The sequence below is a fragment of the Semicossyphus pulcher genome, unplaced genomic scaffold (genome assembly GCF_022749685.1).
Source record: "Semicossyphus pulcher isolate SPU_LCO1_2020_fin unplaced genomic scaffold, fSemPul1.0.p SCAF_12, whole genome shotgun sequence".
NCBI classification, from domain to species: Eukaryota; Metazoa; Chordata; class Actinopteri; order Labriformes; family Labridae; genus Semicossyphus; species Semicossyphus pulcher.
Genome location: NW_027211626.1, coordinates 30450651 through 30592989, shown reverse-complemented (window position 1 = coordinate 30592989; position 142339 = coordinate 30450651). Strand labels below are relative to the sequence as shown.

The 142339-nt window shown below is 39.6% G+C and overlaps 10 protein-coding genes across 13 annotated transcripts; 4 read left to right on the top strand and 6 right to left on the bottom strand.

Annotated features, from left to right (window-relative positions):
* Nucleotides 1-28077: 28077 nt before the first annotated feature.
* On the bottom strand, nucleotides 28078-32665 carry emx2 (empty spiracles homeobox 2). The gene is made up of 3 exons (XM_069658803.1): nucleotides 32030-32665; nucleotides 30759-30943; nucleotides 28078-29210 (listed from the first exon to the last, which is right to left on the bottom strand). The coding sequence occupies exons 1-3, from the start codon at nucleotides 32418-32420 to the stop codon at nucleotides 29043-29045; spliced, it is 744 nt and encodes a 247-aa protein (XP_069514904.1). The 5' UTR covers nucleotides 32421-32665; the 3' UTR covers nucleotides 28078-29042.
* Nucleotides 32666-34922: 2257 nt separating this feature from the next.
* Nucleotides 34923-47951, bottom strand: eif3s10 (eukaryotic translation initiation factor 3, subunit 10 (theta)). The gene is made up of 22 exons (XM_069658439.1): nucleotides 47805-47951; nucleotides 47112-47302; nucleotides 46885-47021; nucleotides 46542-46705; nucleotides 45031-45230; nucleotides 44567-44775; nucleotides 44310-44481; nucleotides 44073-44177; nucleotides 43569-43667; nucleotides 43357-43473; nucleotides 42070-42255; nucleotides 40584-40931; nucleotides 40365-40469; nucleotides 40182-40295; nucleotides 39951-40073; nucleotides 38704-38857; nucleotides 38207-38388; nucleotides 37512-37612; nucleotides 36885-37417; nucleotides 36668-36800; nucleotides 36377-36537; nucleotides 34923-35819 (listed from the first exon to the last, which is right to left on the bottom strand). The coding sequence occupies exons 1-22, from the start codon at nucleotides 47851-47853 to the stop codon at nucleotides 35635-35637; spliced, it is 3768 nt and encodes a 1255-aa protein (XP_069514540.1). The 5' UTR covers nucleotides 47854-47951; the 3' UTR covers nucleotides 34923-35634.
* A 1457-nt stretch (nucleotides 47952-49408) lies between these two features.
* dennd10 (DENN domain containing 10) lies at nucleotides 49409-54245 on the top strand. Of its 2 annotated transcripts, XM_069658073.1 has the most exons (10): nucleotides 49409-49535; nucleotides 49621-49675; nucleotides 50019-50215; nucleotides 50377-50456; nucleotides 50548-50696; nucleotides 51157-51268; nucleotides 52223-52323; nucleotides 52466-52573; nucleotides 52668-52762; nucleotides 52848-54245. In XM_069658073.1, the coding sequence occupies exons 2-10, from the start codon at nucleotides 49630-49632 to the stop codon at nucleotides 53013-53015; spliced, it is 1056 nt and encodes a 351-aa protein (XP_069514174.1). In that variant the 5' UTR covers nucleotides 49409-49535; nucleotides 49621-49629; the 3' UTR covers nucleotides 53016-54245. The 2 variants fall into 2 exon arrangements, with proteins under 2 accessions (XP_069514174.1, XP_069514175.1); XM_069658074.1 differs by lacking the exons at nucleotides 50019-50215; nucleotides 50377-50456 and having other exon boundaries at nucleotides 52848-54244.
* Nucleotides 52923-58600, bottom strand: sfxn4 (sideroflexin 4). The gene is made up of 14 exons (XM_069658075.1): nucleotides 58471-58600; nucleotides 56930-56995; nucleotides 56788-56844; nucleotides 56628-56654; nucleotides 56233-56287; nucleotides 55937-55962; nucleotides 55795-55848; nucleotides 55652-55714; nucleotides 55479-55547; nucleotides 55272-55362; nucleotides 54366-54481; nucleotides 54199-54284; nucleotides 53995-54112; nucleotides 52923-53920 (listed from the first exon to the last, which is right to left on the bottom strand). Exons 1-14 carry the CDS (start codon nucleotides 58507-58509, stop codon nucleotides 53843-53845), a joined length of 945 nt encoding a protein of 314 aa, XP_069514176.1. The 5' UTR covers nucleotides 58510-58600; the 3' UTR covers nucleotides 52923-53842.
* Nucleotides 58601-60501: 1901 nt separating this feature from the next.
* Nucleotides 60502-65335, top strand: prdx3 (peroxiredoxin 3). Its single transcript, XM_069658076.1, has 7 exons — nucleotides 60502-60573; nucleotides 62611-62722; nucleotides 63362-63503; nucleotides 63650-63785; nucleotides 63928-64031; nucleotides 64783-64948; nucleotides 65147-65335. The coding sequence occupies exons 1-7, from the start codon at nucleotides 60538-60540 to the stop codon at nucleotides 65195-65197; spliced, it is 747 nt and encodes a 248-aa protein (XP_069514177.1). The 5' UTR covers nucleotides 60502-60537; the 3' UTR covers nucleotides 65198-65335.
* Nucleotides 65336-65477: 142 nt separating this feature from the next.
* On the bottom strand, nucleotides 65478-76805 carry tm9sf3 (transmembrane 9 superfamily member 3). Its single transcript, XM_069659180.1, has 15 exons — nucleotides 76650-76805; nucleotides 75345-75540; nucleotides 75069-75191; nucleotides 72236-72396; nucleotides 72022-72099; nucleotides 71530-71661; nucleotides 71139-71305; nucleotides 70497-70591; nucleotides 70237-70367; nucleotides 69511-69650; nucleotides 69105-69173; nucleotides 68881-69027; nucleotides 68601-68684; nucleotides 68392-68468; nucleotides 65478-67097 (listed from the first exon to the last, which is right to left on the bottom strand). Exons 1-15 carry the CDS (start codon nucleotides 76740-76742, stop codon nucleotides 67030-67032), a joined length of 1761 nt encoding a protein of 586 aa, XP_069515281.1. The 5' UTR covers nucleotides 76743-76805; the 3' UTR covers nucleotides 65478-67029.
* A 3050-nt stretch (nucleotides 76806-79855) lies between these two features.
* Nucleotides 79856-86619, bottom strand: LOC138588794 (lysophosphatidylserine lipase ABHD12). 2 transcript variants are annotated; one of them, XM_069659045.1, is made up of 13 exons: nucleotides 86476-86619; nucleotides 82932-83047; nucleotides 82735-82840; nucleotides 82490-82609; nucleotides 82327-82357; nucleotides 82177-82222; nucleotides 81734-81863; nucleotides 80928-80965; nucleotides 80758-80837; nucleotides 80569-80651; nucleotides 80357-80435; nucleotides 80137-80258; nucleotides 79856-80026 (listed from the first exon to the last, which is right to left on the bottom strand). In XM_069659045.1, the coding sequence occupies exons 1-13, from the start codon at nucleotides 86547-86549 to the stop codon at nucleotides 80005-80007; spliced, it is 1047 nt and encodes a 348-aa protein (XP_069515146.1). In that variant the 5' UTR covers nucleotides 86550-86619; the 3' UTR covers nucleotides 79856-80004. The 2 variants fall into 2 exon arrangements, with proteins under 2 accessions (XP_069515146.1, XP_069515147.1); XM_069659046.1 differs by having other exon boundaries at nucleotides 82735-82836; nucleotides 86476-86564.
* Nucleotides 86620-87858: 1239 nt separating this feature from the next.
* Nucleotides 87859-94467, bottom strand: mocos (molybdenum cofactor sulfurase). Its single transcript, XM_069659179.1, has 15 exons — nucleotides 94356-94467; nucleotides 94161-94250; nucleotides 93995-94061; nucleotides 93252-93896; nucleotides 93061-93137; nucleotides 92710-92909; nucleotides 92487-92603; nucleotides 92038-92409; nucleotides 91769-91931; nucleotides 91558-91645; nucleotides 91072-91196; nucleotides 88990-89086; nucleotides 88703-88844; nucleotides 88504-88608; nucleotides 87859-88381 (listed from the first exon to the last, which is right to left on the bottom strand). The coding sequence occupies exons 1-15, from the start codon at nucleotides 94465-94467 to the stop codon at nucleotides 88274-88276; spliced, it is 2508 nt and encodes an 835-aa protein (XP_069515280.1). The 3' UTR covers nucleotides 87859-88273.
* Nucleotides 94468-97679: 3212 nt separating this feature from the next.
* On the top strand, nucleotides 97680-106867 carry LOC138588301 (poly(rC)-binding protein 3). The gene is given in 14 exon segments (XM_069658334.1): nucleotides 97680-97764; nucleotides 100530-100636; nucleotides 100779-100802; nucleotides 100912-100944; nucleotides 101051-101167; nucleotides 101394-101525; nucleotides 101947-102075; nucleotides 102634-102723; nucleotides 103370-103411; nucleotides 103814-103970; nucleotides 103973-104032; nucleotides 104887-104939; nucleotides 106005-106174; nucleotides 106507-106867. Coding segments are annotated over 13 exon segments (1446 nt in total). The 5' UTR covers nucleotides 97680-97764; nucleotides 100530-100558.
* Nucleotides 106868-111157: 4290 nt separating this feature from the next.
* Nucleotides 111158-131229, top strand: vwc2 (von Willebrand factor C domain containing 2). Of its 2 annotated transcripts, XM_069659001.1 has the most exons (4): nucleotides 111158-111248; nucleotides 118350-119079; nucleotides 120483-120612; nucleotides 130303-131229. In XM_069659001.1, exons 2-4 carry the CDS (start codon nucleotides 118429-118431, stop codon nucleotides 130452-130454), a joined length of 933 nt encoding a protein of 310 aa, XP_069515102.1. In that variant the 5' UTR covers nucleotides 111158-111248; nucleotides 118350-118428; the 3' UTR covers nucleotides 130455-131229. The 2 variants fall into 2 exon arrangements, with proteins under 2 accessions (XP_069515102.1, XP_069515103.1); XM_069659002.1 differs by lacking the exon at nucleotides 111158-111248 and having other exon boundaries at nucleotides 118231-119079.
* Nucleotides 131230-142339: the final 11110 nt, after the last annotated feature.

The following is a 142339-nucleotide window of genomic DNA, read 5'->3' as shown; positions in this document are numbered from 1 at the left end:
GTGGAGCACTAAAATGTGCTCCTCTGGGGCTCATTGAAAAATGATTGCCGATTAAGTGTTTGAAGTCTGCCAAAGACGAGTGTGCGTTTTCAGTGGGATGACGATGAAACTCTATCTTTCCTGCTTATGCAGGCAATTTTCCCTCTCTTTTTCCACTAACTGTACCATGATGTGTGTTCTCTTGTCGTGCCTGGAGTTGAGGTTGCCAAACTCATTTCACCTCTTGGACCCCAGCTTGACTGGAAGCCAGACAACCAAAAGTGATAAGAGTGAATTAAGCTGTTACTCTCCAGTGGGAATGTTATTATACCGCTACAGAGAGGCGGTGATTTCCTTTTGAGAACAACAGGTGAGCATGTTGAAAAAAAACTCAGTCTAAAAGCAGGTAAAACCTTTATCTCTGTAAAGATAAAAATAGTGTTTATGTAAATAAAGAGGATCAGGCTCAATATCTGAATTCACGTATGATAAACAGGGTCATGTTCTTATAGCATATTTAGAGCACCATAATAGTCATAATTTCTAGGGTGTCCTTTATTCAACAATTGGGATTGTTAATATGTTATATTTTTCATATGGTAATTTTCCAACATGATGTACAGTTTTCTTTGTTATTTACTTAGTGTATAAAGCAGTGAATTGTAGCATTACAAACACAGGAACAGAACATGAAGAATGGCTTTAAGTCCCCAGTAATGTGGGGGTCAGTTAAAGTTGCTCTGCAGAGGCATAAGGATCTGTGCTGCCTTTGATTGATAGAAGCTCTAAGAAGAATAATACTCTGAAGTGAAGTGGAGGAAATAATTTGTGCAAGAGACAATGTCGAGAGTGATGACAAACATAGCTTAGTGTTTCCCTGGTTGCACCTCAATTCCCTGTGATGTCAGCTTTGAAACTGCGGCACTCCTCAATATATTATCATGTTACACTCATTTGTTTTCATTATTGCATCAAAGAGGATCTGGTCATGCAGCGGCCATTTTCTGCTGTACAGAGGCCTAGAGAACAAATGTGACTGTGGAGTCACTTTGGGGTTATACAAACAGTGAGGAATCTGCAGTTTAATAAAGGGTTAGACTCACATTCTTATGTTACTACCTAAAGAGAGCACCAGCCACTGGACTGAAAAAGTCCTCAGTGTTGCCTCATTTTTAACTACAATGTCATTATTTGTTTGAGGTTTTAAGTTTATTCATAGCTGCATTCACATTCTGTAAAAATACAAAATAATTCTGTTGCAGCATTTTGCCATATTAAAAGTACTGTTTTGCCATAACAAGTGTTGGTAAGCAATGGCAGAGTTTTGTTTAAGAGCTGTAAAAGGAGCTGAGCTGGGTATGTTAAGTAGTCTCACAGAGAAGCTTTGGGGCGAGGGGTGAAGGGAGAAGCTTTCCTCGGCGGACAGGTGGAGGTAAGCTGAGAGCCATACCACCCAAGGGGAGGATGAACTTGAGACGTGTCCCTCACCGTCCTGTGAAGGTGGAGGTCAGCAGACAGCCACGCCGATTGGCCCAGATGCCCCATTCAGACGGAAGGACCGAACCTTCTTCCCTCATGAAATGAAGCCACCAGCGGGCCAGGTCAGTCACAATTAGGACTCATAAAATATAATCAAAAGCCAGGCTGCAATACTCGGGTGGTCAGAAGAGAACAGAGCACATCTTTGTCCTGCAAGAGGTTTTACTCTTGTGTGAAACAGACACAGCTTGTTCCAATGACTGAAATGTATCTCTCAATAAACTCAGAAAACAGTTAGCCTAAAAGTTAGCGCCAACTTGTGTTTATAAAACAAGATTTGATTAACTATCAAAAATTTAGATTTACACATATTTTAAGTGTCACAACTCCTGGGCCCTTTTCCACAATATATAGCGGCTTTTATGATATTCGTCCTAAGACATCAGACTATGATGATAACCGTCTGTAAGCCCACAGGTTGTTTGTTTTCCACTAGCATCTCTATCTAAGGCAGATTCATTGTTTGTTTTATAAATCTGCCAATTAAGGCAGCTGCAAATTTGTATTTCTGTTGTCTGAGGCCTCAGGCCAGGATTAACAGCATTTAGCATTGTAGGGTGTACCCCACCCCCTGTAAATAGGGTAGATACACATGAAGAGGAGTTTCTGTTGTGGTAATAAGCACAGAAAAAAAAAATGCGTAGTGAGAAGTTTATGTAATTTTTTTCAAAATGAGTCAGCCATTAATTCACACATCATTCACACATACTTGGATTTTTGTGACATTAAGAAGAGGCTACAATTCATGTCTGTATATGTACTCATTAATAACACTCAATAAATTATAGACACAGGACAGCCAATTTCATTCAGTTCCTCCGGTTATTTTGACACACAGTTACACACATCTCATGAAAAAGATGCCAAATCAAAATGTTGTTTTCATTAAGATGGAAAGACTGTTAATGATAAATAAGAAATATTTCCTGCACAACAAATCACAGTTAACATAAATCACATTTTCTTAAGTGAAACAATTACAGCTACCCCTGCATATGGATTGTTTTGACACCAAAGTGACGCACAATGCCAAAAGGTATTTGGAATGGCTGTTGCTTTTTGACACTCATTACCCCGGTATTACAAGAACACGTCAAGCATGAACATATTTTCCATTGCTGCAGTACAACTTTAACAAAGAGTTACATTATAGCCCAGGAATCCTTAGACGCTCACTAGGCCTTATTTGCCCTAGGCTGCACCCACGGGTGACATCTCAACTCTCTGGCTTATTACATCTGCCTGTCAAGCCTAACTCTCAGCGTCTTGCTCAATAACAAACATGATTTGAGCTGTCCTTGGGAATGACACACTGTACAGACTCTGAGAGGAAGTATTCAAAAGCAGATGAAGGTGATAAATAAGATTGAGCTGGTAATAAGTCATTTTAACTGACTGATCATTTTACTCATTCTGACGTGCTGATATCCATACTGATAATATCTGCAACAAATTATAGGCTATGAAAAGATCAACTTTACAGGTTCACTGATGTGACAGTTAAAAAGATTTTGCCTGTAGATTATGAAGCCTCAACTATGCATTTGCCCCAACCTGCAGTTTACAGGAGGTCATGATTTACATATTTTTCAGCGAGGTAGACTATGTAGTCACAGCAGTGTCCCTGTACATTTAAATGTGACAGAAATACAAGGTGAACCTGTAAACTATTTTTACCTCCTTTACAAAACATATTTTTCTTCTTTTTCATGTTGTAAGATCGAGACTCTTCACTGAAACTATAACTAAGTATAGCGTGGTAACTTCTGACCAATAATCAATCCACACTTTTAACTACATTTTAAACACTTCATGGAAGAAACAAAACAGTAAATAAAGAACAAACAAAAAGATGAATCTTATGTCTATATGTTACATGACTGGACACCCAAATAAAATATGGGACTGTCTTGTGCCAGTTTCAAACACATTAAGAATTCAGGCTGTAGAATACCCATTTTATTAAGGTGCATATAGATTTGCGATTGTGGCAGGTCAGTACTTCACAGAAAATGTTTTGCATTTTGCATTTCTTGCAGTAGCAGTTAAAGTTGTGTCTTTGGGAAAATAACTCATTAGTTAACATAAGCAGTGATGCATCACAGCATTAAATAGTTACCAAAAGTAAGCTTGCAATAAACATTTCAATAACTGCAGGTTATTTGTTGTTTCCAGTTCTACTTTTTTCTGGATGTTCATAGTCCAGAGTATTCCTTAGTGTAGTTGCAGTGTTTAGATGATGAAAGATAGCAGGTAGAGTGCGAGCTCTCCTCAAGACGACACCTCGATAGAAAAAGTGCAACCTGAAATTTTACGGAGCAAAATAACTTGCTGTATAAAGGAGCATGTGTTGTAATACACTGATGTGAGACAAACAGACATCAAATCAAACTCTAATGTATGAGGCACAAATGCATCTCTTTCAATGGTGCGTCATGGAGGCTGCTAATCCATTCAGTGGTGCTTGCCTGATATCAAATCATGCAGAACTCCAGACTCCAAATTTACCCTACAAATGTTGATCCATTGAAATTATTAATGGCAAAAAAATGTAAGAGTTTTTTCATATTTCCTATAGTAAGTGCAGAAATACACACAGTCTGGCTACATTATGAATCTGCAAAGGTAGAGAATTTGTGTCAGTGGAAAACTTTTTATTTTTTTCCTCATTCCTCCACCATAGCTCTGTCATAAGTTATTTTCTGCTCCACTGCAAACCCTAATTGATCAGACTCAATCTTAGCTTTACATTACATGGGCAGATGATATCATTTGATACCAATATTTCTCACTGCTCTCGCAGGGTAAGGTTGTTTTGTCAGCTTTATGGCAGCGCACTGTCTAGACAAAGGTGTATGTACACAGAAATTGAGTGTATAAATGTTTAGACAATCATTATTTTAATTTAAAAATGTTAAGCTTGACTTACCTTTGGTGGAAGCTGCCAAGCATTGTTGGATGGCTTGTGTTATGCTAAGGCCTCCAGTGCTTTGGTTTCTTTCAAGCTCTCTTACTTCAGGAGGCTTATTGAAGAGTAAAGAGACAATAGTGTTATTTATTAGATAGCTGAAGATCAGGCTCTGCTGTCAATCCTGGCTTGGCTCACAGGTTATACTACACACTCCTTATTGTTTCAGTCAAAGCAATGATGGAAGTAATTTTGCATTTTCTCATCTGTATCTGTCATTTTTGACTGTCAGTATTCTCATTTAATAATCCCTTTATAATCCTCCACCATTTAAACACATGACATGTGAATAAATGGTGTGGAATAGTTCTTGTGCACAGAATATTGCTGCAGGGTAAAAACCAGGCATCTCTTAACAGCCAGTTTTAGTTTTTCTAAAAAGGAACAGATGTTTGAGTTTATCTTCGAGGTTTTGAAGGCAAGATTAAGTAGATAGATTTTAGTTACCTTTAGGGTGCTATCCATATCTTCATTTAAAGTTAAAATATGTGAGCTCCTTTGGTTCAATGCATTTGACATAGCTGCAATGTTGCTGGTTTAGTTTTTACCTGTAACCTTAGCATTGTCTATTTTGCCACTGTAGGTAAAAACAGAAGTTTTTTGGGGGTAGCATTTTTTTTAGCTGTCCTGTATTCATAACGCGGTAATGTGAAGTTTATTTTTGCTCTGAAAACTCACCACACCAAGAGCCCATTTCCTTCCTACATACCTTAGTCTTTCTTTTTAACAAGACACTTAAGATGCTCTCAAACATCAGTCACTGCAGGCTTTATTGGCATTCATTTCTGCAGGGTAGTACAGCAGCCTCCCAGAGGGCCTGCTAAATCAACCTTAAGACCCAAGACTAGTGCTTTAACCCCTTGACTACCTCTCTCCAACTCCTCCCCCTCTCAAAGCTTGTCCTTTAGACATTTACTAATAAACAACAGGTCAGCACCTGCGATGGCAGGTGATTTATTTGACCCTGAACAGCCATGACGAGCACGCAGTGGGGAGTGCAGTGGGGTGGAGGTTAAGGAGGGGAAGATCCTCAGCAGAAAACCAGCTTCACAGCCCCGGAGGCCTGGAAGTCGACGCCCCCACTGTAAAGCACTTACTGCTCACTTCGTTCTGCTTCTCATCTGACTGTTTTCTTTATTTCCCCAGTAAAAGACGACGGAATCATACCCGTTTATCACCATGAGCTCATAAAAAGCCTCGAGGATAAAATAATCACTTGTAGGGTGGGTGAGGGGGTGTTGAGACATGTCCCCAGTGTGTGACATCACCGAGCCAGACCACAGTGTCCAACCAACTCCCAAAGAAGTCCACCCAGTCTTCTACCTGCCAGGCCAGTCACACAGGGCCACCATGTCGTGGACCAATGATAAAGGATTAAAGCATGTTTCCCCTGCATCTGTCCGATGGATTGAGCTGATCAGACAAGGTACAGTGCAGGATGTTGTCCAAGGACCTAACTAGAGCAGAATTATTGAGTAACAGGAAATTAAAAAATTCCTGCAATGCCGATCCACCACTCAAAGCAATTCTTTCGCAATCTGGCCTGCCCCCTCTCTGAACTCCAGCCATTGGGGGTTCATTTTTTGTTGTCCTTGCCAAAATATCTCTAAATAAAAGAAAGAATAAGAAAAGCAGAGTCATAGTACCTCTTCTTTTTTCCACAATGCAGTTATTGTTTTCTGCATCATAACACCAATATAATGTGTACTGGATTATCTGGAGGAACAACAATGAACTTTAGCAGTAACACAGCTCCCAAAAGTTAGTGGAAATGCAGGAAGTTTAAAGATTACATTAATGTGATTCTAGGTTGTCTGGTTCATTCATTTGGGCTGTTTACTTAGTTCCTCTTGCCAAATGCAGATAGCTCTCTAGCTGTTAATTCCCCGCATAATACATGGGATAAAGGCCTAAATGTTCTGTTCCAAATCTCCCTCGAATAATTACACTGAAAATGTATTCGACTTCTGCCTCTTAGAAAATGATTCTTTTCCAGGAATTACAAGAAAAGGAACCAATGTCTTACAAATCAGACCTTCATCTTATGAGCCCTCCTTTGAGTCAGGCATGTAACCATCTTATTAAAACCTATTGTTTATATCAGCAAAAAATGCAAGGTTGGATGTGAATTAAATCTCTAAAGTGTTACAGACATGTTCAATCAGTGATTTTACATGTTTTGAGCAATTATTTTACATTAGGGTTCTGGTTATTCTAACACCTCTGAGTTAGACTGTGATTTCATGTGGGTGTTATAATGAATTACATGAACACATTACACGGACACCTATAAGTTAGAGCAGTCTGTGTCTGTAAAACAGTAAGCAGGTGAGAATTAAAAGTGAACTGAAATACCAAACTTTAACAGCAGGTCCACATGAACCTTTGAGACTCAGTAACATTGACCTTAAACCCGCATGTAAAAAATTAACGAAGAGAGGAAAAATTACAGGTGCATTACTTTAGATTTCAGGAGCATGTGGGAACAGTTAATGCAGCACCACTAATGTGGCCGAGCTGGCTGCTCTCATTAGCATGATGACTGAGGGAGAAGGGCTAGGGTGCAGGGTGATGGAGAACATCCAGGTCTATTTGTTCAAGACTTCAGCTCACCTCAAAATAACACAAGGATTTTGTGAATTCACTTCCTGCTCTGAATTAGCCACTCCTCCAAAAGCCAGTGCAGCTGGTATCACGCACATTCTCCATCAGTCGTCTGTTACCTCATTTTAACCCTAAACAGAGCAGGGTCATAAAGTGTCAGCAAGTAGTTCATTTGTTTTAACCATCTTGGAGCACCAGAAGGGTGGGGTTTACTCAACTTGAAAAAGGTCAGAAGATGAAACACTGAAACTAGAATAGTCTACAATTATGTGTGTACTGCAGTAAATGTTTTAATTTTAGAGGCTGCATTGCTTCTAGCACCACAACTAAGAACGTTTTGGGAGTGTGCATGTTGTTTTCTCTGCTTCATTAATTCTATTGTTCTCTGCTGTGGACAATTTTTGAAACCTTTTACAGAAACGACCCTTGATTAAACAATGTGTCTCTCTTCTTTAGTATAGTACAATTTGTAAGGCTGCCCCTAATAACTGATCAAACTGTTAGTAAATGAGGAAAGTTTGAGTTGACCAACTTTCCATTGGTCTGTAAGTTGCTCAGTGTGTGCGAAATTAAAATTATGTTCAAGGATGTATTGAATGCTAATGTTTATTCAACGTTACAATGTCTCACTACTATCCACAGCAGAGTTTGCCTGTACTGCCAAAGCCAGTTTCCAACATCTATGAGCCAGAAACTAGAGGTCTCCCAAATGTGGTTTGGAAGACTGAAGCTTGAAAGTTAAGAGAAGGCTGAGTATCAGGGAAGGTTCTATGCTAACGTATTTTTCGTGTTAGCCAGTGTAAAGATAGGCAGAGACAGCTGAGAGAAAATGTGATGAAATAAGATTACAACATTTTCAGTCTCCTTATTGGTTATTCTAACAAATGGATGCTCATCAGTAATTCACAAAGTTTTTATGTCTGCCTTTTGGTGCTGGGCAGGTAATGTAAAATCCTTTTTGCTTACAACAGCTGCCTGCTAATTTTGGAAATGACGCTGATGAGTCAGGGACCCTAAGTTAAAACAGTGACGATTTGGCCGCAAAACTTAAACTAGTAGCTTAAGATTCTAATATGCGTCATAGATCTGAGAGGGACTGCAGAGAGGAGTCATATTTTTTGTGGATTGACTATGAGTGACACCTTGAGCTGAGACCTTTCACGTCATTTCACAATTGTTCCTGAGTAAGTCATTTCAGTCACTTATAGGTGAGCAGAAAGTTAGATTAGCTTGCTGCTAGCAAGTCAAACTGTCCAACATTTTGGGAGCACCCTGCCTAAATGACACCAAAAACCATTTAGTATAGTGGTGTATATTTAATTCCTCAAACAAAGTATAAATGTGTTTGACTGTGTCAAATTACATCAACCTCAACATAATTCTGTTCCATCCAAACAATCATTTGAATTAATTGTCAAAGAAAATCTCCTGCACAGAAACACGTCAGTGAACTCCTGCCCTGAGCTTGTGTTTTTTCTCTGTGTGTATGTGTGTATTATGCCAGTAAAGCGTAGTTATTTTTCTCTCTGTCACGAATGTGAGGACTTGAGTGGAGTGTGAGTTGTGTTTGAAAGGTGGTAAACCTGCTGAGGCTCTTTAATTTCCTCCCTCTTCACCGGCATGAGGGATGGTTCAAAGGGTGACTCTCTGACAGGGCATGTGATCGCTCCTCCGTCCTTTATCTGCCTCCCCACATTAGCACGTAAATGAGGCTGCACTTTGGGTTTTGGGAGCTGAAGCGTGCTCAGTGTAAACAGGAGTTGTTCTGTTATCATTATTGGACAGATTTCTGACATCCTAACACCTCCGTTTCATTAACATTCAAAGTGCTAGGATTTTGACACAGCTTCTGTTTATACAGATTTTTGAATACTTTGTAGTGGGGATTGTATACAAAATACTGTATACATAGTTAGGTACACACATCCATAATGGTAGCCAAACCATTGTGGTGTAAACAGATGATGGCCGACCTAATGCTAAATGTTTCTGTGCTATATCATGGCTTAAAAGGCTTCAGTCAGGTTCTAAAGACGATTTGGAAGAAAAGATTACTAGAAAATTGAGCTTTTAGTCGAAGTTGGATGCAACATTGTATGTCTAATCAGCGACAGTGCTATATTTCAATGAAGCTTGCATATTGGTGTTGATGTGTATGTTGGAGTGTGTTCTCAGGCCTACAGTGAGGTGACTGCAGGGTCCTGAAACTCTATTGTGTTTCGAGCAGAGCTTATCGCATGGGAGAGAACTGGCAGCCTCTTAAAAGGTATTATATGTGCTCTGGTTCTCCTTCCCTCTGTCTGACAGGAGCCCTTGGGATGAAAGGGAAAAGCAGTGGAAAAAGAGACATCGGTTCCCGACATGGGGAAGTCTTTGTTTCTATTCTCTCCATCCCAAGTCTCTTCAGGAATCCTAATTTCCACCATTCACCTACCTATCGGCAGATAAAAGCTGGTTGAAGGGGGGGATTTCCTCAATTGAGACAGCTTGTAACCAGTCTGCATAAGGGGGAGCCGCACAAAGCTCTGGAGTGAGGGGAGGTTGGAGCACAGATTTCAAATCGCTTTGAATTTGAACACACTGGTGAGCAAGTTGTTCCAAAGGACATTTTCACAGAGGCTGATCTGAAACCTGGCTGGGAATCTCTAAACTGCAGTGTTTGGATAACAACAGTGACACATGACATGAAAATCTCAGCAAATCCTAAATATTTCCAAGAAACGAAAGGGAAGATGTTGATGACGCTTGTGAAAGACCGAGCACACCATAGACTTGTTTGTCATTATGTTGGTTTCTTCAAACCACTCTTTCTTTTGGGGGGTGGGGTAGTGCTTAGATGGTGATGTCCAAGTTTAGGGAATGCCAGGCTTGGCAGCTGACGTCCTTAATACGGCTGCTTGGCATTAGAATGAGGAAGGGGAAAGTCCATGCTTGTCTCTAAGGAGTGGGAGGTGTTAACTTCTAATGGCTTTCTCTGCCGCAGCCCTGACATCTGCAGGGCTCCCAGCAAAAGAGAGTGAGGCCTTTTTGAAAAATTAATGGAGCTGAATGCATCTCACAGCAAGGAGAGGGCTGGATTAATCAGCACATTAAGGGCTAGCTCGGGATTGGAAATAATTATTGGAGCTGACAAGGTGCAGAGGTGCCAGTGCCAGCTCCTTTCAGGAATGCATTTTAAAAAGCAGTTTAAAAAGCCTTCAGATGTTGGCATTATCTTGCGTGACCAAATTAGGAGCAAATGAGAAAAGTTTATCTGGCATTTTGGAGTATTGAAAGAGCTTAGGCTTTATAAATTATACAGTGTGTGTTTGAGTGTGTGCATGCATGTGTGCAAAAAGGGGGCAGATGTTTTCTGCAAGTGGGGGGAAGGGATGCAGGCAATGAGAATTATGGGTAAATCCTTTTTCACAAAAAACACCATAGGTTTCAGATTAAAAGTGGGTGGTTTGTTTTTTTCTAAAGGGGCCGCACAAAACTTTAAGGGGGATTAATTTAAATGGGTGCTTGAAACTATCATAGTGTTTGTGCAACTGAAAAGTGGATGTCTTAACACCCTGAAAGAGCCAGACGGTAAACTGATTACTGTTGACCACCCATGAAAAGCATGTAGAAGGGGGGGAAGAGAAATGATTTAATAAGCGACATGTTTTTCTGCCTTTCAGAAATAATCCTCTATAATTTTTCTGGGGAAGAGATTGGGCATGCGTTACACTCATCATTAATATTCTCTACATTTCAGGCATCATTTGCCAGACAATAGCTGCTACCATCTAAACAGAATCAAGGTGATGCAATCAAAGTCAAAGATAAGACATATTTCAGTCAAAATGTTAACCATGGCATTTTATTTCATTTATTTACATTTGTGAAAAATTAAATCCTGAATTTCTTTATTCTAAAAGAGCTTACATAAGTAATGTAAAAGGCCATTGCGACCATAACCTGCCATTTGTAGGTCAAAAACGGGGGGGGGGGGGGGGGGTACAGGTAATGTGTACAGGATTTTGTCAGGTTGGAAGGATGAGTATTTTATTTACTTTATTTTATTTAAGCACAAGAGCTTTTATAAAAAAAACAATGTTATTTTTCTGGAGCAGATAAAAATCTGTGACGTAAATGTCATTTAGCTGTGCAGTCACACCCTGTAATTACATCACATTTTATACATTTTCACTTTTTAAACAATGTTTGGAATGGTCCACATTTCTTTTCTTTCACGCTCTTCAGCATGAAATGAATATGCCTTAGCCCTGAAAGCAAACACAATATAAGCAAATGGATTAACAGCAATAGTGTGTACATCTTCATGGTGGTATGAAGACAACACCTTTGAAGAGAGGCGGTCCAGAACATCAAAAGAAATTCAATGAAGAATGCCAAATGTTTGATCTTTAAAGCCCCCGATCAGATATGTATCATTGGATAGAGATCTCCATTATGGCTGTTATTCTCTTTTAACTGCAACGGCTCACCAGGTAATAGCAACACACTCAATGACAAATTGGAGGGGCTCAATGGCAGCAAAAATCTTTACAATCTCTGTTCCTCTACGATGACAATGTCGCAAACTTCAGGCCTCAGTAGAAACTTTAACAATGTGAATGAGCAATTACTTCAGACAATATTGATGTAATTCTGATGTCTCAAATATCCTCGCTGTCCTTGTATGCTACTTAGTTACACAAAGCGTGACTAAACTCAAACCTCAGAAATAGGTGGATTTGCCGATGCAATCAGATTTAACATATACCTAATTCAAGGGATACAAATTTGATTTATGTGTTTATAGGGATGATGTTTGGAAAAAGACATTGCTGAAAAGGCACGTAAATTGAAAAAATAAATAGGAAAGAGATCATCTTAATTACCTTGAAATTAGATTCATATTTCATGGTGTAGATATGACAAATTGACAAAGGTTACAGATTTCAGTTATTTATCCTTGAGTTAAGGTGGTGATTGTCAAAGATTGCATTAAACAGGTGGACTAGATTATCCTTCCAAAGGTGTGAAAATATGATACAAGTGAACTGCTTCATATTAAAAAAAACTTCCAACATTAATCTGTTCCCTGTAGCCTGTGGGTGTGATTCTTAAGCTTTTACATTTGTGTAATCAAGATATTTACCACCTGTAAATGCTTACATGTTTTACTGAAACTCTAACTTCCTAAATCCATGTGTGTGTGATTGTATTTCTGAGGCCTCACCTCGGCTACATCGCCGCAGGGGCAGAGTCTGAGGCACGACTGCTGTACTCTGTAACACTGAAACTACTGAAACTAAAGAGCGTCAGACTCAATTTTATTCTCTTTATTAGGGTACTTACTAAGAATCACAGAGGAAAAGTTAATCTGCTTTTCTAAAGAAGGATCATGTTGACACAGGTAGTATATTTATCCACGTGTTTGTCCCGGAAAAATCTAAAATAAGTCACATTAAACTGATTTCAGACTTTAAATGCATGCCTGATGCTTGCAGGAATGAGTTATGCCTTAAGGAAATGACAAACTTCACAAAAGTGGGCGTTATCGGGAAGACACGTAGAGCTTGTCATTATGAACTGTTCCACCTACTATTTCCCCCCTCTGTCTGCAGAGTAAACCATCTCTGCCCCACCGCCACAGCCTCAGGCAAGGCATTCAGGGTAGTGTTTGAACACACCTCTGTCTCTGTTCAAAAGCTGTTTAGATCCCTGGAATATTTATGGATCCCTTTTGATATCTTTGTATGTTACACCCATACAGGAGAACAAACTCTTTGTTTCTTTTCCGTCATCCACACTTACAACAGAAACGGATGGATTCATTTTGAAATGGATTTAAGAGCCATGAGAGCTCTGTCTGTACAAGAAAAAGGCTGTCCTTGGAGAAGCTTGATGATTTTTGCTGTGAGACTTAGTCATGTTGTTCAAGTCTCCATGTTCACATATCACATGCTGAGAGGTATACTCCCATCCACCACTAGGTATCATCCCAGACTGAATAAATAATGTGTAATTAGTATTAGAACATATTTTAACCATTGTATTCATATTAAACCTTCTGCACCATCTACATCTCAGTTTTCTCCACTTGAACGATCCCTTCCTGGCTTTGACACATCTGACCTTTGTGTTCACTCAATGCTAATTTTAAGAGAAAAAAGCATAAAGTTCTTTATGCAAGCAATCTGTAAAAAGAAAAGCATTGTTTTCCCACAATATTCTGCGATCAAACTTACTCAAATCTACCAAAAGCAATATCATGAAGGTGAAGAATCTTAGACTGGCACCATTAGTGCTGGGTGGGTGCTGATGGGTGATGATGGTACAGTATGGTGGCGGAGCAGAGCTGCGATAAAGGGCAGCTGCTGGTGTTTTAATGAGGGAGCAGGAGATGCGGCCCCCCACTGCAACTCATCGCCACTTAATGGCACCACTAATCCCTGCAGAGACGGTGCTGTACACACAATTGGTCTTCCCTCCATGTGGTGAAATATCCCAGCAACACTTTCTCACACCCAGCATCACCAGTTACCTGTTAACAGTCACTATGAAATGGCGCCTCTTTGAAAAGCACTGACGGAGGAACGGATTGGCTGGCTCTCACATGTGATTCAGTGTGGAACGTGGTCTTTTGAATGTTGTTTCTTGCTAACACTGCCACTTCATCCACTTTATAACTGTAGACATGGCTTGCAGGTTTTAAGAACTAGGATGTGTGAAAATGTGCCCATTATTTCTTTCACTGCAATACTCTCTTGTTTATGACTGCTGTTGGCCATATGCTGCTAAACTGCAGGACAATGAGTGCTCATACTTCCAGGGTTGTAGTGTCACGGGTTAAGACGGATCCATCACCTTTGGTCCTGTTCAGATGCTCTCAACATTCTTTAAAGCAATCTTAATTGGCCCTGAGCGTGAAATCAGATATATGAGCTGTGGAGTGGATAGTCTCTGACCTGTTAGCTTTGTCAGGAATTCTGTCCTACATTTTCCCCACATTTATTCAACAAGATCCTCAGGCCGCTGCTATCACCAGCAATGTGTATACAGGCCTCCTTGAGATCTATCATCAAACACATTGATTTTGCTTTGTTTATACTGTATATTGCACAAGCAATTCTCCTGTCTATATTCGTTGTTATAGTCTCATTATAAGAGCCGACGGAAAGAAGTATAAGAAATCTGGTTACATAGCTATTGGATGTATTTATCATCTTTTGCACTCCTTATTACTGCACTATTGTCTTATTGACTTATCGTGTATTTTTGTCACACAAAGAGAGCCTTGTCAACCGGAGTCAAATTCATTGTTTGTGTACACATGCTTGGCCAGTCAAGCTGATTCTGATTTTCTAGTATTGCTCACCACACATACACGACACACATATGCATTACTCTGTTACAGAACCCAGGCAGATAAATGGAAATTGATTTGCAAAGCATGAAATTCCAAACCACACTACACAAAAATATTCCACATATGTGTCTTGTGGTCTCAAGTGAAGGGAGCACTTGCAGCAGAACCTGTGACGCAATCAATTTTATTCCCAACTGGAAGCTTGCCTTGTTTTTTGGAGGAGGGATACTTATTTCCCTTGTCTGGATAATAATTTACAGATTTGCTGTCTCACAGAATACACTCATTTTTGGACATAAGTTGATACTTAAGTGTCAGTCGGACTCTGGGGCAACAGAAACGAAAGATCTTTATGATGCTCTCCCCACCATATGTTTTTGTTTATGAGCAGCTACCTCTTCCTGGGAATTCACCCCGTCATGTTGGGACACAAAGGGCATCTTCTTAATAGTTCATAGGATATGCCCATACATGTAGTACTGCCCACCTGCCCAACACACAAACACACTCACACACACACACACACACACACACACACCGTTCTCCGTCTAAATGCACAACATACACACTACACACACTAAACCTCCCTCACCCCTGGATCCAGATGTGCTGTGCTCCCGGCGCAGTCTGAGCTGCCAGCTGAGGGGAGAGTGTTATCCTGGCAAAGAGCAAAAAGGCCAGATGAAACAGACAGAGAAAGGGGATTAATGCTCTCCTTCCCTATTTATTGAGAACCTGCATTTGTAACCACTCTTCACATACATCGTGACCGACCCATATTGCATTTACAATTTACTTGCTTGTTATTGACTTTTGTAAAGAATAGTCTAGATATAATACCTCCAAAGTTTATCTTGCAGCTGTCCTACTAAAACGTGTGTCATTACTGATTCAGACAGTGGTTCTGTGTTAAACTGTTGCAGTATTAAAATAATGTTTATGATTTGAGGGTTTGTAGAGTGGATTAATCTGGATCTCAGTGTTTTATGATGCAAGAAAAAGAGCAGCTTTAAAAAAAAGCTCTTGATGGCACAGATGAATCTTACAGTGCATGAAAGGAAGACGCAGGGCCAAAAAGGGCAAACCTCAAGAGGCTGTGCTTCATATTTCTCTCCAAGAGGATTATGGGGGACATTGTACACAGACACCTCTAGAAACCAAAAAGGGGCCACTGAGAATCAAACATGGAGTACATTTTCGATTATCTCATAAAACTTACAGAAGAGTGTGCGGAATTCACTATATTGACAGCAGCTTTACAGACAGACATATGTTACTACAAAGTTGTTTTTCTCATTCTAAGAATATGCAATTTGTTTGAATTTGGAAAAGACTTCTGGTGAAAACACATCAGTGCAATCTTTCTCCTGTGCCGGTGAATGAACACGATGAGCCACCAGTGAAAACAGAAATGGAGTGAAGCTCTCACTGCTATTGCCCCCATCATCCTTGACAAATGGAGCAGCAATAGAAAGGCCTCTTTGAGTGAGTTGTAACTTTCGGCAGCCCCTTGCAGGTGTGGGTGATCTTTCATCCTCCCAGCCCTCCTCCTCCTCCGCCTTGGCGTCCTATCTCTGGCCTCCATCAAAAGTGAACGTGCTGCCCCGGGTTCAGATTAACTCCACTCTGACAGACCAAAGGCCTTCCCTCCTCCTGCCCCTTTCCACCTCAACTCACACATCTCTTACAACAGGGGAAATTAGGGCTAGTTTAGCAGATCTTACAGCACCACTAAACACCGCCCCAGATCGCTCACTGATTGCCTGGCTCAATCCATTGTGTCTCCCCCACCACCTCCACTCCCCTTGCTTATCTTTGCCTTTGGCCAAAAGCAGCTTCTCTACTCTGAACACACCTCCCATAACTAACACACACACACACACACACATGCACACACACACACACACACACACACAATCTTCCCTCCAGCTTGTCCAGAGAAAAAATATATAACTAACTTATTGTGAACAGTCACTCACCAGGGTCAATAGATAATATCAGTGCAGACTGTTGCCCTGTCACAATGTTTACTTTGTGGTTGTTCCAGAAAAACACACTCAAAGTTAATGTTTCTTTTAATTTTGGATCAAGATGGTTTTCTGTAAGAGCTCCGTTATTCAGGTTATTGTCCTGGGTTCATCCCAGACTGTTGTTAGAGTTCTGGAGCGTAAGCAGAGCTGTGGGAATTGCTTGAGGAAAACTGCTCCTTTTTAAAACTAAATCTCAAAAGAATTCTGTGATTCCAAAACTTTTGTTAGTATTACTCTTGCAGCAATTATGGATGATCAACCTTTGAAGCAAACTGCTATAAAGCCCTTGGTTGGGTGAGACCTGTCATTTGTCTTTCTTGTCAGTTTCCTGTTTTCCTCCCCTGACCTGGCTGCCAGGCCCGCCTGCCCTGAAGAGCACTTTCCCTTTCCTCATTCTGTATTGGGCCGGCAGAGAAGAAAGGAGGAAGGGAGGGTGTGTAAGAGAGTGTGTGTGTGTGTGTGTGTGTGTGTGTGTGTGTGTGTGTGTGTGTGTGAGGGGGGGGGGCGGGGAGGAGGTTGATGAGGGTGGAGGAGGTTCTAACTTAATCTGACCCATTGCTCAGGTCAGTGAGCTGCTTACCGGGTCTATCCAAACATAGGGGCTTGTTTTGCTAAAGCTGTGGAAAGAAGAAGTACCCTCTTAAATCAATGCTTTACTCAGAGCTGTGCACATGCAAGGTTGTTATGCGTGAAACCACAGGAGGCAGAGCTGGCACACAACCAGCAGCGTGCTCCTCTCCTTAGTACTCCCCTCACCATGAAGGCGGAGAAAAAGCAAACTTGCCACTGTACACAGCCAAAACTTTTTCAACTTCACATGCTGCATTTTTTCAGCATAGCTAAGGTCTGTCCAGCAATTTCCCCACAATTGCTATTGTGCATTCAATTGCAACAGCATTTTCATCATGGCCTTACACAGCTAGTGCTCTTCCTTTAACAGAAGGGAATTGCACTCTAGAATGCATCCAGCTGTGTGTACTTTTTCTCTTGACATATTTCCTCCAAAACGTCCAGCCCTGATCTAATCATGACACTGCAGAGAGCCCAGATTAGGCAGCGCACATGTATGTTTGTTGTGCACAGATGGGAGAGGTTTGTGTTTTACTCCTATGTTGAGGTATCATATGATCTAAAGAGGAATGTAGAAATTAGCCAGATTTATTGTTCCTGTTTGACTGAGCGTTTGCAAAGGCAAAGGGGGAAATGTTTCTTCTAGCTTGAGGATGTGTTAAAGGCATCTTTGAAGTAGCTGTAAGACTTCTCAGGACGCTTAACTGCCTTGTCACAGAGAAGACCAGATGCATTGCATGCTACAGAGGTGAATTGTCATTTAGATTGAATTTTTATGAGCCCCCGAAGGCACCTCTCTCAAATAGACTCAAGGCTCTGTACTTTCAGCGAGGTAGGGCATTGTGAAGTCATCCCGCCTGACACTGTAAAGAAAGGATTGCACATTATTTAATCATTATTTATTATTATTTGTGTCTAATAATGTAATTGTAACTTGTTGTAACAGCTGTCAGTATATGTTTAAAACTGTAGTGTCACAAATGCTATAAAAAATTGAGCACTGTAAACTTGTAGCGAGGTTATAAGGGACTTCTGACAAACATGGCCACTGGTAAAAGCTCTTGTTGTGACTGTAAACAAAGGCTCTAATTCACTATAATGGTTCTGTGGGTCCAATGCTCTGGGAGATGCAATGGCCAGTCTCAGTAGCTTAATTATCTTTCTAATTTGTATTAGCACTGGCTATCCTCTCAGGGATAATTATGTATCTAGTGTGTGAGCAAGCTTAATGAGGTTAATTTAAGTCTTTACATGGAATAAGGGTTCAGTCACCTTATAGAGGAAAAAAGGCCCCACCGCTGCTGATTGCTGTGTTTTTCTCCTATATAGATGATGACCCTAAGTCTTGTAAATCCCAGTGGAGGGCAGAGGTACAGTGAACTTATTCTCAGTGGTAACACCAAGCAGGGAAGACGGGAAGTTAGTTTTTGGTTCTGGATGAAGGATTGTATGTTTAATTGGTTGAGAGTAGCATTCTTCAATAACTAAACCTGGCCCATGCTCACCTCTTTGAGATAAAATCAAATAATGTTCCTATCAGATCAATATATTGTTGCTATCATTCACCACATTGCATCCACTTCCCCCTCCAGTGACATTTTCAAGAAATCTAAGCAATCAGAGGAACTGAAAGTCTCTGTGCTCCAAAGTGAATCATGTTAAGCAGGTATTGATAAGAACTCTAGCTTGCTTCACGATAACATCTGAATTCCCAAAGCCCTGTGATCAGCTGCATTTCCCTTTCATTTCATACTCACATGGTAGCATCAGTAGCCCAAAATACATATTCTCTCTTATGACTGAGTGTAATCCACAACTGAAGAGCCCTTGTTTATTTGCTGTACCCCTCCCATTTTTGCTTGCTCAATACTTTGCTGTTTTTACTGCAGGTTAGGAAGGGAAACCATCTTATCTGTGACTGGGGGGATTTATTAGTGCAAAAAAGATAATTGCTATTCATAGGCCACTGGGGGCTGATTTACAACCACTAATATTTAGGATTCCTAGAGCCGTTTTTCAGCTTTTTTATCTCCAGCCCTGCCTGAAGCACCGGGGGGAGAGAGGTCAGGTTGGACGATGAGGGATGGGCTGGGCAAAGCCTCAACTCACAGCAATTTGGCTGAAGACTGATGTGTGAGGAAGCAGTTGACATGAAAAGGACTCGTCCACATAGGTCTGCCTGAAACTAACAAACACCTGTTCTGTTTAGCTTATAATGAGTCGACAGCTCAGGTTGGTCTTGTCTATTTGACTTTGTAAAAGAAAACATAAAATGGGAATAAAGAGGAAATGTTGTAAAGAGCAACGTCATAAAAATCCACCCCCTTTTTTTTTTTTTGCAAACTTGTTTGTGGATTTGCAGTGAGAAAATGAATTATCCTTGCAAGGGTCATACCTTGGTTATGTTGATTGTCTTACCTGAAACACAGGTAGCTTGTGTGTGTGTGTGTGTGTGTGTGTGTGTGTGTGTGTGTGTAGTTTGGGTTGAGTTTGTTGCAGGCGAAACAGGAAATGAAGAGTTTTGGGCCTGTCTGTCCATGCTGATCCTCCAGCTGACCGGGAGGCAGCGGAGGCTTCAGCTAGAGCACTCAGATGTGAGGTCATGGGTTCAAAGCCCAGGTGTTGTGCCTTGCAGCGGGACACTTCCCAGTCTAAACAGTGTAAATGATTTCAGAGAATGTAGAGGTTAACCTGAGATCAAAGGGCTTTTCCTCTGAAGAGACTCTTTCTACTGTATCTGTCAAAGACATCACTTTGTTAGCACACTGATCTGTTCCTATTTGTTGTGTGTGTGGTTATTCAGTGTCCTCACTCTAGAGTTGCTGACACATTTGACACTTTGACATTTGACATTTACACTGTAAAAACACCTTCATACATACCACTGCAAATCCAAACTGCAAATTTAAGTAAATCTCACCAATGTCTCAATGTGTGATGAAAAATGTGATTCTAGATAACTTCAGATAAGACTTAAACAATTATCAAACTTAATTTTCAATTTGTTGTCCAAATGAAAAAAGCATATCAGTGGATGTAAACTGTGATATTACAGTAGGAGAAAAAATGAACGCAGCCAGAAAGTCCAAGGAAAATACATCGCCATTTCCTTTTGATTCCTGTTTCACTGATTGAATTTCTCATCCTTAAGAGATGTCACTTTGTCAGAAAATGTATTCATCGCGCATATGCGACTCTTAATAAGGCTAATCTTTTTGCCAGAGCAGAAATCTCATGGAGGGATAATCTGAGATAAATATAGTTAATTGAGGCCAGGTGAACTTTCTTTATCAGCAGCACAGTCAACCAATCTGAAGTAAATGTGATAATTAGAACGGAGATGTCTTCACTAAGAACAGAGCGTGGTCCTGTCCCACAGCCATTTTCTTCAAATTATATCTGATTTCACAACACATCAGAAATCTATTGCAAATTAGTCGGGTAGCAAATGCATCAGTGTTTCAAAACTGAGGTATGTAAACATGATCATCTGGAAGCAATAAGCAAAAAAGACATCTTACGCCGTTGCCATCCGACTAGCATTTAATTCTGTTCTTAAGTGACATTGTTCATTTAAAACATAAATTTCATAATATAGCAACTACACCTTTCATTTTCCGGTAAAGTATGAAAGGGTCCTCTCTCTGGCCATGCAGCCTGTGCTCTGCCTGACCACCATTAACACCCCTGAGATACCAAGTCCTAATTACTCATTCAGCCTGACAGAATCTCCTTAATTACAAACTTCATTAGCCTGCAGGACTTTGTTTTTCTCTGAAAAAGGAGGGAGCTGGGGACAGCTAAGGGCAAGGTGCAGTGGAGGCGAGGGGTAGGGGCTTTAGCACCTTATTCCTCCATGCATTTCTTCTTTTTTTCAAAGGAGATGTTAAGACCTCAGTCAGAGATCTAATTAGATTCATGGTGAGAATCAGACACCTTTTAACTAGCCTCTGGAGTCCTTCTAAAAGGACAGCAAGATCCAGGGTAAGAGAGGCACAGAGAATTAAATGGACCTACGACTGCCTTTCATGTGTGAAGTGGCCTGATTTACCATGTCCTCACCTCCAACTACAAAATAACCTGCAGCACTTACACACCTTGCACCTATTATGCCTCGCTTATAAACACATTGGACTGCCCATGGGGGGAGGGGAGGACAAAAGCTGCAACAAGACCATGTGCAGTGGCTTTGGCTCACGTTGTAATTGGAATTGAAAAGACATTACCATTACCTCGTTTATATATTCTACACTCAGCATGGCAACTATTTCTTCTTACTCCTGTTTTAAAGTCCAGGATTATTCATGTTAGGAAATGATGCACAATAGAGCGGATCATCTCACAACACCGTGTCAAAATCACCTGTCATTTCTGGTGATGACTTCCATTTAGAGAGTGCATATGTTCAAACCGCATGCAACTATATCATAAACAGCACTTTAGCCAGTGAGCATTACCACCAGTTAGAGTCAGGTGGAGCACAGAGCACTGCTAATGCATCATGGAGTGCTGCACAACCATTGACGTTGGAGAGTTCCCAACCATCGCTGGTCCAACTTCTCCCAGTGTACGAGGAGTGGGACTGCTGCTGCAAATGGAGGAGTAATTATTTCACCATAAGCCTACATAAACCCTGCACACAAACTCATGCTTGTTATTAATTATAAGGCGGCTGTAGGAAACTCCACTTGAGATCGTTAGACAATGTTAGCATCCATATCCTTCAATGCCTAAGCTCTGCAGTGCAGAGGAACATTATGAGTGAATGATTAGCAAGTATAATTTGAGTTGGTTTCTCTGTAAAGGTGTTAAGGTGTTCACTGGCCCATAATAGATGTCACAACCTGAATTACTAGTACCAATCATTTACACCCCCTGTCAAGCAATGCTCCATCTATCCAAGCAGTCTTAGCAAAACCCCACATTTTTGTTCAGAGCAAGTAACAAAACGCCTGTTCTTCTCCTTCTTCGTCAGAGCTTAAATGTGTCTGTGTTGGACGTCAGACACATCAGCACACTGTATTTTTCTCTGTAACACATTTTGAACACATGGCTGCACTTTGTTCTGACAGGGAGTTCAGGAACATCTGCGACCAAAAGAGAGGAGTGACAAACATAAACCTTCTCTTGCTGCTTCCAACCTCATATTCTGTGTACTTTATAACTTCCATATTTGTAGTTTTAGCCTTTAGTCCTTAAGCTTCATGAGACAAACCCAGTTCTTTAGTGAGGTGTGTATGCTAAACATACAACCAAAACCTTTGTAAACCCAACCAAGGACATGCAATTCTAAAACAAAGTCTCTTTTTTCAAACAGCATTTTTCCACAAGAAAGAGCAGAGAAGGCAAAGATACACTCTGTGTTCCCCTTTATGCAAAGATACAGGACACACATGCAATCCCCACAGGAAAATGTTGTTTGTGAATATTAGTCATGTTAAAACCAACATCAAGTGTGTGTTGTGTGTGTGTGTGTGTGTGTGTGTGTGTGTGTGTGTGTGTGTGTGTGTGTTGGGGGGGGTACTATGACAGCACTGACCAAATAATTTTCACGGCTTTGCATCGGTGCCACAAATAACTTCAGTGTCATATAAGAGCTAATGAGAGTTGGCGTAAGAGTTGTGTCAGCATTCATGAAGACGCTGCATGAAGCTAGGGAGAAGTTGAAACTTTATGAATTACCATAAGTGGCGAGAAATCCGGGTTCAAATGGCATGAATGTTATCTGTTATAAATTAGGCCTCACTAAGAACAAAGAGTTCTGGTCCGAGTTACTTTCTCATGTTTATAATTTCCAAATTAAAAAAAACATATGTTAAACTTGTTGTTATTTTTTAAAGAGGTGAAGGTACACATATGTTTGCGATAAGCTCCTGTCTCTATTCTAACGTGTTTTACTGCAGCATCAGAAACATTACATATCGGCAAACCCAAAAATATGGTTCATGAACATTATCACTATAATCTTTTTACTTCTTTATTGACTGTTGTTTTGCAGTTAAAGATATCATTATCCCTATAAATGAATAAAGCAATATCAAATAACACACATATAAAGGAATATGTACAGTACATGTAGGTTGTCCATTTCAGGAGTTTAGAGCTGCAGATAGTTTGCATTGCATCATTCAAACCAAAACAAGTGATACAATTTATTATTCAAAATCATGTGCATGACTTATCATATGCACTAAAATCAAAAGACAATAATAATTAAAACAAAGGGATTATAAAATAGATATGATTTACGGGGGGGTGTAAGTGTCACTTAATAAGCTCTAAATGAATCTCTAATTATATTTTGAATGTGTCACAGGCTCAGTTGACTCTTATATCAAAAGAGAATAAGGAAAAGAGATGCTCAATCCAAGTGCACACAAGCCCCCGTCCAAAAAGCACACCACTACTATTTTATGCTGTCTCACTTTCCAGACACTAAACACTCAGCTGCCGTCAGACTGAGCCAACAGAAACTTGATATTTCATGTTTCGGGGGAAGATTTTTCTCCCTCTCAGCTACCAAGAGGGGGAGACACAGCAAAGCTTGGAAGGGTGCAAAGCAGGGACAGAAGAACAGGTGCCCACAATTTCACCTGTCTGTTCCACAGCCCTCCCCAGCAGCTATATTACATTTCAGCTATAATTGTAGCCACATTTAGAGCTCTTTCACGGGGATGAAACAGCCACAGAGAATAGGACTAAGATGCCAAATTTTGAGATAATTTCATTGTATGTGATCAGATCCTAACATGGAACAACACATAACATGTGCCAGAAGGAATAGTAGCCTTCATGTGGATGTAACAGCCAGACAGAGAGCAATGCAGCTTCACCAAGCTGTACTCCTACAACCTGTTTAGCCTGAAGCAGGTAAAAGCAGGAGCTTCTGAAATCTGTGGTATTATTATTAAAAGTACCTGCTTTTGTGCCATGGCACCGGCCAGCAAGCAGATGGACCAGTATCAATGCTGATGATGTGGGAGGGGACTTGCACGTCAAGAGACACAAAATAGTTCAGCAGGCACATGTGATATATTTAGTGAGGCCATTGTTTGTTTTATTTAGGGAGCGAATTGAGGATTTTCCAAACTGCAGGGCCCCTGAGGTATTTTATCAGGTGTACAGTCCACCATATGTTACACATTAGTGCACTGAGGGGAATGCTGGTTGCAGATACAACCCATAAAATGTTTGGAGTTTGGAACGTCAGAGGACAGGGGGTCGACAATTGCTCTCTTCAGAGCTGGTGGATGTGTGGGAAACACTTATATGCAAATGAAACTGCATCAAATTACTGCCTAAATTGCCCCTATCATTAAAGAAAATAAACCTGAGGAATCTCTGGGCGAGCAGCAGGTTCTCACAATATGAATGCTTTCAAAATTCGTGTTTATGGATGAAGCCATAGAAAATCTGAAGAGGAAAAAATAAGCTAATAAAGGCCGTAAACTGCTGAGGCTTCCCAAAATGAGCTGGACCTGAGCAACATTGTTGCTGCTCAGACCGGCCGGGTTCAGGCTGATGCTGAAGGTGTCTGCCGACTGCACAGGGCATTATGGGATGGAGGCCAAGAACAAGTCTGACAGAAAGAGGCATCTTTGCAGGTTGAAATAAAAGTTAAGTGTTTCTAAAATGCAACTCTCAATGAATATTTTACCATGAAAACCCCGTTTGTCACATGTGGGTCTGCAACATCTCTGGGTTGAATGTTGCCTCAGTGACATGGCCCATGAAGCACAAAACCCTGCAGCATGAAACTGTGCATGGGTCCGTCAGAGAAGCTTGTAATGTGGCTTTTGTCCTTGTTCATTTTTCAACAATCATGTTTTGGTGCTAGGCTTTTCGTATATCTGTCTACAAGCTGTAACCCTGCTCTGTATTCATTCATTTTAATGGGGAATAAAAAAGGGCTAATAATAAGGACAGCTAAATATATTGTATTCAAATGTAACTTTGGAAATCATTTGTATATTTTTAATCAAAAACATGATTTCAATTTCTTTTTATTAGGTAGAATCTGTTTACACTTTAAACAGACAATGTCATTGAACGCAGCAGGGCGATGCTGCGTTTAAGACCGCTGTGTAAATGTCTGCGGGAATACACGGCCCCATGTCTTTGAAAAAATGTAATTGAGAAAAAACTTCAGATGTGTGAAAATAAAGAACATGTAGGCTGATTGAAATGATCTAAACAGTTGCGTTCATGCCAGCAGAAAGTCGGTGTGAATAGTTAGTAAGTCCTTGTCAATAAGTGCTGACTGTTCCCGATGGCAAATTGGAAATTGCTGCGTTTGGAAAACATAATCATCAGAACACATCATAGCTGCAAACGCCCCTCCATATTAATAATAAAGAAAGAAACTGAATCCAGGGCTCCGATGTTTAATTTATTATTATGTAAGCTATTTGAAGGGTGATTGTATGGTAATTGCTCATTAGTTTTGTATATTTATCGCTGCACCTTATGTCAAGGCCAAGGGAATTGTGTAGGGTTCATTCTCTCGTTTCAGGGATCAATTTCAGAGGCAATTTGTGAAACGGGGCAGATCAAGTTAGTCCTGACGTCGCTGCGTAGCAGGGCCGGGCTACAGGTGCCACCTCGGGAGCATCTTTAACCCTGCCGAAATGTTCTGAAATGATACGAGAAAGACTCGTTCAGAACTCCCTCCCAATATAAATGTTGACAAACTATCTAAGCCATCCTTTGAAAGCCACTTAAGAGATTTCAGCTCGATCAATTATTGACCTTCAGCACTAATACGAAGCCTGTCTTCCGCCTGTTCCCTCCCTCAGCCACTATTCACATTAGTGGTGTCAGCGGACGTAATTATACCTACTAATTGCAGATTAGAGGTTTTGGGTCAGTGGGGTCACTTGATAGGACCGACTACTCTTTTCAATGATGGATAATCATTTCACGTTGCAGACTAAATGTTTCATGCAGCGGGGCTTAGATCCAAAATGTACAAACCGGCTCGCTCCTGAATATGTAAGAAAGAATCAAACTGTTGAGGGACTGTGATGATTTATGGAGAGTGGGGCCCCTGCACGGAGCGGAGCAGCTTAAGTTTAGATAAGTGGGTCACAAAAGGTCCCCGCAGCTGGCCCATAACGCACTGCACGAGCGTGTGGGCTGTGATATGTGAGGGACAACTGCACATGTGTAATTTGAATTGCGTCCAAATTCATCATAGGCCGATCCATATGATCTTATGGTCACAAACTGCTCCTGATCGCCTTAACGAAAGCGCCAAAGTATAAAAAGAAATTTGCATTACGCTAAAAAACCAAACAAATACCTATCTAAATATTATATAGCCCATTGTCCGGAGGGACATGCGCAATGCGATTCCTCCCGATAACTTTGACATTTTTTCTAATATGCCTAACTTCACTTTACATATTCTAATATAATCTTATTTTGTGTCGTTTGTAATTTTAAGTCGTAATTTGCAATATTTAAGACGACTCTGTCGCTTAACCTGCTAAACTCTCAAGACCGAAAACATATTTGTTGTCTTTTCATAAAGAGAGCTACCCGTATTTTAAAAGGGAGATTTTCCAGGTTAAAATAAAACGCCTTTAAATTAATCAAATTGTGCCAGGCTCTAATGAGAAGCCTGTCCCGTCTCCTGTGTGTCCATAGAGGCGCACAGAGGGGGGGGTGCGCCAAATTTGTTTGCGGCGGATCAAGGCTCACCGCCTCCACTGCACTTCCTTTATCTTAATTCCAACTTGAAAAGATATAATTATCTAGTTTGAACAGGACTGCTATCAAATCCTTCTTTAGAGGCAGGGTAGGGAAAAGCTCGAGTGGATTGTGAAGCTCTGAGCCGCTCGGTGTTGCCCGAGATAGGAGTAATGAAGTTGTGGAGTCCGGAGATACAAAGGGCATTAACCTCATTAGCATGAAACCTTTTCTTCTAACTATTGTGGGACCCTTTCAGTCCTCTAATCCCCCCTATTTCAAAGCTGGGTTTGTAATAAAGCTTTTAGGGTTTTTTTCCAAAGCTAATGGTATTCTCTAAAGATTTTTATTGCTGTTATAATCTATGGGCCGATTAAGAGTTTTCTATATGCCATGCCCCCCAACCCAAACCACAAAACAGCTCTTTTTTTCTTTATGAAAAATCCCAAAACATGCACTTTGCACCAGAAACACTGAAGTTAGGCTTGTTGTGAATTAACGTGGAAAATAAATCATAATCCAGTTAAAATGTGTCTAATTTGAAAAACGGAGTGTTCATTGATTTACTGTTGGTTTGTTTGTGTGTAAATAGGGAATCATCTCCTGGTAGAAATAGCATCTTTTTAGTTTAGCCTACAAGCTCATAAAGAAGCCCAGCAGTCCCGTTCAGTCCAAAGCAGCAGCTTGCAGCATGATGGAGCAATACAAGACAAGATTTGAAACAAAGATCCCATTTTGCGGCACATTGCAACCTTCTCTTATCGCGTCGTGAGGGGTAGTCAGATTGTACTAAATTATGTCCAACCAAGCCCCCTTGGATCCGTGGATTAAGAGATTAAAGTGGACCACTGGGCAATGCATCCCCTTTCCCCTCATATTACTCGCATGATAATTGCCTAAACTGATTTGCACTTTCACAAAAGCTTGTCGGGACTCTTTGTAGCTGGAGCGGAGCAGACGCTGCAGCGCCTCAAAAATAAAACTAATGCGGTCTTTATCAGACTGAGAAACAAATGCAGGGCTGAGGACAACAAATTACGGGCTGCAGCAAAGCTCTCTCTCTCTCTCTCTCTCTCTCTCTCTCTCTGTCTCTGTGTGTGTATATGTGTGTGTTTTTAAATTAAACCAGTGTCCTAACGCCACATAGGCAAACCTCACTGTACACTACATTATTCTGTTTGATGGCACAAAGAATAAAGATCATCTTTCTAAAAGCTCTTTGTGGACAGAATTGTATCCATTCAGCCGCTCTATAATAAAAAGCCTATACTTTCACTGCGCGCAACATATTGATAAAACTTTATTGACAAAATATTGACAATTACATACTTCTTGGAAGTATATACTTTGTGTTAAAAGTGTAGCAAACTTAACACAAACACAAAAAGTATTTACATTCTGTAAAAGAGGGTTTAACAGAAACATTAATTTTACCATTTCTGTACATGGAATACGCTCAGTGCTTGAAGTTTTTTTTTCTTTCTGTCTCGATTGTTGCATTTAGTCCTTCGTGGCAACTTTCACAAGAGGGTCAAGTCCTGACAGAAGGCTGCGTGGGGTCGCAGCGACACATTGGTAAAGCTTTAGGTTAAAGGAATGTCCTGATACCTTCCCTTTAAGTACTTCATCTGTGGTCTGATTCACTTTAAAGAAAGGTTTTTTAATCGATTTTTTTGTTCTCTTAAAAAAACACTATAACGCAGCACCGCTACTTCATATGTTTTCACAATCACTTTTACACGAGAATCATTAATTAAAGACTGCACACGTTGTAAAAAGGAAATAGCACGACACCTCTCAGTTTGAAAATAGAGTTAAAAACAAAATTGTTTTTTTCTTCTTTGTTTGAGAAAACGTGTCAAATTAAAACAACTACCAGGGAAAAAATATTCCATGCAATTCAAGTTTTACAAAAGCTGTTTGGTATCTTGAGTGGAAACTTTTCTTTCTTTCTTCTTTTTTTATTTTTTATATTTATTTTTTATTTTTTGCAAAAAAAAAAAAAAAAACTTCTGAAGTGCAAACGTTCAATATGAATTGGAGAAAAAATAGGTGGTGGTAGATGGGTAGATTGTAGTGGTGGAGGTTGGTACGTGGAAGGGAACAAGTAGGTGAACTGACACTGTCAGTCACATTTTCCTGGGTCATTTGGATTGACAGACCCGCATGGTGACCGCGGTGCCACCAATCGGGGTTCTCTCACCCTCAGCTGCCGATCTCCGGAGATCTGAAATGTGGCATTGGCTTTTACCCCCTCACTGTCTCTACATGACATCCGTTATCCATGTCCTCCTTCACTCAGACGCTTATATAGTCTTTTTTAATCGTCCGAAGTGACATCAATTTCCTCCGGGCTCGACTGTTTAGTCGCCAGTCTCCACCGGTTTATGTGATGCGATCCCTTCTTCTTCTGCTGAGACTCGGAACCCTCCTCCTCCAACTTCTGTCGCTTGAACTTCGTCCTTCGGTTCTGAAACCACACTTTTACCTGAAGAGGGAAAAAAGAGTAAAGGAGAACGAAAAGGAAAAAAATGGATCAGTGTCACGAGATTAACCGCGATTGGCCAGCGCGTAAAACCAAGCACAATAGGGACACATTGTTTGGATCGCAAGGCAAAATATAAGCCGGCAGCGGTGCAATGGAAATAGAAAGTTAAACTGTGATCTGCAGCAGGTGATCAGAGAGCAAACAACATTTAAAATAAACACTAATCAGTTGTATTCTCGGGAAAGTAAGTTGTTTAAATGGCAGAATCATAAATTACATTTTTTATTCCAGTAGGCTATATAATATTAACTCAACGCACAAGGAATAAAATAACACCGAATTATATGCCAGTGAAGTTAACACAAAGAGAAAGTTATCTTTATAAGTTATATTTAAGAATGCATTGTCTGGAAAACCTCTGCCGCCTCAACTAAAGTAGGTCATCTTTTTTTTTTACTTTGAATATTTTTAAGCCAACACATAAAATAAACACAACAGAATAACACCCTTGTCACATATTTGAGATGCATTTTTACTCACTGTTCTAAATCAACTCGGCCCTGTTAAACAGAACCGTGGGGAATTAACAACATCTAAATGGATAAATTGTCTGTTTCAGCTTTGTCACTCTGCAGCCCCTTTAGCGCTTAAATGGCAACTGAGGTGCATTTAATCACCCTTTAGTGGGTTAATTGAAGTAGGTGATGGTTCATTTTTCCCTTCAGTTCCTCCAAAGGCCCCGCCGTCCAAAGGAGGCACGGCGGACAAAAGACAGCGGCTGATGGGCTCAAACAGCATCTTAAATATGGCAGGGGGAATTCACTGAACCTCCCTCGCTCTTTGTATCATCTATCCCATAAAATGGTTAACTGGTTAATTTGCCCTCCATTTTGAAAAGCAACATTCTCCCTCCAAAACAAAGTAATTCAACCCCTCCAAAATGAGGTTAGACCTATACAATGACCATGGATTTGATCCAACAGAAAGCCTCTGTCTAAGATTGACAACATGCATTTATAGAGTCTGCAGTGTAGAAACAATTCGTTGGGTAATTATTTAAGATAATTGTTTAACTAATATGACTTTTCTTCATTGCCAAACGTTGGCATTCATACATTCATTTTATAGCGGTTCAATTATAAAATGCGTTTTTACGCACGATGCCACGTCAAGGAAAAAAACTACATATATCACATATAGTCCACCACATCAGCCACAATGTGATAAGGGTCTTTTCGTAATCCCAACAAAAAAGATCTATGACAACAAGTAGGCCTGTTCTTCCCAGGGACTACGGGCGGAAAATAACAATTTGCTAAAACCAGGTACAATACATCTTTCCTGTTTTGCATAAGGTTAATGTTTTTTATGCATTGTCACTGCTCAAATAAAGACACATAACATAACATTTCAGCTCGAGCATGAAACAACACGCCGAGAAGTGGAATGTAGAAAAATGAAAAAAAAAATTGAAGTAAAATGAGTGCATAGTCCAGATGAAAGACAGAATGTACATTTATGAGTTATGGAAAATACAATGTTTCCAACCTGAGTTTCTGTGAGGCTAAGGCTGTGTGCGAGCTGTTTCCTTTCTGCTCCCACCACGTAATGGTTTTTCTCAAACGCGTGTTCGAGCCGCAGGAGTTGCGAAGGTGAAAAAGCTGTCCGGATTCTTTTGGGCTTTCTGGCGAGCGCGTTGTGCAAAAGGAAACTCTCCGGACTCGTTTCATTTCCTGGAAACCAAGCAGAAAATGAGGATCCGTCATGACTTTTAATTTTTACAAGCTAACATTTCTTTAACAAACTGTAGGCCTGCGCAAAACTGTTGGATACAGAATAGTCGGCTGAGGGCACAGTGGAAATATTGTAAAACAATAATGTCTGTAGAGAAAGTGGACATCAGTCAAAAATAAAGATGATGTAACAAAAACGTGTGTTTAACTTTATTTTCTTCATGTGATATTTGTAAGACCCCGCATGACGAGAGGAAGGAAACAACACAAAGCTGCAGGTATAATCCCGGGCCTAATTCAATTAGCAGGGGAAAAAACGTATGTTGTAAACAAAATAAAATGTCAAACTGAAGCAACATCAAAACATTAAAAAAAACAAAACAATTAAACTAAATTAATTTCTATATATTCCTATATGCATTATGATGCTTTCTTTAATTGACTGAAATAAACAAATAGCACAAGTAGGCTATAATTACCATAGAATGTGCAACCAAAAGGAACACAAAGCCTAATAAACGAAATTCTAGTCTAAACATCCCGCAGGCCAAGTGAACTTGGTTAATCAAATGAAAATCACACCAAATGGACTCATGTCAGCTGTAGAAAATTAGCAGTAGGCAGGTTAAATAACCATCCAAATTGTTTGGCTTTTCTTTCTTTTTTCATAAAAAACAAAAAAATCTTTGTGGTCAAAATATAAAAGCGCTCTAAGCATCAACTGCAGAGCAGCGAGATAGATCGATAGTTCAGTTTCGTTTTTTACACATTTATATGATATAACCTACAACCTGCAACACCAACAGAGTGAAACATGTCACTTTTTCTTCTGGTCTATTTTTATGCCCGAATAGGCGCCCTAAACACCCAGATATAGAAGCCAAGATAGCCTCTTTTCCTTGTTATTACATTTATTTTTATGTGTGTGTTAAGTGTGTATTTTTTGCCTGAGATGTGAGGATTCAAAGATTTTTCATTTAATCGTGCTCTCCGTGTAGATGTAGAGAATATTTCATAACCACTCAGCAGCCGCTCGGCAAGTTTCGTGCGTAAAATTAAGCCCAACAAATCACTTTGAAAACTTACCTTGAAATCTGTGTCCTAAGTACCTATATCTGTGTAATAACCAGGGGTAGAAAGTTGATGGGTCCCTTTGCTGGCTGGCAAAAAGAGGATGCGGACTGTGCGAGGAGGAAAGTGGGTGAGCGGCCAGAGCGTGCGGCGGGGCCACCGGATGCACCGGGACGGCGGAGTTCGGCGGATGGGAGACCGCCTCGGCAAATACCAAGTCGGGGTTAGAGTAGACGCCCCTGCCGCCGGAGTGAAAGCCGTTGAGAAATGGGTTCATCTGGCCGGAGTTTGCATAGCTGAGAGCCGCTGGCCTGATGGGCTCCTCGGAGCGGGACGCCGGTACAGGATTATCCTTTGCGACCAAAGACTCTATAGTAAAACACCTCTTGGGTGTAGGTTGAAACATGGTCTGATAGTCCAGATTCCCCAGTTTAAGTTAAAGTGATGTAGGCTCTCTCGCTTAAAAAAATACTCCACGCGCAAGAAAGGGGGAAAGTTTCTGCGCAGTATAAGTTGGGAAAAGGCGGCTGTCTCGAGAAAGCCAAAATAAAAAGTGCTCGGCTACTCCCAAACTAATCCATGGATGTGATCGTTTTCCTCGCCGGGTTCGTGCAGGCAGATTTGTTAGTTCATGAGTCTAATTAGCGCTGCAGTCCCATAAACAGCTTCCTCTGAAGGCTGTAATGGCATGGTGATTGGTCGCTGCCGCTGCTGCTCGCCTTAAGGTGGAGAAGGGGAAGACGCTTAAAAAGTGCGTCAATGGGAAGCAGGGGCGCGGAGAGGCGGACTCGAACGCGCAACACGGAACGGATTCGTCCAGAGACGAGCCCCCCGCACGCGCGTACACACACTCACGCGCACATATCTTCAGGACATTTAACACACTCATCTTAACCAGTAGAAAAGCTCAAGGTAGCCCGACAGGTTCAAACTGCTTTTTTTAAGGTTTGGATGTGTGAGCGTGTGGTGTTAGTAGACTAACTAGTGATTTTTCTTTAAATATTCACAACAATGTTGCGCAAACATCAAATCAGCCTTACTGGAGTGTATTTCGATTAAATGCGCGGGTAATATTTAGCACAAGCTTAAATGGCTGTCGTTCGGCCTTCATGATTTCTTAATTTTGTTTGTGGTTTTGTAACTTTGTGTCGAGAAAAATGCCCATGTTTCGCCCATGCCGTTTTTTTTCTATAAGGATAAGTTTGTAATTAAAGACAAGATGTGGCCAATGGGAGACACCGGGGACACAAACAAGGCTTGGCTTGACAGCTTTTTGTCAACTGCCTTAAAACTGTCAGTCTGAAAAATTCAACACCTTCCCACTGATGAGTCGCTATGTCAGTGTTTTTAAGCACAAAATGTTTATGCGTTTGTTGGACTAGCTTTGACTGCAGGCTGTCACCTCTGTGTGGATCAGTGACTGAGAGCATCGGCACAAAGCTGCAGCCATGGCCGCGCACAGAGGGCCTTCATGAACAAGTGATACACACTAACAGCACGCGGAGTTACCGCCATAAGTCGGTTTAGAAATTATGCCTGGATGCAGCCTATTTTCAAATGTGTTATAGTGCATTTTACCTGTGTTATTTGTTTACATGTGTTTTGTTAGATTTAAGGGAAATGTTCGTAAATCTGATAATCCAGTTAGATGTTAGAAAATTGAAATTGCTTATAATACCACAAATAGGCTAGATATTGGCCTGAATGGCACAAATATTGAACTATGTTTATTATTATTATTAGTAGTAGTAGTAGTAGTAGTAGCATGTAGAATTGTTATTATTAGTAGGCTAGTAGTATTAATATCATTCGTATTACTACAATTTTTGGGGGCGTTATTGTACTTGTCGACTAGGCTATATATTTGTCCAAGCCTATGTACATGTCTAGTTGCAGTACACAAAATACAGTTATCAAAGCTGCAAATAATTATTTGGCAGCATAGAAATGGCTGCAACAAGAACACATTGTTATTTTCGATACAGTGAGAATTCACTGGAAGAAAAATGTTATTTAGGCTACTTGACGTCGTTAAGTAAAGTAAGGTATACACTTTTATTTTGTAATATCTCCGAATAAATATCAGTCAGTAACATTGGACACCTTTATAATAATGGCTCTATTAATGTAAATCATGGTAATACATCGGTCCAGGTCAGACAAATTCAATGTTTCTATTATTACGAAACAAGAATTCTTGAAAGGAAAAGTTCTGCATGATTGTCTTTGGAAGACTCTAACAGCGTGTTGGTCGTTTGCGGACAGACTGCATTCTGACAGCGGCATGCATGTTTTTATTTTTAAGTTTTTCACGGAGTAACCCAGCATACCTCGCCTGCTCGCCTTCAGTGAAGCTTGTTTGTCCTCTCCACGGTGCTCTGCCGACCTCTAGTGGATCCATAATGGTAATGTTGAAACGGTACCAAAACTGGGTTCCGTGGGGCATAATGGTATCCGGAGAGCAGAGATCCAGCAAGTCCCAAGCAAAGTTTAGGACTTCAGTGATGTTGCACTCTTTAGAAGTTCTGCCAGCTAGAGTTGGTATGTGCGTGCTGGGATCTAACATTGCTCTTCAGGAAACTTCTCTGTACACAGGGTACCAATATAGCCCTTTATCAAGTTGTATTTTCACAACTCACTTTGTCATGGATACTTGAAAAAGGTCAGATTCTAATAACATGTAATAATATGGACCCTGGTCTTCGTGACTCTTCCCACATTTGAATACGTTTTTTCAGTTGATATAAATTCATAGTTACACAATTTGAGAAAAGTGGGGAAAAATATTGAGCTGACAATGTCTCTGCTTTCCTAACACTGCCTTGTGACTTATGTACACCAACTTAAACTTGACCAGTTATGCAACATTACTAAATGATGATACAGCATTTGAGACAAAACAAATTGGTAGTTGGTGGTGAGCAAACTTCTTTATTAATAAAGGCTTTATCTGTACACAAGCAACCTGGTTTAATACCGTGACTGCAGCAAGATAGAACCATACAATGGATATCAAGCAAGACCAATTGAATACTCTAAGCATGCACATCAAAATGTAGATTCCACTAGTTCTTTACCAGGTTAAGAAGGATCTGAACATTAGATGAAGAGCAGAGATTAACAAATGAAAAATTCCAAGTCATTGATATTACAAGAGTTGTGTATCACTGCCATAATGTAACATCTATGCAAAGGTTATTTATTTAAAAGAGGTATTAGGTGATTAACTGAGTTTGCATTGAAAGTTGGAGTAGATATATTGGTTTTCAGATAAATCAGTTTTGCTTCAACATTTAAGGTAGTAACACTCATCACCGTTGGGGGTAGTCATGTTTACATTGATGATTTGCACGAGGCCTAAGCGCAAGTCCTTGGTTGATGTTTTAGGTGGTGAGGAGCCTCTAGTTTTAAACTGTTGAAAGTCAGAATTAAGATAAAAGAAAAAAATTAATCTGGGAAACTACCATCTACAAATATTTAATTCAAAATGAAAAATGTAAGAGTCAGAAGCTTGTAGCCATTAATTCACCACTGTGGATTACCAGCTGATAGGATACTGATTTATGTTTTTCAAAGCCATCAATCATTAACCAGGCAAATTTGGATGCACAGGCTGTTGCTCAGCGACGGACAGTGGTCCAGCCATCATCATCGGTCTCGTTCTTGGTGCGACGAGGGTTTTCTTTGTCAGAACGCCAACCCTTTTCTGCATCAGCATCACGGTCACGCTCCCTTTCCCTCTCTCTGGGACGGTCCCTGTCCCGCTCCTCCCGTTTATCATCGCCTCCACGACGCCAAGAACCTCCTGAATAAAAAAAAAAAAAGATGCTCATTAGGACAAGTTCAAAAACTAACATGTTAATTTTACAAGTTAAACTCTAACTAGAACTAGAGCAAACGTTCGTTTATGTGTCAAACCTGGTGGGTATCTTTTTGAGACACTGGCTTTGGGAGTATTCAAAGGCATAAACCTCCACCAGTGTAATACAAAAACCTGATCCATTGTAGCCAATTACTGTTTGACAAGAAAAGTTCACTTCTACTTAAATATGGTCTATTTTGTAACTTTAACTAACTAATGTCAGGATAATTGTCTCAGAATGGAAGTGACTGATGAGAGCTACGTTTCGATCATATTGACATTGATGTGAAGGAATATCAGACAACTCTGCTGTTCAGAGTCTAAAGTTATTATTAGTTATAGTTATTAAAGCTTCAAACAACTGCAATTTAAAAAAAATATATATTTTAGTACTTTCAACCATTTTCAATTATGTTTCATCTTGAAGGAAAACCGTGAAGCATTCTACACTGTATCCTAGAAGTGTATGTAATGCCATGGCAAAATCATGCTCTGCTTACCATCATCTTGCTCTCTTTGTGGGCCTCTGTGTTCACGGTCATCATGGCGTTCTCTTTCCCGGCGGTCACCACGGCGATCATCACGGTCAGTTTCCTCCCTGCGAGAGTCTCTCCATCCACTTCCTTCCTCTGTGCCACCTCTCCTCCAGTTACTCTCCTCTCTGTGCAAACATAGTTACACTAATAACATCTATTTTTTTCATCTCACTGAAAGGGTAACTATGATATCCTTGGCATTTATTATCACTGAAAAATATTTCAAAGCTCTTTGCTTAGGTCTATCAGGCCCACCTTTGTGGACGACGGTCTCTGAAGCGGTCGCTGGATCTCTCCTCTCCCTCACCATCATCTCCATCATCATTGGCTTCACCACGTGGTGGACCCCAGCTCTCCTCTCTTGCCTTCTCCCGCTCACGCCAACCACCTTCAAAAGAGGAATCCTTACCACTCTGGTAGACATTGCATGTAAGCGCAGAGCTTATTACAAGCTGAATGGCTGAAGGCTTACCAGGTCTGCCCAGAGGCTTCCAGGGTTTTGGGTCATCACCACCACGATGTGGCCCATCATCCATGCCTCTCCTTCCACCTCGGTCATCATCTCCGCCTCTTCTGGGGCCCCAGTCATCATCAGCCCCACGCCTGGGACCCCTTAAGTCATCCAGGCCTCTACGGGGACCTCTGTCCTCATCAAAGCCACGTCTGGGACCACGGTCATCATCAAACCCACGCCTGGGACCACGGTCATCATCAAAGCCACGCCTGGGAGCGCGGTCATCATCAAAGCCACGCCTTGGAGCGCGGTCATCATCAAAGCCACGCCTTGGGCCGCGGTCATCATCAAAGCCTCTGCGTGGACCACGGTCATCATCCGTCCCTCTGCGTGGAGGACGGTCATCATCACCACCACGGCGCGGGCCTCGTTCATCATCAAGGCCGCGCCGGGGTCCTCTGTCATCTCCACCCCTGCGGGGAACGTCTACTCTCTTGGAGGGGATCTCTCTCTCCTCTCTGTCATCATCACGGCCTTCCTGCCTCCAATCCCTTCACAGATTAAACGGGTATCATTATAGTCATCCCCACTGAACAATGAGGGGTTAATTTAAAAATGTAGGATTAAAATGTTGCCAACACATACTTTTCAGGCACAGAACGACGCCACTCGGAATCACCTCCCTCTGTACGCCTCCTCCATCCTCCTTCCTCTTTCTCCTTCTCCGTCTCTTTCTCACTCCAATCCTGTATAAGCAAAACAGATTGCCCAAGGCACAATGTAACATTACATTAGGATCATTAGAAGTCTGTAGTGCCATTTAAGTGCAGTCCATTTAGCATTTTTAGAAGAAATTTGTCTCTAGATGACAACGCACCATAACACAATATCACTTGTAACAATTAATATCCAAAAGTAAGTCAATTTCTGTGCCCTTGGTCCTTGAATTTATATGGCAATATGTACACACATTACATCACACCTTCGTATTAGGGATGACAAATCAAAAGAACCACAATACTTTGCGACAGATTACTGTAATAAACTGCCGTCACTGATAGCTAGGCGCTATTAACTTGCATCCTTTCCACACAACTTCTGAACTTTTGCTGCTTTATGGGCATTTGACATTCCAGTGACAATAAATGTTTCACAGTGCAGGAAATGAAATAGCATGTGTTTATTAGGCACCATGATATTACAACTAATCTGGTTAGGGTTATGATGATAAAATCTTGTATGAAATAACTACTATTCCCACCTCGGCAGGTTGGCATTTAACTTCAACATACAGCGAGCCTTAATACCTGTAGGCCCTGAACAAAAAGGCATATTTGTACCTTGGGTTTCTCTTCTGGGGGGCCCCTTCTCTCCTCCTCACGACGGCGTTCTCGCTCCTCTATCTCTTGCTGACGAGCACGTTGCTTCCGTTCCTGCTCCTCCAGCTTGCGCAGACGCTCCTGGTACTCCCTCTCCTCCTCCTCTCGCTGCTCTTGTTCAAGGCGTTCCCGCTCCTCACGCTCTGAAACAAAAGCAGGAAAATAAGATTCATACAACATAAACTCAAACAGAATCTAGAGTTACTGCATTTTGCTCTGTAAAAAGGGGCCTCGGAGTGGTTTCATGGGTTAAAGTGGATAATTTTTTCCAGATCAAATTCTTAATCACCAAAAGTCACAAAAAATTAAGTGCTGGGCGACAACTCAGTTCCTCCCTGTTGTACTAGTGCCCCTCAAAGCAACAATTTTTTACCAGTATTGACATGTCTTACATAATTTGCATCATTTTCTTCCTGACCCTGACTTTCCTTCAGCTTTGCTCACAGGTTTCTGCGTACCTTTCTTGAGCTGCTCCTCATGGATACGCTGTGCCTCTTCCTCTTTCTGGCGATAGTAAGCATTACGCCTGTCCTCCTTGCGCTGCTTCTTCCTTTCTTCCATACGCTTCTTCCTCTCTTCCACCAAGCGCTCCTGGAAAGCTTTCAGTTTTTCCTTCAAAGACAAGATAATGTATTTAAAACCTTCACTCTTACAGTTGTGTCTCATTTTTTTCTGCCACAAAACAGAACTGGTTCCATGAGGCATCATAACCATGGGACCAGCGGAAGGGCACTATTGTGCGTTTAAAGTTACTATGAGGAATCTCATTTTGTGTAGATTTTGGTGGCCCATGAACAAAGCAGTGTGTCTTATCACTTTACTGATCCCGTCCTGTTCATGTATAATCAGGATTATCTAACAGAAAATGTCCTGCTGGAAAATGTAAACAGCTTCCGGTCTGCATGCTGTAAATTGCTTTGTCAGATACTAACCCAGTGGCAGCGGAGCTGGGCATTAAAGAGTACAATACAGAAATAGTCAATCTTCTCGCTGATGGTCTTGTTTGCTTTTGTAGCCCATATGAAGTCATCAGTATTAAATTTAGTCTGTTTTCATACAAATTGACAAAAACTTACAATATGTTTAAACAACCACAGGGTTGCATCTGTGAGCAAGTACATGGTTGTTGTAGTCCAACAGTACAATAAAGTTCTCTGCAGAATTTAGACTAAAAAGAGGAATTGCAGCAACACGACTAACTGACCACTGATGCCATTGAAAGGACTATGCTAATGCTCTGCTGCCCTCTAGTGTCCCTCTCCTTACATACACTTTGGCAGTCTAGTTGCCTTGCGACAACCCAGTTGATGAAAAACAAGACTAGGTCAAAACCTAGTATGTGGCTGATCGCATCAGGTCAATGTGTGCTTTTGTGGGCAATGTGTTACAAGGACAGTCCTCATGAGGCCGATGACAACGTGTTTGAATGCTGGTGTGCGCTGCGGACGTAGGTGAACGCAGCAGAGGAGCAGCCCTGCCAACTCCCCAAACAAAGTATCCTGAGCCGTATAGACAGAATCGCGTCAGTGGAGGTCCAATTTGCTCCATGATCCATTGCGATGTTGCAAATCTCTCTCTCTAGTACCGTCAGTCAGTCAGTCACTTACTCAGTAACTCAGTCAGTCAGTCACAAACAGACCCACTTGTAGGGGAGAGGAGAGACTTCTGTATCAGCCCTTAAGTTTTAAGGACTAAATAGTCTTACCTCATAAATAAAGCTACGGGCAGCAGTTATTTTGGACAAGAAATTTTCTTTGTCCTCCATCATCCTGGACATGCGCTTCTTGTGCTCCAGAGCCTTCTCCCGTTCAACTTTCATGTTACTGATCTACAACAAAAAGAAAAAATACTTTTAACATTGTAAATTCTCACCAGAGGTGTGTTTGATTTCCTTAACCTATGTGTTTTCCCATGTGTGTGAGTTTTCTTAACACACCCTCTCCTCTTCTTGAAGCTCCCATAGTTCCATGTCCTTGATGCGCTGCTCTTCATAAGCCTTCTTGATAAGAGGAATCTCCTCGAGACGTTTTGCCCTCTCAAAGTAGTCGATCTGGAGAGAAATTGAATTAATGTCACATCTAGGGTCACATATTTCAAACCATTACAATTACTAGGTTACCTTCTTCTCCTGGTTCTTTAGACGCTCCTGGAGTTCTTTCTTCTCCTTCTCCAGCTGCTCCACCTGTTTGGCCATGATGAAGTCAGGATCGAGCTCCTCAAGGTCCTGTAAAAAAACACATTTGTTAGTCTCACCATTGAATTTTAAATCACAATGACCTATTTCTGCAACAAGTCTTCAATATAATGAATCAATTTCATAAATTTGGCTACATTTTACCTCAATATCAATATCCTTGAAGGCCTTGGCTCCAAGTTCAGTCTTCTTGATCTGCTCCAGCCGTTCACGGACTGTCTTCTTCTTGATCTGCTCATGCTCCTGCATGATGCGTTCCTTCTCCCTCTCTTTGGCCTCCTGGCGCAGACGCTCCTCCTCAGCCTTGCGAACCTTCTGCATCTCAGCCTCCCGCTGCTCCAGCTCCTCCTTCTCACGCTGAATGTTCAGACTCTCCAGGCGTTCTTTGCGCTCTTCAATGGTCTGTCTACGAGCCAGGATCCGTTGGTGATCTTTGCGGGCATTTTTCAAATAGGCAGCAATGGCTTGCTGGTTATGCTCCTCACGCTCTTGCTGAAAAGAGTAACAACACCAAATTGCAGTTTAGAATAGAGAAACAAACACTATTTTCCAAAAGAGACTAAGCATAACTGTTTGGCAGTAACGGCACGACAAATAGCGGTGTTAGTAGTTTAACTACATTTCTCCATAACCTGGTCGTAGTGTTGGTTTTGTCTGAATCAAATAACTTTTTAGTAGCTTCGCTATTTTATTTAACAAGTAGTGCTATTTTATTTAACAAAGCTCTCTGCTGCAGTCCAAAGTATAACTGTTAAGGATCAGTAGACGACATCACCGCATACGTGGACGTTTATGTGTAGTGAACAGCGGTACTTCCATATGCCGACGACATCGCTGTCTAATCCTTCAGCAGATGCCTGCGACGTCTCTGCTGCCGGGGACAGCTCGCTAGTTTACTTCACAGCGGAACATTCACTCAGATGATTTCCAGTGAATAAGCCAACACAACAATCACCTCCCAAGTTAACAATCAGTAGTCTGCAAGCACCAGTTAGGAACGTGTCAAGAGCTATCACGCACACTTTTGGAAACCTCAAGCACACAGCCAGTCTTTGCTCAGGGTTGATTGGTTCTTGGAAGTTGGTGTACTTATCTCTGGGCAAAATCATTTATTTATTTTACATTTCTGCACCACACTGATGTCAAAGGACGTTAACTGGCAGCTTAGCTCACTACATTTCATAAGTAGCTTGCCCAACACTGCTAATCAACAATGAGAGAGTAGCCATGAGAAATACATGTATAGGTCTGTTGTATTATGTGCGGGAATGTAAAAAGCTAATATTGGATACTGATCTGGTAATATCCATAATAAGATTCTGCGTTTCAAATGGAATCTGTAAGCAAGGTATAACATTTTTGGTGTCAGAAGCTTTCTGGTTTCCGTTTGTCATCCAGTAGTATTGTCCACTGGCGTTCCTGCAGGCTTTAGTTACAAGCAGGGGAAAAACATTGTGTGGAGGGCAAAGAGGAAGAATAATGGACAATAAAACAATCCCGAAAATTGGCCTTGGCTCCCAGAGGCACTATGGCTGGGCAACGATAGTCGGTGGGTTCCGAGATTGCTGATTTGGCGGATGTGGTCTGTGTGTGCCTTTACACAAGAGTAAGAGTTAGTCGGGGAACTCACCAGGATTGAAGCAGGCTTGATGACCTGGATGGCCTTTGCCAAAGAAGCAGACATGGCAGTCAGCTGGTTCCTTATCTGCTCTGAGGGCATGTTCTGCAGGAAGGGACCAACAGGGGCGTCTTCTTTTGTCGAGTAATTCAGATCGGAGCCAAAGCTTAGAGTTCTAGAGCTGTGGTCTATACGGACCTACAGGGGAACAGCAAATAATAGGCAAGTTGTACGAATGTAGTAGGGCTGCAACTAACAAATATTTTGATAATCGATTAACCTGACGATTATTTCTACGATGAATCAATTATTAATTGGATAAAAAGAAAAAAAGCTCAATTTTAGTATTAGCATTGTATTCTAAACACAAAAAAATATATATCTTGTTTTCTTGTACAATGCAATGTTAATATATCAATTATGTAACTCAATTGATATGTTTTTGATTTACTTAATTTCAAATGAATGAAATAATTTCAAATGAAAAAATGAAAGTACAGAAAAGGCCACTACAATATTCAAAAACTCCATAAGGCCATGTTATACTCCAGAGTCTCTCAATTTCAGCTAATTAGTGATAGATTTGTTACTGTTCTGACGGACAAACACACGATTACAAGTTAATTTAAACACAATGTGATGGGCAGAAATGCGTTCCGTCTGTTTTCTCTCCATTTTGTGATGTTTAATGAAGCCGGGCATTAGCTTTAGTGAGACTTGGTGTAAAATTAGCTTTACCAGTTGCGTTAGCTTAGTAACAGCTTTACTACTACAGTATACTGTCCTCAGCTGTTTTATCGGCGGCCCGGCTATGGGCCCATCACAAAATAGACAGAGTTTCAGTCCTTTACGTTTGTTTTTAAATGAATGTTAGAAACCGTAATCCTGCGTTTGTCCGTGTAAACAGACACTAACGTACCGGAGGCGGACACATCATCAGCACTGTACAACAAACGGATACTCATTGAACAATGATTCATGTTTATCCCAAGGAAGACTGGAGATGTTTTAACTTCCTGTAATTCATCCATGACCTACACAAGCTGCGGCACTGGCTGGCTGCCCCCAGTTACCTTTTCACAGCGCATGCCGTGCATCATAACATAGACCCAGCTAATCAATGATGAAATTCATTGCCAACTATTTTAATCAACGATTTTAATTGATTTAATCGGTTAGTTGTTTCAGCCCTATTCAGATGTATGACATTCTTAGATATTAAAATGTATTCTCACATGACAAGACACACAGTATTGTTTGTCTATCCAAGATGTATAATCTCTTCTGATCTTGATTTACCTGCAGATCACAGTGGCGGGCAGCATCCACAATGGAGCGCTCTAGCTGGAAGGCATCCACGAATGGAACCAGGGAGGCCAAACGGGTGAACTCAATGCTTTGATAGATCTGGGCAACCTGAAATTAAGGACCAAGAATAATGAAAGTAATTTCTACTATTACAGTGAAGATGTAATTTAGGAAAGCATTTCAGGGGACTGAAAGACAATTACCTGTTGCAGAAGCCTCAGGATCGTATTACTCTGCAGGTGTGGGACATATTGCTGCAGATCAGCCTCCTTCTCAGCCTGGTCTCTTACCCAGTTCAAAACCTAGGAGAAGAGGAACTTTGTTACCTGCCACAATAACTTCAATTAACTGAATAATTATCATGTACTGCACTTACAAAGCACTCTAGGCTTTAGACCACTCAAAGCGCTTTTACAGTACATGTCACATTCACCCTTCCACCGACACATGGCAGAGGCTGCTGCTCGGTGCCATTCTCCAATCAGATTTAACCGTTCACTCACAGTCTCACACCGATGGCTATGCCTCCAGGAACAATTTAGGGTTCAGAGTCTTGCCTAAACAATTTAACAAGTAAACTGCAGCAGCTAGCGATCGAACTGCTAACCTTTTGATTGAAAAACGACCGACCTATTATTGAGCCAAAGCCGCCCTGTCAGATGGTGGCGGTCCCTTGCAATCAAGCTGGTGGAAGACAGAATATTTACCTTGGTCACTCTTCCACTGAGCTTTAAAGGATGAAAGTCTACTTCGAGCCAGTTGTAGAGTTCTTTCACGTCCGGTACAACATACTGCAGCAGGTTAAATCTCACCTAAAATACAAACAATAAAGTAAGAATGCATAAAACATCAAAGCAAATACATAACTGTTTTACAGGATCAGGTGAATTTTTTCATAAAAGCACACAATCAGGAGCTTTTTTGTACTTATGCAAGTTGTGTACCATGTCATTGATGAGACTCTGCCGGGTTGGAGGAGATTGCAGGCCCAGGAGGGTGGCCAGCCTGCGATGTTTTTCTACAATGATGCCATCCATGTCCAGCAGCCGAGCAATGTCAGTGCGCTCTGGGGTAATGGGAATAGACAGCGTGGCCAGGAGGACTCTGGTGGACATCCTGTAAATAGATAGTAACAGTTATTAACCTTGTGCTTCATACTGATTTAATCTTTAATCTACTGAACTACAGATGAACACTTTACCTCTGCATCTCCTCTTGAGTCAGATTCTTACGCATCTCCCTTGAGAGGTGATAGAGCCTGTGTAGGGTGCAGGCGTGGAAGAGAGCATTTCCAGATTTCCAGAATACAGTAGACACCTTGTTGTAGTAGTTGGCCATGAGCTGGGGTTTAGGAGGTTTCTTGGAAAGAGCAAACAGGCCATGGATGTCCTCAACAGCCTTGAATGCTTCCTGAAAAACAAAAAGAATACATCATCAGTAACAACGCCACTTTTTATTCGACCATGCGTCACAAAATTAAACAAGACAGCACTTAAGGACTAAACAGGTGTTACATTTTGCGTAAAGTCAGACACAACAAACTGTGCATTACTGTTGAAAAGTTTTTTGGTATTTCAATTTAATTTTCATTTTTTGTGTAAAAAACCAAAACATGCATGCATTCTGCTGTGGTCCTTTCAGAGAAAGAGTGTAAGGTGGACAGACCTGCCAAAGCTCCATGCTTATGGCGCTGTCCAGCTGCACCAGACGTGTCTCCAAGTGCATAGACTGGCTTTCAGGGTTGTTCAGGTTAATGGCGGTGCTTTGGTTGTGGTGGCGCTGGATCTGACCCAGATGCATTCGCAAATTGTCACACAGCTTGCGAAATTCTGCTTTACGGGTGTACTGAAGGCAGAACTTGAATGCTGGAAAAAAGATGATAAGACTTTGTTCAAGTACCATGAAATTTGGTGTATAAGATGCATTTTTAATTATATATTTTTTTTTCCTCTCATGATGGGCTGCGTCCTATATACAAGCGCACAATAAATAATGACAAAAGTGATTAATTACGTATTGATGTTTACAGATAAACGTATGTGAGGTTCTAGTCACCGTCCATGCTGTTAACATGTAGATTTTTTTTTTGCTCACTACTTCAATATACAAACACTTGTTTACATGTAGTGGGGGGCTGGATAATCACGTTTGCATACGTCACCAAGCTGGCTATGAACTCTGGGTAACTACCAAAGGAAAGTCTGCAGAAACCTCAACTGGCTCCCCATTCAACAAAGAATCCAAAATCCTTCTCAGTACTGACAAGGCCCTCCACAACCTAGCCCCCTCCAACGTCACTGACCTCCTTCACCAATACACTCCCACCTCTAACCTCAGATCAGCCGATGCCAACCTCCTCACCCCTCTCACCCGATCCAAGCACCAGACCTGGGGACACAGAGCCTTCTCTATTGCTGCCCCCTCCCTCTGGAACTCTCTCCCCCACACACCTCAGACACTCTCCCTCACTCCCCTCTTTCAAAACTGGACTCATAAATAAAATGTAATATTATTATTATGATCATGATTATATGTGGACTCACAGAAAGACAGCAAAATGATGTTGAAAAGTCTGCATCAGCGCTCTCAGGCATAGTCAACAGTGGGGCAGCACTAAGCACTCACACAGCTACCAAGAACGCGCCTCAAGAGAGTTCTTGAGTGTGGAGATTGGGACCTAGCCAATCAACGTTACAGTAGGGTGAGCTCAACTACCACACCAGTAACTAGCAGGATTGCAAACTCAGCATGGCGAAAACCGATGGTAGGCTATAATTTGGGTGTTATGTGTTTCAGACGAAAATAAATTCAAATAGTGTTGAAATAACTTGTATACACATTTTTATTTATAAAAAGGTAGAGAAAAATGTTTTCGCCCTCTGGAATACCCCCCCCCACCCCCCCAAACAGGCTGCATCTTACTTTCCAGTGCGACTTATATTCCTTTTCAATTTTAAATGTTTATTTTATAATGGAGCATGTTGAGGCAGATTTTGAGATTCTAAAAACAGTGCCTTGGTATTTCCATATTCTGTTCATATGTTATTTTCTAAAAGATATACCTACAGTAAAAGAAAAAAATGATTACATTCTTTGTTCAAAAAACATGAACAAGATTACATAAGTTGAGATAAATATATATTTATTGAAAAGAAAATAAACTTAAGATACATTACCTTGCTGGGCAATGTCATGGTACAGGCGCTCCACCTTGGAGTTATTTCGAAGCAGGTCCAGACACTGGCGGTAGGACTCCCACAGGAACTTCACCCAGGGGGTGAGCAGCAGGCGGTCAGTACGATCCTGAGTGTCCTCTCCACTCACAGCACTCAGGAGCACACTAAAGTCACAACAGGGTTGATAAACAATCAATCTTAAATTTATCAAGCACCTACTAACTACATTCTACCCTCAGCTGTTACCCGTCAGCACGCTGTGTAACAAGATCATCTGTCCACATTAAAATATAAGCTTATATAATGTTAAATACAATCCATCAAATACATGAATACACTTCACCTCTCAGGAGTCTGGATGTTGTCCAGATCCTCAATGTCCAGGACCATCTGCTGGGACTCTTCCTTGGCAGTCTCGGTCTTCTCCTCCGCCAGCTTAAGGTAAGCCCTAACCACATCCTCCAGAGATTTGATATTCACCTAAAAGACAAATATTACAGGTTAACCCCAAAATACCCTAGTGTAAACATTTATCTGATGTGAGACGACATCAGATCGCTTCTCACACACCTGCTGGCAAATATTCTTGTACTGGTAGAGACCCTCCTTGGCCAGGTGGCTCTTGCGAAGATCCACGCAGAGCTCCAGGTACTTGAGCATGATGGGCTCGTGGATCTTCTGCCATGTTCGATGTTTCTTGCTCTTGATGACATCGTATAAAACGTCCAAGGCTGGCTGCTTCTTGCCAACCTCAAGAAACTCTAAATAAAGACAGAAAAATATGGAAACGTAAGCACCATCTGAAATCATGTGATACGTTATATGTTCTACATTACCTTAGCATCTCGCAACCCACACCACAGTAAACCAACGTTAGCTTAATTGTTTGGCCCATGGTGGTTCGTGAACGTCACAGACATTAACTTAACGCTACAAGATTAGAAACCACAGCACAACAATTACACAGTTATGGATGGATTTTACTAACGTTACTGGGCTGTCACTACTGTAAACGTTTATGTAACTTAAAGCTTACTAGGCACAATAGTCACCAACACAAAAATGGCCAGGCCGGTTAGCTGAATATCAACGTAGCCGTGAGACAGCGATATCGCTTCTCCGCCATTCAAGCTAGTATTAGCTAGCAGTTGGCCTGGCTAACTGCAACGCTGCAAGGTTTCCGAAGGCTAAAGTCAGCTAACGTTAGCTAGATAGCATGCGCGTCTGACATTTATGAGACATAATGCTGTATTTCGAACTCACCGTTCGCTCGTTTCAGAGCATTCTCTGGTCTTTGAAAGTACGCCGGCATGGTTGCGGCGTTCTTACGAAGCTTAAGATTGGCTGACTTGGGTGAATTTTTGAAGAATTTCACCAGTCCATCCACGCCACGCACTCACCCTCTGCTACGGTGCTGGCTGAGAAAGGAAGAACCTCGTGAGCGGCCTAGCTAGGGTTGCCAGCAGGTACGTCAGGCGCTATCCCCCTATCCCAGTGTAAACCCCATTAGTAGACAACCATGAGTAATATGTCCTAATTTAGATATTTGTGGGGATATATTTGATCAGTATTATAAGGTTTAATTTCCATATTTATAAACTTGCACATCACCCTTCTTTCTGGGTGTTTCAGTTCGTATTTGTGTGAACTTTTAAAGGATTAAAGCTCCCTAAGTTATCATTTACACAGGCCCAAGCATGTCATTTTCAAATATTTAATAGTGATACAATTATTTTTGCACATCTAATATCCCTGTTTTCAAGTTTTGTGTACAACAACATCCACTGACTACTTGACTGTTCCTTAGTGACACATACCTAACCTGCAACCTCCCTACCATACCTATATCAGTAACTCACTACATGTGACGATGGGCTTAAATCTAATAGTATCAAATTAATGAAGTGAGTTGAATCTAAGATATTGATACCTAGTCTGAAAAGATTCACATTGCAGGATGTAGTTTCGATATATCAAAACCTACAAACGGGGTTTTCAACAAACCTGGCAGCTCTGGGTGTATAAGGTTCCCGTATGAGCTACCATGATGGTGCGTTTTGGTAACCCTCGTAAAATCTCAATTTTATCAAGCTATGTGGGTTTTATCTTCAACTAGATTAAGGCCCTTCCCTTCCTCTCCTAAACCAACATCCATTCACAGAAAGATTGGAATTGTGTCATTGAAATTACCCATTTGTTTTCTGTGGTCTTGACATCTATGTAAAACATATTACAAGCCTACAAGAGTGATTAATAACAATTTTTAGGTTCGTCTTAACTCTCAAGTTCTGCTGTTTAATTTTGGTTCCACTGGAGATGAAAGGGGATTATGAATCAATTTGACAAGGTCAGAATAAATTGGTGAAATTGAAAGTAATCAACATGGAGATCTGCCAGTGTGCTACCTTTTAGCTTAGGGAATTTAAGAGAGGGTTTATAATCTTCCCGTGTCAATAAATTGACACTCCCCTGCAAAGATATCATACAAAATACTGCAGCTCAGAACTAAACATTTGTGGTGATGGTTCTATTTTCACCCTTATTTTGATGTTTGACATTTGAATCATAATGCTTATTTAAGTGAGGGCTTGATATGACTTAAATTTGCACAGTGGCGATATATTAAAAAAAAATTAAAATAACATAATAAAATTGTTTTCAAATTTTGTCAGTATCGGCCGATAATTTGATATTCAAGGAACAGTTTTTAAAAGCCGTGATCAGAACCTGGAGAATAGTAGTAACCTCGAACGCACCATTACCGCTGAAATATCACCAGCTATGATTGGCTTTCACCAGCGTGTCTCCTCCCCCAAAATATTCCTGTCCCGGAAGCAGAACAAGATTTCGATCAGAGAGGAAGGAAAGTCTGTTGACAGCAGAGAATCCCACCCAGGCCACCGACAAGTTTTTTAAAAATATATATCTTTAACGGTTTTATTAAATCTGTCAAGTATCGCATTCTATTATTAGAACGAAGCAAGAGCTCTCAAGGTACTTCAGAGTTAAGGCGTCCACTAAGGAAGCTGGTTGGTGCTTTCTATCTAAATAAATAACTTGTGGTTCTGAACTCTTTCAGGTATGGAATATGGCAGCAACTGAAACGCAGTTTATGTTAAGCGTCGGATTAATCGGTAAGTTTCATTTCTAAGTATCGTAGTTAGTGGGTTTCTAAGCTAAGTTGGTGTCTTAGATTCATTGAACGTGCAAGAGAATCACATGATAACAGTGTGACTTATGTAAGTATCTCATCAGCAAGGCTACATGTCCCTATTTGTATAATTTATCTGCATATTTGGCAGTATGCATTTATATGGTATGGGAGAGGTGCCTCCAGTGCATCCAGCACAGAACCCCATAGGATAAAGATTTGGCCTAGGAAGTCAGGGTGATTTTTAGTGACTATCCAATGTCCATCTTTAAATACTTTAAATTAAGATTCATGTATGATGTTAATATATTTTTTCAATGATCCAGAGAAAGATGTAAACAGAGATACACTGTGGGTGTGGTGCTATCCCTCTGTGGGCTCAGATCTGAGAGAAGTCCTGCTCAGTAAGTGCTGCCTGACACACGACGGCCGGGATTTCCACACCTTTGTGTTTGGTCAGTTCTGTCGTACCTGGTACTACATCACCACAGTAGAAGTACAGGAACCCACAGCACTTAACAAGGTACCAAGTCCTGAGACTATTTTGTTGTTCCGATCTTAAATAAGGAACAATGAGGTTCCAGCATTCTTTTATATATTTATCACTCTCTCTCTCTCCCTCTCTCGATATAGATATAATATCAGCATTGAACATTATTTTTGTTTCTTTTTCCCCCATTCAAGGTCACTCATTTTTCAATAGTTGTTACAGCAAAAGACTTCAACCCTGAGAAGTATGCTGCGCTCAGTAGAGTTCTATGCAGGTACACCAGGCAGTTAAGAAGATACTGTTTCAATGCTTTTCTTTAAAAAATGTTTATTCATATATGTGGTTTGTTTTTGTTGTTTATCCAGGATGTACATCAAACATGGCAGCCCAGTGAAAATGATGGAGGCTTATGTCACTGTCCTTACCAAAGGAATTTGCCAGAGTGATGAAAACGGCTCATTTCTAATCAAGGACTATGATGTTCGAAAGGCATACTTGGCTGGTTCGGTCAAAGGTATGGCAACACTGTCCTTAAGAGGAACACTAATCTATCAACCTAATCAACCAGTAGACTGAAACAGTGTATCTGTGTAAATGTACTTGTGATTTATGCTGTTGTGTGCCAGTGTAATTAATTTTCGTATTTAATTGTGCATGTCATTTTTGCAAATAGTGGCGTCTTTTCTAATGTTTGCATGTGTTTTTCTTCCACTTCCTAGTTCGGTGTCCTTTTAGTGACCTTGAACCCTTAAATAAGCAGGTCGTACAAAGAAGTGTATGTGCAAATGTAGTTTCCATCCTGTATCAGAGCAGTTGTCAGGTTTAATAATATTTTTCATCCAAAGCTAGAAGGCAGGAGAGAGAACTAACTGACAATAATAGAAGTTCATAAAAATTCTCTTGAATCCAAACCTCTATTCTTTTAGAAATAAGTGGGTCATCCAGTTTACTTTCATGTTTCTGTTTTAACTCAGATGTGGTGTCTCAGTTTGGTATGGAGACTATCATTCTTTATACAGCACTCATGCTGAAGAAGAGGATCATTATCCATCACCCTCGGATTGAAGCATTGTTGGAGTTTACAAGGTGCATTTCACTGTCAAAAGGGACCTATTCATTTTTTACTTTTTTTCTTAAATTTACATATTAATATTATGTTGGATGTTCATATTTAACAAGGCCACACTTTCAAATAATTAGGTAAACATATGTAAAAGTAATCTGTGAGAGGAAAAATTTCTGAATAGATTTTGATTGGGTTTTTTTTCTGCTCTTGACACCATCTCACCGCTAAAGAGATTAAACCAAGCCAAAAGCCTTGCAAACAATACATTCTCACCAGCCTACTTAAGTAGTATTAAGCATTTAATGCATTTCAGCTGTAATATAACTGACAGTGCAGGGATGAATTGTTACATCCAGTTACCATTATTTTTACTAGTTATGTTACCATTGTTATTTCCTGACAGCAGATGTTTTCCACTTCAGTCTGCATTTTAGCTTACCTTCCACATATACACCTATTAGGGGCATATATAGGAATTTTAAAACGGATTGTGATTAAAAGATTAAATCCACTGTTATGTCACACAATTAGTCATTAATGAATAAAATGTTTACCTAACATAGATTGCCTGCTCTATTCTCTATTGCTGTGGATAATAATGCTGTCCTCTCTTATATTCCGGATCAGATTCAGACTCGAACATGTACAGATGGTTTTGAGTTGCCTTTGCAAATTAAGATAGTGAAATTATGTAATCTAGTAGGTGCTAAGAGGCATTTAGGTAAAGTGGCTTAAAGAGACAGGAGCTAAAAAAGACAAAGGTTGAAGTGAGGGGCTAAAAAAGGGACATTATAAGATACATGAGGTTTTTAAAAATGATGATAATTATAATTATGCAAAGTGACAGAATGAAAACATAGTTAAAAAAGGGCATAATAAGTTATTAAATTCAAAATCTCTGGCTTAAAACTGTAATTATCAATTAAATGTGGAGAATGCCATCTGTGACCATCTCTTAACCTGTTTCCCCTTAGAGTTCTACCCTGTTTGACATGGCACAGGAAAGATTGGTCCATCCTGCATCCATATGTGCATCTGACTGATATTGAACTAGAGGATCTCAAAAAATGCCCTGGTGAGACTGCCTCCTGGTTAATTGACTAATTAACAGTAAATCTCCTCACAGGCGGTGATTAGACACCATCTGCACTGTGATCACTGTGATGTTATAGCTGGGAATAATTATTTCTGCACCAATATGTTCCTTTTCTCCACAGGATATGTAGCAGGATTTGTGGATCCAGAAGTAAGCAACAGATCGGATTTGTTTGATGTATATGTGAACCTCCCAGACAGTGTCATCACAGTATCCCAGAGTGCCAAAGGTACAGTATGTTCGAAGAGAAAGCTGTATGTTTTTAAAAGTGCTTTGCTTCCTGAGAGACTTGGAAAGCATTGATATTCAATATCCCACCACAGAGGCCATGGCTATGGGGAAGTTACACAAGGACATTGGCCACCTTATCCTCCAGTCTGCAGAGGATGTCGATCGGTCAGACAGTCAGGTCATAAAGGTAACAGTTCCCAAATATGTCTGTATTCAAACAGTTGTAAGAAATGTTCTAGAGTCTAACAGGACAATCCATCTTTACTTTAAAGGATATTTCTGTCAAGACAAAGGAGATCCTTGCCAATTTGGTGGCTCTGGCTGATGAGTGTGAAGACTCTAAAATCACATTGGACGGTTTAAGGCAGCATCAATTCCCTCCAGCCACAGAGAACTTCCTCTTTCATTTGGCAGCTGCCGAGCAGCTCCTGCGGATATAGACCTGTTTTCATACACAGCACTGCAGGAAGACGTTACCTCTGACAGCCTGGACTCTGACTGTGCTGTTATGTATATTTAGGGAGAATGCTTGTTTTCTAAAAGGCTTGTTATAATAACAGTGTACAGACAGCACTCTCTCACAGTGTCAAGTGTCACTAGCATCACATTTTATTATGCACTATTGTGTATTAATCGACAGCTGAAATGGCCCCTAACGCAAAACAGTAAGTGTCCAGCTATTTCTTTAGTTACTTAGCCTTCTGTAATGAAACGTCCATGACTTGTTTATGTCTTCAGTACGAACCAATGCATTTGGAAATTTCTTTGAAATACAAATTTGTTAGCAATATGGCTCTCTAAAAAAACTTGGTGGTGATATGGTCCTCATCAACCTCCAATTGATCAAATAACGATTGGCCTTCCTGTGTCCACATTGATTTATGTATAGTGTGTCTTACTGTGCAGGCTCTTTTTATTGATTCAACCACATTGCAAAATGTTCTGGGCCTCAGTATTTCAGATAAGACACCAAGTGAAATACATAGAAATGCTCATGTAACTTTAAAACTATGTATTTTCGTGAATTGATGTAATATTTCCTAAATATAAATATATCTACTATTCTAACTAAATAAATTTACTATGAAAGGAGCTTTTTGCTTATTTTAATGTTTTAAACAAATAATTTTACATAAAAACTGGGAGAAGAAGCTGAATGAGACTGTTGGATGAATTGTATATTTTGAGCTTCATGATGTTGAAGAAGACTGTTGTTGTGAGGCAAGTTGCTTTGGTTGAAGTTGTATCTGCTTCATAAAACAACTCTTTAGAGTCCTCTGTGGTAGTATAACTGTCCGTCGACTGCTGCAGCCTTTAGCTCCTCTTCTACGTTTTCCTTCCGTATCTGCAAAATAGGTTAGGGTCAGCCAACCTCATCACAGGGAGAACATTAGAGCACAGGAGGGCTGTGAATCTTACCGTTCCCAGTTGTGGAAATAGACTGAATGAGGTGGGAATCATCAAACCCAGAACAAGTGCAACACTTATGTGACGGAAAGGAGCCACCAGCAGAGAGTTCCTTTGGAATAGTCTTGTTCTTGAGAAAAGAAAAAAAAGAATATTCAGGGAAATCAAGCAGTGCACTTGTCCAGGTAACCTGAATGACATTTTAAAGTGACTGACCTTTTTAAAAGCAAAACAAGGAGGCTAGGAACAGCAGCAGTTGTACCTAACAGTACGGCTCTTGACAATGCTGTTTCCCTGACAGCCTGAACAGAAGAAATAAATATTATTCACAGCAAGTTTTTAATGACAAGAATACTTTGTGCATTGGTCTATTTTTTTAATACCTTTTCTCCTGCTGCTTTTGAGAGGCCAACAAGATTTCCTTTGGAATTAAACACATGTATCCCAGTTTCTGCCTCCTCACTTCTGACAGTGAACACATTGAAAAAGGCCAGAGCAGCTGCAGAGTTACACAACATGTTAGTTTAAAAGGTTCTACCTGTTACTACTTAATCAATGCCAGCTGACATATAAGAGCAAAGTTATTGTTGGGATATATTTTAAGTGGACCTATGTACAGTATATCCAAAACTAATAATTCTTTGTGATTAATAATTTGTGATACAGTACTATTAATGAGACAGTATTTAAGTATCATAGAATCAGAATTGGGGTTTATTAACAAGTAGGTATACACATACAAGGAATTTGTTTTGGTGATTTTGGTGCAGAAAATTTAACACAAAACTAGAATAAGAATAAGTAAAAGACTTAAATTGGGGCAGCCGTGACTCAGTGGTGGAGTCAATCATCTTTCAATCGGAAGGTAAGAGGTTCAATCCCCAGCTCCCTCAGTCTACATGTCGAAGTGTCCTTCTTTAAACTCTGACACTGAACCCCAAATTGCTCCCGGAGGCATAGCCACATGAATGCGATAACTGATTGACAGTTGGGCACCTTAGGTAGCAGCCTCTGCCATCAGTGTGTGAATGGGTTAGTGTGACATATTATGTAAAAGCAGCTTTCAGTGGTTGCAAGGACTAGAAAAGCGCTATATAAGTACAGTCCATTTACCATTTAAATAGAATAAGATTTAAAAAAAATAGGCAATAAGAAATAAATATATAAAAATCAATACGTATAATACAAAATGTGTACAACAGCTGTTATTAAAAACTGTACAAATGTGCAGGATGTTAGTAAGTGCAGAAAGCTTACAGTATAAACTTAAGATACATAAAAGAAAGTACCTGAGAGTGGGATTGGTAACATTGACCTCAAGAATGTCTGGATTGGTGCGCTTCTTACACCAAGACGGTTAATAAAAATTTGAGGTAGGGCCTGAAACATTGATAAAGGACATAAAAAATTCAAAAAGCTTTAAAGTTCATAATATAAGATAACCAACTTCATAGCAGCAGCAAACAGCACAGTTGGCACTAGCAGGTTATACACACCCCTGCACATGTTACATAGGAAACTGTTCCAGCGAGTAATAGAAGCTCTTTTAAAGATGTCTTCTTATCCTGAGGATGAGAGATACAGAAAGATTACGTAAAGCAAAAACAGAAGGGGCAGCAGGTTAAAGATTTAAGGATTATTCTCATAACTTAATATCTGAATATATTACCTTCTCTGATGAAGAATTTCTGTTTGCATGGTTAAATCCCGCACTGTAACTCTGCAGCAAAAACTGTGAGGATGCAGTTTTATCATTAATTTACACTATGTTACAGCATGAACATAGTGAACAAGCTGACTATGTGTCTTTACCTGCCAAAAAAGAGCTGGCTTGACACTGCTATGTGGCAAAAAGCTGGCAACCACCTAAAAAGGGGGAAACCTTTATTTTATTTTTTCACAACCATTATCAAGAACAAAGAGTTATTATATATTTATTAGAGGACTCACTTACCAGAGGTGCTGATATTGGAAAGAATGCTGGAAAGTTTATGACAACAGTGGGGGTATCAGCATTTTTTTTTTCAAATAAAGAGTTTCAGTGATAATTAATAATAAACATGGAGCGGAATTCCCCAATCTCTCTCCCTCTGTTTCCGACACTATCCACTATCCGTTGTCTCTCTCGCTCTCTCTCTCAATAAAGGCATAAAAAATAAAATAATAATAATAATAATAATGCTAATAATGAACATGGAGGGTTCATATTTAAACTGGATGGTAAATATTAAAAGCCTGGCTTTGCTGTACCTGGAGGGCGGAAAATTAATGGGAGTGCAGCTCCAGAATCAGCGTGGACAGAAGACTGTAAACACAAGGCGGTCAACAAGTCTTTTCACAAAAAGCAGCACGTTGAGCTCCTTCAAATGTCAAAATATCAACAACACAGCTTCTAAAGGGTAAAACATCTGGACATATTAAAATTAATTAACACACTCATAGAAATTAAGCCTTGTTTTAGCAAAATCTTCCTGTTACTAGGTGTGTATTCCAAAAAGCCAAAATGTGACGTACATAAACAACAGTCAAACCCTGTTGGTTTTTTAAAAAGGTGGCAGTTATTACAAGTGGTCAATATTTAAGGAGGAAAATATAAGTGTATTCTGATTTATTCAGAAGTTTTGTGTTTTGTCTTGCATTCTTACAAGTGAGAGGATCAGTGCATGCCCATCCTGTAGAAGGAAACAAAACAAACAGATCTGTAAATGTATGGCAGGTCCATAAAGCTAACTGACTGACCACTTTAGTGGTCAGCCACTTTAATCTTAAATCTTCCAGTTTAAGATTTTAAGAACATAATCTGACCTCCTCATTTAGTTTCTCTGCCCTTTCAAGAAGAGTGTGGGCCTTCTGTATTTCAGCCTGAGGAGAGAAGTGTCAATAGTTTAACATTGCGTATTTTCAACACATTTCCTAGTATAAAATCACTGTAGTGGCTGCTACTTACATCAGAGGAAAGCAGGGAAATTGGATCAAGTAGATTAAGCCAGATCCTGAGCCGACTGAGAAAAGACTGAAAAAGAGGAAAGGTATAGTTAATCACTTACTTTATAGGAATGAGATGTTTCACGGTTTCATCTTAAACACTAACTATGTGGAATATGTTGTTGAAGAGCTGATGCTAAACTGCTAATGCTGTGCTTGAATTTTCAATGAATATAAGTATGAAAGATGTGGAATATGTTGTTGAAGAGCTGATGCTAATCTGCTAATGCTGCGCTTGAATGATGAATGAATAGAAGTATGAAAGATGTGTAAGGTGATGAGAGTCAGTCTGGAGGTGAGGAAGATGAGTGAGGAGGTGATGAGGACAATGGAGGAGTTTAAAATGGAAGACCAGCCTTGAAAACTGCTTGAGAGAGTGTTCAAATGTCTGTCCTGTGTGTATGTATGGGTGTCAATTGAGCTCCACCTGACCTCTAGTGACCTCCTGCTGAACTCAGCTGTTGCCGTGGCAATGGTTCATCAGTAGCAGCTATGTGACTTCTTAGTTTGGCAGTTGATTTTAATGAGATTTGAGGTGAAAACACCCTGTCACATCTGTGCTTGTGTCAAGACAGTAAATGCTATCAACACAAAAATTAAATGTGACCATCACAAGGGTCTGATGAAGCAGTCATTTATGTCTCTACTGTCAAAAATGTTGCCAGGGCAGTGAAATACAAAAGAGCATCCATTTGGAGTTCTCCAGAAATATTTAACATTAGAGCAGATGGGGCAGTTGGTCAAGTTTCTGTGACAGTTGGGCATCTCCAGGCAAAAGTGTACAATTTTGGTTTCGAGTACCCGTCTAACAGAAGCAGCACAAGAATACCTACGATTTGATACCAAATGTATGTATGTGGAGTGACAATTGTTGGATCAGTTGCAATTTGTTTAGAAGGTGTCCAAGTTATTTTTCAGCAGCCTCCACCCTCTGAATTTGAAATCCTGCACTCTGATGTTAAACATTTCACTGAAACTGTATGTGCTTTGAAAGGCAACTGTGAAAAAACTATGAATGATATGAAAAAGTTGAAATGACCTGAAGAAAGCTGAAAGTGTGTGAATATTCTAAAAGTAGAATGGAGTTTCTGAGTGAATGTATGAATGAGCTGTGAAGTCTTGAAAAAGGTTGAAATATGCTGAAAAAGGTTGAAAATGTTGAATTTTTGAACATTCCACCATTCATTTGAATGGGCAAAATGTCCGGGAAAAACGGCAATATCTCGGAAACGATGAATGGTATGAAATGAGAAAATTCATAGCACACAGATCCCGAATGCGCTGAATGTTTTGATGTTTGAAGGGTTTGAATCGGTTGAAACTTGTGGAAGGAGAAGCGGTGGGAAAAACGTGGCGGAATAATAAGAAACAGTAGAAAAATAAAGAATTCCGTGAATAGAAGAACAAAAGAACATGCCTTCAGCATTCACACCAATGACTGCATAATATGTTATCCTCATCAGTAATGATTTGCTAAATCCTAAAACTCAGTTGTGCAGTTACCTGTCCCTGGTCTTTCCAGTACAACAGATTATGATCCATTAGAACGACGAGGGCATTTATATCTCACATGGAAATTGCAACGACACCACTACAGAACAGTTTGCCAGTATACATTTCTCGTGCATTTGAGGTCAAGTCCCGTGTATAAACTGTACTTCCGCCTTCAACCACGTGTTCAGTTGTGGGCGGGTTTATGGTACATTCTGGGACATTGAAAATATCGGAGATAGCATGTCACAGTAGTGTTTAGTTGAGAAGTGAGCACATAAGTTGTGCCCACAGTTTATGCAAACTGTTTTGATTTAAAAATAAATAAATAAATAAAAGCAGGACATAATTAGCAATGTATGTAGGCATATTCACGTGAAAAGCAGTAAATGGAACTCGTATCATATTTCTTTCCAAACTACTATGGACTACGTAGGTCAGGGGTACTCAATTACACTTGAAAGAGGTCCAGTTAGAGATTTTTTTTCTCAAGCAGAGGTCTGGAACATCATAATGTCTGACATGCGTTATGATTCAGTACCATTATACATTCTGAACGTCTGTCAAATCAAATAAAGAAAATACAATTAGGCTAAATAGTTTTTACAACAACGCTAATAACTTTTACACAGAGCTCTCATAATTTAACAATAATAATAATGAATACTTCAATAATGGTAATGAAATATAGTGTGTGTTTGTATGTCTGGGGGGTCCCCCCCAGGAAATGTTGAGTGTCAAAACCTTTAATTCCTGCATTTTTGGTTTATTTTACGCCCCAGTTTGTGATGGAAGTGTCTTTATTTGTAAATGAAAACAAATAATATAATCTGGTAATACTGGTAGTATAATGTTGTCCATGCAGAAATCAATAAAAGAGAGTGACAGCTCTTCACCTAAGCTGCTATCTCTCTGCCTCCTGGCAGAATTATCAAAAATTTGACCATAAGAGGGGGATTCACTTCATACTTTATTTCATGTTTGCCAAATTTTATTATTTGTTTGGCCGAAAGGCATTAGACTTTTTCTCATGGTGAGTCATAGTGAGTTGTAAAACAGGCAATGACTATGAAATAAATAACGTTTAAACGCACTGTACACTGACGGACTGCTGGAGAGAGCGAGAGCGAGGGGGAGAGAAAGAGGACACATACCGGTACATAGAAGAACAGAACTGCGGAAATATCAGGAAAACTAGTCATGATGATGAAGCCTGATGTAGCTCTGTGTAACTCTCAGGTTTATGAGTGAAGTGTTTGAACTAAACTGCAGCCTGGAGTCTCTGTTAACAGAGACAAGCGGAGTGACAGTGTCAGACAATGTCCGCGTTCAATAATCGCCACAGTCACGGAACATATACGAGTCTGTCCAGTCTTAAAAGCTCGGTTTTCTCTACTGCTCTCATTTCAGAGCACGCCATGTCTACTTTTCCCTAACTCACTTATTTTCTCCCACTGTGTCTCTGTAACTCTCTTGACGGCTGGTTCTTCAGTGTGTATCTGTATTCTCACACACCCACTGGGTCAGTCGCGATGTTAATCTGAGTGACAGATTTGATTGGCTGAGTAGCGTCACGTGTAATGATTTACAACGAATTCATTGGTCTGCGAGTTTCTTGGACTCCCAAATCACTACCGCAAAGACAAAAAGCTGCGCAGGTTATAATAGATGCGCTTGTCAAAACTATAAATACTATTTATAGTTTTGACAAGCGCATCTATTATAGGTCCGGGTCCGGAGACGACGGCAGTTGGGTCCGGATCCGAACCGCGGTCCGCCGTTTGGGGACCACTGACGTAGGAAATGAAGCCTCCAGCCAATCTTAAAATAACTTTATTAACACCTGAATCCAGAAGAGCATGATAGCTTTTTCTTTTTTTATTGCAGGGAATCATTATAATCATTAATAGTCATCCTTTATTAATTTTTATTTTTATTTTTGGCTCATGTTTACACGTTTAATAGAATGTCATACAAGTGAAAATTTCTTTATATATAATATACATAGAGGTTAACGTCAAGCCCTAGCGTAAATGACGTATAACTTGCTCAAACTGCCCTCCTCTGACATAATCCAAAATGGCAGCCACCATCGGAAGAGTCCTCAGGACGTCTGTGAGTGCAACTTCTTACAACACGACATCCAACTTGAAATCGATACAGTTTAGTCTGACATTGTCTTCTTTTATTGGTCAATTACTCTATTCGATAGCTGTTGCCGATGAACGATTCACCTTTGCACTGAGGCGCTGTCGTCTCGTGTGTGTCGCACATTTTGAATTGACAACCCATTGGGCCGCCGTTGTCGACAATATAGTTTACAAGAAATATTAGATGATTAGAAAAAGATTTTTGAAAGGTATTCAGCAAATACAGTAAATATTCACTGTATAACCTAAAACTTTTTATTTTCTGTTTTCAGACGTGCTTTTAGTTTTTTATCATTAGAAAACGCCATTGTATTATAGTTAAGAGCAACAGTAATATTTTTGAAATAAATATCTTGGTACTGAACCACATGTATTACACCTGTTCCTTTCTATAACATGTCAAAATGTTGTGAAAAAGGTTTTTATTTATTTTATTAGGTCTCTCTTTTTATGGTTAGGCAAGGGTTTAAGGTGAAATTAAACACAGCAGCAGTATAAATATGTCATATAAACTGTAGAATTGTCGTTACCAATAAAGCTTGCCACTGTAGATTGTTATCGTGCAGCTTTACAGTTTGCCTTCTGTTTGCATTGATAGTCTGTAGTCTTAGCTGTCTGTAGCTGCAATATTGGACACTTCATACAGTGGTTCACACAGCTGGCCTTTTTCATAGGTGTAAATAATACAAATCATTTAACCTCTATGCACTTTAAATTGTATTTCACTTATATTGATTTATTTTGTAATTCTTTGTAGTTTTTTGTACTGTAACTTTGGAGCAACCTGGCACGAGAATTTCCTTTTGGATTAATACAGTCCTATTCTATTCTAATAATGGGTGAATTCAGGGTCCTGGTTGTGTGCACTCAGTCTTGGCCTAATCCAAGTTCATACTCATTAGTTTTAGCCCTTTTCACTTGCCAACCATGTGGAAATCACGGAAAATAGCCTAGGATCAGAGGCAAATTGAGCCACAATCACTTTGTGTCATCACCCATGTGAGATATCTAGCAGGTAAAATATGTGGACCTGTTTGCAAGCCCAAATACCTGTCTCCTGCGGTCTACATCTTGGACCATTCAGACCTGTAGGAGGATCCTCATGGTGTTGTCTTGTCATAGTAGGGAAAGAATAGGTGTTACAAGGTGTTGCACCAGGTGTTGCACCATAGGATTATAATGGCAAAGAAGGCATCTTCTCAACATTAATTAAGCAATATCACATTAGAGGGAGTGATGTTGTACTGAATATCATCACGACTGTGATTCAGTCTTAGGCATGAGGTCGCATATAATCACATGATATTCAGTATGACATCACAACCTCGAGTGCGATATTGCCTTCATACAACAGTCAAACAAGCGGCAAATAGTATAAAACAGTAGAAATCAACAACAGATTGTTTTTTGCTCCACTAACTCAACTAGTTCCACAACCTTAACTGAAACTGGACTGTTGCAGAGTGCAGGAGAACCCAAACATTCTCCCGCAGTCTGTCTACAGGTTACCACAGACCAGCTACTTTGTATGATGTATATTTATCCGTTTGATTTAATTTATAAAGCAACCAGTAAAATAACAGTCTTTTTTTTGGGTACAGTACAGAGAGCCTTTCGGTTCAGATAATATCCTGTCTGTTTCCTCATCCACTGCGTTATCTAAGACGTATAAAACAACCTCACCTTCATTAATAGCGTTTTCACAAGCTTCCTCCAACTGGAGTCTTAATTGGCAGATGCAAAAGAAAGATATTAAGACAATGAAGGAAGGAAATCGTTTCCCTTACACAAATTCAAATTCATGCTTTTAAAAAGGAACAGATTAATACGCTTTGAATCTATATCAGTAAGCTTTAAAACATGCATTCACAATTTTAAATATATTATAGACCTCATGTTAGGGACACAAAACATGTGTTGTCAAGTTGCTAACTAAATAAGCTATGTGTGTCTTTGATGTCTTTATGGATTATTCATGTAACATTGATGTTTTCTTTTTTAGGCAAGGGTTGCAGCAGGAGGGTTTAAGGTCACAGCAGCCTGTCAACATGGATTGTCTGGGACTGCAAGAAATCTCATCGATCCTGCACTTCAGAGAGCCTGTTTCTCCACTTGTATGTATACACAAAGCCATAGAAAATACAGACACATCCTGATTAGATTGACAATTAATCAAATACTCTTTTACAATTTCAATATTTGATTTATTTGTAAACTGAATATTTGTGGGTTTTAAATGTTGGTTGGACAAATCAAGCTATTTAGAGACATCACATTGGTCTCTGGGAGATTGTGCTGGGTGATTTTCATTTTTTTCTGACATTACATTACAGCAGATAATATAAATACAATATAATACAAAATCTCAGATTAATGCTTGGCAATAATAATTCACTTTGTTAGATGGTATTTGTTATTTACTGTATATGATAGCATAATATTACTTTTCCATAATAAGTATAGTGTAGTTAACATTGGCATTCTTGTTTTTTGTAATTATTGTATAGTAGTTCAGTCCATTAAAAAACAGAATTCCAAGTAAAGATGTTACTAAAAGACTGAACATCTTGTCATATGGAGCAGTGTTTTCATTCAAAACACAAGAGTTTAAATATAAGTTTCAATAATGTAACCTTCACTTAGCATGTAATTAATAGAGATGAGTAAAGTTTTTGGATAAACTTCTTTCTTCTTTTTTTTTTACCAAGCAAATAGTATGAATGAATATATTGTATTTGACTTACATGTATCAGGCACCTCCAAATGGGTCCCTGCTGTCACTCAGCCTGCTCCGGCTTTTAAGGCTACAGCTGTCCACAATGGGGAGTTCAAGGAGATGAGCCTTGCTGATTTCAAGGGAAAATACCTGGTCCTCTTTTTCTACCCACTGGATTTGTGAGTATTTGTGACATGCATACAAAGTTGAAGTGACAAGCCTAGTAGCTTTTGCTACCTTTGATTTAAACAAAGCTGTACTGATGACCAGTGCAGTAGACATTTTCCTCACAGTGCCCTTTAATTCTCTGTTTGTCATTTTGCAGCACTTTCGTGTGTCCAACAGAAATCATTTCATTCAGTGACAAGGCCAGTGAGTTCCATGACGTTAACTGTGAGGTGGTGGGCGTTTCTGTAGACTCTCACTTCACCCACCTGGCATGGATCAACACTCCACGCAAGGTAGGAAGTAGCCTTTAGTAAGCAACTTCCTTGTAAATACTGTGTCTGTTGTGTTTACGACACATTCAAATGAATTGTTGTTTAAGCAGCAGTTCTTGTGTCAGTGTTAATCTAAGGTAGGTACTATTTCATACTTTGTCAGACCGGAGGCTTGGGCAACATCCATATCCCCCTGCTGTCAGACCTCAACAAACAGATCTCCAGAGACTATGGAGTGCTGCTGGAGGGTCCAGGCATTGCACTGAGGTAGGTTAACTTTGCTCTTTGGGTTAATCTATTATGAGCTGCCATAACATGACATTAAAATGCCACAATTTTTGAAATAATTAATTTCCAACACAATTTACAGGTATGTCTTTGAATTTTTGGGAGTGTTTTTGCACAGGGTTACATTATTATCATAACTTTCTTTTAAAAAGCAGTAGAAAAAACAATGAAGACAAACCAGTAAAAAAGGTAGACCGGTATAAGAAGCCCAAAGGATCTGTTACTTAACTACAGTTGTTGTTCCAAACACTTACTGTTGTTATATTTGGTTATGTGGCTAATACCAATTTAATCTGCCACTACTTTTAATAGAGCCCTTTAGACATTATTGGTATCTTTTAAACAGTGTTGTAATTACCATGTAACAGAATTATTAGGTTTTTTTTAAAGGCCTTTCCCCCAGGCTTTTATGATATTTCATTGTCAACTCAGTCTGTGCATCTAATATTTATGTTCTTTAATAGAAACAGAAAGATGTTGGCTGTAAGTATGGCTGTTACAGACAGCATTTTGGAAACTTTACAATGCTAGTGTAATAATCATGTACTTGCACCTAAGTTATATGTAGGATATACAGGAATACAAAAGCTGCTATTGTTACAGTTGGTTCCTGTGGCGTACCTGCTGTACTGCTTTTTGTGTCGCTTTCCTTTTATTTACTTGTTGCCTCTACAAGTCTTTATTTTTTTTTTAGAAAGGCTGTTAATAATTTGTTAATATTGTCCTTTAGGGGTCTGTTCATTATTGATCCAAATGGTGTGGTGAAGCACATGAGTGTGAACGACCTGCCAGTGGGCCGTTGTGTAGAAGAGACACTGCGTTTGGTGAAAGCATTCCAATTTGTTGAGACCCACGGCGAGGTGTGTCCAGCCAGCTGGACCCCTGAGTCCCCAACAGTGAGTTTCTTAAAACTCAATCCTTTTTAGTCCTTGTCAGCACTTAAACCGAAGTATTTTTGTTCTTCTCTTTTGCCCACTTTCCTTCAGTTGTGTGTGTGTGTGGTCAGGATGTCATTTAAAATGTGCATTATGTCTACTGTAAGACAGCTGGAGACTAGTTTTTAAGGTCATTTTGTGAAACTGTTTACTTTTCAGATCAAACCAACTCCAGAAGGTTCAAAGGAGTACTTTGAAAAAGTCAACTGAAGACGACAAAGATCAAAACTACCACAGCTAAAGCAGTGATTGGTACAAAATTTAAAACCAAAGTACACTTACTTTACAATTAAGGTTGTATTTTCTCATACATAGCAGAATACACTAATAAATCTATTCTTTATAACAGACAGCTCTTTTGTTTTGATTCATGTGCAGGATTGTGGTGTAGTGGTCTATAGGTCTATATTTTAAACAAAGGTGCAGGCTAAATGATGAAACATAACCAAACCCCTAAAATATTTAGTCTCAAAATGAAAACCACTCTTAATACCCCTATACATAAAGATGTTTATTTTTCCTTTTTACAGCAAGTTAATATGCAGGTTCAAAATGTCTAATCAGACATCGGTACACAAGATGAGGTGCCAAAATCAACTTCAGTGGGGGCAGAATTGGAAATTAGAAAAAAAAAGGCATTGCCACTTCTTATACAAGTAGGGTTCATACTGTATTTACACAAAATGGAAAAAAGCGTTTGAAACACTCCGCAGCACTGTGTGTGGTTATGAAAACATCTAGTTTTAAGTGTACATAAACTTCACTTTGTACAGTATGTTTGCAGAAACAAAGCAATTGCCTCATTCCTTCTGACATTCACAAATGATGCTTCAGGTTAGGCAACAGAAAGAGCATGGGGTAATGGCTTACCAAGAGATGTAGAGCCTTTTAAAGCTTTAAATAATATATAGAATCAAAATAAAAACAACCTATAAGCAGGCCTACCGGTCATCAAAATGTACCTTTTACATTTTGAGTCAGAGGGGAGAAAAAAACTGACAGCGCTGACTGAAGTGGAATTTGATGAGCAGATGGTTTGTTGAAAACTTCATGCAATTTCAGGCAAGATGTAACAGCGCCACCAGCCCCATCCCAAGCACCAAACAAAAACAGAAAAAACAAAACCTTTTTTTTTTTAAACTGAATTAATCATTTAAAAAAAACACCCTGTAGTAAATCTGTACAACGAAAATACATTTGGGATCTACATCTAAAGTTACATTATTAAGTTTATATACACTCCCCCCCCAAATCCATATATTATCTTTACAAGTAGACTTCATTCAAACCCAAACATTAAGAAAACCCCGACTAAACGAGGAAATGGGATCACATCAAACATCCATTTAAAAATCTGTTTCTTACTGTACCTTAACCATTGATCAGTCCCTCTGCTCGTCTGTACAGTAAACTACAGCAGGACTAAAATCTCTTATCAACTGGATGGATTGCTACTGTAACAGGGAATTAAGAATCGTCAAAGGGGGAATGATTCTCGAATGACCACAGCTTTTTATATCATCTTTTTGAGTTGAAAGTAAATCGGAACAGACTACTGTACTATGTAGTAACAATATTTCGAGTGACTTCAAGAATACAAAATAGAAATCAAGTCAGAACATGGGCACAAACCCAACTCTCCAATATTCTGACACAATAGAACAAAGGCTTTCAATACACTTAGGCCTCTTCACTGAAGAGAGCTACACTATTCCATCAATAACATTTATGTTCTCTGGTCTCAGGTGGGACTGGGTTGGAAAAGAGAAGCCATGTCAGCCTTAAACATTTGCCTCAACATTTGCTTGAAAGCAACAGATAAAAACAGAACCTTGAGTTTGATATCTTTTTTGCAGATTTGCTCTGAATCACTTTGAGTTGCGGCGTTGAAATTCATTCATAAAATGGAAAAACTACATTGTACAAAGTGAGATTCTCACAATCTCTTTGCAAGAAGGAAGGTAATAAAGAATGACTTGTGCCCGCCGTCTTTCAGGATACAAGTAGGCAAATCTTTTAATATCCCTGTGTTGCTGCTTTGCTCAGTCAATTTTCACATTTGTGTAGATCTTCCTCACAAAGGCACTTGTTCCCATGTATCCAACAGCACCTGGAAAACAAATGTGTACTGTGAGTTTCTTTTAGATGACCTGGCAAATTCAAGTACTGCTCTAATCTTACTTTTCCATCTGCATGACTCCTGCTCCCTTGCCCATTGATTTCTTTCAGAATACTTTGATGTCAAACTATTACCCATTATACCCGATATTATTTTTGTGACTGTTTGGTGACCTACAGCTCCGAAAACAACTAAGAGACCACTCCAAATTTTCCTTAAATCAGCATCTCTCTATGTCATAGCCAGCCCAATCCAGATCTGAACCCCATTAAAAACCTCCTGAATGTGATCAAGAGTAAGATGGATGGTCACAAACCATCAGACAAAGCTGAGCTGCTTGAATTTTTGCATAAAGAGTGGCATAACGTCACCCAACAGCAATGTGAAAGGCTGGTGGAGAGCATGCCAAGACGCATGAAAGCTGTAATCAAGAATCAGGTTATTCCACCAAATATTAGTTTCTGAACTCTTCCCAAGTTAAAACATTAGTATTATGCTGTTTAAGTATGATTATTAACTTGTTCTCTTTACATTATTCGAGGTCTGAAAAACATCTTTGTTATCTTCACCAGTTGTCATTTTCTGTAAAGTTAATTGAGTCTGATTTTTAACACTCAAACCCCACAGAAAAAATAAGTTTGGGATATGAATATTCAAATGTTTGCATTGGACCAGCTTAATGACAAACTAATAATTTTGTGGTCTATTTTGCTATAACCGACTTACACACACAGTGGAGGACAAAGTAAACATCTTCATTACTTGAGTCAAAGTATAGATACTCCTGGTCAAATATTACTCCAATACAAGTGAAAGTTGCTCAATCCAATCATTACTTGTAAAGTACTGGAGTACTTGCTTTTAAAAATACTTAAGTATTCAAAGTACTTATTAAAAGAAATCTCAAAACATTGTTGTATTTTCGCAATACATGAGTGCAGACAAGAATACATGGGTGAATTGTCATCCTTCTCTGCCATAGCCATCATTACCACCACTAAATGAACTGCCTGATCTGACTGACGTTTGCTCTACGTTCAACCATGGAGACACGGGTGGCACAGGTACGGCAACACCACTTAGACAAACCACACTCAGAACTACAAACGCACAGTTAATTGTGGATTTTAGAAAAGGAAAGAAAATTCATCAGCTGACTTCAGAGCAAAAGTAGCGAGTAACAAGAACATTCATAGAAATGCAGTGAAGTCAACAGTACGATATTTGTATTTCAAATGTAGTGGAGAAAAGTAATAAGTTTCCCCCAACGAGATTTGAGACTCACCACACATGATTCCAAGGGCAGTGCTGAACACAGCCATGTAGCCAAAGTAGAAGGATGTCTGGAACAGCCCATACATCCTGAAATACAACAGGGTTAAACATCACAAATTAATTTTGTCTGTCATGGTTTAATTTTTTTGTATTTATGAATGTTCATACCTCTCTAGTTCATTGTGGAATAAAAAGTGGTTAAAAAGGTCTAACACTTACTTAGTTTTGAAGAAGTAGTAGTAAAAGGAGTACATGTAAACATATACAGCAGTGGATGCTGCAGAGAGGAAGCTTGTCCATTGCCTATAAAAACAAAAAGGAAGTCAGGGACTTAAGTTAGGTCACTTCTTGACTCATAACTGACATTAGAACTAAAGTTTTACAGCAAGTATAATGTTAATATCCAAATGTGCTGTAAAAGATTATCTCCCACCACTTCGACATAGCTTTAGCGGTAGGAAAAGTCAGAGTCAGACTGGCAAAACAGGACTCCACTCACCATCTGTAGTCCTCAGCGTTGAGCAGGAAGTACGTACACACGATGGTGACACACACAGTCACGATGCACAGGATGACCAGGACAAGCATCATGAAGCCGTAAACATAGTAAATTTTGTAGGCCCAAAAGGATGTGAAGATGAAGTACCTGAGAAACAAGGACAGAAAACGTGTTAACAGCTGCAAAGATCATCTCAACGCATACAAACCCCTCAGTATACTTACATTTCAATGAAAATGGACCCAAATGGAAGGATTCCACCGAGGCAGACGATAACAGCTGGCTCCATGAACCTGAGAGATCACAAGATGAATGTATGAATACAAAAAGGTACACCGTCAACTGTTCACATCACACAGCAATTTTAAGGTAAGTCTAATGTGGCTCTAGTTATTTGTGGTAGCTGTACTTCCTTTTCTGACATTTAACAAAAAAAAATTAATAAAACTCTCTTCAGTTATTAGAATACAGATTATTATTTAATACATTTCCATCATATATATACACACTATGTACATTCTCATTTTTGTACAGTGAGCACGTACCAAAAGACTTTAAATGTCTCCAACTCAGCTCCAGTTTCAATTTCTAAAAGGTTAAAGTACTCAGAGGCTAAAATGACCCCCTTACCATTTCTTCTCGGGGATCGGTCGAGGCACAGCGTTCACTCTGCAGGGAAAGTTTGGCTGGCCAGACAAATTCCTCCCCAGAATTGTTCCCACAAGGTTTAGCGGCAAAATAACAAAAAAGCAGATACAGCAGACAGCAACCTGCAAGAAACCAAAAAAGTACATTTACTCAACTTGATAGAGATACACAATTTATTTTGGCTTTGGCCAGAAAAAGTTCAGGTCTGTTAAAATGAATAGTTTGGCTGATAATACTTGAGTGTTGGGCTGAGTCAACAAACAGCTGTTAGTAATTCAAAGAAATTAAGAAGTTTCTTTGGATAGCAGTCAGGTTATTTTCATCACTGCTTAGTTTGGAAACTAGGGGACTAAATGCAGAAACACACTCAACAGAAATGAAAGAGTACAGAATTAGGTGAGCCAGCATGGTGTGGAATGTAATTATATAATGTGATCTGTTTTAAATGTTCTTTGGATTGAGCAAAGGATCCTTTTCTAGCTTTGTGTATCTTTTTTAAGAACACACAAAGCATGAGATGCAGTTTTAATACATTACTGAATACCATCTACACTTTTCTAATCACTTCATCCCTCTATCAGTTATAACTGATGACTCTGTATCAAATCTCTTGGACCACAGTGCAGCACAGCCACACAAATTAACTCAAGTTGTTGACTCAGAGCATGATCTTCATAACTGTGGTTTTTTTTGATGTGTCAAACCCACCATGGTGCCAAATGGGATGGCTCTGGAGGCGTGGTAGTAGATAGCGATGAAGTTGATGAAAAACGCAGTACCGCACACCATGGCTGGGATCATGAAGGCCCCAATAAACATTTGCTTAATCCATCTTCTGCCTGTTTTAGTCAGATCAAAAAGCAAGAAATAAATACAGTGAGAAATTAACAATAGCTTTTGGGTGGAAATTTCAAGTCAATAATCTTTATACAAGTAAGAGAGTGTGCTACATGGACACTTTTTATTACCTCCTTGTTTTGCATACAAACTTCCCCCAAAGTAGCCATTGACAGGGGAAGTAGCAGCATAGACAAAAATGGCTGTGCTCAGCATGGATCCTCTCCTGCAGAGAGAATTAATATGAGTGAACACCTGTATAGTCCACTACTGCCTCAGTGTTTGGGCTTTATTCCCCTTATGACTGGAATATTCATAAAGTGTTTTCACAAACTCACATAATATCATACATTTTAAAACAGAGCTTAAGCTTTACCAGACATTAACAGAGAAAATCATAGAGGACTTCTCATAAACATGGACGACTTTGGCAATATAAGTACCTGTGTACTTCATAACAGTATTACCTTCTGGCCTTTCCTTTAACCTGTTCACTTTGTGGTTCCCCCCACTTTTAATTCATAATTCTTAACTTTATTTGGTAACTTCTAGGAAGACGATTTTAAAAAAAAACCAAATCATCTAAACAATCTTCTGAGCTTTGTATTAATATAGGGGAGATAACATATTTGATTAAAGATAAAGTTGACTAGCAACTCAACAAATCTTATCTATTACAAACATAATACAGGATCCAAAACATGACCTGGTATCTGATTCCAACCCCTAAATATAACAAAAAATATAATAACAAAAACAGGCCAATTACTTACTCTGTGTACAGATCCTCAACCATAGCAACAATGATGACGATGAGGGAGACAGAGAAAATCTGGCAGCCAGAGCCGATGAGCGAGGAGAAGATCAGTGGGTGGCTTGATGGACGAAACACATCACCATGTACCTGCTTCCACCCATATTCATCTCCCAGGTCTCTATCCTGATGGTAAAAAGTGACAAAATGCAAAATGAGAAAGACTATCAACACTGAAAAGTCTTTGTGACAGGTGCGTGAGATCAAAAACCCTTGACTTAGAAAGAAAACCAAGAATCCTGCATGCTGTCAGTCACTGGACACTTACAAAACCTAACAATGAAATCTTAAGCTAAGTTCATCAGTCAGTGAATAACAATGTGCTCTAGAGAAAAGTTAATAAAACTCACCATATCATCCATTTCCTCCTCTTTGCTATATCTGGCATAATCCTTTCTTAGTGTTCTCATCAGAATCATGGACACCAGACCGACCAAGAAAATGACCATCATGAAGGAGTTAAAGATGGAGAACCAGTGAATCTGAAAAACAATTAAATCAACAGTTACTTTAATATGACTTCCCCTATTTTAAAGCTTAATACATCAAAACAGGAAATATATTAAGTGGGCTTGCTCTCAGGGCGGGTCAACTTTTTCACCCACTTGCTAGTTGGTTCCGAAATTCTGAGTCTTAAATGGTCAAAAATCTCTTTTAGAAATAGCCATGCTGGATTCCAGCTACAATGGCAGGAGGAGTTTAAATTACCAGGTTTAACAATTACACCATACCTACCATCATACAAAGCTCAACTCAAACCTCCTGAAAGCATGTGTGCTAATACAACAAGCCAATTGTCTTTATGGCTTGCATGAGGAGGCACAATGAGGTACTGAACTCACCCTGTGCTGAAAGAAAGATGGATCGAGGTATTTGTCGAATCTGTCTTCAAACTTAACATCAGACTTCTTCCACTTCACCTGTGACAGAAACGTTTTTATTTTATTTTTTTACATGAAACTATTAGAAATCAACATCTGCCATGTGATCACCAGACACACTACAGATTTTAAATAAGCATAAGCTCGTATAAAGGATCACTGATTTAATACTCACAGAATAAGACATTGCGATTCTTGTGTTTGGCACAAGTCTGACTTTTCCTTCACTAGTCAGATTTACATCAACAATTCTGTTGCCATTAAAGCCGATCTCCAGTTTCTTGTACGTCCACAGGTAATGATCTTCTCCGTTTTCATCCGCCTCTCCAACAATACCTTAAAAAATAGACATACACTTAATTGGAGATCTGGTCCTTACAGTAGTGATCAAAAGGAACATGTGAGACATTTGTTGTATAACATTATTATTAATGGAAGTGTAAATGCCAAATAAAAGGTCACTTGCTAGACTTGTCATTGTATGTATTTGCTATCAAAGTGTGCCCCTGCTGACCTCCACAAAAAAGTTCTGACTGAGGAAGTCAGTTTGCAGTAAAGTAGTCACTCTGAATAAAATATACATCTTGGCATTGACTGACCCTGAGCATTGGGCTATGTCTGACTTAAAAAACGGTAGTGACGGATCTGCAAGCTCAGGTTTTATTAAGATTGGACAAATTTCCATTCGGCCTGATTTAAGCCTAGACAATAACATTTGTCAATTATCGGGCAGGTTAAAATAATGTTATGGCTTTTTTCTAAAAAACTAAGATGGCTGCCTTTGATGTGGAACATGCTGAATTTGCTATAGCGTTAATATTAAAGAAACTGGTTTGAATAAATGAAAGTAGTTTATATTAGGTACTTACGATAAGTGCTGTCTACAATACAAATCACGTCATGCCATACATCTGTGTATTATGTTCGATCTATAGATGTGTAAAACTTTTTGCTGCTCTGATTTGCTGTAGCACCCAGGGGAATCGTGGTTGGAAATTGGAAATTAACTGAAAGGTTTCAAAATAATCGATCTTGCAACCCATCGGCTATCGTCTCATGACAATATAGCCTCTGGGAATGACTGCAAACTTTATGAGCATTCCGGTGTAGCCATTGGTTACAGACAATGAATTTCCAGCCAAGACTTCCTCTTCCATGAACTGCATAGTTTATAGTCTAATTAGCAACTTTAGGAAGCAATAGTGTATTCAGATCAAAAGTTAAAAAAAGTTGCCCCTGGAGATATGTCTGTAAAATTAACGTCATCATTTCTTGGTTCATTGAATCCCCCGGAGGAGATTTCTCTGATGGAAATTAACCAGCCATTTGTTTCAGCTGAGGAGCGCTTTTTCATCTGTTTCCAGCAAGTCTCTGTTTTGCTGTTAATAGTAAGTCACACAGACGCTGCACTCTGCCTTACTATAGCCAGGTTTGCCAAAATAGCAACATCATGATGCAGATGTGTAAAAAGGAAAAATGCAAGCTTTGTCAGGTCTGATGATTTTGCAGGGAGATCTAAACGCTAATCTAAATCGGTTTTCATGACACAGCACCAAGCAAATTTGTCACTCAAGTTGACATTTTTATTTATTTTTATTATTTTATTTCTAGGTTTGTTAGGTGAACTCACATGCAGATGTCTGTTTATAGAGAAAGCTAAATTGTCGTCAGATGACCGCTGGTGGGAGCCGGGTTTGTGATACAGCAGATTTTGTTCCACCTGCTTTTGCTCTCCACACACTTTCCTGCATATGCCAAAGCCTAACATATTACAAACAGAAACCAACATTTACAGCACCTACAGATTCTACATTTTTATGTTAAATCTCTGATTAATGATTATAAATCTCCAGACAGACAGGATTTTGCAAATCTGAGAGTCCTTGCAAGGATAACTGAGCTGCATGGTCTCTGTGAATAACCACATCAAATCACTCCATTGTCTCAGACATGATAAGCACACTGGTTCAGTTACGCTGGCAAACCGGACATGGGGTCAAAGTCTATATTTATTTGTTGTGATTAAGGCCTAAGTATATAACATACACTATGTACAGTGTCTGAGTAAATGCCAATGCCCCACCCATCATCTACAACATCAACTTAACTTTCATGTTTGAGCAACAACAGGAGTGGCCCCATTGTGCAAACTGATTCCACGTAGGCAAGTGATCACTGAAAGCTTTTTGGAGTGATAGCATTAGGAACATGTCTGTAATAACAGTGACTTTTTAAAACGCCTCTTAGTATGGAAGGACAAAAGAGAACTTCATGGTTAAGGCTGGTGTCAAAGGCTCTTTTCCATATGTGAATTTTAAAATCTAAAGTTATGAGCACCAGCTCGTCCAGTCCACACGTCAGGATGTTGGGGAAGATACTGGACCCCAAAATGCTCTTGAAGGTATACCTTTTAGGGTATGAGTGTGTTTGAATGTATCAGCTGATAATGTTGTCTTGCATGGCACTTCATAAGTGGATGAATGTGTATGTGAAGTGGTGTATGCTGGCATATAACCTGAAGCACCCTAAGTCCAGAAGAATAGAAAAGCACTATAAAAGTACAGTCCATATACCAATTAACAACCAAGTGAGATGACAGAAACAGAAGATAGCAGATAATCCACCACAGTGCTGAATTGTTCAACAGATTCTGAAAAGAAAACCATGCTGAATTGTTTGAATAACCACAGTGACTTGAGTGGCTTTTTGTGAGCTGTTTGATACATGATACAGTGTACTCTTAGTAGATTGACTAAGGAAGAATGGCCAGTCCCACCCATGAATATGAACTGGTTTAACTTCTCCAAGATAAAGACAACATTAATATATAAGATGCATGTCTCACTGCAAACCTTTGTAAGAAGTCAATGTGCCAATGTGCAGATAAGCCATTCATGACTGAGGCAGAGTGAAAAACACAGAAAATACTACAGTCATACTTCAACTTACATCACAGACATGAATTCAGTAACTGGCAATTTCTTAAAAGTTCATCACGTATCACTTACCCCAAATGGGCAGGTCGTCTATGTACATTTGGTACCAGTAGTGATTCTTTATGGCATAGACAAAGGCATCCCGTTTGGCTTTGTCCAGGTCAATTTCACAGTATGTTGTCTGCATTACTTCATCTACAGGGATCATACAAATCACACAATTTATTATAACTAGGAAAAGAACATGTGGTTAAATAAAAAAATGAAAGATTCAGAGACATTTGCATCAGTATTGTTTCAAAACTCATGAGCACTCAACAGGTGAAAGTTGAGTGCCCAATAGAATACCTTTGAACTTAATGTCTAGACCGCTGAATTCAAGCTCCACTCCTTGCAGAGCTTCTCCGAGTGTTTCATGGTAATGACTGATGGTCTTCTTGGAGCCCGCGCAGAAGGGCAAGGAGAAGTACTTGTATGTCTCCTGTCGGTTGTGGTAAGGCCCCACCGTGTTCATCCATAAAACTACCTCCTCCTTATCTGTGTACTGCAAAGGAAAACAAGGACTCTTACTGTGAAGCCTAGGAATCCTATACCAGTTCTGCTAGTCCTACAGGTTTTTATTCTAGGTATTTGTTACTTTACAAGAAAATGACAGTGAGTTATAAATATATTTAAACAATAAACATCCTCACATCCTCAAATTAAAAACAACTACATGTTCATTTGGTTAGACATTATGGAGGTAAAAGAACATCACGAGCTTAAGCTTCATTATCATCACATTTCCACTGAAACTTCTTGTTAAAACGAACGCTACTCATTCAAAATTCATGCAAACATTACAAAAGGTTACGTTAACATTATTATTATACCATTATAAGAAAAACACCCTTCTCGCTGCATCAGTACAACGCTTGTATGTGGTGTACGTTGCTATGTTTGCCTTCAGTCGAGGAAGTTAACTTTAACGCTATAGTTGCCACTAACTTGACAGCTTTACACATAAAACAGCTATTTAGTGTAAAATATACACAACTGTATGCGCATAATAAAGTACATGATTACACACCTAATTAAGGTTAACCAGTGGCAATTAGGACAACTGGATATGACCAAAGTGAAGACATAAGAAATACCGAGAGGCCCTGACGTCTAACCGGTGTTTCGGCATAATGTTACGTTGTGTTATTTAACAGCCATCGCAGTTCTCCCTGCGAAAAAATAATGGTTGGAAGGATTGCCCTGAGATTTACAGCTTTATACGTTATTTATGCGAGTAGCTTTGATTATGTTTAATAACTAACTAACGCTATGTAGCTTAACGTAAGTGCAGTTTCCGCCGGTAGCTAGGGAAGATCAGTGTGGAAGACGTGCTAACAAGCTAGCAGGCAAATGTTAGCCGTAAGGACTTAGGCCGATAAGTGGTGACAAGTTAGCTACCTAATTGAATGCATATTTGTTTGATAGCTCACCTAGAATCGTTAAATAACACAACAGGTCAAGTCATGCATTCTGTCGCGTATGTAATACTTTTTTCTTGCACGCAGCTAGCCGTCGTAGCTAAAGCTAAAGTTAGCAGGTTACACAGAGCACAAACGTCCATTATTTTCAGGGCTCCCCCTTTTCAATCGGCCTCTCAAAACGCTTTCTTACCGTATGTTCATGTTCATCAGCGTCGACATGTAATAAAGAGCCAACTATTGCAAGAAAGGCTACCGCTGCTACCTTCCACCTGGAAGATCCCATTTTTTTCGGAGAAAGTATGCAGAAAGATTGGGGATGTTAGCTTTGTAGGGCTATCCCACCTTCTTCCTGGTTGTATGACAGAGGCAATTTTTAGGGATGCTATCGTACGCATATGGCGTAAGCGCTTCACGAGCACTCATCGCATTGACATCCAATTGGCTGCATTGAGTCACGTGGCGCACAGCCTCCAGTCGCTGTTGTAAGCGATTGTTGAAACGGTGAATAACCAAACTTTGTCAGCGCAACGTCCGCAACCTTCAGCCACGTCACCCGACTGCCAAGACTGGAGATTCACTTCACCTTTGACAGAGCGGATGTATGAAACATGATCCCCGCTTACAACAAACAGGTGTATTTACTGTATGATGTTGTCCCGTATTGGCCCTAAAGTTGTCTGAAAAATATCTCAATTTTAATACACTGACATTGCTGTCAATTGCTATTTAACAACATCAGCTTTTTATTTTATTTGTTGTGATTGCATTCATATTCATGAACACACACACACACACACAGTAGGTCAAAGGTACACTGAGTTAATTTCACTTTATTGAGGAAGTGTATAGTGATAGTGGTCAAACCTTGTCTTCAAAAGGAGCCTCACCAAGCCTCCTGGCCTCTATTTACACGCTCTCTTGAGCTTTAAAAACAAATATCTACTAAAATTGTGAAGCATATCACATTTTAATCGTAAAATTGCCATGAATCAAATAAAATATATAAGTGTAGTATACCAGTACAAATGAACTTGCAAGGCAATGGTTGATGCATCCTATTTTATTGATTGACTTTCATTTGTAGGAACACAGTGAATGATTGATACAGTAGACTTGTAATTGAGACAAGGTTATTTGTTCTATAATAAATTCGGACTAGATGAAAACAGTATATTCCACATACACTACCAGTCAAAAGTTTGGACACATTTTCTCATTCAAGTGAATGGGAAAGTGTGTCCAAACTCTTGACTGGTAGTGTATAGTTGCTAGATAAGATAACGTGTGCATACAAGTGTTCCTTCGATATCAGCCCAAGTGAGCACATTTATATTCAATAAAAACCCATTTTCATAGAAACTTTATTCAGTAAAGTACATTTTGAGCAGAACCCGCCTGATTTAACAAATTCTTCAAGGCAGCTTCACATGTAACTGAATCAATCCTTGCTAATCCATTGTGACTTTATGAGAAGTATTGTCTGCATGTTCAATATCTCCTCAAGAGATTTTCCAAATTTTTCCAATAATATTTGCTTGTGTCAAAAAGTACTGCAACATATGCTCATCAAAATGTAATCCTAATGGGAAGTGTTATTTCTAACTTGGTTATTCAGAATAAATTACCAAGAGGCAAGCGAAAAAAATGTTTTTTTCAACTCAATTAAATTCAATCCAATTTATCTGTCATATACATTAAAAAGTAGAGTGTCCAGTCAATGCAATGAAATGCCTGTTTCCCAGACACCCTCTCATCCCTCAAAACTAGTAGTAATACAGTGGGACAAAAAAGTATTTAGTCAGCCACCAATTGTGCAAGTTCTCCCACTTAAAAAGATGAGAGATGCCTGTAATTTTCATCATAGGTACACTTCAACTATGAGAGACAGAATGGGGGGAAAGAATCCAGGAAATCACATTGTAGGATTTTTAATGAATTAATTGGTAAATTCCACGGTAAAATAAGTATTTGGTCACCTACAAACAAGCAAGATTTCTGGCTCTCACAGACCTGTAACTTCTTCTTTAAGAGGCTCCTCTGTCCTCCACTCGTTACCTGTATTAATGGCACCTGTTTGAACTCGTTATTAGTATAAAAGACACCTGTCCACAACCTCAAACAGTCACACTCCAAACTCCACTATGGCCAAGACCAAAGAGCTGTCAAAGGACACCAGAAACAAAATTGTAGACCTGCACCAGGCTGGGAAGACTGAATCTGCAATAGGTAAGCAGCTTGGTGTGAAGAAATCAACTGTGGGAGCAATTATTAGAAAATGGAAGACATACAAGACCACTGATAATCTCCCTCGATCTGGGGCTCCACGCAAGATCTCACCCCGTGGGGTCAAAATGATCACAAGAACGGTGAACAAAAATCCCAGAACCACACGGGGGGACCTAGTGAATGACCTGCAGAGAGCTGGGACCAAAGTAACAAAGGCTACCATCAGTAACACACTACGCCGCCAGGGACTCAAATCCTGCAGTGCCAGACGTGTCCCCCTGCTTAAGCCAGTACATGTCCAGGCCCGTCTGAAGTTTGCTAGAGAGCATTTGGATGATCCAGAAGAGGATTGGGAGAATGTCATATGGTCAGATGAAACCAAAATAGAACTTTTTGGTAAAAACTCAACTCGTCGTGTTTGGAGGAGAATGAATGCCGAGTTGCATCCAAAGAACACCATACCTACTGTGAAGCATTGGGGTGGAAACATCATGCTTTGGGGCTGTTTTTCTGCAAGGGGACCAGGACGACTGATCCGTGTAAAGGAAAGAATGAATGGGGCCATGTATCATGAGATTTTGAGTGAAAACCTCCTTCCATCAGCAAGGGCATTGAAGATGAAACGTGGCTGGGTCTTTCAGCATGACAATGATCCCAAACACACCGCCCGGGCAACGAAGGAGTGGCTTCGTAAGAAGCATTTCAAGGTCCTGGAGTGGCCTAGCCAGTCTCCAGATCTCAACCCCATAGAAAATCTGTGGAGGGAGTTGAAAGTCCGTGTTGCCCAGCGACAGGCCCAAAACATCACTGCTCTAGAGGAGATCTGCATGGACGAATGGGCCAAAATACCAGCAACAGTGTGTGAAAACCTTGTGAAGACTTACAGAAAACGTTTGACCTCTGTCATTGCCAACAAAGGGTATATAACAAAGTATTGAGATGAACTTCTGTTATTGACCAAATACTTATTTTCCACCATAATTTGCAAATAAATTCTTTAAAAATCAGACAATGTGATTTTCTGGATTTTTTTTTTTCTCATTTTGTCTCTCATAGTTGAGGTATACCTATGATGAAAATTACAGGCCTCTCTCATCTTTTTAAGTGGGAGAACTTGCACAATTGGTGGCTGACTAAATACTTTTTTGCCCCACTGTATATGGTATGACAGAATAATTTAAAAAAACAGATATTTATTTAACACATACAGTATGTAGCCATAAAGACAAAACATATGAATATAGTGTTTGTGATCAGATGAAATCAGAGCTCTGGGTCATCTTTGGGCAATCTTTTCCGTTGTATACGTCTTTCCAACGTTACAATGACAGCACAAACTTCCTGCAAAGGAGACATGATGAGATACTGTATGTGTTGTAGAAATGATAAAAGACCATTTAGCATACACATGTATGCAGGATATAATCACTTTAACTGAAATGTTTTCTTACTTGATGATGGCAGGCAGATGGGGGTCTCTACATAAGCCATTGTGGAGGTACCCTAAAGAACCATCAAATTGCTCCAGCTTGACTCGCTCAGCATTCTGGGCACTGACTGCCACCTCATACAGCTGGGTTAGAAAAAAAGATTAATTCTAACTTAAACAAAAACTGATCCTAGAGAAAACACTTCGTTTTAAACACTCTGTTTTAGCTTTAAGGAAAATACCTGCTGAGCAATCTCAATGGGAGCTATGTGATCGTCCTTGGCATGAAGGAATAGGATTGGGCTTCTCATTTTCCTCAAACTGTAGAGTTACAAAAACACATTGCGCTTTACTAGTAATTGTAAATCAAATAGCTTATCAATGTTTGATAATACATAATTTAATATTGGACCGTTATGTATAACCTGCATGTTAGCATTTCATTAAAACTTACTTGTCTTCAGTAGGAAATACAAACTTGTTTTCTGCCCATGGCTCTGGGAAAAAGAAATCCAAACCTGGAAATTTCCAGTAATACTTTGAACAAAAGGAAAATAAACTATTAAAAGGTTGTGTACAATGAAGTAGCAGCCACATAAAATGAACATACCAAATATCAATGTGGTAAGTTAGGTGAGTCTACCCAAGTAAAGGGATGAACTGTTATCTGCTGTTGAGCAACACTGAATGCACCCTCCAGGATCACACCATCAAAATCCACACCTGAAAAAAAGAGAAAATACTAAGCATATTAGAATGATGGAATGATTCCCCCTATTTCTTTTTGCCAAAATCCCTAGTACCAAAACCTACCTTGCTCAGCCAGTTTACCTGCAGTGTTAGTGGACACTCTGCACAGAGAGATAAGAACAACAGCTTCAGTTTCTCCCCTTTGTGTATTGTTGGTAATAAAAGTTTCCTTTTCAACTATCACTGACTGTAGCAGCTTTATTGTAGCTGTGGGCTAATTTCAATCCGTCTGCCATGAATGTAACATGTATTTTGAGTCAGATTTATTTGGTATAACTGTTTAACTAAACATTTTACTCTATAAAAGACAAATGAAAAGAAGGACTCTTAGAACTCTGTCAAGTTCCGCTAACAGTTACAGTTAAAACAATTTCTCCTAACAGTTTCAGAAAATTATTTTTCTCAATTGTCTTGAATTTGAATGTTATTGCTAGAAATGACTGTATTGAATATGGTGAGATCAGGCCACATTATGAGTATGCAGCGAGGTCCTTCTCCTGAACATGCTCCAATCCCAGTCAACAATCACAGAGATAGGAACTCAACTGTGTGTTTTCTATCGATCTTTGATTAATTTAAAGTTGTTTTTTACACTGCTGCATTGCACCAATAACCTGTTGATACATGTTGTGTTTCTGTGTGTGTAACTCTTCATATCATCTTATCAGCCATGTGATCATCACTAGTGTACAATGCTAGGATGCTGTTCTATTAAATAAATCTGACATAAATAGAGCAATTGTATATTAATTCAGGAAAATACAATGTGCATCAAAATCAGTTACTACAACAGTAGCCTGACTAATTTACTAAAGTAAGAATCTCCTCTTAAGTAAAATGCTGTTGTTTGGAAGAGTTTCCTTACTGACCCAGTGCCAAGAGAGTGTCCCCAGACAACCACCAGGCTGTTTCCACTGCGTGCTTTCACCCAGTTGTACAAGTAGAGGATATCAGTGGTCATCCCAGCTTCAGTTGGCTCTCCGGTAGAATCTCCAAACCCTGCCAGAGTTTCTCACATCAACCGCTGTGCACCGACAGATCACACAGCTGATCTTTGCTGCCACCAGGTGGCAGCAGCGGAACTGGAGATCCAGCCCTAAATGCTGACCTTAAATTGAACTATTGTCTTCTGTGTGCTTTACAACAAACAACTCATCAAGCACGACTGCATTACTCTACAGTAATCATATGGTTGCAAATGATACTAAATCAATGTGAGAAGGTTATGTGTTACAGTCAATGAGAAAGCATAGAAGCATAGGGGTGGAAAATATGTTTAGAAGAAGAGTTATAAATCTTAATTTGCACCAACCTCTGTATTCAGGCACCAGCACATGGTAATCGAGTGCACTCAATATCTGTTGACACATAACGCTTATTTGTCATCTGAATGGCTATAAATACTTTCATACCTTTATTAGACCTCCAAAAGATTGATACGTTTATGTTGGTGATCACTCACTTTTGCCACTCTCACACGATGAGGGGCGGCCCTGTGGAAGGATTCAGAAACAACATTGGTGTTTCCAAAAAAACAAAAAAGACAAATACGTCTAGCTGTGTGACATTTTTACTATCTGCTTTTTTCAGAGTAAACTATAACACAAATGCATTATTTATGTTACCTTGTGCCTGTGTTCCCATGAAGATATATGAAAACTGGACTTCCATCACCTAAACTGTTCTGGTACCATGCCAAGTCCTTCCCCTGTGCCTCTTTCCACAGATTATCAGGGACGGTGTGCCTTGAAAAGTTCAAAACAATACACTAACATGGAAACACAACTGATAATTGGTAAATAAAAGGTCTTAACCTTTCTATATCAATGGTAGAAATAGAGATGACATTTTTGGGGGGGCTTGTGCTCACCATAAACCAAGGGAGATTCCTTCCTCTGATGTTAAGTACATGTTGATGGTGTGATTAAGAGAGAAATCTGCAGGTTGGCTGAGGTCAACAAAGAATGGCACCCTGACTACAAACAGGAAAAAGAGAGGTGGGCCCATTATTGTGAGCAATGTTAGGACTTACAGTACTTCCAAGAGGCAGAAAGGAAATTGACTTACTTCTGTAAGCGTAAACAAGGTGCTGGATTAACTCGGAGAGTTTTGTCAGCGAGAAAGGCATCAAAACGAAGATAACAAAGAGGGCAAATAAGCCTCTTTTCAACCACCATCGGGACCTGAGAACAGACATAGGGTGAGAATAATAGTAAGATGCTCCCAGTAGTCATATTGGTTTTATTATGAAATTCATCAAACCAATGTTATCTTCATCTGCTGTCAGTTAAGGCAGGTGACTGTCTTGGGACTCTTAATAAGTCTCAAGTTGAGGTAATTTATTTATTTAATGGATTGTCATTTTTATAACCAAGCTAGTTAAAGGGACAGTTCGTATTTTTTGGATTTTTTTTAACTACGTATAGTAGATAACATTCAGCCAGTCCCTGTTGGGTCCCAGCGAACAAGATTCCAGCTGGATCATTCCGCGTTGGTTTTGCATAATCCTCTTCAGAAAATTGATCGGTGCAGATGTGGAGCTGACTCAACAGACCTCTCTGTAATCTATAAGGTAAACAGGACGCTTTGTTTAAACAGTCAAAATACAAGCACCAACAGTGATATCTTCAGAAAAGTGAAGTTTGATTTCAGTCTGTGCTAGCCGCCGCACTTTCTGACACAAACAGCTGACATACGACATAATACACTTAACGGAATGCATAGGAAAACAATATCTTCTAGACCCACCATGAATGGCACTTCGTCCTTTCCATAATATTGTATTTTCTTTTATTTGTTGTCTCTTCTACAAACCGCTGACCCAAACAGCTGATCCTATACTGTGAACTGCATACATAGCAAGACATAGTGCCGAGGGAAAGGGCTGTCTGACATCAATGTGAAACAGGGACAAAAAATAAAATACAGCGTACACTTAGACTAAAATGTTTGTTTATATGTAGGACTCTTTTAAGTGGCTAAAGTGCGTGGTACTCCTGACCCCGTCTGCAGCGGTGCTTAGCTTAGCATCCGTGTAGGAACCCTGGCCGGCTTCTCCTCACAGGGACCATGCTGACTGTTATCTACTGTACATAGTACACTTACTATTGACTGATTGAACACTTCAAAAAATCCGACCTATCCCTTTAAGAGCAGGGTTAAGTGATTAGCAGTGTAAGGAGCACTATGCATCACCATCTATTCATGTAACAATACTTATTACAGATTATTGGTCAATTTAAATCCCAGATCACCTTGTGCTCCCAAATCAACACATTTCCAAACTGAAAAGTGTCGAATGATCCTGCCTTTTTATTTTTACCACTTTACATGCGACCTCAGCTGCAATTGTTCTTCATTTTTGCTGCAGAAGTTTCTTGATGACTCAGGAATTGTGAGGCTCCTAACATGGTTTTCCTGAAAATATTTTCATTCACTGACTTTGTAGTTTGGTTAACGTTTCTTTCCCAAGTGAAGAGTGTGTAATAGCATCCTAAATGGGACTCACTGCAAATGTCTGACTGTGAGTAAAAGCATCAGCATTCATATGACCCAATCCCTTGCTGAAGTTGACAGCCTCCAGATAGGTATTCTGCTCAGTCTGTTGCTAGTCAAAGATGTAACATTCAGAGTCATGAGAATACAATTGTCGTTGCTGCTTTCAATGTATTTTAAGTAAAATACTGTGGATCATTAGTGAGCTGAAAGCAGTAATCTCAGTAACCATTGAGGTGAGCTCCAATACTGAAAGCTACTGATTCTGTCGGTGACAGTGGGGATACAGTACAGTGCAGTTTGAAAAATACATAATTTTGAAAATGTGTTTGTAGATGTACTGAACTCTTCTATGAGGTATATCAATGGGGGATGAGGATGTGGATGACTTTGTTGAGTGGTGCAAAATGACACCTGCAACTCCTTTGAGGCAAAAATAAAACAGAAACGATCCCAGTGTAAGTGGTTCAACAGAGGTACACCCATTAGCATATACAGAGCTGCTCCACACATCCTGTTCGAGTGTGGCCACAGCATTTATATGGAGACAGAGAGTGAAGAACTGAATAATCTAACCATGGCTATCATTGGAGTCAGTCTTGACACCCGAGGCAATAGCAGATAGAGGATGCTATTCAGACTATTGCCAATTAATGGACAATATATCCCGCCCCCTCCATTAACAATCTAATCAGCCAGAAGAGCCCTTTTAGTCGAAGAGCGATTTCTTCACACTGCCTGAGGGAAACATATAGGAGGTCCTTCATTTCAGCAGTCATTTGTCCAGAGTTAACACTTTTACTTTATTATTATTCACTTCTTCTCTTTAAGATGTCCAAAAGCTCTAAACAGATTTGAAAAGAATTGACAACTTTAGTGTGATGTAATGCAGTCTTGAAGTTGATGTATTTTTCCATCAAGGGAAATAACACACATCAACCTGATATCCTACGTAGTTAAAGGACAGGTAGGCTAATACAAATTGTTGAGCATTTCAAGTATCTGGGCTTAATCATGGATTCTAATTTAAATTTTAAGAAACATTAAACATGTCTCCAGAAATGTGAGAGCTAGCCTAATGAATTTGAGACACATCAGGCATTTACCTTTAGCACTCAATTATTATCACTAGAGAGACCAGGGCATCAGCAAGAGGGGACTGTTCAGCTAAATTTAAGAAAACTGCTTTTGGACAATCAGCATTTTAAGTAAGAGCAACAGAAAGGTGGAACTTAATCCCCACCCATACCAGAGGCTGCACAAGTTTAAGTATTTTTAAAACAAAACTTGGCTTAAGGCAAACCAGTCATGTGATCACTGATTTTGACCTTTGTATGGAACCGTCCCCCAATATGGAGAGAAGGAAAGATATATTTGCAATGTATGTTGTGTTTATGTTATACACTGTTTGTTAAATTTGTTTATCTGTATCTGCTGAACTTTTTTGGACTGTTAATCTGAATTGTTTGTATTGTAATGTACGTTTTTTAGATCTTCCTGCCCAGGAACCACATACGTAGCTAACTCTGGCCCAACAGTTGTATTGCGCACAGTCCCTGTCAAATAAACTAAACTAATCTTTGATTTACTGGACAACCGCTCAAAAGAACAGGTGTCCATTCTTTTTGGTAGTATTCTAGTAATGTTCAGATTTCATAATACTTCCAGGAATTGTATTACAATCTTTGCATTCAAGTGCCCTTTCCACCTCTTTTTTCTTTATAATACATAATCATTTGCTATTTTTTTTTCTTTTATGAAGATGTATTTAATACATCCTTTTACCAAAAAGTTTCAACTGATAAAAATGGAGGACTGTCCCTTAATTATTAGGATCTACCTGGGTTGTGTCCCAATGTTGCCACCCCTTCTAACATGCTTAATGTACTTTATACATTTCAGCTAACTGATCACTGCCAGAAAAAAACAAAACAATCGTCAACTCTCCCCTACAATCTTGCTTTGCTGAACAGGAAGTTAACGGCAAAACCACTGCCATACGCAGCGATTTCCTTACAGAGGGCGTTTTACATGACAATCTCAGTAGTCAATTCCCTATGGTGCGGAAAATACAGATTACCAATATGTGAAGTTAAAGCTAAGCTAGCTAACTCACGGTGTCGCCTCCCTCCTCTGGACTTCGCTGGCTGTGGAGGATTTATTATCCAGTTTAACGACCCGTTTCCTCATCGTGTAACGTCTGTATTATCCAAGTAAAATGCACTTTTAAATATAAATTCAAACGTCCAGTCAACGGCTCTCTTACACTTGGTGGCTAGCATAAAAGTTTGATCAAAGTACAATCAGAGATGGTAGCAGTTTAACCAGGGGTTAAGGTAGTACTGATTGGCATACTGTATAGTTTATCACAAAGCCCAATACACGTTTCATATGACGCTACCTTAAAACAGGGCACACAGTATACTGTTTATTCGTCTCATATTTCTCGTCATTATCCAAAAATGATCTGGCACTGAAAGTAATCAGACACAAGAAGCAGGCTCTTGCAGTGAAATTACAAATTAGCTTTAATAACACAAATTACGATTTCAGCAGAAAAAATGTTTAAAATAGGCTATATACAGTATATACCTCAATTATGGTACTGTTGAAGGTCTTCTGAGAGTGAAATCCTGTTGTTTTAATAATTTATTTTGTATAAATTGATAAATAATTACTGATGATGGAAAGCATAAAATAGGTTGTCCAGTATAGTTTTAGGAACTTGGAGAATAAATGTCAAGATGCACTGAAGTTGTTCAGGATGCTCAGAGTAGTTCACCCTACAGGTCCTTTCATCTATCATCTGTCTCCATAATTATAACATATTTTAATTGAGATGTGCCATTTTCCACCTTATACAATCTGTGTGCTCATTTAAACATAGTAAATGCACCATTGAAAATGTGGGAACAAATATACTAGCAAGCAGTACAAAACCTTAGGACACAGCAGTCTTCCCACATCCCCATTAATAAGCTCTATACAGGGGCAATGTTAATGCCAGACCTTGACGGATCTGTTGAGCACATATGTACTTTGTGTACACTCACATTACTCTGATTAAACCTTACATTTTCTAAGGGAAAGATCAAATTATTACTTTTCTGGTATAAAATCTGATATCAGCACCACGCTGGGAGCATACACTGAGCACTGAGTGTCGGTTAGGTTTTCCATTACATGGAGCAATATGTTTTAGATTTGTGGCAGCAGTTACTGTGTTGATGTGTTCGGAATAAATAGCAATATAATCCTCCACAGGAATAAACAGAGGATGAACTGTCTGGAAGGTTAACATGGGCAAGAAATTGCATCAAGCCAGACATGTTTTGGAGCAAGTAATAGTAACACATTCAAATTAATATGCTTTCTAATACATCACATGTCTCAAGAACCTAACCATTGGAGGGAAAATCAAAAATCTCATCCATTTCCCACTTGAATAGATTGAAAAAGTGAATTCTCTGATATGACAAGGACTTTTGAGAGGACAAACCAGGGCAAGTAAGCAGTAACTATAGACATTTCCTACAGTGTTTGACAGGTGATCTTTGGAACAGAAATGACTGCAACAACTGCTTATGGTCGTCTCTCAATCGGAAGGTTGGGGGTTTGATCTCTGACTTCCACAGTCACATGTAGAAGTGTCGTTGGGCAAGACACTGAACCCCAAATTGGTCCCGCTGGCATAGCCATCGGACATAAATGCATAGATCCTGAGTGGAACTTGAAACTTAGGTCATTGCCATCAGTGTGTGAATGAGTGTGTGAATGGGTGAATGTGACATGTAGTGTAAAAGCAGCTTTGAGCGGTTGCTACACTAGAAAAGCATTATATTAGTACAGTCCATTTGCTTCGGACAAATAAATGTGTCACCAAAATAAAAAAGAGGATTTTATAGATGACTACTTCAAGAACCGTGCTGCTTTGGCTCTATGGGGGAACCAGCAGAGAGGACGACACTCTGTGTAGTGGAACCCTCAGGTAGCTGCTGCGTCAGGTACACACCAAATGTCACCTAAAAAAACAAATCAGGCAACATCATTATCTTTTCATGCACAAATACTTCACCCGCTCACAGCTGCTAACACTTACACACACAGTATCTTTCTACAGATGCTCTAATTGTTTTTGACTGACCTTCCCGGCTCGGTAGGCCGACAGAGAAATTAGCGGCTCTTTTGTTCTGGTCCCAGTATCTTGGTCCACTCCAACCATCTGGCACCTTCCACACTGCCCTGTGATCTTTAGGTTAATCACACAGGGAGCATATTCATTTTTGAGAGATCTGCTTTCAATGCATCTGAAGATTTTATTATTTATTTCAGTGTCAGCTCACCACAAATCGAGTGTTGCCAATAACCAAGTGTGACCAATTATCCTCCTCAAATGGTTCTACTCCAGCGATGACTAAATTGGCTCGGAAGCGGCTAATGACATTCTGTGTATCGAGGATCTGATCACCCTCAGAATCGTCCTGCCTGAGAAAGGGAATGTGGAAATTGCATGTTATTTTGCTACACTATGTAAATTATCCACTGTAATGTAAATGTACGGGTGTCAACGCATCCTGATGTTTTTCACTGGAGCATTGCATATTTTGAATAACACATCATGTGTTCAAACCTGCTGCTCATTAGTTTCTGAATGAGCTCCACACTTGCACGGTTGATCATGAGATATTGAGCCTCATTCACCAGGGAGAGGGACGTGGAGGTGGCATCTAGAAGGGAAAGACTTTGTATTATGACAGTGAATTCTTCTATTTGAGAAAAACATGAAGCTCTAATATAGAAGGTGAGAAATTGTTAATATTGATCAAAATGTGCATTTACAATACATTATACCCAAATTAGGAGTAGGCAATATGATTAAAATGTTCTACAACTGTATTTTTTAATTTGAAACAGGGATCTTAATATAAACTTTTAAGGCTACAATTAGTCTTTGAATTGCTTTTAAAATGTATATTTGAACATCTACCATTCAATGACAACAGGGCAAGCTCCATGGGCAAGAGACATTTTGTGATTCAATCAAAAGGTCAGGAACAGGTACTGGAATTGAATTGTTTAGTCAGAAATGTTTGTGATTTAGCAAATATTCTTAAAGATTTCGAAGATTTCAGTTTTGTTCTGAGTACACTTCCCAATTTAAACAGACGTATACGGTTGGCTCCCTTTGCTACAGTTGTAACTCTTGAGTTTCCTTGCTGACAGTCGTTTGCCTTCATCTGAGCGTCATATTTGTTTCTTTTTCTTTGGATTTTCACTTATTTTTGAAGTTGTATCTGTAGTCATGGATCTTTTCTTTGTTTGTTCAGCCATAGCAGATTACTGTTTACTCGCAACACTAGCAGAATCCGGAGATTCAGCTGCTTAGCTCCGCCTACCCTCTCCGGCAGACCAACCACTGCTGCTGCAAAACGCGTCACTAACTGGGACACACTTGTGATTTTTTCCGCAAATGTCACCACAGACACCCAGTACGTAATAATACTATATTGCAAATGCAAAGCTTTCATCAGCGGGCCATAGGCTCAATCCCCATTGTGTTACCTCATTCGGCGATAGATAGTGACAGACATTTATTTACAATTAATTCATAAATTGATTTTAATTAATTTACAAAATCTTCGAGATTATTACTTTAAGGTGCAATTTAAAAACGGTTTATAGATAAAACTTACAGAAGGGGTTAAGTAAATCCAGTGAACAAAAATAAATATCACACGGATGCAGCAACCCTGTGAATTCAATTATGCCAAAAAAGGAGCCCTGTCAGCACTGTCAGAAAATGGACTTATACTGTTGTAGAAATTTAAGATAAGATCATCTTTATTGATCCCCCATTGGGGGAAATGAACTTGTTAAGGGGGACACTTCTCACTTAATCCACAAGTTTACTTGTTTGAAGAGTACTATTCAGACAGTGAAAACAGTTGTATTATGTCTTCAGTGACTTGGAGGAGCTTCCTAAAGGTTGAAAGAATAACACTGTTGATGTCATCAGGATTACCTCAGCAAGTGTTTGGAGACTAATAAAATAAAAAATAAAAAAATTAAAGACGTAGGCCAGTTGTTCTCAGTCAGGTATATTCAAATTAAAGATGTATTCACTAGTGAGCTTGACTCATATCAGGGACTAAAAAGTCAGAATATTTTGGGAGACTTGTGGCAGATAGATAAAAAAAAAACCAACCAAAAAAACAAAGCTCCTTCAGAGATGGAAAACATCTTACAACTGTTAAAAGGCTGAGTAAAACTAAACATAACAAAAAGGTCTACCTAAAAACAGCATATATAAACATCCTGGACGCTGGACACTAAACCCTATTCACTGTTATATATCAGTGCACTTTTTATCCAGTTTTTGTGATTTTTTTTTTCTTTATTAGTTGACGTACTCATGATCTGACATGCTTTGCCTGAATTTGACATGTTTTTGTGTGAATTTCACAACTTTTTATTTATTTTTTAAAAACGCATTCTTTTAAACAAAGTAACCTGCAAGTAAAAGAAAAGTTAAAAAGCACAACATTTCTAAATTCAAAGTTCCCAGAGGAAAGGATTGCAAGGTCAAAGCCACAACAACCAGATATTACTTGCAGGAAATATAATCTTGCATTGGTCATGTACAGTATAACAGATAAATCCAGGGTAAACAAATAAGAGCAAGGCAGAAAAGGTGAAATGATTATATAGGTACCTCCAGTAGGACTCTTCTTCATTTCTCGGGTAAAATCAGGACTTAGTCTTATCAGACGGCATGGCTGTCCAAGGAAGTCTGAAAGCCACGATGCAGCTTCATTCCCACAGTCGACAGTCTCCACCCTGGAGGAAGGAGGAGGATTATGTTCAGGAAGCCCCCGAGGGAAATCTACAGAGTTTGATGCTGCCTACTGCTTGGTGCAATAACTTATCTAAGAATCACTGGATGAAAAGCTGTTTTTAAACTTTTGACTCATCATGCAGGTCTCTGAGGAGATTAATATCATCTCTGCTTATTGTTTGAAAAAGAAAAAAAAGGTTAATAAAAGGGACTTCCTAAGTAAAATCCAGAGCTGGAAGCCTATCAGAACAATGGAGTAAGAGAATGTATTAATATGACTGAAACATGCATAACAAAGATATATGTCGCAGTATCTCCTGTAGGTGCTGCTCTGCTTTAGATGTTTTTACATTGCCAACTCACCTGTCACCACAAACTTTACTCTGGCACACTTGATAGCTTGTGTTCATTGGAGTGTTTTGTTCCAGGGGAACCGAAATTGTATCCATACCTGCGGAGCAATAAAAAAAATAAAAAATTCAATAACAATTTCTAGCAGAAATCCAACTGATGGGAATTTGTTTTGGTTAAGCAATGTGTTTATTTTCAGTGAGCCGCTGGCAGACTGTCTGACCCGATGTTTGCAGGAGCAATTTGTCTGAGGGTAGATGGACTTTTGGGTGAATGAGACATAAACGCTGCTCTCTCTTCTGACTCAGGCACACGCCGTTTCCATTCACCACCATCCAGCCTCTGTCATACAGTAAACCCAGTGGTCCCACTGGCCAGTTGTGGACCTGCATGACGAACAGCACATAATGAAATCACTACGGGAGGGGGAAAGAATAGAAGAGACAGAAACAGAAAATATGAATGAAAGAAATGTTTGGCTAATTGTCAAACCTCATATGCTCCACAAGATTTGATGGGATAGATGTACATGTTGGTCAGAGTATGAGCCTCCCTGTGGCTGCTTGAGTCTCTGTGTACAAATCCCCTCAATGATGCTTCTGCAAGCTTCTTCTTCTCATCTACTTTTTCTCTATTGGAGATTTTGATTGGATAGTCTTCATATAGGGGTGCTGCTGTGACTGTTTTTAGCTTCTCTAGTCTGTCTTGGTCCAATGTGAATGGTTTTTCTAAGAAGCACTCAGCAACAAAGTTCAAGAACTTTTGACAGTCTTCGAATGTTGACATGTAGCCAAAGGACACACGAACTGATCCGGTAGGCTGGCCGTCCACCAGGTCCATGCTGTCTCCGCAGACATGGCCGGCCTTAAGTGAATAACACAGTGTTTTTATTCTACTGGCACAACCAGACCTTGAGTTTTTCTTATTCCATGATCTCCTACCTGCAGGTTTCTCCTCATCTGCAGATCAGTCATCCCAAGGAAATACTGACAGGCCCCAGTGTTGCAGAAGCAGCCTGTTCTCACATGAATGTTGTAAAGACTGGCCATTCTGTCCACCTGAGGGCAAAAGAGGAATTGTTTCATTTTCACCAGCACTGCCTACGCATAAACATGCAGTAATTAAACAGCTGTGAATTGTGATAAATCCTTTTATTGAATGCACCTGAGAGTATCCTATTATTTGTCCATGAGAATCCACGAGGTTGAAGTTTAGGATTGCACCCTGTGTGCTTGGACTCTCAAACTGGCCTTCAGTGTATATCTGAGCCACTGGTCTCCCGTTGCCATGGCAAAGACTTGACAGCAGCATGTAAGTGTAGCGTGCCAAACCAAACGTATGCTGTTGGATGTTGTGCATGCCCCCTGAAGGCAAAAAAGGGATGAAGAAGAGCATGATGTTGATGTTAACCTGAAGAATATTACCATTTTCAACAACTTCCATATGCATGATAATTAATCTATTACATAAGTGTTGTAATGTTTTTCTGTGAATCAACATACAATGTTACAGTACCTGTGATCCTGTAAAGAGCTTCAAATCCATGATTTACAGCAATGATGTCCAAGAAAGAGACCGTCCCATCTTCAAATCTTTATCAGAGAGGGAGAAAACACTGCATTTCAGAAGAAGGATGCAAGAGCTATTGAACAACTGTGAGGTTTAAGGAAATATCTAGGATTTGGCAGGGTTACACAGTACGCTACCTGTCAGAAATGTTTAAAGCATGCACATAATAATCTTCTCCAGAAAGGTAAGCTGCTGCTGTGCCTCCTCCAAAATAAGTCTTTTTTAGTGTGCCTGCTGCATCGTTGTGGACAAGAAGGGCCCCCAGACCTGTAGGAAAACCAAACATCTTGTAGAAGGAGATGGGAATGAAGTCAGCGGGGCAGTCCTGCAAGTTTAGAGGGGAACAGCTGACATGGGAGGCTGCATCAAGCAGCACAAACCATCGGCCTTGGTGGGCACATGCTGGGTAAAGGTGTCTTGCCTGGATGCCTTTCACATGGCTCAGGGGATACTTCCGCCCACAGAAGTTGCTCTGTGCTGGGTAGCAGAAGAGGTGCGGTGTCCGGCAAATAACATCTTCACCTTGAGCAGCATCCTTTGCCCTGTTTTCGACATCCTGCGGGGATACAGGCAATGTAACTACCCCCTTGCCAGAAGTCAGCCCTCTTATGCCAACTACAGAAGTATGGCTGTCAGTTAGGTAGCAGAAGTGACTCCCCGCTTCACCCTCAGTCTGTGGCATCCAGGGAAAGCTCTCAGCCACTAATTTGAGAGCTGCTGTACAACCAGAAGTGAAAATCACAGAGTACTCCTCAGGGGTCACGTTAAAATGCTGTAATAGCCTGTAAGAAAATGTTCCAATTTTTACTGATTTGATCCAGCAAAGTACTATTCAAAGAAGTCACATGGGCCCCTTATAAAGGCTTATGATAGACTTTACCTGTATCTGACCCTCTCAATGGTGTCATGTGTCAATCTACTGCTGGGGTTATGGCTGTGTGGGTTTCCTATTGGGACATATTACAATGCTTAAATGCTTTCATGACTAAAAAAATTAATAAATAAAAATAAAAGTAAAACTTCGACGATCGTGTGTCGTATCTCACCGTAAACATTCCTTGAAATGTCCTGGCTGTAGTCCCTAATCAGAGACTCTGGATACAGAGTAGTTGCTGCATGATCCAGATATGTTATTCCTGTTTACAATAAAAGAGCAGCTGTAAACTGACGTCCATGCAAACTGAGTGATCGCACCGACGGCTTGCCTGTCACTTCTGCTCATGACAGACCACAATCATTACCTTTTATCCGCGTGAACTCCTGCTCAATCATGTCTTGTAAGTTTTCCCCATAACCATATTGATTCCAGACTTGTTTAAAAGTTTCAAAAGTGCAAAGTTTGTGGAAATCCATTGATCGCTTTCAGCTGTACAGAGCTGCCGACAACACAGCAGAGCTGCTTTTAGAGGCGTGTCAACACACAGCTTATGTCACTTATTGACATTATTCAGGGTCTAAGTCCGGTGAGCGGGCGGCAGCTGGGCTATAATAACCTCGTGCACTCGGGTGGTATGACGGTTATACAGATTTGACGTAGGACAAGGTAATTCAGTAACTTTTACAACAACCACCGAAGAAACCACAGACTGAATACAAGAGGACAGTCCGTCGTAACCAAAACTACTGCTAGTGTGGTCACGTGACTGGCAAGTTCATATCTCTGCTAACAGCGGATAATAGGGCTAGCAAATAACATTTTACCCTCGGTAACATTAGCTAGCATTACTGTACACATATAAGCTATATACTGAGTGTCATTTTTATAAATAACAATAACAATCACTTTATTGATTCCCAAAGGGAAATTCATTTGATTGTTTCCCCTTTTATTTCCCCTTTTTATGAATGGTGATATGTCAGATTTTTAAGAAGCCACCAAACCTGAAAAGTTTTATTTTAGGAAAAATTATGATTAAAAACCAAGCAGCAAAAAACTGCAGTTCCTCGAGTGGCCACTTGAGGCTGGCTCCAGAAAACAAGAAATAACATTACAGCATGTGGGAAAATGCAAATTTTTACAGCAGAAATAAACATGTTTACATCACATCCGTTATAATTATATTAAAGGATAACTTCGGGATTGTTCAACCTAGACCCTATTTTCCCATGTGTTTGTGTGTAAGTGACTAGTGGAGACAACAATTATTGAAATTGATCCAGTATTCAGGGAGGGAGCACCGGCCGGCAGCCGTGAAATGAGATACAATGTTATTAAATATTATTATGATATATTTTTAGTACTAAGTAGCAGGTATACTGTGCTCGCTTTAGCTGGCTTGGTAGCCTGTTCAGTGTTTATCAGACATTTATTTAATCATCAGCCAGTAAATAGGAGTCTGCTTTTCCCTGGAGAGATTACAGTGGACTGTAGTGATGAGAAGACCGGTTATTTTACGTTTCACTTTTTACTTCTTTACTCTGATAACTAAACACCTGCAGTCAGTCACCGTCACAAACTGAATCTCCTCCTGGCAAAGTTAAACTAGCTCATTCATTATTTATACAGTCTATGGCTGAAAAACGTTAGCTGCGCTGAGGAGCATATAGCCCAGCTTCTTAGCCGTAGCTGACTGATTCATGCGGCCTGCCCATAGTCCTCAGCCATAGGCTTCAGATTTCGCGCCGCTTTCTAATTTGGTGTCCCCCAGCCCCGGTGCAAATCAGGCTTCAAAACACTTCGTCAGAAAACAATGGGTGACGTCACTGAGACTAAGTCCATTATTTATACTGTCTATGTTAATAACCTTAAATACATTTAAAAAGTAAAGAATGGCACCCTCACCTTAATGAATCACCCTCATCTTTCAGTTCTCACAAGAACATGAGATGTTGTTCATACAAAACAACATGTATCTTGGTAGATAGAAATTGAAGAAACACAGATGTTGATGAAAGAACATTATTATCCTTTAGTCATTTAGGTTAAAGGATTGCAACTATAAACAACTCCCATTTTCAATCTATTTCTATCAAGAAATATGAAACCTATACTGCTTTAAGTAGCTGTAACAGATTACTTCAGGCTGTGTCAGTGAGCACTCTATTGTAATTCCAAAATCCCTGGTCTTCGATCCTGACTGGTACATGGAGAAAATTTGGTAAAAAGCAGTTGGCAATCAAAATCTATTTTAAAATATTGTTTATCTCACATTTTTTCAAGTGTAATTATTAATTTATGTCTACAACACAAGTAATTTTTTCCACTTGACATTTTATCAGTTTAAAATTAGTGAGACTAACCCCTTTTCTTTCATTTTTTAGGCTATTCCTGTTTTGAAATCTAATTTGCTCATGTAACTGTAACTGGTTACACTAACATTTCTCAGTAGTCACTTCACAGTAATCCCATTACATGTAATCCCAGACTCTTTAATCTCATTGACACACATGGTACATGAAGGGGAAGAAATTAGTCACAAGTGATTGGCATGAAATGCCTGATCATCTCATCGTCTCTGAATGGACGGAAATAACTGTCACATACTTTGTCAGGTGGGATGCCCTTGACAGCTTTGACTAATTCAGCTCGCATTTTGGCTACAAAAAGTGACCTTCCTTCTTTGACCCTTAATACTAACCAACATTTATTTCAAGAAAGTCCCTTGAAAAGAGAGGAATAGCAACCTATCTATCTTCATCTCTGTTTAGGACATTCAATCCTTTTAATCTTAGAAATGACACTTGGAAGTTGAATTGAAATCCTACTTGGGAAGTGAATGTCATGTGGCCTGCTTAGATGTCTGATAGAAGGCCATGAGGCTCACAGCAGCCATCATTGTCCTCGTTCAACGCAGTGAATAGTAATTAAATATGCCACTTATGCTTCACTGATTCATTTCCTTCACAATTTCGAAGCTCAGCAGAATACTTTTTTTTTTCTTTGCAGAAGGGCTGTATTGTATCCAGTATAGCCTCATTACAAGGGCAGAAAGGTCTGGTGTGGGGGAGGGCAGACGCAGTGAGGGGGGAGAAGCACCCCATGAAGACATTGTGCTTAACATCACTAAATACCTCAAACACCACATTGTCCTTTCCAGCCCTCAATTAGTAGGGTTCCTTGTCCGAAGCACTGATTTCATACAGGGAGATTTATTTTTAGAGAAAATCCGGCCCTTTGCAGGCAGGAAGCGCTTTGAAAAGCTAATGAAGAACACACCAGTCATGCAGAGTTGTTAGTCTCAGAGCAACATCGGTTCACAAAGCTTCTCATCTGTGTCTCTGTGGTTTTGTGACTGCAAAAGGCTAGACATTTCAGATTCTTTCTTTTGTTGTGGTGGCTATAACTGTAGCCTACACTATCAGTGCTGGACAGTGTCCAGCCAAAGAGGCTCTTTACCCTGCCCTCAGGCCTCTTCAGCTTGTGGATCTCCGTGCAGAGGAACGCCTCTTTGGTGGCTGTGACAGGGAGAATTAGGCAAGAGATGCGGGTTCACTTGCCCTGCGTAGGGGCTTATCTTGGGCTAAGCTGAGGGACTAATAGCAAAGCCAGCCTCTGCTCCAGCCGGTCTGAGGGCACAGGGAACCATCTGTCCACTCTGTGGATAACTGACAACAAAGGGGACAAACACTGAACACGGGCTACAAACTAAAAGGCTGTTCATTTAGGAGAAACCAGAAATAAAGAAGAGGAGCAAGTGTTCTGTATATAAGGTCAGTACTAAACTAATCATTCTTGTTGCATTAGGCCTCTCCCTGAGCCACGACTGCCACACTTTCCACTGACTAGTTTCTTCTTGTGAAAATGTTGCAGACCTAGCATTGGAGTCTTTCTTTACAGAATGTTGAAGTTAAACTTCTAATTCAGCCTCTCTTTTTGTTTCTGTTCATTTAAAAAGAGCTGAAGAATGTTTTAATGCACAACTCCTGACTCCCATTAGGGTTGAATTAATTTGAGCAGCTTGTTTTTCTGTACTCTGCTGTGTTGTACATGCATTTTTTACACTCTTTACTGAAGAGGTAAATGAGTCTGCATTAGTCACATTAGTGAGGAATGCGATGCTTTATAGCCCGACACTTATAGTCTGATATGTGGTGGTTATAAATAGAATGTTACTTAAGATACTTAAAATTTATTGGAGATGGATAAAATATTTCATTATAATAATAAGTAAACCTATGCTCTTTGAAATGTATGCAACATTGTTTGAATACATTTTAATTTAGGACATTTGTTTCAAATTTTTCAGAATGTCAAAAAATTGCTTTGTTTTTGCCTCACATTTTGAATTTTCTCATGATATCCTTCAAGTAATCCACATAGACATTGTTCTCAATTTCCTTCAAGGATTAATGTCCAGTTTGTTTGTTTTTTATGTCTGAAGCACATGGCTGCCTGTCAGTGCTCTGGGAGCTGCGTTTCAACAGATTATCTTTTTTATCATGTATACTCGGTGGGTGCTGTTGTTCACTACTGTTTTGTTCGGGAGTCTTGAGTGGGTGCTGATGTGCTAGAGGTGACAGAAATGGGTCAAAAGGGTTTTAGCATTAACTAAACAAATCCCAGCCTATAGGATTAGACAGTGATGTTGCTGTTTATTTGATGTATTCACTGTTACTATATAATGGTCTACAGAGGAGACAATAGTTGTGAGTCTTGTTAGCAGAAAGACTTCCTCCACGTATTCATGATGTTGTTTGGATTAAGTCCTCTAGCTCAGTGTGGAATTATCAACAGTGGAATGTGCCAGGACAATATCTTATTGTAAACTTGTCTCAGCTATTGGAAAACCATGTTTAATTTGTTTTTATTACACTGATATTGCCACATTTGTGTGTTGTTAGCATACTTGACTCCAACCCCCACTCATTTTATGTCCTTTTTAAGGTGTAGAATGGCAGCAGGGAGTTCTGTATTGATTGATTTGTTTGAGTATCTAAGCTGCACTGTGTTAGCCTAGCTTAGCTTAGAATAAAGACCAGTACCAAGGAGGAAACAGTTAGCCTGGCTTTCTCATAGCTAAAGGGGAACATAGGGAAAATAATAATGAATACATTATATCTGTATAAACAAATGGATTATATCTTGGCTGTGAGCATTCTCAGCTGGTTGCTTGGCAGCTGGTTAGAGCAATGAAAAAGTCTTGAATATAACCAACAACATGTCTTTACATTAAAAAATTAAGCTTTAACATGGTACTGTTTTAGAGGTGCTGTTAGACAGATTTTTCACCTTTGCACATAGCAAGGCTAGCTTTTCCCAGTTTTTAGTGAGTGCTAAGCTAAGTTAAGCTAAACAGCTTTTGGCTACAGATTCATGTCAACTTTATGGACATGAGAAACATATCAAGCTTATTATCTCTTTTCTGCAGAAAGCAAATTATAGTGTTGCCCAAAATGTCGAACTTCTTGATGATTGTACTATTTAAATAGAATATGACTGAACTAAACTAGTGATTAACGAGGAACCCCTCATTCACACTCAACAAAAGCGTGCCGCCATGTCAGCTTCTCTTCATCACAAACCTCTAGAATTTATATTAAGCCAAACGTTCTTGTTTGTCTGTGTCAATTTTCTGTGTACAATATCAATCAGTTAAATGCTGAGCTTTATCAAGCCCGCTGTTAAAAATAAATGGTTACCAGCTGTCAGAACCATGATAATCCAACAAACAAGTTGACCTTGGTTCTTCATGGACTTAAAGTCTCCTCTCTGTCTGTCAGTGTGCAATAAGCTGCCCTCCCTACACTGCATTCAGACATTCTTTATTTGTTCTGCAAATGCGACGGATTGGATATGGAGCCGACACAGAGTCGACATTGTGTGGTGTCAGTGTGATATTAAGAGACAGTCACACACACATCACTTGATCCTCAGGCCTCCACAGCACAAGTGGCTGCCTTTGTATCTTATCTTGTCCAAGGGTTACACAACTTGCATTTAGCAGGAACACAAGACACAGTTGCATGTGAAGATTTCTCCTAGTGATTGGCTTATCTCACCCAGCTCACAACTGATCAGAAGACAAACAACAATGGTTCACAACTCTTGGGAGAGTATCAGTGCCCTGATAATTTTGGCTCCATACAGCAGCAAAAAGGTGCCTGTTCAAACTATGAGCATTTTCAGATTGCTTTATGTTGCTACAATCAAGGTAATGATCCAAAAACTTTTAAATAGAGATCTATAGTGTGTTTTGTGCTTTAGAAGGATTTAACAATGATGATGCAGCTTACACACAGGAAATTAGGAATTTCATATTTCCTTTTCTTAAAAAACAGAAGAAAAGGGTAGTTTGCATGAGGCGGGATCACAACAATGGCTTAAAAGGAAAAAGGGCTTGAGATTGAAATTAAGAAAGATGCTCTCCTCGCAGTTTGACTTTATTCTAACATTTCTATTTTCACAGAACCCCCTGATATAGCAGATCTCACTGTTAAACACTGGAACTTTTCTTTCTTTTTTTTCTCTCGCAAAGTGTTAACTTTAAAGCTTGGCAAACACAAAATGTCTGACAAGGAGGAAATGGCTTCAGATGGGAATCTGAATGTTACACTGACACTTCGGCTGCTGATGCATGGAAAGGTAATGCATGAAAATAGTTCAAATAATGTAGTGCCCTTTACTTGCTGAAGGGTCTGGATCGCAGTCCTTCATGTGAAAAGCTGTTTAGAGAAAATCTTGTGTGCTCCCTCTTGATCAAGCCTTTTTATCCTCTCATTCACAGGAAGTTGGCAGCATCATTGGGAAGGTATATTTAATCATTAGCATTTATTAATTTATCCTTCTTTCTTTCTCCTGTTTTATTCTCTTTATAAAACTAATCACTCCTAACGTTATATTTCCCTGCATGATTCAAGAAAGGAGAAACAGTAAAGAAAATGAGGGAGGAGGTAAGCATTAACCTCGACACCCGTAATGTGAAAACACGCCTAATTTATGTGTTCTGGCAGATCAATTACAACAAATTGTGGAATAATTGTGGATTTGTATTTCCAGAGTGGTGCACGTATCAACATATCAGAGGGATCATCTCCCGAGAGAATAGTAACCATTACAGGACCCACAGAGGGAATCTTCAGAGCTTTCTCCATGATCGCACAGAAGTTTGAGGAGGTACACAAAAACAAATATTGAACAAACTCTACCTCAACTTTTCAAATATTGTCGAAAATGTTTACTGTTTTATATAAGAATTTAAGAAAGACCTTTTGAAGATTTTGTCTGAAGTCTGAAGGACATTTAAGGTCCCTTGTCCTCTGTCTTGCGAGAAAAGGAACTTGTCAAATAAAGCTGGCATTCTTACAGTCGTGAAAAAACATATTTTTGAATTCTCCCTCAGGATATTACTGCAGCAATGACGAACAGCAACGTGACAAGCAAGCCACCTGTGACACTACGCCTGGTTTTCCCAGGGAGCCAATGTGGCTCACTGATTGGCAAAGGAGGCTCAAAGATCAAAGAGATCAGAGAGGTATGATTCCTTTTCTTTTTAATTTTCTACCAGGAAGTTGATTGTCTGTATCCAAAAGGGGGCAGAAAACAAGCTCCCTGGTGCTCTGAAACCTCAAGTATCAAACAACTCAGTCAAACTTTTCTTGTTTATCTCTGCCTTTAAATGTATGTATTTTTGTGGTTGCTGCGCATGAAAATCTCACTGATTATGCCTGTAAAGATCCGTGGAGGCTGACTGCTCGTTCTGAATTGATAATATTTGTGTACGTCCTGCAAATATTGGAGCACACATTGCTATTTGGCTTGCAGCTGCTCCCTGCATGTCAAAATGTGTTCAGGGCAATTTGTGGGTGCTTGAAACAGCATTTCAATTTGGGTGATGGAGTCTTCTTTTCACCAATAAATAGCCTTTGTTTCTTCTGTTGTCTGGTGATGTTAAGACCACAGGCGCTCAGGTTCAGGTGGCAGGAGACATGCTGCCGGACTCCACAGAGAGGGCTGTCACAATCTCCGGCACTCCACAGGCCATTACTCAGTGTGTAAGACACATCTGCTCAGTCATGCTGGAGGTAAGCACTGTCACACAGCAGATGATCCTCACATTCAACAGCTCTATTTTGACGTCAGGTCATATTTGTTTAGCATGGGGAAAAGGTATACAGTAATGCTACTGTTAGCATGATGTTACTTCCTTTTTTGATGTACATTAGACATTTCCAATATCAGATGATATTGGAAATATTTTAAATGTTAGCACCTTAACATAAATATGTAAATGTATCCTTTTGATTAAATCATAATATTAAGCTTTAAATCATTTTAGTTAAAATTGATTGTTGTAAATCAGAAGGAGTTTAGATAAAATTAAGCTTCCACTTGCCCTTGTTGTATTGTTAAAGAAATCTAAAAACCTATTCCCTATTTTCAAATCTATTCACAGTTGTATAATTGGTTTCTTTGGTCCAAGGTTTCATACAACCTTTTCAACCGATAAATGAAGTATAAAAAGATTCAGCAGGGGATATCAAAGGTTTATAAAATATATCAGAGCCACTATAGGTTCTTTTCTCAGTTGTAGCAGTGTATGAATTTTTCTCCCTTATTGGTTTGCATGACTGTGTCTCTAGTCTCCTCCAAAAGGAGCAACAATTCCCTACCGTCCCAAGGCCATACCTGCTGGAGCCCACGCAGTATTAGCACCACAGCACTCTGCACAAGTAAGTTGCCATGTAAAGGTACTTAGACGTGATTGTTGCCACTTTTAAGAAAACATAATAATTGAAGGGGCTTTGTATTATATGGGATCTCAGAGTCCCACTGATCATTAGGCATATTTCACCACTAGAGGGAAACATCTTTGTAATTATACAGCACTAAGCTCTTCATATTGTAATGCTGTGAGCGGTAAGAAGAGGTAATGATCATGTTAGAAATTGGCTGAATTGAATGCAGCTGAGCTTTAATGTGACAGAAATATGAATAGAAGGCATCTACATTAATAAATCCACTGTGGTGTGAATCCTGAAAGATGTCGTGACTAAAGCTCATATTTTCCATGAGCTGGCTAATCGCTGTCCTGAATTTGGCACAGTCTGTTCTGACCTATCAGACATCTGTCTATGTTATTGGATTTCTGGCTATGGTCAAAGGGGGGGAAAACAGCAGATGACATTTAGATGAAATTCCATCAAATCTATACACATTAGAGCAATGGAAAAAAAAGGAAGGCAATGGATTTTCAGGAATGGACTTACTACACTGATTTTGCACTTTATGTTCTGTAACAAATTAAAGTTTCAAGTGACAAATTAGAAAATGTTTGCGTTTCTGTGATAACTACATCTCTTCTCTTATTTTTCCTAGGCCTTTGCAATTCCAGGACAGTATGCTTTTGCACATCAAGATGTAAGTATGTTTGTTTGAATGATTGACATCCGCCCTAATGTCCTGCTCTGCTCACTCCTTCCAAGTCACTACTATACCCCTATGTACCCTACTCTGAAAAGATGAAACTTCAATAACCCTGATCTGTTGACATTACTAACACTAACATGAGATGGCAGAGTGCTTTGATTGAACTGAAAGTAAAGATGTTAAGGATTTATGATCAGTTATAGCTGAGATGTGACTGTATTTTTAGATGGCTGCCATGAGAAGCCAGCATGCATTCTGAAGGAAATGAATCTCTTCACACTGACACCATCTGTGATGTTTGTGAACTTCACATTGGCTCTGTATTGTAGTTGTCAGCTCCTCTGAAATAATCCAGTTTGATTGGTTAGCTCTAACTTCCTTCCTACCCTGCAGTTGACCAAGCTTCACCAGTTGGCTATGCAGCATATCCCCCTCCCTTCCCTTGGGCAGAGCAACCCTACCTTCCCTGGTACGTACCCACGACTCCCCGGGGAAGTCCATCTATCCCCCTGTCTTCACTCCTCTTCGAATCACATCATCAAAACAACCCTGTCACTTCAGAGCGGATCAAGGATGTCTCCATTCTCTCAGAGTTTAAAGACTCTCATACAGGTTTTTTTTTTGTGCAAGGTGGCTTTCAAATAATATACATATAACAAATATAAAAATATATTATTCTAAGGTTTTGCACATGTCTTAGCATTTATTTGTACTAGAAATATAATATATGTATAAAAATCTAATAAATGGTGAATAGAACAAATACTTCTTTAGGGTTAAGCCACCAGACTAGTTTATTATAAAACATCCTGAAAATTACTCACTGAAATATTTATATTCCAAAAGACTATGAGACACATTGAAGCAGAAAGAATGATATGCAAAAGACAAAAAGCAGAGTTCACTGAGTGGAAAATGTGAAAAATGACAGTAATATTTACAGTTTAGTAAATATGTTACCATTTCTCACTATTTCTCATATCCTCCCAAATTTCAGCTCCACTTGCCCAAGTTCCCTCTCCAAAAACAAAACCTCATCTCTTGACCCCATCCTCCACCTCCGCAGCACTTCTCCAATTCTAACATTGTCTTGGCCAGACCATCCCTGACCTCAACTACCCCAGTACTCATATACTCTGCCACAACTAACTGAGGGCAAAACATTACAACATGTTGATTATATAGGCAGGATTGACTTGATAGAACTTCAAACATACTAATTTGAATGAAAATTAGCTTTTTTTAAATAATAGTAATGTTAAGTATTTCTAGAATGTGTACTGAATATGTATATAGATATGTGTCGCTCTAGAAAGATTTTCTTGCGATATGCTATTTCCATGTTCCTAATTTAGCAGTGTACCAGTGATAAACTATGGTAGACAAAGTAGGGCAACTTGTCATGCCATTAAAGTGGAAGCCATTAGTGCCATACTGTTGTTAGCATTCCTTGTCCTACTTTGCAGGATTGGATGCATCTGTCCCCGCAAGTTCACAAGAGCTGGCAATACCTAATGATGTAAGTGCCACATTGTTTCATGTTTTTACAGCACTAAAACTTGCACTCATAATCCTCCTGCTTCTTCTTTAACACTTTCTAGGATAACTGTTAAGATGAGGAATTTTTGGACACAAGTTTCTCTATTTCACCTTCTTAACTGCAGAAAGAAAAAAAAATCATTGCATGTAAACACAGCAATCACCATGGCAGTAGTATGAGCTTGTTGTAACTTCTTTATTATGAAAATACGAAAAAACTTATTATGAGGACTGTTTTTGGCTTCTATAGCACTCTATAAACTATGCTATTCCATCTCTCATCGGAATCATAAATCATCTCAGAATGAAACGTGATACTAGATGAGAAAATGTTTTTTATATTTCATGAGACAAAGTATAATCTTATCTTGGGCATTGAATTGTGAGATGAGAAGATCAGTATCAATCATGTCTTTATGATTGCTACCTAAAGGTAGAAGAATTTAACAGGAGCCATTAGCTCATTATTATGAAGACTGAAAGTGGGGAAACAGATAGTCACATCTGTCACTAATTAACTTGGTATATCTGAGTTTGTTTAATCTGTACAAAAGATGACAGGAGATGGTTTTTGGGGGGTTATGTGCCATTCCTTGGAACTTAGTTTTTGCTACCAATTTAACAAGCAATATGTTATTTTCCAAACTATCTGTTTCACCCTTCTTTCTGTGTTTGTACTAAGCTCAGCTAATCAACTGTGGGTGGTAGCTTTCTTTTTCCCATTTAGATATGATAGTGATATCTTCTCATTTAAGTCTTGACCAGGGAGTATCACTCTCCTAATGTCAAACTATTGATTTAAGATAATAGAGCATTATAGTCAGTGCTTTGTTGACTACGTTCACAATATCATCAACATTTCGTGTTTTCTGCTGTTACAGTAACACAGCTGGGAATGTGGTTTTCATCTGCGGAAAACTACCAAGAGACTGTGGTGCTGCTATTACTGTGGCAGTTGCTTCCAAATGCTGAAATCTAATTTCTAAAAAGCACAGAAACGTGGTCTGATTTGCTATTTACATGTTTCCACTCTCTCTCCCTCTAGTTTATTGGCTGCATAATTGGAAGACAAGGCAGCAAGATCAATGAGATTCGCCAGGTCTCTGGAGCTCACATCAAAATTGCCAGCGCCACTGATGGCTCAGCCATGCGCCAAGTCACGATCACAGGCTCGCCGGCCAGCATCAGTGTGGCCCACTACCTCATCAATGCCAGGTAAGACATTACACAGGTCGGTCGAGTCTTGTAGGGTTCCACATCTCAGCCTGATGATAATACAGCCAAACACCATGCTATTGTATGAGGGCAGACTTATTGTGCTCAGGATGAGGCTGGATTTGTTCCATCCCACTGCTCTGTTCTCTTGATTGCATTAAAATCCTTATTGTCTCTGCTTTTTAACACATTCCTTCTTTGATTCTTATGTTTTCTCCTCTCTTTCATCTCCCTCCTCCTTGTCTCACCCATTCTCCCCTCTTTTCATTTTTCACCATCTCCTTTTAACTTTTCACTATCTAAACTCTCCCTCCAAACGTCCTGACCTGCAGCTTAGAGATGGCTAAATACACCATGCAGGCCGCTTCCTCTGTGACCCCAGTTGACCTCAACATGAGCTTCTCTCAGTCTGCTCCCACTGCCTCCACTGCTGCTACCTCTATGGCTGTCTTGGCGGCCACCACCCCAGCCCCCACCACCATTAATGTCCACTCTCCCTCTACCTTATCAACCATCCAAAACCCACACTACGCCGTCCCTGTTTCCAGCCTGCTTGGCATGAAAACTCTCCCTGTCCTGGCTGTCCACCCAGCAGCCGCTTCCAGCCTAACACAGGGTTTATCCCCTTACACCGCAAAAATGGCAACCTCTGGCATCAAAAAATCTGAGCGGCAGAAGTTTGCTCCTTATTGATGTCTGCTTTTTAGGTCTAGTGAGAGAAGCTGACAGGTAAAACATTACTAAATGATGAGAAATTATTCAAAAGTTGGCTATAAACTGGGTTAAAAAGCAGCTTGTGTCAGTTTGTGTAAGTTTTGCCAGTGTAGCACTACTCTACCATAAACCAGGACAATATTAGAAACAGACTGAAAGGATGATAGTGGTAAAATATGTCCTCATGCATTGAAACAGGCTCCAGAGGTGCATATTATCTTAAATATGTACATAACATTTAATGTGGGTAACTCAGGCTTGTATTAGTATCATAGACAATGATATTTTTCCAATGGATTCATGTTACAGAGCTTTATATGAAGACTTACTCCAGGAGAGGTATTTTCCATGATGCAAATATTGACTTAGTTTTCTATCTGTGTAACTAGTGTTTGTTAGATAATGCAAACTAGAATCATAAGGTGCCTTGTTGGCAGCAGGCTGTTAAAATGTTTGTCTTGTACAATAGAAGTCAGTGTGTTATGTTTCTTTTTAACAAGGATTGCTCCACTCCCCTGTCAACTTAACCTTTCCATCACTATAGGCTCTCATCAACGCTAACAGGCTTGGGTGTTCTGTAGTAGCGTTGCACTGTAGCAGTTCTGATGGGATTATCCTAAAACCACATTGGATTCTAGAGGATTTCTCTCTACACAGTAATCCTGTAAGGAAGGAAAGGCCTTACAAACTCATTATTGTTCCTGTATACGCCAGCTCGTTACTTGTTTATTCTCCAACTTAAACAAGTGGAATGCTTTGACTTTCAGCGTCTGAAATGGACGCTGAGCAATTATTGTAATAAATGTTTTATTCATGTATCTGGTGTGGGTCTTCTCCCAAACAATGCAGAATTGTAATATTTGTTGATGAAATGACTTTGAAATAAATGGGACTTTTTATGAATACAGATTGGTTCTTTTATTATAATTCTGTTGGTGTAGAAAATCTTTTACATTTATATTGACAAGACTGACCCCTAAATTAAAACACCTACTCTGAGGATTTATGCATTGTTTACTCTCCAGTGGCTTTGAGCTTTAATTGTATAAATCAGGAAAGCAAATTTCCACTCTGCTGGAATTACAGTTAATAACTCAGGAGGCATTGGCTCATTTTGTTCAATGTCTCTGAGAGAAATCTCAGTGGACCCCAAATAGTTTTTTTTGTATAAACCAAATGTAAGAAAATGAATTTGAGAGAGTTTATATATATCAGAGGATAAGGACTCTCTGAACCCGTTGGGATGTCACTGATATTTTTATTTTTTAAATAAAGAGCTGACATATACTTCATCCATCATCCATCTTCTGATATTTTCCCCTAAGACAAAATGTTTTCTTTCATAGCCTGTATATGTAAAACATCAAAAATCAAAAAAACACTGAAATATAGAACAATAGAGGGCAGTAACAGTGTCCTTTAACAATTTACAACATACAGATGTTTAGAGATTTGGGCAGGTATACAAAGACAAATCTGCAAAGACTAGTCCATTTGTAGTGTGTAGATGGCAGAAAGCCCAAAGCTCCGGCCTAAAGTAAACTTTTTCTAACCCCACAGTAAATATTCAACACATATTGTTGCAAAATTCTCACAGGTCCTGAAAAAGAACAACTTGACCTCCAGTTGTCTGCTCAAGCATCCTGCTAATGGGCAGGTAGGTTACAATGTAGTCAGTCCATGCTGCCCTGTGTCCTAGTCTGAACCCCCTCCTCCCTTTTTAGTGTAAAAACCAGGAGATGGGCACTTCTTCTCTGCCTATCCATGCAGTATGGGAAGCAAGCCATAGAGGCCATTTCCACAGCAGGGCTCGAAATGCTGAAGTGGAGATAATCAATAGTTAATGGGGGCAGAAATGTAATGACAGTGAAGGATGACATTTGAACCTCGGGGAAGGTGTAGCAGCAGAGAACAGTGCTGCATGTATGCTAGTGGTGCCCAGGGCAGTTATAGGTTCGGAGCTAGCCTCTAATGCTATATTAATGATTGCCTTTTTCAACCTTACACTGGCAGGAGCTAGGGCCCGTTTTGGAGTCTGCTTCCATCATGTAGTTCTGACAAAAGCAATTTAGAGGTAAATAAGTAAATGAAATATTTTTAGATGCATCATCACTTGAAAGTATGTGTAAAATTCGAAGCAAAACATAATTTACATAATACTTCCTACACTTTGTATCAAAAACACATTATATTTTAATCTGCTACTATTACTTAAGATGTATTTCTTCTTCTGTGTGTTTAAGGATTCTTATATGCTTTTTTGTTTGCAAATCTCCAATGGTGTTTTCAGGATCCTCTGAAAATTACTCATTTTTATTCATCGCGGTCAATGAGGCTGTTTGCTTTTTTGTGAATTTGAGGGTTTAAGCAATTACTTTTTATTAGAGGGGGAAGTAAAATTAAAGCAATATCACAAGAGAAAATACAGTATAGTGCACTCCATCACAAGTGAAAGTCCTGCATTTAAAGTCTTTACTTAAGTACAATAAATTTACCTCAAATTTACAATTATAAATACAAATGTAAGTGAAAGTACCCACTATACAGCCCAACAGTCTGTTAGAGTTATAATTTGTCTTAAATGTTGGGATATTCTTACAGATGCATTAACATAACTATAGCTGACTTAGATGGAGCTCATTCAACTGATATTTTATTATTATTGGTGGGTCATTAACAATGCATCATAATCTTTATCCTTAATTTCTTATAATTTTAACTATAAAATATATACTATAACTATTACATGGATTAGCATACAATTTGGATTAAAAAATCTAAATCATAGAGTTGAAATCATCCTCAGCAGTTTAGTGCAAATAAGGAAATGTTCTATGTAGTGAAGCATGAAGGGCAATGCTTTTCTGAAAACAGGCTAAAGTCGAACATCTCAAAAGAGTGCAATATTTGGCGCCAGGCATGCTCTGAGGACAGACCAACAGCTGTTCATTTTTTTTGTAATGGGAAGCCATTGAGCAGGTTATGAAGGCCAAATTATTGGGTATGACACTTGATGGACAATTTTATTGTCAACTCGCACTAAAACAATATATACAAACAAAAAGTCTTATTCCGACTCAATTACTTCCCGCCGATCTGGTCTAGCGCTTAAAACCAGAGACCTCACCCTCAGCTGCACGCCTGGCTCTTCACTGCTAACTGACAGTGTGGGAGGGATGCAGGAAGGCATCATGGATAAGAGTTGATGAGAGATGTAAGAAATATTTGTGCATCCAGAAACCCTACATACTTTTACTCACAGCTAACATACACTAGTGATAGGTTGGTGTGTGTAAGTTGGGGTTGCCAGTCATGTGAGGCTTGCATGTATTGTATTGTATTGTTTTGTATCAACCCAAGGAAGTATAGTTGTTACTGTGGTGCTAATGGGGATCTCAAGTTAAAAAGTCATTTCAATCACTATATTTAACTGATTCCAGCATTATTAGATCCAATATATTTCAATTGAAAAAGACTAGTATATGTCTGAAAAATACAGAGAGATAACAGCCCAAGCATTTTTCCTCATTGAAATGATAGTTGGTGGAAGTAGCATACCTATAGCCTACTGCAGGTGTTTCAGGTTACAGGTACTTCCACATCTTGATTTCCCACCTTGTCCTTTCTCACTTTCAAAAAAATAAAAAAAGTAAAAATCTCATTTTATTTGTATAGCGCCAAATCATAACCAAAGTAATCTCGAGACACTTTACAAAAAGAGCAGGTCTAGACCGACTCTTTGTTATTTAGAGTGAGACCCAACATGAATCACCATGAGTAGCACTTAGCAACACTCGGCAAATTGGCAAGGAAAAACTTCCTTTTTGCAACACATTACCCAGTGACGGAAACGACTTCTTTATTCGAGATAATTAAGTTAAGTTGTTAACCACGGCAGTGCGCGAACCTTGTGAAACCACCAGTGAACTTTATGAGGCTCACTAATTGACTGCCTGTTGGCCCTCTCACATTTTAAAGTGCTCCATCTAGTGGCCGCTCTAAACAACACGTCTGGACGCTGCTGCTGCTTTCATCCCCATTTATTTAATTATTTATTTTTGTCACCGTGAGAAATAAAGTGCCAGTGTAGAGCAGGGACATCAGTAGCTGCGCGGCACTTGCAGCGGTGGATCGCCGGAGACGGAGCGCTTTCACTCACTGTGGCGATAAGTTAGGCGCGACACGCTGCTGACCTGCAAGCATCCTCCGGGGAAACTGTGCATTTGACTCGCTTAACGAGCGTCAGTTTCCATCTCTTCACCGCTGATCATTTGTTGCTGCCGTGGCTCCGCTGTCCAGCAGTCCGAAGGCTGTGCAACCCTGCGCACTGACGGATACAGACAGACCACGAGGATCACAGGTGAATGATATCAATACTGTTTGTCTTGATGCTGTTTGGAGGATGCAGCTTTTTATTAATGCTTGTCAGTGTAATTTGCTTAGATGCTCAGGTTTCACAACCGCACAGTTTTTTTCTGGGAATGCACTGTCCTTTGATTTCTGTTGGAATTAGTGTGAGTAAAATTGCTGAAGATTTCACTCCCACATGCCAGCCCTAGAATTAAACTGCATCCATCACAAAAGCCTTTATATGTAAATTAGCTATTTGGGGAAAACTAATGAAGACTGTTGAGACTGGTGCACCTGTAGAGACTACATTGGTATTAGTCTAACTGAACGGTGGTGGTATTTGGATGTAAACAGGACTGAGGCAGTTCTAAGAAGCATCAGAGGGATTTCAGGGGCTGCACAAAGACTCAGCCTGCTTACACTCTCCAGAATGCATCCAGTCAACACAGGCTCCAACAGCAGAGTAGGCAGCCGAAAAACATACTATAGGCTACATATTCATCTTTTAATCAACTCATAGGGTCCAGCAAAATTGTTGGATGATGATCTTAAAAAAATCTAGTTTTCTGAATAGAGAGCTTCAAAGTTTTTGGTAATTGCATTTTAAAAAAGGATGACTATTATTATTATTATTAAATTTATGTTTGCTATTTTGACACAATATTTAGATTTATTCACATTTTTATTTAAATGGTACCAGGTCTCTGGGTGTGACAGAGGATCGTCTGTTTACTATCATCACCCCCTCTTAGGTTTGTTCCTGTGAAACATAAACACAATCCAGCTGATTTACACTCTCCTCCTTACAGCATTTCCTGCTACAGACTTCCCAGCAGGCTTTGAGCAAATTCTCACCTTGTTCCACCGCACATAATCTTAAGATTATATGACAGTTTTGCAAGGCCCGTTGGTTTTGCATTGCATGTTTAGAAAAACTTGCCTTTGATTTGGGTCACTCATAAGATTTACAGTCAGAGGATAAAATTCAATTAGGCAGCCCTGCAGCAATCTTTACTCACTGGCAGATGGCTTAATACTCTTGGATCCTGCCTTAGTGTCCCTTATTGCTCTAATTGGATTTCATCATTTCACACTGTTTATCCGTATAAAAATGAGTTTTAAAACGTGGCATCATTAATTCAATACTTTCTCAGCCCTGTCAGATCCAAGCCCACTAGCCACCGCTGTCTAAACATTTCACATCTCGTCCCCCATGATCTGCTTTGTCATAAATTGAAGTAGACCTCAAAGTAAATTGTTGCATCCCCCATGTGCTATCGATGGCATGTTGGGATGTTAGAACAGTGTAAGTAGGAGAATCTGTAATGTGAAATAAATTAAGTGCACACAGTGGCGAAGGCATATTGTCCGTATGAATTAATTCTTGCCCGAGGAAATGGTTTTCCTCTGAATGACATCCAGTTTGATTTCACAGAGTGACATCGTAGGAGTTTTATTCTCCAAGACAATATGAATGTGATGCTAGTTATGGAGGCTCACTGTCAGAACTACACATAGAACAATGGTAGTCTTAAACAGAAATCAAAACAAGCATGCTGAGCCCCTTTCTCTGTTGCTATCATTTTCTGCCACCATGAACTTAGAAGTTAGGAACAGTCAGATCAAATGTGTAATTAATCTTTTAAATACTGTTCTTAAGAACAAATGTGAATTAGACATAAACAAACAGAAAAAACATCTTAAATTCCTGGAGACAAGAGCCCTGTTTATAGCACTATTGCATGAGTGTAACAGCTATCAACCTCCCTGGACGAATCCTTCCCGAGTGACATCAGAGAACAAAGAGAGAGGCAGGTCAACCTGAGCACAACTTAACTGCTGCACCTTGTGTCATTGAAGTCTCACCAATTGAATCTATATGAATAACTGTATCATATTAGTCAAGCTAGAGCTAAAATTTCACTCTGAGTCCAGGTTGTTGTGTCAAGCCTTATGGGCCATATTCGCTCTGCTGGGTAATGAAAACGACAATAATTTATGAGTCATAAATCAATGTGATGGTGAGCATCATTGAACCGTGAACTAACAGCCAGGTTGGATTCCTGCTTGATTAATCATTGTTGCTGCACCTCAGTGGTCAAACCGGCTATGTTCAATAGCCTGAGATGTAAACAGAACTTTGGCCTTTGACAGAGGGATTTATATCTACATTGATGCTACTGACTGAACCGCTCCTGCTGGCAAACACTGAGGCTGATAACGAGTTCATTCTCTGTAGTGCAGGAAGCCACTGCAACGTTTAAATGTGAAAAGTGGAAACATCTTCAGTCCTCAATGGTAAAAGTAAAGGGCATGGCGGCATTTAAATTCCTATGCTATAATACATAACAAAATGTTATTGTGAGTTTAGCAATTTATGACAGGTAATTGTTTTTGCTGCATACTTTAAAAATAACATCTACTGTATTTGTGCTAATTTGTCTTTAGAGTGAAGAACAGGTCCTATTCTTATGTGTTTCAAGCCACTATGGGTCTGATGGGATTGCATTTAAACACTGAGTATCTTAAATATGACCTCAATTATGCGAAACAAAAAAATATATAATTATTTAATGTTTCCCACGGAAATGTGAATCTCAATTGAAACTTAGACTGACAAGTGCTTATTGGCTACATACAGCGTGATTGCCCTACATTTTATCTGAAATGATATCATTGCCTGGCAAAGATACGATATTTGCAGCATTAACCTGCGTTTTTTTTTTTTTCTCTCGACGTTTGCTTCAATATGAAATGTTTTTTCCCATTTTAATTTTTTTGTGACGTCATTTAGCTCAATATGTAGGACAGTCCCAACGAGTAGCTCTACCCTTTCCCAAACTGGCCTCGCACATTTGATGTGAGTGGCAATATAGGGAAATGGCATTGTTAAAAAGCAGTTTCTTTGTTTTTTTTGGGTGGGGAGGCAGTTTAATTAACCTATAAGACCTTGTAAACATAAATAAATTATAGATCACTGATTTAGCATGGTGCTGCAGCAGAAAAAGTGCTGTCAACTCCAATCAGATATGGAGCAGATGGAAATGGAAATCTGCTGTATTTGACCACGTTGAACAGCAGAAGTCTCTGAGTACCTGAACAGAAAAATTGTGTCATTATCTGTAAGTGACTTCTTCTTCTACTGCAGGTTTGTACTGACAACATCCACACCTCTGGTCTGACTGCTGACTGACTGTAATTGGCTGGGAGATTAGAAACTCTTTTTTTTTTTATTCCTGTTCTGCTCCTGTAAACACAATCATTGATAATATGCTCAGGGTTTTTTAAGTAATTCATGTATTAACATCTATATTTTGAATAACAAACCACGTCACTTGTCACAGCTTTGGATTGCATTAATGTATGAATAAAAATCAATTAAAGAAACAACATTAGATCCCATTTAAACATAATAGCCAAGCTAGGTGGAGGTCTTGGTTTTGTTATTATCAAAGCTGTTATCATGCATTCATGTTTTACTCCTGCAGGTTTCATACCTTTCCAGCCCATGACAGTGCAGAACGAAATACATGTTGTTACATTTTGAGAGAATTTAAAATGGACAGAATTTTCTAATAAGCCCTAAACATGTTTCTTTTTTTAATTTACCATTTTAGTCTGGACTTAAATGCCATATCTGCACTTTATGCCGCTTGGTAATTGCTTGGAACCTCACCTGTCAGTTGCAGAACAGATGTGGAAACAGGGAAACCACATGACCATTTAGCTCTGTGCAGTTAAAAAGATAAATGTTAAAATAAAAGACAAACATACACAGCTAATTTTCCAGCTTTAATAAGTGTTTGTTTTCTTGAGATAATTATTTGGACCTGACGAGGGTAAATTGTAGTGCTGTTTTTCTTGTTATTAAGTTGTTGTTTTTTTACTCTGAAGTGGGTGTTCAAAGGTGTCAGCGGAAATTAACTTGGTGATGTTAGCTCATATAAATCCTGATATTCTGCTGATTGATGGCTGCAACCCGAAATTATGAGGCTTGTCTGAGGATGGACCATGCGAGTTCACAGATGTGAAGATTTCATAAGCCTGACCGTGGCATCACTTTAACAGGAGCACTGTTAGTTAAAGTATGGGGTGACATCATCATCATCATTATCGTCATCATCATCATCGTCGTTGTTGTCACATCAGGTTATGTTCCTAAAATTTACTTTAGAGAACCATGGTTGCAGTTATCACAGGTTATGTGATCACTACACTCAAAATAGAATTTGTCCGTATAATAGTCCAAGCTTCCTTCCTATGCCGCAGGGATGTATAGACACTCACTCTATTTTTTTTGCCAGTTTAAAGTTGTTGTTTTTTCTTTTTTCTAGCAGGAATATATTTGCAAGTGTTCAAGTTAGAGCAGTGATGCAAACAAACACACAAACAGCAACAACCAAAAAACAAACATGTCTGCATGGCTGGGGGGCAAAGATAACTCAATGACCTTTCACTTAATGGCTCATATGCAGCAGTATAAATTTAAGAATTGTTTCCATCACTTGAACCAGGGGAGTGGCAAAAAAAAAAAAAAAGTTATCATAGTCATCATAAAAATGTTACAGGACCTACTGTAAACATAACGTTTTTGTGTCTTCAGTACAACCACATGATATGCTGTGTATCTGAGGATTAATGAGAGGTTTTTAAAGAATCAGACCTGGTATATTTCAAGATGGCATCAGAGATTTAATGAACGTAGCAAACTATCCAATTTGTAGTCAGAGTAAAGGTTGGAAACATTGAGTCTCTACTATTGTCTATTCTTTACAAATGCCATGAAAAGACAAAAAAACTGACAATGCTCACGTCTATCTCTCAGCACTTTTTCATTTCTCTATGCTGCGTGTGGCACTCAGCCCTGAGCCTATTTATTCCAGCTCAAGACGATCAATGAAATAGTAGTTTCTATTTTCAAGAAGGCTCTGTGTAAGTGTTACTCACACACAAAAATGACAGCATTTTTGGGGATTATTTTCAATAATAGATAATATATAATATATGTTAATAGATAAAGACACACTTGTTGCTAAAATGAACATTTACCTTTGCAGAAAATGAAAGGGGCATGTAACTCGCTGCAACTTCAGCCATTTGCTAGTTAGCAATACCTTCACTATGTGCTGTGTCGTGGAGGAATAACTGAGTGAAGGCTTGAGTCTATTTGTGCGTATGTTGTCTGGATAGGAACAGAAAATACTGTAGTACTGGTCAATTCAGTTGTCTCACGATGGTTGTCTTTTGTGCTTTTAAGTGTCTGTTTACACAACAGGCATTTTGATGCTATATCAGTGCTAAACTATACAGACAAATACAAACAACCTATCAAATGTACACAACAACCTTTGGCCTTTACAAACTAAAAGAGGGAGTCCTACAGCCTCTATGATACAACAATATCTGTACAAGCTTAAGTTGCCTTTGGTAACGCATATATATGACTGTAAATTGGATCAAGTTGTTGCTTTATTTGACTTTTTTATGGAATTCGTCAACAGTGAGGAAAATATAAGCCTATGACCAGCCTTGCCCTTTAAATATTTTGATGCTGTGGCTAGTTTGTGCCCAGTTGAAAACCAGCCTGAGGGTCACCAGAGTGCTCAGCCCTGACAGAGAGCACAGCAGCAGCAGCAGCAGCAGCAGCATTAACTGTGTGACAGCTAGTAACAGCTGTTAAGGTGGAGAGGTGAGGCTGAGCAAAACCAAATGAGGTCCTTTTACTAATGAGGCTTGGGCTCATCTTTCTCTCCCTCTCTTTCAGCTGCTGCAGCGTTATCGGTATGCACCTCGTTCTGCTTCCTCTCAGTTCTACAGCAGCTTCAAGGATTCTGCCTCTAACATAGCAATTCAGCTAAAACGCTGCTCAAATACCAGTCGTGCCAGCAGTCAATTTCAGGCTTTTTTCTAAGAATGGATCCGAATTCATGAATATCAAAATGCATGACTCAAAACATCTGGAGAGACTTTTGCTTCATTGTTAGAGTTTGATTGACTTGATGTGGCTGATTGTCCCAGCTCCATCCCTGCCCTTGTAGGCTTGTGTACAACCACATATCTAGATTTGCTTTTGGCTCATTTAACACTTAGTTTCTCTTCAATTCATGTTAAGCACTCCTAAAGTTCTGTTTTAAATTGGCTGTGTTCATTGAGGTTGACAAATTAATCAATATGGTGAACTGTTCTCAAACAAGCGCAGACAGGACATAGCAGTTAATTGTTGAGAGAGTCAATAATGAGTCATTTCAACCTCTTTCAAAATAAGCTATAAATGTCAACATGTCTGAAGTCTGTTATACGGAGCTCAGCCATGACACCAAACATTTGGTGATTTGGTGTTGGTAGGCCACAAAAGCAGGAAAGCATCATAGCAAGCATTTAAATTCCAAGATGCCGCAGTCAATGAAGTGAACACATGACAAAAAATAAAACATTGACTACAGCTTTTCAAAAAGGTGTCGTTTCTTCAATGTCTGCAGATGATCTCGTCGAGTTTACTCAACTTGAGCTGTTAAGTATTGACTTTGTACAATGCTGAAAGCTATAAAGAAAGTAATGTGCTTTTACTTTAGATTTGAACAAAACAAAGAGATATTTAGTGGCCTTTGTTTGGAGAAACCTTGGATCTGGCTTTATTTTGAAATTCATATGGCTACTTCTGTCAGCCTTAGTATATTCATCTTTCTACAGTGATGCTGATTATGTTCTATTTTCAAATCAATTTTTCCCTTTGAACAGATGAAATTTAAAAAAGTAGACATTGATCCTTATTCTTTGTTCCATAAGAGAAGCAAGAGCTTAAGAGTGTTAGATTCAGGTCTTTGCCCATTTTCCTCTTACTCTGTCACTGCTGGGACCGATTGATGCAGGGAGGTGCTACAGTATGAAGCAGTATTGATTTCCTAGTATGGCCCTTTTAATACTCCCTATTCTGATGATCCAATGTGCTGATCCTACAGGGTTGCTTTACACCCAGCAGGATGGGAAAGGGCTCTAAAGTCACCCAAATTTCTTGCACTGTTCTACTGGCTGAATGAAATAAACCCCACACCTGGGATGAAAAATTACAAAATACAGAGCACATAACCCCAGTTTAATTTTCTCTTTCCAGATGGACAGGCTCACACCTGAGATGTGAATTGTGTTATGTGAGCCAAGGTGTTTTCCCACCTCGCGGGTGGTGGGGTGAGATGCTGCACTACGTTGCCATGACAGCAGAAGTTTTCTTTGTTCTCGGGTTCCTGATGAGCAGCGCTCAGTGTAATCCTATAGCGACCTTACCAGCAAGCCGAGAACGTCTAGAAAGGGTGCTGACCCAAGCCAGGGAGGACAAACATCAGGACAAGCTGGCCCCTGAGGAGCTACTGGGATACAGCTCTCAGCAGCGGCTGGAGGAAATCAATGCCTTGGGACCCAACAGGACCGCCGCAAGCCGCACCAGGCTAAACCTCAACGGCCAGACACGAAAATCTAAGGGGGGGAAGCTTCAGGAGCTGTGGAGTGAACCAGACAGCCTGAATCAAATAGACGAGGGCCCCACCAGTGACGTCACCCTCTCCCTGGAGTCCATCGATGAGTACGCCTACCCAGACTACAGGGGGAAAGGATGCATGGATGAGAGCGGCTTTGTGTTCGCCATTGGGGAGCAGTTCACACCAGGCCCTTCGACATGCCCTTGCCTCTGCACAGACGAGGGCCCTATGTGCTCCAAGCCAGATTGTCCCAAGGTTCACCCTCGTTGCATTAAAGTGGACACTAGCCAATGCTGTCCGCAGTGCAAGGAGAAAAAGAACTACTGCGAGTTTCGGGGCAAGATCTACACTTCTCTAGAAGAGTTTAAGGTGAACCCATTAACTGCATTCACTCATTTTTGACATGCTCAAACAAAGAAGTGCTGACAGAACTCTCCGTGCTGTTCAATGGCGTTTATAACAGGAACTACACAGAAACTCGTTACCTTGCCTCGCAGCATGCAAGCGAGCAGGCAGGCAGATTTATAATGGCAAAGGTCAGCACTTGCCTTTTTTTCTTACACAATGCCTGAATATTACTGGAGGCTAGATTTAGCAATGCAGCTTCAGCAGAGTGTTTCCATATTCAGTTTGTTGATACACATCATAGAGTTACAGTTATGTTATATCTGCAGAGCATGCTGCTGCATTTAGGTGTTTATGAGGAGACACAGAGATACCTTTAATGTTTTATCTTTTGACTTTTCTGTGAAAGGTTTGGCTCAGGATTGCACCATAATCCTGATGTTACTGTTTTTTTATAAGTCGCGACATTTATCAGCTCCTAATGCTTCCCTTTATGTTTGTGAGTGTCTCAGCAGGAGGTTAAGGCTAATATGGGATTTTCTTCCTCTAACTCAGAGTGTTACTGACAGCTCTATGTCAAGTCTGGGCTGAGAAAAATCTAAAGACAGCTCTACTTTCACAAGCGGCATACGTCAGCCTTTGTTCCGTGTGGTGTGGAGTGGGGTGCTTTGAAACTAAGCAACAGGCACATTTTTATGCTTGATTGCTAAGTTCTGGGGCATTGTACTAAGTGCTGCCTCGTTCCATTTTTCACAGTGGAGTGCCATGCGGAGGCGCAAGCCCTCGCAATCTACAGCAATACTGGTAGAATTAACCTTTGCTCTCTTGTTAATACTAAAGCTATATGGCATAATACAACGACCGCTAAATTAAGCCTTTCACAGTCTATGTAGGACCTTAAGGTAATTCAAGCTAGATATATAAGCCCCCACATTAATTGCACGTGTTCTAATTCAAGACATACAGGAACGCTTGAATAACCAAGTCATCTAATGTTTCTGTTCACACACCACGAAAATTGGAAGCATCTTTTTGTCTCCCATTCCTATTGATTTCTCCATATCCCTTGATTGGATTGTGAAGTTCAATTGTCGACTCTGCTCTCCATAAACCAAGGCATTCATTGGCAATGAAGTTAAGATGGATGTCTTCCCTAAAGATATACCCTTGTGACATTGAATTCACACTGTTTTGAAAAAGCCAGACAGGCACAAGTATTTCTGTGTGTGCCTGTGTATGTGTTTGCTAGACAGAGATACTTGAAGTGAGATGATGGAAATAAAAGAGACGGACATTGGGACAAAGAAAAAGTTAGAGATAAAGATAGCAAGAAATGAATTAGAGGAGAATACTGCATTGGCGCTGTGTATGGGAATCTGTATGTGAATTGTTTATAAGAGTGTTAATTACTATTACCTTTTTCCCAGGTATCTCCATGTGAGAAGTGTCGATGTGAGCCTAGCGGAGAGGTGTTGTGCTCCGTGGCAGCCTGCCCTCAGACCGAGTGTGTGGATCCAGAGTACGAGCCGGATCAGTGCTGTCCCATCTGCAAGACTGGTGAGTGGAGCAACAACACTTTAATCCAATACAACCAGTCTCCTATTGGGGGCTGCTGGCTAGCTCCACACAGGCAAACTAGTGTCTAATCATCCTGCCCAAGGGCACCTCAACAAGGGTTATGATGGCAAGGTAGCACAACACTTTTTTCTGCTGACACAAAGCACGCAGCATGCTGCACTGCAGAGTCCAAGTCAGTTGTCATATCAGATGGCATATTGTAATGAGATCTATTTCAATGAAATCCTGCTAAAGATGAGGCAAATCAGAATGAGAGTTAAATTATTGCCAAGTAGGATTACACATAGAAGGATTTTGACTTTGTGTTTTGGTGCAGAACCAAAGAAAATGCACACCAACACAGAGAAGGCAGCCATCCACGGCGCCATTGCAGTGTGTTCTCTCTAATTGTTATGAGTCGTGAGCTGTTTTTGTGTAAAACACATGCATGTGTCATTTTTAGTACTAAGTTCATATTATAACTCAGCTGATATGACGGAAGCACTAGCATATGTTCCGAATCATCTCGTAGGAGATTTAAGATTTTCTGATTCTGTTGGTATGAGAGCATTGGCCCGTCTGAGAAGAAGGAACTCTGCAGCTCAGAGTCGATTATCTGAAGTTGTTTCAGATGATTCCAGACAGCATGTCCTAGATTATGTCCCCTTGTTTTCTTGGTGTGACTCTAATGCAACATGGCAATGTCAGCAACATTGCTTCCTTCAGCAAAAAGAATGATGACTTGCGATATGTATCTTTGACTTAGAATCTTGAAGTGGTGCAGCCTGTCTGCTATAAAGAGCAAGCAATCTGCATGAAGAAAAAATCCCTGTTATAGAGACAACATACACACCATGCATGTTCTCTCTTTTTTTTACAAATAAAAATGCTTTGTCTGTATGAGCCACTCGAGACACCAGGACTGCTAATATCATTTCTGAGTTAAACTGCATGTTTTCATTCTTGAGTTAAAGCTTTTATTCGGCTTGTTGGCACTGAGCGTTTACACATTAAATGGTGAACACAAGGGAGTTACAAAAAACAGGCCAAGCTAGTGAAATAAACATAAACATGTGTCTTTCATTATCCTCAAAGGAGACATGCAAAAAATACGTCAAGAGGAATAATTTAACTGGATAAATAAACAAACGTATTCAGACCATGGCTTCCATCTCGGCTCATTATAATTGCACCAACATGTATCACGGATCATTTTAGACTCATTAGATATTATAGACATAAGCATTTGCATGTAATGAATGTTCATGACTAGTTATCAATCAGAGGTTGTCCCACTCAAATTAAAAGCCTGTCTCACAACCTCCTGAGATAAGGAGCTGAAAACATTGGTAGTCATGGAGCGTTACTCAATCTATTAATATTTGCCTGCTGTAATCTTTGGGAATACATGTTGGTCCGTTGTTCCCCTTTTTTCTGCTGTTCACCCACTTTTTATATATGCACATATTGATCATGCTGAGAGTGCTTTGAGCAGAGTTTGGGCAGTGCTCCATGTTTTCCCTTGTGAAATGCCCAGTTGATTTGCTGGGTTGTGTTCGCAGGCACATCAGTCTGGGAGACAGCTGTAGATACAGTTCAGTATGTGCAGAGATGTGGCCAACTAAAGGGAGCGTGTATATATATTCAAAAGTCCCACCAAATCCACATGCTCGTTCAGCCGACAAGGATTTTCGGTTTTGAGATGGAATCAGCCCCTATTACCATAAGATTACCACACATTACCATTCAATAAACAGAGCTCACTATGTCTTAGATACAAACAAAACTCAATTTACCCTGTCACAGTCTGTATTAAAATTACTTTTTCTTTTATTCTATTGGGATTCTCTGATTAAAGGGGCACTAAGCAGATTTTACGCTTTGAGTCCAGTTTACTCATCATGAGCAGTTCTGTTCAGCCTTGGAAAACATTGTATAATGTGTTCTGGGGCACTGAAGGAGCTCTCTAAACCTGCCCTGTTGAAATATGTGGGCCGTTGCCGTGATTCTATAACCAGGGTTTAATGCGCTTGCAAAGTGTAGCCGTTGGTTATGGAGGCCTGTAACCCAAAATTTCATTTTTTTCTTTCAATGATATCCTCAATGTTCCTAATCAGGAGGGTCTGGAATAATGTAGAAATGCTAAAAGATTATGTCATGCTCATTAGTTTGAATTATTTAATTTGATATTTTTCTAAGTTGGCAGACATGGCAGATGGCTCAAAGTACCACAATATCCATTTATTTATTTCTAAATTATACCAAAATGAAAATGAAAATGGTCAATGTAATAACCTTTTGCCTTCATGAAATGCACTTTGGCAGTTGTACACTTTTATGTACACAGTTTCCTTAATATGGAAGAACTAGATTCTTCTCACACAGTTTTTTATCTTTTACTCTGATGATTCTGTCAGGATAGTTTCATGTCCAACCAAACCAACTGTCAGTCACCTAACATCACTTAAACATACAATGTAGCGGACTACTTTGCCTCTTCTACTATGAGTTTGACCATTCTTAAAAAAAAATGTCCTTGTTGAGTCCCATAAATGTGTTGAAGCAAAATGCTAAACTGTCCCTACATCAGGCAACCCCTATCAGCTCTTTCCCACACATGTTCAGTGTAATAGGTATAAGGAGCACAGCGGTCTTGTGAAGATCCAGAAATAGCCTTTAGCAGCATTTATATATCATGTGTGCAGCAGTCAGGCTAAAGTGTTTTAGCCTACAGCAGTTGAGCTTTTAATGCTAAAGATTCATATATTTTTTTAGGTCTATGACAATTGTATGTTCGTACTCATTTCTCTTCCGGATGTTGGTGTTTTCACATATTCCAGGTAGCTGTGAATACCAGAGCTCAAACTGTTAATTAAGCAGATTGGATTATCGTTGTATCAGTATGTTTTTAGCAACCTTTTATTTGACAGGGAATATTTCTAGCTCTGATTTGATTAACAGAGCTGCTGGGGTTGTTACCATGTAAACAGGAGGTGTTAACATTCTGCTAAATCACCAAACACCTTTGTTAGAGTCAGACTCTGCAGACTGCTGCTCACATGCGACCTACTGGGTGAAATGCAGGTCTCTGACAGGGAATAATCCTTCAAAAACAAGTCTCTCTGAAGACATATTCTCACACATTTAATTTGCATTGCAGTTCATTTCACGCTAGACTTGACACCATAAAGTATACATAACATACAAAATGTTAAAATTAATTACATAGGGGAAACCTTGCTTAATAATTGTTAGATCTATTAATCAGATATAAATAGGAGTAAATGAGCCGTCACTCTAAATAACACCACTGATCATTGGATCATTGATTGTCAACTCCCATCTCGCCACTGTAGATCATGCTGCACTCAATACAAGACAGCGCTGCAGTGGTATCTCCATGATGAAATACTGATGATGTAAAATAAGGTTATTGGAGGTCCTCAGAGAGTTGCCGTTCAGGTGGTGTTGTTTGTCTTATCTACAGATGTTGTAGACAGATGTTAAGACCTCTCAGGAACTCTGCTGCATCAGTAGTGTCACATCAAAGCTCAGCTCATTAATGGGAAATAATTAAATACTCATCCAGATGTTTAACGCCAGGAAAGAAAACAGTTATCAAGTTTAAAAGTGTATATCTAAATAGCTAAATAAAAAGGAGAGGAAACAGAACAAATGAGAAATCAGATTCAATTTCTTTTTCAACAAGTCATCTTTGTGGTCTTTTAGCCCGTGTTACCAGCTAACAGCCTCTCTCCTCTTAACCATTTTCCTAACTATTGATATAAATCACAATAAAGTTTTTCAGTGTTTGATATGTTCATCAAATATGCACGGGCATTATCTTGGCCTTTTCAGGCATGCTCAATCAATGCTTATGGCAGAGCACCCCGTCTCAGATGTGTTATTCAGCCTGTATGCAAGGAGACACTTGGGGAAGAGCCAGGGGAGGAAGATGAAAGTGAGAGGTATCGCTTACATCCACCCCAGACAGTTGTTCATGAATATCAAAGAACAGCTGTGAATGGAGGCAGGTTCTCATCATTTTTTACTCATTATCTCAAAGCACTGGAACACATTGCAATTAAATGGTGTCATACCCTGGAAAGTTTGTCACCACCATTCACACGCCGACAGAAAGTTTAATTAAACAAAATTGATTATTTCAAAGAACACCTAGTCAATAGAAGTCAAAGAGGGAAAATGTGTTATCTGTATTTTACAATTTTTTTCTGCTGAAGAGTTACTTTCGTATTCTAACATACGGCTTTAACGGCCTGGAAGTGTTGGTTGTAAATTCTAAGCCAAATGTTTCCTCTCCAGCAGCATCTACTTTTGAAGAATGCTTTAAGAAAAAAATCATTGCAGAAGAAGCATCTCTCATTGGCACCTCGGCCGTTGCTTCCTCCCTCTTGTCCTATGCTCTTGCAGGGTATCGCCTTGGCAACGCATGAGGAAACAAGTGGTGCTCTTCAAGACGCAGACATTAGGGTCAACACTAATCTGGGGGGGATGTGATAAACAGTCTGAACCCCAGCCAAAATCTCTTCAAATAGGGAAACACAAGACATGGTAGCCTGGTTGCCAAGAGGGATAGAGACTCAATTAAATTAGGAAAGGCATGATTCATAAAGGGCCTTTTAAGATGTGGCAGGTTTTATAAAGAGCACATAAAAAATAACGAGTGTAAGGGAAGTTGTTAGATATAAGTGTTGTGGTTTGACCATTTGAAGCATCCTCCATCTCATCACTGACAACACACACACACACACACACACACACACACACACACACACACACACACACGCAAACACACACACACACATACACACACATACACACACACACGCAATATTGTAACAAACAAAGCAAGTTAATAAATGCATGTTGGTTGAGACCTGCATGCCTTAGTTACTGTTGCTACCCCTGTTAAGCTTTCTGTTTACTTGACACGTAGTTACAATGAGAATGGTGGTATATAAACCATTGAATTAACAGTCATTTTTAAAACAATTGAAAAGTCAGTATAGGCTGGGTCCTCATTCCTGGTTCATGACTGTGGATTTTGTGGCTTTTGTTGGCAATGACAAAAAGTACATTATGAGTGCCCCTGATAGCTGAGGCTTAAGCTGCATGTCCTAAACAAAAAAACACATCATTGCAAGATTATGCCTTAATGTTAGCATAGTTTGCTTCACTTTCAGAGGGAAAAGAATTTAAGGATCTCATACAAATACATCTGGAGAAATCCAAAGACAGGCTCATAAGATTTCACAGCAAGGTGTCAGTAATGCTTCTTTTTAAAAGAAATAAGTTACTGATGATGACCAAACGGTAATCAGATAAAGGTGTCTCTTTTCACATGTTACGTAATGACTGTTCGCCATGATGGAAACAATTTTAAAGATATGCTGATTCCATTTTTAAATAATTTGGACAGGAGGACTTTTTTGTAATATAATATATTCACAAAAGGTTGAAATTATTTTTTTCCCCCAATTTTTTACCCTTTGGTTAATTTGTTCCTCACAAAGCAATATTTTATTATCAAAAGGCCATTTCCATTACTGGGCTTTGGACTTATGTTTACAATAGAGAAAGGTCACTATAATGAAGGTAATGATTAGTCAGATTATGTCTTAATAATTAGAGTAATGTTGAGCCCCTGAGTGGTCACATTGTTTGATGTTATTTTCTGTTTCCTTCTGAATAAAAGCCTTTGTTCATGTCACTCCCTAATATATTTGTACAATAATGGAGCGTCACGAAAAAAAATGAAAAGATCTTCCAGGCTGATGTCAGAGCTTTTATCTATACTATTTATGCAGTAAATGAAGGTCTTCCTGTAAAGTCTCTTACCTGGACCCCGCTGTGATTTCTGGCCAGGGTTTGTGGAGCCATGTCTGTGAAGGACATTTGTAGTGACAGCCATGCTACTTGTGTGCAGCTGGGTTGCTCAGCCACAAAGACTATCAGTAGGCACAGTTGCTGGGGACAACATATGCAAACAAACATTCACATGAGGTGGCACTATATAAATATAAATAACTCAAACGCGCTGTCTGCAGCTTTAATGTGAGGTGGTTCATATTTAAAAGTCCAAATCTGTTTTGCACAGCACCTCTTTAAGAAATTATTCATATTGTTATAGTCTCTCCCAGCAAAGTGTCTCCACCTCCTGTCTTTACAAAGCAAGGCCATTTTTATTCTGCATTTATAATGCAAATGTACTCAAGAAATGCATTAAGATGAAAGATTCCTGCTATTCTTTTCTTTCCATTTCCCTATAATGGAGCTCTGCAGGTTTGTAAGATTTCTGAATTAAGGGGTGTGATGATCTAGATGTGTCCTCATTTCCCTGTCCATTTCCAGGCTCTGCTACAGAGCCAAAAGCCACAGGTGCTAATGGCTATCTTTTTCACACGCTGTCCATGCCAACTTTAAGCGTGCTGTAGTGACAGTTTTGGTCCAACTGTTCATGCACATGCACAGCCCATTTGTCGGTGCTTCTTTGGGTGTCATTGAAAAGCTCTTGTGAAGCCTGATGTGCCTATAAAAATCTCTTTCAGCCATACAGAGTGAGAGGCAGACAAAGATAGAGAGTGACGGAGAGAAGGGGATATGTTATGTTAATAAAGCAATGACAAAAAGGTGGGTGTTATATGAATGGCAGAATAATAGGTTGACAGCAATGAGTAAGCACGCTGGAGCCGAGTCCATGCATTAATTAACACAAATGAGTGTCATGCTACTGCGAAATGACTGGCTGACAGGTCGTGGTTTAATCCCAGCTCCAAGGGGAAATACTTTCCATTTATTTTGTAAAGTGCATGATTATTTTTTGCATTTTTCTCTCTAAGGATATCCTTGACATATACGTCTTTTGTTTGAGATGCTGTGTTCTAAATGCTGCTAATGATGATGAATCAGTAGCGACAGCAGCCGGGGCCACAGGATGAGTTGTTATTCAGATAGGGTGTGTGCGTGTTCATCTGAAGACTTATAAATGTGTTAGGGTTGACATTTTGACAGGCCTCGGCAAACTGTTCACATTGATTGATGTGCCAACACGCTCCTCCTGGATGCCGACATCCAATGAAACGAGGAGGCTGCAGCTGAAAGACTCCTTATTTATCAGCATCTTAATTATACAACAATGGAGGTGGCTCAAGACCTTGTTAGTCTAAGGGAAATAGCCATTGTTATGCTATACCTGATGTTGTGGAAGCAATTCCCACAGTGTTTATATTGTGGCGTGCAGCTTGGGAGATAATGGATGATTTATGAACAGTTTTTTCGAGCCACTGGTTGAGGACAGAAGCACTTTCGCTCAACAAAAGCCTCTGCATCACAGTACCAAAGTGAGACTGTAGGTGACACAAGAAGGACATTTTTGTTTTGTATTATGGGTCTGTCAAGATGATTTTTTTGTACATGAAATGTTGGTTGATAGATGGTGGCACCACAATAAGCCGGGCTTCTGTAGTAGTCTTCGGCAACTACCAGGGCTCAGTTCTTTAGAAATACCTTGAACATTAAAATTTCCATTAGTGAGATTCAGTTTCATCCTCAGTAATGAAAAAGAGCAGTCCCTTGGGGTGCACCAGAGAACTATATTAAAGCACTGAGTAACAGTGCTTAATTTGTTTTTTATGCACAAATCCCACTGTGTGCATTTCAACCTTGAAGTTACATTTGGAGGATGGCCGCACTCAGCAACATTTATGTGGAACTAAATACCATTAAATACCTCTAATGTTCACATTAAAAACATGAATTAAATGTGCAAGTTTTTAAGAAATATTACTGGGATTAAACATCCGAGTGCCAGAACAAGATGGTGAAAGAGATAATGGTGTGAATCCACACTTTAAGAATACTATGTAATCACTGTCATCCCAGGGTGCATCTCTTTCCTGATAGACAATGAATGAAAATTCTTCTCTACATCAACCATGTGGTTGACCACTCAGTGGTCTGAAGAGGATGGTGATGATGATCAAATCGAAAAACTCTTTTGAGATGCAGATAAAAAGCCGATTAATGTTAATGGCAGATGAGGGAAAATGTCTGCAACTGCAAACTCCACCTTTGAGAGGATCCTAGTATTTATATTCAGAAAGTTAAGTGTGATCAGCATGGATTCCATTCTGAACATAATCCTGTCAGAGATGGCCACTGACACCAGCAGAAAGTGATCGTTGTGTATCCATTATTTTTCCGCGCCTCCTACGACACTATTTTATGGGAAAACTGAATGAAAGCCCAGATGTGAGAATCCATTTTCCACTGAGAGAAATGAAATGAAGGGCAGTGCATGTGGTCTCTGGTGTTTATTCTTCTCTCCGACTGACTGCATTAACTGACTTGGACGTCATGGAGCTATCTTAAAGAAACAATGTAAGATGACTAACTGCAGTGAACTCCATGTGGAAATGTGGTTATTGCAACAGATATGGCGTCTAAAAGTAGAAAGGAAAACAATAACTGAAGTCCTGTCCTACTTTCAAAGTTGTGTCCCATTGGCCTTCATTCCACATTGTGTTTGCACATGGAGGGTTTTCTTTCATCAGTCTTTGTGGAAAGCTGAAATATGAGCTGGGGCAATTCTGCTTGCATTCCTTTATTCACTATATTTTTATGTATCTAAATCACTATCTGTATGAGATATTAAAATTTAAGCACCTACTTCAGCTAAAGTCTTAAACTCAACTCGAAATAATTACTAAAAGGAACAATGAAATTATGAGGTACTCAGATATAGGCAAAAGTGGGAGTAGATATTTAACAACACAGAGGAATGAAGGCTTTGAAACTCCCTCTTGAATGTGGCCCATGTGCTCTGGTTAATGGCAATAGAAAGAGACATAGGTTTTAGAGCATTCAGGTTTGGTGATAGCTGAAGTTAAGTAGTAGTTTTTCTGCTATCAAACTAAGTGATGGTAAATCTATAGTTGAAGAAACAATCTGGGCACAGATGTTGGTTGTGACAAAGGTTATGAGATGTACATATAGGAGTTTCCTCAAGCATTTAATGAGTGTGAAATAAAACTCTTTCAGTCAGGGTCAACCCATATCCACAATAACCTAAATAGATATCAGCATATCAGGATAGATATCAGCTAAAAACCAAGCACGGTTCTCACAATTTTAGGTTATTGTATTTCAAAAATCACCTGCGTCCAGGGTGTCTGTGAATGCATCGAATTTCTGATTGCGATTCTTTGAACAGCGCAGAGGAATATGACTTTCAATTGTGTTCAGTCCTTAAACAGCATTTGTACATTGAACAGTGTCCTTGGTGGGCCTAGTAGTAGAAAAATAACAGAGTGACCTCAATGACAGTTCTTTCTTTCTTTCTGACTCCAACAGCAGCATAAGAATGCCCTTTTTCTGGTCTCTATATCTGAAGATCGATTAAGATTTTGAACAATGAAATATTAACTGAACTTTAAGCAAGTTCCTGTTTGACTACAATTCCCAAACAACATATCAATTCACAGGAGCAGAGCAAGTCGTGTATTTTAACAGTTCAGCCTTCCCTCGATTATGGTGCTGACATGGTGCTGAAAACAGAAAAAAGCACTTTAAAAATGTAGAAGGCAAATTTGAGATGTCATTTGAAAATGTATTATTTATTCTTTTTTCTATATTGCTCTACATTTACTGTTTTTGTCTTACAACCTACAGGGCCAAATTGCTACGCGGACACAGCAGTGATACCGGCCGGCCGAGAGGTGAAGATTGATGAGTGCACAATCTGCTACTGCACATACGAGGAGGGCACATGGCAAATCGAGCGTCAGGCCACCTGCAGTAAGAACGAGTGCCAGCGGAGCTAGAGACTGGCAGCGCGAGAGGGGACATTGGCACACAACACCAGCGCCAATCTGCATGTAAACTCTCTGGCCTTTCACCCATCATCGGACATCAGGGTGGACAGCAGACCTGGAGCATTTCAACGTTTATAGTCACTTCTCTATTATGAAAAAAATACTTTTTTGAAAGTTTATAATCCACACACAGAATATCTATTTATCTATGTATTAAATTATTTATGAACATATACGGATATAGGACTCATTAATGCTGAACTAGTGAAAAAGTATTTTTTATAGTCTCTGTATTTTAATAAGCAATGTATTGGACCAGAGGTCAATTATACAACAGAATGTATAGAACACACACAGCTGTCTTTGGAGGTGAATGCCTCAATGTCTCAAACATGTGGTGTCATCTGACAAATCATGACATCTGTCCCTCTTACACCAAAGTGCAGACTACAGTGCACTGCAGTGTGTGATCAATCGAGGAAAATGGGTACAAATTTGCTGTGTAGGAATATAGTGAGGAGTTAAAACAATGACGAGAAAAAAGGGAGAAATTCAAGAAGACTTGACTGTTTCCTGATTTCTTTTATCTTTTGGATGTTGAAATGTGTTTTAATTTGAAAGTGCTTTTTTGTATTTCTCTTAGTACTGTATGTTTATGTTTTAAATAAATGCCAATCTGTGCTCTGTAAATGCTCAAATTGTACTTTTCAGCTCTAGGCCTACATGTTTAGTCTTTGCTGGAAAAAAAAGGTGATTTACATTGACTGACTTCCAATGGAATAAAATGTTCACAATTTGAAACAACAAACGGCAGTGAGATGAGATTATCAACCTAATGTCTTCCAATTATGCATTTCTGCAAACTTTATGTTACAAACTTGAACAAACCAGCCCTTAAGATGTAAGCGTGTCTCTGTTCCAGGATGAGAACTGTTTGTGTGAAAGCAGTGGGTAAATATTTAATGAGTTGTCAAGATGATATTTAGATGTTTAGTTATGCCGCAGTTTCATTTTATATGGCTGAAAGCATCACAATATCAGCAAGAGAGGATGGAAGTGAGATTACTCAAAGATGCCCTTTTTAAACTCCATTAATAAAGGGGCAGGCTGGACACTCCAACGTTATTGATCCCAAATCTGGTTGGTCCCAAAATTAAGAAACTGAAAGGTCAGACGACTTTCAGATAATATTTTGTTGTCTTTATTTTCACTTTGTTGATGAGGAGAAATAAATTCATGCAGTAATAAATACCCATGTTGCAGGTCAAAATGATGTTAATTAATTTAAGTGCAGGTTATGAACACTGAAGGGTATGCTGTGATAAATAGGTGCAAATGTTGGGTTGCTGTTTTTGTCCTGTATTTTTTTTGTTGAATTTGCAGCACAGCACTGTGTCACTCTTTGCAATGTGCTTGCCACTCCGCAACACTCTTTAAACAAGGGGTTGCCAGACAACGTTGTTGCATCTCCAGCAGAGAGACGTGCCTGTCAGCCAGCCGGCAGGATCGAGGTAAATAAGCCTAAATGCATGTACATGCTACGTGACAGGCTTCTGTCAGAGCAGCAGGGGTGCAGTGGCAAAGATCTATTAAGGTTTCTGGCCAGCCTTAACTCCTCTGTTTCTATGAATGTTAGGCTCCTCTCGAGCCACACACGATGTTCTCGAGGAAAACAGGACTTGTGCTTCTGCATACAAGTAGTTCATGATAGTTTAGGATGTGGGATTTTTCTCTCCTATCCACCAATCCTCTCTTATAATAGGAAGTGCTCATTTTAATGTGTCTGGTTCTCCCTCCTCAGTTTTTTTTTCTATATAGAGGAATTACTGCTGCGCCCTCTCTATTCTTTCATTTTACAAGATAATACTCCCTCATGCACAATTGCCCAAGCAGCTTTCCTGCTGTGTATCAGCCAGTAAAGTAATGACTCTGACCATGGATGTTATCCAATCCCCCTATCTGCTCAGTCCAGGTCATTAACGTTAACAATTGGCTTTAGATCAGTTCATATTTTAACAGTTATTCAAGATCAGAAAGAGAGAAAAAGAAAGAAAGTCGTGATTAAGACTGACTTTAGAGTCTACTCATCAGAAATGAGGCTGGTCTTTTACTTTGAAATAAAATTCCCAGAGTAGTGCGCATCTAAACTTCTTCAAAGACAGGCCATTAATTGGACACATCTGTTGGAGAAACCCATAAGAGATTAGCCTAGTCTCCCAAATGCTGTTACTAAGTAATTAGGCTTCTGTCCTGTTCTGGACAATGCACAGCGCTGCACTGAGACAAGATGTTCTCATATTACAGAAGGTGATGAAATTCATTATTCATTTAAAGCTATTGGCCAGCTCTGTAATTTGAAATTAAAGCTTCATAAATTTGTAGAAAGCCACAGCGCCAGTCAACATAAAAAGCTGAGAGCTTTTTCTTCCACAATAAGAAGTTTCATAACAAGACTTTTAATTTTTTAACTGCCAAATATAAATAAATAATTTTATTTATTTAAATATAACTAATGACTCTTAATAACATGTTGTGAAATGTGACCTCAAAATGACTAAACTTAGCTCAAGTTTATTACATCTTACTGGTTCATCATTTAAAGTTTATTAATTAAAAGTCATCTGTTATTGAAATCTACAGTGTGAATAGTTTGTTAAGTAAAAAGTTTGGAGTTAATGTTGAAAAAATCCATTAACCCTTTGAATTACACATCCTGTACTTGTGTGTCTGTTTGTTTTATGCTAGTGGCAATGTCTGATGATTAGTCAGTCCTGTAGACTTCAGGTTTCTCAACAAACTGTAACTGTGTCATAACTGGAGACCCCTGACCTTTCCTCTAGCAACACTCAGAGGTCAAAATTTTCATTTCATTGTGAAATACTTCCAAAAGATAGATTGGCAAACTATTTTGTCCAGACATTCTCTTCCCAAAATACCTGCAGAACTGAAGACCAGCGGCCTGAGCAATACTTAGTGTCGAGGAGAAAAAAACTAAAAAACTAAAAACTAGGGCAGAATTGGCAAGGAGAGAAAGACAAGAACTGACTAAAAAAGTTTAGAGTTTATAGAGCCAGGCAAAAACACATGTCAACATCAGGGTGACAAGGGGAACTAATTCTGCCCTTTACTAGTGTTGCGCTCACACTTAAGCCCCACCACCACCCTAGCATCTACCTGCAGGCTCCGGCTGGGAGGGGGCAGGGGTTAAGATATTATCTCATCACACTGAACGTATTAAAATGCCTAAAGTTAATTTTTTGTTGCTTTAGTGAATTGCAGCCAGTTTCAAATCTCCCTCTCCTAAAAAATGTAGTGTTTTGATTACTAGCCATGCCAGTACCTGTGCAGCAAATTGGGATGCCAGAAAAGGAAGGAAAAAAAGAAAAGTGGGAGCTAACAAGAGTTTTTACCCAAATGAAAATGTAACGACCCACTTTTTCTTATTCAGCTCTGACCTCATCACTCCTCGCAGAACTATTTACATGCAGAGATTTGAGGAGTGATGAGATAATATCTTAAACCCCCGCCAGAGCCTGCAGGTGGATGCTCGGGTGGTGGTGGGGCTGAAAGTCAGAGAGCAATACTGGTGCAGGGCAATGATGGCAATGACAGAGCAGAGGGAGAGGGAGCGAAATCTTGCAGCTTAAATAGACCGCCAAATTGGGAGGAAGTGTTTGTCAGGTGACTGTGGAGATGACGCAAGTGTGCAGCTTGAGTTGTCTGCCTGAACTAGCTTGCAGGTGTCGCCCCATTTGTGAGACTCACGATGACCCTTAACTTTTTTTAATGTTGGAATGACCAAACATTCAGAAAAAGACTGGAAAAATATCAGAGATTAAAAAATGTCTATTTCATTTATTCAAAGCTGTGTAATTAGTTTACTGTTCACTCTTGAGGAAGACAGATAGATATTTCCAAGTTCTCCAGAAGCTGGTAGATTAAGTCGAATAGTGCACTGACTGAAAGTTATAATGAATGATGTTGAGTCTTTTGAAATGATAATTTCTCCTTCTTATTGTTTTATAAAATCATAATGTCAGATTGCAAAATGTAAAAACTGGAGATGTTTCATCAAAATGTCAAGACCATGTTTCTGCAGCCTTTAAACTATATAGCATACAGAATAAAAATGCCATTTGGTTAAAACTTTAGATCAAACAGAGCAAACTTCAATTCAAAGTTTTGAAGTACATATTTATTTGTATGATTTCCAATACACAAGCTTCAGCCTCTGTTAATGACTCTATCTGCAGTCGTGTGCAAAATACAAGCTTTGTGAGACTATTATTTGGAGGTCAAATGTTGATGAACACAACATTGGGAAGGGAAAATAGTCAAAGGTCAAAGTGCAGCGTACCTGCCTGCATCTTACAGGCTGTGTTAAGGAACTTTGATCATCATCAGATAGCAGCTCATGCATCTCTTGATATCTCATGTTACAGTTGCTACATGAATCTCATGATCTCACTTATCAGAATAATAATGTAGGATTGTGTTTTTTGTTGCTCATTTATCTTCTAAAAAGAAGTGCTGGATGACAGACTGATGTAATGAATATTTAATGTCACATTTGCCGCGTTTATATCAATTTCTGCTGGAGCACTGAGTTTAAACCAGAAGCATTTCAATAAAAGAAGACTTGTTATCTGTAAGTGCATTTAGGCTTTTTGCTTAATATGGGACTGTTATCAACATCGCAGTTCATTAGCAGATTTTCCACTCTTCTTTCAAAGAGTCGGGCACTTTGAATTTCTGCTGTATGAGAATACATAGTCAATTCCAGCCCTGTGTCTCTGAAGGAGACTTTATTCCTCCAAATTCCACTCTTCTGAACATTAATTTCACTGGACAGCTGCTAAATGCTGGTAAAGTGCTTTGAGGATTCTATTTGCACCTTCTGAAATGATTTCCAAGCACATCACCTCAAATCCATTAAATCCAGCTTTGAATCTCTTGACAGTTCTGTGAGTCCTCCTTGGAGCCACATGTAACATTCCCATGTGATTACGACGCTCCTTGATCAATCTGAGTGAATCACTTCATGATTGAGCGCCTGAGTCTCCAGAGTCTTGGGCCTGAAATTGTCCTTTATAGATTTGGTATTATATCTCCAGCACTCCCCCTGTGCCATTAGCCAGACATTCACATTTTCAATTTCACCTCTCTGCCTCGTCTTGCCTCCAGATGAGGGTGACACTCGCCATTGCAGTGTTGAATAGTCTTCTTTTCATACATCTGTATGTGACAGCGACAGATATGCTTCGATTAAGCAGGACTGGTGTTACAAGGACAGGATATGGGAAGCAAACACCTAACTTGGCTTTGTATTTGTGTTAAGAAGTAATCTAAGCCTGGAAGACAGCAAGAGTCCTATTTTCCCTAGATGACACAGGTTGGATAGGTGACTACAGGTTCAATCAGGCCCTATCCATCACAGGCTGTTATAGGCCATGCAGGTGAGTGATAATGCTTAGAGCCTCGAGGAGGACAGCGTTTCAGCATTTCATCCACAGCAGACAGCCTACGCCAATGTGACCTGCTTGTTGAATACATTTCAAGGGGGGCTCAATTCAGCAGAGCACTGCTGAGCTGCGCACATCTGCATAAGTTGCTGTCAGACTGGAGATAGTATTGTGGATGGTTGTGTTATCATAAAGGGAACAGCTTTTGTGTCTGCCCTTTGGAATACTAAGTGTTTGTATTTGCAACACAACATTCATCCCGGGGTATTCATTTCTTATTTTCTATGGCCCTTGTAGGTAATTCATCATCCAGGTCTTGATGGAGACTGTGAAAGTGCCCAGTGAATATATTAGCCATTGGCTCACATGCTACTATAGATTCCACTGAGATATCAAAACTATAAGGACATCAGACCTTAATGCAAACTTCCAAGCAGAATTTGTTAATTTTGTTTTAGCACTCCCAATGAACATAAAAAGCTTCCCCAGCAGAGAGGAAATGGAGGTTCAGACTGTGGGCGACCACTCTGTGGCTTCTTTGCTATGCTTAGGCTTCAAAAGCAGGTAATTTCAGAGGGAATGGAAACAGCCTTGGTGGGCCATGTGGTGAAGGTTTAATAATGGAAACCAAGGTCTCAAGGGACAAGTCAATTTTTCTCAGTAACAGACAAAGTCCATTACTCTTAGTGTTTCCCTTCCTAATGCAACCTCTTATTCGTAATTGAAAGTCAGAGGTGTGTTGTGCACGCAGATCAAATACACGCATGTTGGCAAATGTGAGTGGTGTCCTGCACGTCACCTATGAGACACCTTGAGATGAGACAACAAATATCTTTGAAAACAAATATTAACTGAGGTTCGCTCATATGTGTCCCTACATATCTGTCACCCCTTCACAACATCCCTTCAGGATTTTAAGGTCGATATCAAGTAACACAATGTCAAAGTGAAAATTCCAGTTGATTCAGCCATTTTTACTTTTGCTTTGTGAAGCTTATTTATTTTAATTTTTTGGTCATTTACAGGCAGATACAGGCGAGATGGGGAGGCAGAGAGGGTATGACAAGAAGCAAAGGGCCACAGTCGGAATCTCATCCTTTCTGCAGAACTTAAGTCTCTGGTCTTCAGGTACAGGGTCCACCAGGTGAGCCACACACCCCAGTTTGGTTATATTCTGAGAACGACTTCTACAACTACTACCAGTTCTTCTGTTTTGAATTAGTTGAGCTTCTCCACAATCTTTTCACATACTGCATACCCTGCAGAAACCCCTCTAGTTAGGATGCACTAAACACAAGCTGAGCACTATGTCATCTGACTTCTTTCACTCTATTGGTAATGTGTTCCCATGCAAGTTGAATGGTTAAAAATAGTACATTTTAAAAAGTAACAAATTAGTCAAAGCATTGTCATTTGAGAAATTATTTTCTACTACTTGTTATACACACAGCCCCTGTGTTCATTTACACTTATCTTTGGATTGTGATGTAAACAGTCATACTTATTCGCCCTCCATTTTTAGAAGGTCATAGGTGTGCTTCCTTGTTAACAAATAAATTACTATAATGAGGTTGAACCTGAATAGGTGACTCACTGTACAATGTTTTTTTGCATGGCCCTTGTCTTTTTTTGCTAAGAGGACAAGTGCTGTTATCCCAACTTACTCATGATTTACGGCTGCTTGTATATGTGCTGTAGTCAACATATTCATCACTGAAAGTGACATTGCATTATGCTGACTCTCCCATGGGGAATGTTAACATTAAACATCATGCTCATGCTGCCTCATGAAAGCCCGGAGGGTGCTTTGCAGGGGAAGAGTGTGTGTGAAAACTTCCATATTAAAAGCATTATAAAGAGCAGATTTTCCACTCCCACCTCCCTCATGAAAAATGTACAGCGGCATATTCATTACTTCATTGAGCTAACTGAGTGTGACAAGCGGAGAGCTGCAGCAGCCGAGGGCAGGGAAGCAGCACTACAATAAAGCCTTTGGCCACTCTCTGAGGACATGGCTACCCCCGCCGCTCATAGGAGCTTTATCTTTGCACTCTGTTTGGATTTTTCCAAATGGTCGAGGGTGCCGCAGACAGCATGAGACTGTGTTCACTTCAGCCAAATTGCCCTCTCATCTATGCATGCATGGTCATCGGGGGGTATTCAATTCATTTCCTTTACAGTGTGATGAATATGACCCATGAGCTATGAGTCAGGGCCCTTATGCTATAAATATGGTCATGCATTTTCATCAGTTTACATGACACACAAACATAATCCCAGAAGTAGAGCCATTAAGCATCAGAGACTGGGCTTTATATGGTTAAGAAATAGCCCTACAGGTACCTGCAGGCATCTAATGCATCAAAGCTTTATATCAGAATAACATGAAAAATTAATGTGTGTCATCTGTTTCCGTTTATCTGTGTAAATTTCTTGAAGTGCTGATACCCTAGCACAGTTTGTGATGCAGGATGCCTTTAATCCATATTCTCTTCACCCTTGGACGATCCATTCATTGTGCCTGGTAGCCATATATCCTTGGTCCTGCACTGTCTGATCCTGAGGTGTCGTCTTAGGTCACCCTCAGCCCTTGTTGTCTGAGGAACAAAAATAATGCCCTGCCCAGAGCTGCATCTGCCCATATTGTCTTCAGCCACAACACTACAACTGTGACTTTGCTTTGATGACCCTCCACAGCAGCAGAAACAGCAGCAGCAACAACAATTCCTCTTAATCGAGAGCAACAGTTTCCCTCAGATGAATGCAGCCGGCACAAATTAATGGCTGCTGCACTGTAGCATTGGGCCTAGCACCATTGGCAAAATATGAGATTTAAATAATTTCTGAGAATGTGGAGGAGTCTAGAGAATGGCAGACAAGCTGACTAATAACACAGAATTCAGTAACAAGGTCTGCTCCAATGGTAATGACTCCTCACTCCAGAAATGTCTGATCCTGCGGAAAATACAGTCAATCTCGGGCTGAGGTCGGTATTTAAATTCCTGCAACAACAGAAAACCCTGAAATAATTGGGATACAAAACATCAGGGGAATGTTATATGTTGTGTCAGAATTATGATATGGGAATAATTAATGGGCCTTAAATGCAATAAATCATGTGGACCCCTTGAACCTATCTAACCTTATTCATTAGAGATTAATATCAATGTACAATCGACCAAGCTCACGTGAAACATAAGACTGATGCAACAAATGCTATCTGTTTTTATCCAGAGAGCAATTTCAAAAGGAACCACATCAAATCTCAGTGTCATTTTATGCTCTCCTTTTGTGGAGGAACATTGTGTGGGAGTCGGGCATATTCACCACTTGGATATCAGAAAAACTCTAATTAGGCTATTTTTAACACATCCTTTTCAACAGCTCTTGGGTGTTTACATTTGCTAATGACAGCCTGAGTAAAAATCATCTATCAGCAAGCATCAGCATCATCACCACTGACACATTAACATGGATCCTCTCCCCAGAAAAAAAAGCCACCTAGCCAGGGTACTGCATTTATATAAAGAATGTACATGCGAACATTCAGTGTGTGTGTGTCTTTATATTTATATGGCACATTTACATTTGCAAATTTCATCTCAGACAACTGAAGCAAACTAATTAATAGGCACAGAGGCACATAGTATTTGGTGTTTTTTTGCTCCAGCAAACACAAGACAGCTCTTTCAAGCTAGTGCATTCACCAGATTACACTCTGTGTAAAAACACTTTTTGCATCCATGTTATTTGCATAATTTTCATTTCTTTATGCTCAACTTTAAAAACACCGCTTACACTAGAAATTTCTCTGTCAGCTTCATCCCATCTGGTTGGAAAAAAATGCCTTGTTTAGCCTGCATGCACAGAGAAAAATCATTTTAATATTTTCTCGGACACTTGTCATATTTCTGCAGAATCTTAAAGTGTGTCTGGGGTATTCAGAATTGGGTTTATGGTAACCTTGTTGTACTATAATGTTTTTCTAATGTTATAATGTATCATCATAATATTGCAACTGGGACTTTAATTTTGCTGTGATATTTGTGGACTCAGTTGACAGGGGACAGGAGAGAATGCTCTGGCCTGTTTGTAGTGTTACCATCTGAAAACACAGGCTCCACTACTCCATCTGGTGCTCACTTAGAGGAAAAGCAGACAACTACTACCTTCAATAGAAAGAATAGGTGTTTTTATAAAATAAAAATACAAAATTCCAAACACAGAACAATACATAATAAAGCATTTTCTCAGGGAGACTGTTCTAAACCCCGAGGCAGGGTCAAGTCTTCTCATTATTATTTGCCCCCGAAACACATTTGTGCAAAGTAATTTTCCAGGGACTATAGCTGCTCCTGACAAATGACAAAACATGTCTATTTTTTATAGTGTGAAAGATTAGTAATTGTATTTTACCAAAATATAGCAGCTTAGAGAAAACATTACCGCTCCTGAATGCTCCCCTGAGTTGAATATTTGGTGTGTGGCATCCAAAAACAGGTTAGGGGATGTTTATTATATTTTAGTCCTCCGTGATTATAACAACTACAGATTAAATGTTTACACATTAAATGTTGTGCTAAGGTATGTGAGACTACACACCTCCACAGCCTTTAGGCCACGTTTCCCCTCTGCGTGTCGGTAATTTGATCCGAGCAGCAAACAAAGGCAGTCTCTGGGCAACCCTTGCCTCCGCATCATTATGCCTGACAGCAGATCTATGACCTGCTCTGTCAGCAACACACACACACAGACACAAACGCATTTTGGGTGTTTCTCCCCTGGCAATAATGACTGCAGTTTTAGATCCCTTCAGACCGTTCTCTGCAGAGCTGCGTGTGATCAGACGGCTGAACTCCATTCTGTACGGAGCTGGTGTTGGAAACGGACTAGAACCTGGGCGAGCAAACTGTCCTTCTGCTAGATTTCACCCCTCTGCTGGGCACATCCTCCTGGCTCCTTCACGGGATGATGCCCGCCTGCTGGATCCTTGCTGTGGTCAGTTGAGTGTATTGGTGGGGATGGGCCTAGAGGTCAAAGGTCGAATTTCAAAGACTTCCATAATGTAGCGATTACTATGTGGATTCCTTTAGCTCTTAGATCACAAACAGCCCCAAACTCCTCAGATATCTCCGTAGACCTGAGCAAAGACAGGACCTGGAAGAGGATCCCTGAATCAGTCAGTAGAGCAAGACTCACTTTTATAATAACTTTAAAATTATATTTACCTTTGCTCAGAATAACTATATTAATGTCATAATTATGACTGATAATACTGAGATTTGCAATGTATGTCAGATGCAGTACATGTCAGAGTTCTGAAGTATGCCATTGCATATTGTTCAGTTTTCACATCTGGTTAACATACAATGAGAACTGGTTCTGAAAGAGCTGATGTGATTAGTTAATTAACTGTAAAAAGAAGCCCCCAGTGGAAGCTCAAAATACTTTTCAATTTCATTTAACATTTTAAACAAAACAATCTTGTTCATAGTGATTGTCAGGCTCCAGCCTTTTATATGTGAACGTTTCCGAACGAGACAAAACCTTCAACAGGTTAAAAATACACAGCACATGAACACATCATTGAAATATACTTTAGTTAACATAGTTTGCAGACTAAGAGAAACAAACAGATAAGCAGTTTTATAACCCTGTCTGATCAAGAGTTTTAAGTCTGTTTTACTTCTGACTCTCAGCAATGGTAAGATATTAAAACTCCACAGTGACGGTTGTTGTTTGTTGCACCTTTAATAATAGCCTTTACTTCTACCTGTAAATTGTGTATGGAGGGGCCTTTAATCATATTTTAGTTTTATTACCTTTGTTTTTCTGCCTTGTGTTTTATTGCTTCTTAAACCATTTGAGAAAGCTTTTTGGGGCAGCAGCGCCCCCTTCTGTTGATTCAACTGCACTAGTGTTAGTGTAGGCATATGTTTCTGACAGGGAGAACACAGGGTGAATACTTCTCCTGATGACATATAGCTTTTTATAGTTTTATATATTTGTCAGAAGGTAGAGTTTGTTTAATCAAATTTTAATGTACAGAGGACAGAAGATAATTGTAGTTGTATTTTGTCGCTGCCAATTTAGTCTCTAGCTAATTAAAGGCTTACAGTGTGAGATAATAATTAGCCATTAGGGTTGCCCTGTGACTCAGAATTTCCTTGTACAGAATGTTGGAGCCTTACATGGTGCCACTGTACATTTATATTGATGTTAATCTGATTATTCTATTTCCCATTTGTGCTTTTAGTGCAGTTTTACAGTTGTGAATATTTACCTGGGGCGAGTAGTAATCAAGAACAGGAGTGCTAGTTGCTAAAGAAGGCGATATACGATATCATTAAGCTGTTATTTGTAGTCTGTAGTGTGCTCTGTAAATAAGTGCTTATAGGCTGCAGCGTTCAATAAAAATTCACAGACTCAGAG

Excerpts from the sequence above, each read along its gene's own strand:
- emx2 (XM_069658803.1), bottom strand. The coding sequence starts at position 32,420 with ATGTTTCAACCTACACCCAAGAGGTGTTTTACTATAGAGTCTTTGGTC. Across the intron at positions 30,944-32,029 it reads CTTAGGACACAGATTTCAAG|GAAATGAAACGAGTCCGGAG; the intron begins GTAAGTTTTCAA and ends CTTGGTTTCCAG. Across the intron at positions 29,211-30,758 it reads TTAGCCTCACAGAAACTCAG|GTAAAAGTGTGGTTTCAGAA; the intron begins GTTGGAAACATT and ends TTCCCTCTTCAG.
- eif3s10 (XM_069658439.1), bottom strand. The coding sequence starts at position 47,853 with ATGCCGGCGTACTTTCAAAGACCAGAGAATGCTCTGAAACGAGCGAAC. Across the intron at positions 40,074-40,181 it reads AGCTTCAAGAAGAGGAGAGG|ATCAGTAACATGAAAGTTGA; the intron begins GTGTGTTAAGAA and ends TTTTTGTTGTAG. Across the intron at positions 36,538-36,667 it reads AGAGACCGTCGTCCACAAAG|AGAGGAGAGTAACTGGAGGA; the intron begins GTGGGCCTGATA and ends ATGTTTGCACAG.
- dennd10 (XM_069658073.1), top strand. The coding sequence starts at position 49,630 with ATGGCAGCAACTGAAACGCAGTTTATGTTAAGCGTCGGATTAATCG. Across the intron at positions 50,457-50,547 it reads CTCAGTAGAGTTCTATGCAG|GATGTACATCAAACATGGCA; the intron begins GTACACCAGGCA and ends TTGTTTATCCAG. Across the intron at positions 52,324-52,465 it reads GGATCTCAAAAAATGCCCTG|GATATGTAGCAGGATTTGTG; the intron begins GTGAGACTGCCT and ends TTTTCTCCACAG.
- sfxn4 (XM_069658075.1), bottom strand. The coding sequence starts at position 58,509 with ATGGATCATAATCTGTTGTACTGGAAAGACCAGGGACAG. Across the intron at positions 56,288-56,627 it reads ATGCACTGATCCTCTCACTT|TCTTCTGTCCACGCTGATTC; the intron begins GTAAGAATGCAA and ends TTGTGTTTACAG. Across the intron at positions 55,548-55,651 it reads GAAATTCTTCATCAGAGAAG|GATAAGAAGACATCTTTAAA; the intron begins GTAATATATTCA and ends TCTCATCCTCAG.
- prdx3 (XM_069658076.1), top strand. The coding sequence starts at position 60,538 with ATGGCAGCCACCATCGGAAGAGTCCTCAGGACGTCT. Across the intron at positions 60,574-62,610 it reads GAAGAGTCCTCAGGACGTCT|GCAAGGGTTGCAGCAGGAGG; the intron begins GTGAGTGCAACT and ends TTTCTTTTTTAG. Across the intron at positions 64,949-65,146 it reads GGACCCCTGAGTCCCCAACA|ATCAAACCAACTCCAGAAGG; the intron begins GTGAGTTTCTTA and ends TTTACTTTTCAG.
- tm9sf3 (XM_069659180.1), bottom strand. The coding sequence starts at position 76,742 with ATGGGATCTTCCAGGTGGAAGGTAGCAGCGGTAGCCTTTCTTGCAATA. Across the intron at positions 70,368-70,496 it reads TTTGTATGCAAAACAAGGAG|GCAGAAGATGGATTAAGCAA; the intron begins GTAATAAAAAGT and ends TGACTAAAACAG. Across the intron at positions 68,685-68,880 it reads AACGCTGAGGACTACAGATG|GCAATGGACAAGCTTCCTCT; the intron begins GTGAGTGGAGTC and ends TTGTTTTTATAG.
- LOC138588794 (XM_069659045.1), bottom strand. The coding sequence starts at position 86,549 with ATGAGGAAACGGGTCGTTAAACTGGATAATAAATCCTCCACAGCCAGC. Across the intron at positions 83,048-86,475 it reads CAGAGGAGGGAGGCGACACC|GTCCCGATGGTGGTTGAAAA; the intron begins GTGAGTTAGCTA and ends GTCTGTTCTCAG. Across the intron at positions 80,027-80,136 it reads CATCTGCCTGCCATCATCAA|GAAGTTTGTGCTGTCATTGT; the intron begins GTAAGAAAACAT and ends TCTCCTTTGCAG.
- mocos (XM_069659179.1), bottom strand. The coding sequence starts at position 94,467 with ATGGATTTCCACAAACTTTGCACTTTTGAAACTTTTAAACAAGTCTGG. Across the intron at positions 92,910-93,060 it reads AGCTCTTTACAGGATCACAG|GGGGCATGCACAACATCCAA; the intron begins GTACTGTAACAT and ends TTTTGCCTTCAG. Across the intron at positions 88,382-88,503 it reads CGGCCTACCGAGCCGGGAAG|GTGACATTTGGTGTGTACCT; the intron begins GTCAGTCAAAAA and ends TTGTTTTTTTAG.
- vwc2 (XM_069659001.1), top strand. The coding sequence starts at position 118,429 with ATGCTGCACTACGTTGCCATGACAGCAGAAGTTTTCTTTGTTCTCGGG. Across the intron at positions 119,080-120,482 it reads CTTCTCTAGAAGAGTTTAAG|GTATCTCCATGTGAGAAGTG; the intron begins GTGAACCCATTA and ends CCTTTTTCCCAG. Across the intron at positions 120,613-130,302 it reads CTGTCCCATCTGCAAGACTG|GGCCAAATTGCTACGCGGAC; the intron begins GTGAGTGGAGCA and ends TACAACCTACAG.